The 144,179-nt window shown below is 34.4% G+C and overlaps 3 protein-coding genes and 1 long non-coding RNA gene across 6 annotated transcripts in view; 3 read left to right on the top strand and 1 right to left on the bottom strand.

The window, feature by feature from the left end:
- Positions 1-39,788, top strand: part of LOC126828703 (chloride channel protein 2) — a 47,410-nt gene extending 7,622 nt beyond the window's left edge. Inside the window, exons 1-26 of one of the 3 annotated variants that reach the window (XM_050558647.2) lie at positions 284-435; positions 3,575-3,670; positions 8,429-8,549; positions 12,189-12,320; positions 13,675-13,803; positions 15,500-15,633; positions 22,318-22,395; positions 22,877-22,955; positions 23,200-23,325; positions 23,792-23,876; positions 25,476-25,577; positions 26,084-26,168; positions 26,398-26,550; positions 26,823-26,892; positions 28,350-28,460; positions 28,597-28,694; positions 29,636-29,751; positions 29,910-30,043; positions 33,236-33,537; positions 33,802-33,943; positions 34,335-34,420; positions 34,777-34,815; positions 35,380-35,421; positions 35,630-35,734; positions 35,895-35,981; positions 36,557-39,788. In XM_050558647.2, coding sequence (XP_050414604.1) covers positions 3,632-3,670; positions 8,429-8,549; positions 12,189-12,320; positions 13,675-13,803; positions 15,500-15,633; positions 22,318-22,395; positions 22,877-22,955; positions 23,200-23,325; positions 23,792-23,876; positions 25,476-25,577; positions 26,084-26,168; positions 26,398-26,550; positions 26,823-26,892; positions 28,350-28,460; positions 28,597-28,694; positions 29,636-29,751; positions 29,910-30,043; positions 33,236-33,537; positions 33,802-33,943; positions 34,335-34,420; positions 34,777-34,815; positions 35,380-35,421; positions 35,630-35,734; positions 35,895-35,981; positions 36,557-36,733 — 2,772 coding nt within the window. In that variant the 5' untranslated portion in view covers positions 284-435; positions 3,575-3,631 and the 3' untranslated portion in view covers positions 36,734-39,788. Of the gene's footprint in view, positions 1-283; positions 436-3,574; positions 3,671-8,428; positions 8,550-12,188; positions 12,321-13,674; positions 13,804-15,499; positions 15,634-21,527; positions 21,747-22,317; positions 22,396-22,876; positions 22,956-23,199; positions 23,326-23,791; positions 23,877-25,475; positions 25,578-26,083; positions 26,169-26,397; positions 26,551-26,822; positions 26,893-28,349; positions 28,461-28,596; positions 28,695-29,635; positions 29,752-29,909; positions 30,044-33,235; positions 33,538-33,801; positions 33,944-34,334; positions 34,421-34,776; positions 34,816-35,379; positions 35,422-35,629; positions 35,735-35,894; positions 35,982-36,556 lie in introns of those variants that run through there. The other 2 variants (XM_050558645.2, XM_050558648.1) reach the window with 2 other exon arrangements.
- A 17,029-nt stretch (positions 39,789-56,817) lies between these two features.
- LOC126828709 (deleted in malignant brain tumors 1 protein) lies at positions 56,818-105,240 on the top strand. Its single transcript, XM_050558657.2, has 17 exons — positions 56,818-56,960; positions 68,697-68,790; positions 91,004-91,137; positions 91,720-91,863; positions 92,298-92,394; positions 92,764-92,891; positions 94,436-94,609; positions 94,791-94,884; positions 95,288-95,406; positions 95,746-95,886; positions 96,433-96,526; positions 97,953-98,086; positions 99,015-99,173; positions 99,861-99,948; positions 100,200-100,315; positions 100,793-100,960; positions 101,307-105,240. The coding sequence occupies exons 1-17, from the start codon at positions 56,900-56,902 to the stop codon at positions 101,405-101,407; spliced, it is 2,046 nt and encodes a 681-aa protein (XP_050414614.1). The 5' UTR covers positions 56,818-56,899; the 3' UTR covers positions 101,408-105,240.
- Positions 105,241-112,205: 6,965 nt separating this feature from the next.
- On the top strand, positions 112,206-139,894 carry LOC126828705 (neprilysin-4). The gene is made up of 23 exons (XM_050558654.2): positions 112,206-112,352; positions 121,569-121,652; positions 122,291-122,418; positions 124,454-124,501; positions 125,735-125,896; positions 126,175-126,258; positions 126,909-127,111; positions 127,577-127,756; positions 128,240-128,326; positions 128,785-128,918; positions 129,135-129,228; positions 129,782-129,910; positions 130,326-130,424; positions 131,092-131,169; positions 131,908-132,011; positions 134,116-134,174; positions 135,115-135,166; positions 135,456-135,523; positions 135,833-135,957; positions 136,313-136,378; positions 136,509-136,607; positions 137,048-137,124; positions 137,791-139,894. Exons 2-23 carry the CDS (start codon positions 121,615-121,617, stop codon positions 137,888-137,890), a joined length of 2,214 nt encoding a protein of 737 aa, XP_050414611.1. The 5' UTR covers positions 112,206-112,352; positions 121,569-121,614; the 3' UTR covers positions 137,891-139,894.
- Positions 113,884-118,966, bottom strand: LOC130013544 (uncharacterized). The gene is made up of 3 exons (XR_008788732.1): positions 118,936-118,966; positions 117,185-117,268; positions 113,884-114,232 (listed from the first exon to the last, which is right to left on the bottom strand). It is a non-coding gene; the product is annotated as an uncharacterized LOC130013544 (long non-coding RNA).
- Positions 139,895-144,179: the final 4,285 nt, after the last annotated feature.

Below are 144,179 nucleotides of genomic sequence, written 5' to 3'. Positions count from 1 at the left end.
ATAAAATACCTCTCACATTCCATAAAAAAACCCAGTACAAAATACACATTAAATGTGTTTTTCCTTATACCTTACACAAAAATTTATCTTCAATATAGGACATGCTACGTGATTTCAAATAAGATGATATAAGTGAATATGAATAAATATATATATATATTATTCCACGCATGGCTATATATATTCTCAAATAAGCATGTCACCGAGCCGTCATATACGTCTGCCCGGAGGCGAGACTAAAAGTAACGTTTGGGCTATAAGAAATATAGATAAACTTCTCATCACTTTGTCATCAGATACCAACTAGTAAGGCTTCGAGTCGGCCGGAACGGCAAAACAGTTTTTTTTTAAAAACCCTCTCAGTGGTCACACTAAGTTAATCTCCTTAATAACTTTGCGTGTTGGATATCTATAACAATTTAATAGTTCATAAAGGTAGGTATATATTTTTCTGTTCTAGTTTTACTATACAAAATTGGTTGTGTAAGAAAGATTATAGAAGATAATAACTATGTATTCTAGAACTTCTTTAACCGGTTGCACCCACATAACAGGCTCGCTTTAGTTAACTATACGTTGTGTTAATCACTTTCGTCAGGATTCAATCATTTATTTATTTTTAATTATGAAAATGAGTTTATATAACGAATATATAATTGCAGTCAACGGGGAGACTTCATACGAAGCATTATGTGTACTTTTCTTTCTTTTTCAAGTAAATGATAAAGTATAAAGAAGATTATTTATATCTGAAAGTACCTTTACGTTCATGACCTTTGAAAGCTACGATGCCGCTGTTCGTTCGAGTTTAGTTGAAGGTGGGGTAGAGTGTGTATAAACCAAATAAACGTGTTGTTAATTCCTCATATATATATTTTTTTAAAAACAAATTCACGAATGCCCTGTATAAGTTAAGCTTCGTTACTAAATTTATAAAAAAAACCCTAAAAAACGCGGTAAATCATTCTATTTGTAAATTTGTTTTTTCATTATACAAACGGTATTGGTCAAAACACAGATCCTTGCGAAACTCCGCGTCTTAGAGAAATCATTTCAAATCAAAGATATTTGGAATGTTTTATTGCCTTTCTATTTTCGGCTTGTGTATGAAACCTCAGCAAAACTTACGGAGAAGAGTTAAGCCTGACGCACACTACGCGACGACATTGGCGATGTCGGTCGCCGACGATGAAAATCAAAAACTCGCCTAGTGTGCGCACTCGGTCGGTAGCGATTTTTGGCCGCGATGGTCGCTGATATCAAACATGTTTGATATGATCGCCCAAGTCGTCGCTCCGTCGGGGCAAATTAAGCGACAAACATGGAAATAAATTCACCTATTAAACCAATCATTTTTGGTTATTCTTCTCATGTGACATAACCACACACGAGGTTTCTCGGAATTTTTCCAGTTGCATGTATAAGTGGCTCGGGTAATCTAATTTAGGCCTAACTAATTGAAATTAAGTTTGCAATTCTGCCACTTATTAAATGTGTGAGCTGTCGTATACATGGTAGGCCCAGTGGATTGTTCCGTTTGTAGAGCAATATACTCAATAATAATATAGTCGTAGGACTCATAGATTGTACTTACAATGGGCGTTTTTTCCCCAAAACCTGTATAGCGAGAAAACGGAGGTTGACACAGTCAGTCACTCTCCTGGGCTTATTGGTTGTCCCATCTTGGTTGTTTGTTTGGTAATGTGAGGATTAGTTATATTTAGGATACTCTGGAATATTTCTGGACTCATCCTCACGTAGCCTATTTTCTGTACAAGAGTCGCCCAATTTGAGCTCGTTACTTGGAATACCATAAACGAACTGCACTCGGCCGGCGTTGTAGGCTACTAAGACGGCGACGTCGCCGTCTGATCATCATGTACAAAACAATATTAATTGAAGTAGTCGTGTTTGAGTTAGTTTTAACGTCCGCTTCCACCGAGGTGATATCGCAGACAAACTGAAGTAGTCAACGCGATGATGACTAAAATACATTTAGAGGTGTCACATGACGAAGCACGTGACAGGGTTTTTTTTCGTGGTCGCCAAAGTTGTCGTGTAGTATGCTCACTCCACTTATGTCGCGGCGATATTTGTCGCCAAACTCGTCGCTTAAGTTGTCGCATAGTGTGCGCCAGGCTTTACAGTGTCCGTAGTCGTTAGTATTCCCCTGGGGTTACGATACATCCATTATATTAAACATTGTATAACCATAGAACTGTACTATTAATACGATCTATGGTATAACACTAGATTATATCATAAACATGATAAACCTGATTATTGCTTAACATCTCGAACGTGATTAACGTTAACGGGTTTTATTTATGCAAAATTGTAACATTTCTAACAAATGAAAAAAAAAAAAAAAAAAAAAAAAGCGTGAGCATTTTATATGTCGCTTTACAAGCCATTTTGAAAAAGTAAACGAGTATAGTATAGTGCGTGAATATATATGAACCTTCTTCGAGCAACGTGAATAACATGCCAAAATGAGCAAAACTTTGTCTTTACAAGAAACTAAGACAGAACAAAAGATACAAGAATAAAGTAGGTCGTTCTGCGTACAAAACAAAATAATGTACAGATGTAGGCCTATATATTTGTACAGCTACAAATTCAGGAGATAGAGGAGGGCGGGGTGGGGCAATCTATTATAGGCTACCTGTGCATGGACAAAATTATCGATAATCAGGGTCCGTGATTGTGTCTTCTAGTTTTAGGTGTGTTATTAATGTTATTAATCATTAATAATGCATTATTTGTAGTCGTTTACGTACGCTGATAAGAAGCCAACATGTCCGGGTTAACAGGAAACCAGTGGAATATGGACTCACTTCTGTATTCAAATTACATACTGTAGTACTAATTTAGACGCTTTTCATCATGACGTCTGTGGTCTTTGTTAAAGTTTAAAGGCTATAACTATAACTATAGTATAGGCCTATATATATATATTTCCGTTGCATGGATTTTACTTATTATGTAGGCTATATATTATGGTACGGCTAAATGAGGGTGTAGGGCGTTACAATTTAGGACTTGGGTTTTAATTTGGAAATAACTTATAAGGTTGTAAAGTAAAATAAATTATTTTTTTCTTGTGTCGTTGTGTTAATCTTGATTGGGCTGGTGTCAGAAACATTCCTGGAGGGAAACAAAGACGATAAGATTTTTTAAAAAAATATTTCGAGAAACACAAGAGCCTAAACACTCCATTTGAAAGAAATACACAAATATTATATAATGACAAGTACTTTGACTGGCGCAAATCGGTGACCAGAATCAATTAAGATTGAAGCAAAATTAACTTTTTTACTTTTTTTTTTAGCATGACGTACTACGTAGGCCTACGTGTAGGAATAGGATAGGCCTATATAATTTATTATAAATGAATATTATAAACTATAGGTCTGTGTGTACTTTCAAGTTCTCTAGAAAAAAGCTACTGTTGTATGATTAGTAGGGGTAGTCGATGCTAATTCCGTGATTCTAGAAAACTTTGGCAACAAGAAATAACAAATTTCCATTGATTCGTTGCGATTTTTACCTTTTGGCTTTTGTTTTTTTGCAGGAAGTGACATTACCCCTAACCAATCAGAGAGATTTGCCGCTAGGCGGCGAGAAAAGTATGGCGGAAAAGCAGAAGTTTGGTTACGAACAAACCTTAGTAAGTGAATTTAGCTATAAAATCATGAATGAAAATCTTTTAAATATATGTCAACAGATAGCCTGGGTAGTGAGACATATACATCAGTTGTTATGTCATGTTTTTAATGCCTCATATTCATGTAATAAATGTCACAAGTGAAAGTAACAACAGCAAGCAATGCAAAGAAATGTAAACACAGAATCGACAGATCAATCCACAATGACAATACAAGAACCTTCCTTTTTTTTTAAAATGGATTTCATCGGTTATGAACAAATTATGGATATTATAAATTTACCTGTGTGTTATCTGTCTTATCAAACAGATGGTACCCGGACCACTCGGATCAAAGACCACTCGGACCAAAACGGAGACCACTCGGACCAATCAATTTATGTTGCCTCTCGGACCAATCAATTTATGTTGGAAGACCACTTGGACCAATATTTATGTTGCCTCTTGGACCAATTAATTTATGTTGGAAGACCACTCGGACCAATATACTTGCCTCTCAGACCAATTGATTATGTTGGAAGACCACTCGGACCAATCGATTTATGTTGCCTCTCGAGCCAACCCAAAGGATCGCCTCTCGATCCAATTTATGTTGCCTCTCGGACCAATCAATTTATGTTGGAAGACAACTCGGACCAATATTTATGTTGCCTCTCGGACCAATCAATTTATGTTGGAAGACCACTCGGACCAATATTTATCTTGCTTCTCGGACCAATCAAATTATGTTGGAAGACCACTCGGACCAATATTTATCTTGCTTCTCGGACCAATCAAATTATGTTGGAAGACCACTCGGACCAATACTTGCCTCTCGGACCAATCAATTTATGTTGGAAGACCACTCGGACCAATCAATTTATGTTGGAAGACCACTCGGACCAATATTTATCTTGCCTCTCGGACCAATCAATTTATGTTGGAAGACCACTCGGACCAATACTTGCTTGTATTGTGCTCGTCTTTTTAATTTTCCTTCGGATATCATTTTCATCTGTTGAGGCAGTTGGTTGGCTTCTTGTCAACAAATAAAATTGTAGATTTCATTTTTAGCTTTCTGGTTGATGCGATTATGCCAGCCTTCGACATCGTTGTTGGTCCTGATGGTTAGGCCGAACACACACCACGACGAAATTGGCCACACAGTATTTTCTATCCAGGTGTCTTTGACGTAATTTAACACGGATCTAATTTGTTCATTGTCGACCTTTTCCTCCAGTTTTGTAAAAGCCGGCAAAATATAATTTATATTACTAATTTACTAATGACACAGTACAGCCTCCTGCCTTGGTCGTACTAAAGAATCGCAAACTATACACGTATCGGACATTTTGACAAATGATAATGAAATATTCGTTCGTTTCTAGGGTTTTACGTCCACTTCCACCTAAGGTGATATCATAGACAAGAATGAAATATACATTTTACATGTTTATATACAATTTAAGCGCTTGGACATTACTCCAATCACACCAATTAAAAATGAATCAATTTTCTTTCATGTGCTTCATCTACGTTATTAATCACTACTCATTTATCATTGTTTTGTTAATTAATCTTCTTTCATGTGCTTCATTATGATCAAATACCACGGGTAAGTACATAACACTTATAATTTTCATATTAAAACAAACACAATTTATTAGCGATCCGAGTTGTCATATTAAAACAAACACAATTTATTAAAACAACAATTTATTAGCGGTCCGAGTAGTCATATTAAAACAAACACAATTTATTTAAACAACAATTTATTAGTAGTCATATTGAAACAAACACAATTTATTAAAACAAAACTTTATTATTGGTCCGAGTGGTCTTTTTGTTTGGTCCGAGTAGTCTTTTTGTATGGTCCGAGTAGTCTTTTAGTTTGGTCCGAGTGGTCTATCAATTTGTCCGAGTGGTCTTTGGTCCGAGTGGTCATGCATTCAAACACATGGAATAAGAGAAGGTTTGATTATCATATTGTCATACTAACAAATAACAGACTGTCAGATATACATGCTGCCCAACCTTCTGTCTATAACTCCAGAACCATTGAATAAACAGACTAAAGCATGGACCCCAACAAAGATTATTATTAATCTACAATTTTTATACGCCCACATTTTCATGTGGATGTAGATTAGTGTCGCCCCTGTCCTGAATTATGGCCCCGATTGTACGGAAAATCACGTTTTTAGCGGTCATAATTTTTATCCGATTAAAAAAATATTCGAATATATCACCGTAATTTTGATTGAGTTTGGATTTTAAAAACCGTTTAAATGTATCACCATTCCACCGTAATGAATGTTGAATTCGAATTTCAGGAAAATCGAAATGAAACTGCCTGACAAAATGTCCGCTCTTTGTACGCAAATTGTGTAAAAGTATGCAATACGAAGGTTGAGGACCCTCTAGAGGCTAGAGGTCACAATTTTTATCCGATTTTGATGAAACTTGAAACATATATCTTTATATCCCAAAGATCTTGGTCCCTTTTGAATGTTTTGATATTTGCGCATTTCAGACCATAACTTTCTGGATTATTGCTCCTGTTTGTTTTTACCTTGTTCTCCATCCATCTCTTGCAAAATGTGGGCGTATCCTGCCTAGCAGCCACTGGTTCCCAATTATGATGAAACTTAAAATTTATGTTTATATCCCAATGGTCTCGGATGGGTTTAATTTTGGACCCTCTTGAGGTCACAATTTGTGGGATATTTTCATAATAACTACCAATAACGGTAAAGACAAACTTTGAAAAATGATTACAAATGAATTTTTAATGAAATTTTCACTGTATTCTATCGATTTATAACTCAAAAAGAAGTTTATATAATACAATAGCTGAGCTGGTCATAAAAATAACAAAAATGAAACAAAACAATGATTTGTCTGAATATGTTTTCAGTTACATGTATCATGTAAAATATTGTGTCAACAGTAAAAACATTTAAGGGAAAAGACAAAAATTCAAAGTCATTACTTTGACTCCAGTTTTGTAAATAAATTAGAAACCATAAAAAAGCGATTATGCATTGTAATTTTAACAAAATAGTACCCTTTGTTTTGTCCATCCCGATTCTATCTTTCTTTTCGACTATCACACTGCATGGACAACCTTACATTTATTTCCTGGTTTTCTGGGTGAAAGCTTCTTCATCAGTCATTGTTTTATTACTTAGAACAGACCATTCAATTTTGATAATGAGTGTCCAATTTACAAGTGTTTAATTTCTCAATCACTGTTAAAAAATAAAAAACCCAATTGATTAATGATGTATAATGATTAATTTTTGAACAGTGGTCAGGAAATTAATTACTTGTAAATTGGACACCCATTATCAAAATTAATCAGTCAGCTTTAAACTTGGACACAAGTACAAATTAGATGATTTTTGGTGATTTTAAACAATTTTTACGAATTTTTAAACAAACATTTGATATTAAACGAATGTGAAAGAAATTAGTGCTAGATACACAAGATTAAATGATACCTGGGTTACAGTGAATAGTGAAGAAAGCATTGGGTTGGATGGCTAATTGAAAAGCAATGTGATTTTTACTGACCTTTCAATTTTAAAAGGGGATTTTCATGTTCAAAGTTGGGAATCAGCATTTTGGCCATTTTTTATAATATGATATACTGATTTTATTTTGAATAATGACTTGTCAAAATATTGGACCAAAGAAGCAATCTGATTAAAACAAAGATCCTATTTCGTTTTGTTTTTTATAGTTTAAAATTTCATTTTACTTGTCTTTAATACTACACTAGGATCTGGAACAGTCGTTATATAACCCGCGTTCTGGATGATGTGAGGGATTAGCCAATGAAACGGTCTGTTATGGCAAGTTTTTGTCGTGAGGTGCACAGAACTGAGGGTAACCCACTAGAAACATCAACGCTGATTGGTTAAACAAATGTCAGAAACCGCTCGTATGATCTCTGACACGAACTTCCACAACAACCGGTCAGATCTTCATGTAGCGTAGGCCATCAAAAGTATATGTATATAAAAGAAAACTTAGATCTGTATTTTAATCAGATTGCCAAAGAAGGTACATGTAAAGTTTGATTGATGTGTTAGTCCCGAAATGACCTAGTTTGGGTCGAATGGACGTTAAACCCCATTTCTCTCTAGTTGACTAGTTGTATTTAAAATCGCAGCTCAGTTAAAATTTACCATCCCCTTTACGTTAATAGTGACAAAGCATGTCGAATTTCTAGAGGCCACCATTTTTGTTTTTTTTAACTGAAACCTTAAAGATACATTATGGGAGATTAGATAAAGAGCTGGTACAAAATATTAGTTTGAATATGTTTTTAGTTCAAATCACCCAGTTAGTACACGGAAAGGCATCTTTCTTTATTACATGTAAAATGAAAAAATGTTTCTTTAAAAATTTTCTTATAATTTACCCATCAAACTTGACTTGAAAATGTGACTTACATGTCCGACACCGTTTTGACTAAGTTTATATCACATCACCATTGATAATCTTATCTGAAATCATACAACTAATAATAGGCGATAAGATGGGCATAAATTTTTAAACCGAGGCAACTCATTTGCAATGGACTAAAATACAGTTAAAATATAGTTTTTCATTGCTCGGATATGAAATACATGTATGATAGGCTCGGGCATACAATGATTTTAAAGTATTAAATGGAAGAGAAGAATTTATTGACTGAAAAAGATACTATATCTAATCAAGTTAAATCAAGATTTGGTATGTTTGATTTATTTGTTATAATTAAATGTTTTTCAGCTGTATGGTAGGTATTCAAGAGAATTAGGTTCATTTGCTAAATTTCAAGCAAAGAGATTAAAAAAAGAGGCCAAACAACAGATTGATAATAAACCACCCACTGGAATATGGAAAGTCTTAGGTAAGGTTTTTTTTATTATAATTAGATAAAGTATACATGTACATACATACAGCTAATCTGTCAATAGGGTATTCTTAAAAGATTAATCTTATTACCCATCTTTGTACTGTCTGTGTACATCCGTTCTATAACATCTGTTATACATGACCGGTTTCCTCCCACTGCTAAAGACCCCTACGCGCAAGCGAATTATTGAAATAAAATTAAACCATACATTAGTCCCGAAATGACCTAGTTTGTGTCAAGTGGACGTTAAACCCCATTTCTCTCTCTCTCTCTGTTAATAGTTATACATTATGAACTGAGGTCTATACACCTATAAACGTACAGTAAACATCCGCTATAAGACAGGCATTCCCAACAATACATGTAGGTAGGGGAGAGTCATTTAGATAAAAAAAAATTGAACAATTAATGAGGATGATATTCTATCCAATAAGCTGTACAAATAATTACATGTACTAAGCATGAAATTAAAGGAGTTTTTCCTTATTTGTCATAGTATCTGATAGTTACCATCCGATCTGTATTAAATTTATATACATTATTTAGATTAGTAAAACAAGAAGCCTATTGAATTTCAGCAATTTTGTTGACTTCTTCTAGAGTTATGGCTATGGTCCTTGTTACAAATTCACAAAAGTTATTGTCCGATCTGTATTAAACTTATGTGTATTTTTGAGATAAGTAAAACGAAGAAGTTTATTGAAATGAATTTCAGCAATTTCCATTAATAAGGTCTAGAGTTATGGTACATGTACTGTTTCACTTGAATGAACCTTGTAAACGTTCAAATGACAAAAGTTATCATCCGATCTGTATTAATTTCATATACACTCAAAGCCATTAAAAACGCAATACCTAATTCGTGAAATATTTCTGGTAAATAGGTTCCAGTCAGCTACTGCTACTGTCAGGGGAACTGTTGGAACACGGCAACGTCAGATCAGCCCTCAAAGAGTCAGAAGGCGCCTGGCTGCTCTTGGGTTACACTGCCGTCGACCATACCAAGGTCAAATCCTTTTGCATCGTCATCGCCTTGCCAGACAGCAATGGGCCGCAAATCAGGGGTATCTGCACAACACACCATGGCGAAATGTCATCTTCTCGGATGAATCCCGATTCAACCTCAGTTTTTCTGATAAACGTCACCGTATCTACCGACGTCGGCATGAAAGCTTTGCTCGTAACTGCGTGCTGGAAAGGGGTCGTTTCGGGGGAGGTGGCGTCATGGTTTGGGCCGCTATCAACGTCAACTTCTGGTCCCAATTGATGGTGGTCCAAGGCAATCTCAACGCCCAACATTATGTTGACGTCATCCTTCGTCTGGTATTGCTTCCATTGCTGGCTCAACATGGCATCCGTCGACAGATGGTTCTCCAGCATGACAACACCCGATCCCACACTGCCAGGTTGACAAGAGACTTTCTGAACGATCATCATGTCCGTGTTATGGATTGGCCCGCTATGTCTCCCGACATGAACCCGATCAAACACCTTTGAATGAACTTGGACGACGGGTTCAAACTCAAGCCGTGCTACCACGAACTGTTGCAGAGTTGGCACAGGCACTCCAAAATCATTGGAAAACATCCCACAGCGTGTAGTGAGACATCTTCGCCAGTCCATGCCAAGAACATGATTTCAGGGTGGACATACCCGATATTGACTTCAGCTGACCCCTGCTTTGTTTCATGGTTCTCTGAGGTTTCGGTTTTGTGCATTTTTACTAATTTGTAGTGAATTCTTTCATGAAATTATCCATAGATGCTTGTTATCTCGATTTTGTCAATTGTTATGTACATTTGTTAAAAGTTGTTGCAGTAAATAAACTTTGAATTTGGCATTGCTTTTTTAATGGTTTTGAGTGTACATTATTATAACCTCGAGAACGACAAAGGTTATCATTCGACCTGTATGGAATTTATATGCATTATTTCGATTAGTATAGTAGAACAAAGAATCCTGTAGAATTTCAGCAGTTTCCGTATATATCTTGTAGAGTTCTGGCCCTTGTTGAACTTTGTGAACACTTGTATGAAATAAGCGATCATCTGATCTGTATGAAATTGATATCAGTGTCTTTGAAATGCTCTGATTAGCTACCCAAAATAAATATGTGACAACCCTTGTTGACTACTCAGATGATTTAGCTGCTGTGGGCATCCGGCATATGTTTCATTGCCTGTCAACCCATCTTTAATCCTACAGGGGAGAAGTAAATAACATTCTGTTAGGTAAGCTTATGGCTGGCCCCCAGATCCATTCACTTGTGTTTGTTGTTTATTGTATGAAATGTCTGTGTAATTATATTCTTCCTATAATAATAATAATAGGGGATCACGTGGCTAAGTGGGTAAGACGCTGGCTCGCTAGCCTGGAGGTCGGATGTTCGATCCCTGCATTGGCCGAGAAAGTTCATCCCGATTTTCTGGCGTGGTTTCCCCTTGTCAGTGATGCAGGACGGAGGGCCTGACAAGGACAGCTGTCTAGTCGTTCCGATGGGAAGAAAAACCGAGGTCCCGTGTACACATTGGCATGCACGTAAAAGATCCCTTGGCAGTTGGAATTCGATATAAGAGTAGGCCGTAGTGCCGCTGCCCGGGCAAAATTTCCCTCATAGCACACTGTATGGCGTATGCCCGTCTTCATAAGCCCAGGTTAGGAACAGTGGGACGTTAAAACCCATTTCATTTCATTTATAATAATAATAATATGTCTTGTGTAATTGTTTATGTATGTCATGGCCCTCCTGGACTTATAGATATATTCTACAAAATAAATTGCATCCCATCACAATGAAAGCTAAACTAAAGATTAGAAAGCAAGAGGTTGTTTTTTGACCTTTTAACATTATTAATTAGATAAGTACATGTTATGGATGATTATTACAAGGTTTCTTGGTGTATAGACCCTTAAGACTAGAAGGGTATCTTTTTTCCCAACTGCCCAAGTCCTGATATTTTTGAATAATTCAAAAGAATATAATTTCCCTACCATTGTTTTAAAAAGTTAAGAAGCTACACTTAACATGAAATAGGTATTTTACCAGTAATGTTCATTTAGAAGATTGCAATCACAGGCCAGAATTTGTTTGCTTCTATTTGATTCCGAAGGATTACTTTGAAGGAAAAACTTTTTGGTAGTACTTTGGCATATTGTAAGTTTTTTTTTTTAATACTTACTGGTTGAGAAATTACAATCACATGTTTGCCTTCTGGCTTCAAATGTTATATAAATGATTATTTAAGACATTTCTTCAAATGACAAGCCCATAATCAACTCTATAGACCATTAGATGGCTTAGATATTGAGTGGATTTTACAATGCCCACAATATCTACATTTAAATGCTGATATGGCCGGAAACTGCTGCTGAAAGGTCCAACAATAACAGATTTAAAACAAATAAATATTTTTACAACAAAATCAAATCATTCTCAATCGGTGTTTTAAAATTCCACAATAAAAACAATAAGCTTACTGGTATTTTATTTTTAGATATGTAGATTTTTAAAATGTCTGCATGAAAACAGGCTTTATCCAACAGAAAAACTGTGCATGTGGGTGAATTTTTTATGTAAATTCAACTAAAATAACTAAATAGGTAATATATATATACTTTATTTAAATATTATAGCGGGATGTGTACGGGCAAGGAATTTTGTGTTTTCCAAGATTGGAGAAGATTGGTTATTTCTGGCTCTGCTTGGTATATTGATGGCATTACTTAGTTTTAGTATGGATTTTATTATAGAAAAGTGTCAAGAAGGTAATACTGAAATTCTTTTATATTTTATGAAAAGGTACATGTAAATAATTGTTATTGAACATTTTAACTTATAACTATGAGCTGACCAAGGCTCTATTTGTAAATGTTACATGCTCAAAGTTATCTGATTAATTGGTAATGTAAAAAATGTTATGAATTCGTAGATCATGATTTATTTAGTCCTATTGACATAATAACCTAATTAGTATTAATGTAATGACATAGTGATATAAATTGATATGCTGTTGCAAAGATTTGACCTCACTAACAACCAACACTAACATGGTATGAGAGCAATGGCCTATTGGTGTGAATCAGGCCTCAATTCTTTGTTTATATTACACACTCAGTGATAAACAGCAGATAACTGTCACTCCTTATTCTTGGGGTGCACAATAAGTTCATGTCAAATTATTTATTTATGTTGTTGTCTCAGTTATAGAATAAATCTTAAACTTTAAAGGCCCATTATGTTTGATATGATAAACTTGTTGTCTGCTTTTTGTTTAAAGTCTCTGTTAGTCATTTGCATTTCTAAGATGCTATCTAATTTTCCATCAAATTGGTCATTAGAAAAAATCAAAGTATCAAAGGTAAATGATCTCCCAGCTTGTATTCAGTTGGATTGGATCAAAAATTCCATTGGAAACATTCTGAGTTGCCGATGGCTTGTTTTGCGGGTAGTGAATGCTGAAATATTTTCAATTCATCACGTTTAAATACTGAACGGAATTAACTATTTTTGGACTGATATTCAAAATACCTCAAATGAAGATCAGAGACTTTATTAAGCTTTAATAAAATATCAGAATCTGTTGATTCTCTTTATTATACAAGTCCATGAAAGGTATCGTTTAACCTTGTGTATTTAGCACTAATTTCTTTCACATTCGTAAAAATCGTTTAAAATCACCAAAAATCATCTAATTTGTACTTGTGTCCAGTTTAAAGCTGACCATTCAATTTTGATAATGAGTGTCCAATTTACAAGTGATCAAGAAATTAAACACTTGTAAATTGGACGCTCATTATCAAAATTAATCAGTCAGCTTGTGTTGATTGGGCGTTAAACCCCATTTCTCTCTCTCACTACTGCAACACATGCCGGTACTTGATGGATATTTTCATTTGACACATCCCATTCTCTGAAGCTGGTGGTTAGTGTGAAATCCCAAAAATTGTTACGTAATGTTGTACATAAGACATGGATAAATTACAATTGCCAACTGTTTGGCATTTGTATGTCTGTACTATAGTTTTCTAGTTTAGATTTTCTGTAAGGAATTGTTCAAATGAAATTATTTGTTGATTTCTTAATGAAAGAATCATGCTTTAACATAATTTTATATTTCAGCTAAATTTTGGTTATATCAAGAATTGGCATTTTCTGTTACATTACAGTACTTTGCATGGATGTCGTATTCTGTGTTATTTATATTATTTGCCACAGGTTTTACACATCTTGTTTCACCACAAGCTATAGGTAGGTATATATGTATATAAATATACTAATAAAACTTAATAAACAACTTTTATACTACCAACAGCTGATACAAATAACAGCTTAAAATGTCATATTTGCTTTTGATCTGGTCTAGTTTTCTTAGATATTCAAAACACTCTATATTATTAATATTATATGAATGAGAAATGGTCATTTCATTACTTCCTGTCAGATAGAGTTTGTTGCCTTTATTTTTAAACATATTTCTCATAGTCATCAAGAGTACAGTGTGATCATGTAGTAAAACTAGTCAGAATATATCTAGGTTTTCCACAGGATTGAATCAACAAAACATACATAATAGATTGTTAAATAAGAAAAAAAGATTCAGCTTGGGTTAATTAAGTCCACTCATTATTGGATGTAGGTTGTTAGGCCCCTCTCCACCTCCTTACACACACCCACCCTAACAAGGCCACATGCCCTTCTAAATAATCCACTGAGACTATATAAGTAGTAATGGTTAAAATATAAGGGTGTTAATTCTTACATGAGGTTAGGATGTCATGGATGAGGTATTTTAAAGATTGTGACGTGATTAAGTACATGGTCATATAGCCCATGTAACTATTTTATACATCTATTAAACATAATTTATTCTGTCAGGACTATAAATATATAGCCTGTAGCAGTTATAGCATAAATACATTCGTTAACCAGAGGTAAAAAGATATCAATATTGATGACCTACGCCTACAGAATAGACAATAGGCAATCTTTAAATATATATATATAAACCAGCATACACTGTATATGTAATTCTCTAGGCAAAAGGCATTAATTATTAGTATTATGAAGTGGCTAATGTTAATACTGTTCAAAGGGGAAAGACTGAACTGATGTGCCAGTTAATTAGTGAATAGGCTTGTCTTTTATGCATGCAGTCATTGATAATAAGCTGTTCATAAACTTTACAGTTTACACTCCCTATATTTTTTCACAAAACAATCTAAGCTCTTTTATATACCAACATTGAAGTGTAGTAATATATTGTTGTCACCTTAGAATGTTGATCTGTCCATTTCTTGTGATCACTCTTTTAAGATTTAAGATGACTGTATGTATTTCTGATAACACTCTTAAAATTTAACAACTGATTTGTTTGCATTATTTAGATTAGTAAAACAACAAAGTCTCTCATATTTTAAATCAAAAGTCATCATCTTATGTGCATTGAATTTATGTTTTCTTTTGATTAATGCAATAAATAGTTCATCAGATTACAAAAAATTATGATTTGAGTTATTGTGCTTGAGTAAGTCGAAGAATCTAGTCAAATATAATATTTTACAGTATAGAGATTTTGCTTTTTATTTACGTAAAGAATCACAATGTAGCTACCTTTATGACCAGCTTGGATAGTTTAGCTGCTGTTGGCATTATGTTTTGTAACTTGTCAACCTATCTTGCTGTGGTCATCTGGACTTTGTCTTATACTCTTCTTATGAATTGATTTAACTGAGAACATAAGAAGAATACCGGTAAGAAGTTAGGATTACAAAAATAAATATCATTCCAAGTTGTTTGAACCATGTTTTCTAAAAAAATTGGGAGGTTTAGACATGAGAATCTAAATTTCTGATGCATTAATTTGCACATTGCTTCTTAGAGGACTGGCAAACAATAAAAAAATGTTAATGCTCATTTAAAATGATGAATGTTATTTTATTTGTAGGATCTGGTATCCCTGAAATGAAAACTATTTTACGTGGAGTAATATTAAAGGAGTATTTGACATTCCGCACTCTCATAGCTAAAGTAGTTGGCCTGTGTGCCTCACTAGGCAGTACGCTGCCACTTGGAAAAGAGGTAAGCTACATTTTTTTTGTTTACAGTCCGCCCTGCAACGATTGATTTGTGAAGGCAGATCTTTTTCAAATTTGGTGAGAAACGTTGAGGTTATCAGAGGACGAACCCTATCGATATTCAGCTACAATTTATTTTTCTTGACAGATCTTTTTCAAATTTGGTGAGAAACGTTGAGGTTATCAGAGGACGAACCCTATCGATATTCAGCTACAATTTATTTTTCTTCTTGTTCATTAGACATTTCAAGTGTACATTTCAAGTGTTCAATAGATGACTCAAGTTATTGAATGTTAGTCTCCCGTTTCATCTAAGCATGAGACGTCGATTTGGATGGATTAAACTTAAGACTGTAGTATAAAGTAGATTTTAAATTATATATGATGCGATGTTTGCCAGGAAGACATCTTGTACCTGTGTTACTATAATTTATTGTTAAGAAAATATTATTTATTGGCAGTTTGAACTTTGTTGTTAATCTCAATGCCAATGTGACATTAAGGTCACTGGAGGTCATATGTCATCCTAATTACATATATCACATGTATGTATGTCAATGTATGATGTATATATATCGTTAAGATTGCTTTACCCTCATAATATTTATATATGCCCACATTTAAGCCCGTCGTACACGAGCAAATTTTCTTTGACAAATGGAGATTTTTCAAAGAAATTTGCTCCTGTACGAGAGGAAATTTGCCACATTTTCATTTGCCATATGAGATTTGACAAAAGCTGGCATGCATAGCTTTTTGTCAAATAAATGTGTCAAAGATTTGGAACTTATGCTCGTGTACGATAGGCCGTCAAATAAATTGCTGGCTTCGTATACGGTCAAAGAAAATTTGAAGAGACCGTCAAAGAAAGTTGTTAAATTTTCTTTGCTCATATACGACAGGCTTTAACGTGCGGCACAATAGTTAATAGAACAAAAAGATATAAAAACAAAAACATCTTTTTATTAACACTTCAAATAGTTATATCTAGATATCAACATCATTTTGACTTTATCAAAAGTGATCCCATCAAGCCTTATGTAATTATAGATAAAAATGCTCTCGTTTGGGTGGCCATTCATATTTGAATACTTTAGCTCCCAATCACATGACTATTCGGTACCACATTGCTTCCACTTTTGCAATCAAACATAACTACCATTGCCCTACTGTCCTAACATATGGCTATTGCCTACAGTCATGTACATATAGATCTTTGATATTTATGTACGATTGTTTCTTTAAACATTTTTAGATAAAAGACGCCTTTGTATGATTTAAAGATATACGCGTATTATGCAAATTTATGCTAAAATAAAATATTGAGAACTTTGATATCGTATAGCTGTTGGCAAAAAGATTTGCTGACAGTCTGTATTATGGAAACTGTATTTTAAATCACAAATAGACCAACAAAGTGTTATTCTTCTGAATTAAAAATATACAGTGTCTGATGTCACATTAATTGTATGCATGTTTTTTAAGGGATATTTATTTTCAAATCACAGTTCCTAAGACCTGCAAGTTATTATTTGTGCTTATAATTATACCTGTTAAAAATGAAATTTTATTAGACTTTGGAATATTTGTAAATTTGAACTTTGATTTATTTAGACTGACATTAATATTTGAACACATTTTATTCCATCATTGACATTTCCTAAACAGTGAATCCTAATCAATCAATTCTTGTTCATAATAACAATAATCAATACATGATAAGACATAAGTTGTACATCTTACAGGTACTCATTTTATATTTGTCAGCTGTCAGTCCATTCATCATAAATATATGACAGGTTTTCCATTGTTCAAATTGATTGATGTTGTGACTGGCCGGTAGCTGTCAGATTTTTTTATCCAGTGATATAGAGGATGTTTTATGTACTGGATAACAAATATTAAGGTAGATTTACATGAATGTTTAATTTTTATTCCATTTAGTGTAAAGAGGGCTACATGTAGTTTCTATATTATTTCAGTAACACAACAAATCAAAATCTCAATTCTGAATAGATAAAACTCTTTATTGGACAAAGTGAAAAACATTAAAACACAAATTCTGCTCAGATTTATTCCCTTCACGTTGCTTACACCTTAGAATCAACTATCATTCCCGTAGCTTTTCCCCCAATTTCTAAACTTTATATTGCCCTACATTTATAAAGTTTAGACTTCTCTCCTAATTGTGCTTTATATAATTTAGGATTTCCGTAAAACAAGCATTATTATTATAATTAATAATATTAATTATAGGGTTTAGAACTCACTGCTACTCAAAATTGTGAAGTTTAGAACTCACTGCTAATCACCCTTTGTGAAGTTTAGAATTCCCAGCTAGTCATCCTTTATGAAGTGTATAATTCCTTGCTAATCATCTTTTGTGAAGTGTAGAATTCATTGCTATTCATCCTCTATGAAATGTAGAATTCCCTGCTAATCATTTTGCGAAGTGAATAATTCCTTGCTAATCAAGCTTAGTGAATTGTAGAATTCCCTGCTAATCATCCTTTGTGAAGTGTAAAATTCCTTGCTAGTCATCCTTAGTGAATTGTAGAATTTCCTGCTAATCAGCCTTTGTGAAGAGTAGAATTCCCTTCCTTATAATAATACTTTGAAATTTAGAATTCCCCTTTAATCATACTTTATTTTCCTAGGACTTTTGGAGAGTGCAAGAGGCTAATAAAATAGGTTTGACCATTTGTCTGCCTTTCCGTTACACCATTTAGAACACAATAACTCAGATTCTATATGCGGTAGAATATTCATTAGTTGAATGTCTCAACTGAGTTTGATGAGGAGCATTTTCAATCATTTATGTTTGTTACTTAATAACACATATTCACGTGGACGTATATTATCGTTACCTTTGTCCATTCATACACCCATCCAGTCCCATTTTTATCCGACTTTGAGTTTGATGAAACTTGGTATAGGTTTACATCCCATCGATATTAGCATGTATCAGAACGTAACTAAATCGATTATGGCTCTGATTGTATGAAATATCATGTTTTTAGCTTGTTCTCACTCTAGAGGTCACAATTTTTATCCAATTTATCCAAAAATGTATTTTTATAATATATACCAGAAGATCTCTGTTCCTTTGGATATTGGCACATATCGAATCTATCGTCCTGGATTATTAACCCTTGTTGTTTGAAAAATCACTTTTCTAGCTTGTGGATCCTCTAGAGGTCACAATTTTGATTTGATTTTAAAAACAGTCCGAGTATATCACTGTTACACGTTAATGACGGTTGAGTTTGAATTTCATGAAAATTGGACAGAAACTGCCCGATAAAATGGACACAACCACATTCGCAAAAAGTATGTAATACCAAGGTTGTAGACCCTCCAGGGCTCACAATATTTATCTGATTTTGATGAAACTTAAAGTATATATTTATATTTCACAGATATCCGTACCTTCGATATTAGCACATATCGGACAGTAACTTCCTGGATTATGGCCCCTCATGTACAAAAATCACATTTTTAGCTTATGGACCCTGAGGTCACCATTTTTATTTGATTTTAAGTTTCATTTATATCACTGTTATACCCTAATTACAGTTGAGTTAGAATTTTGGACCGATTCGGCCACAGGGTTGTGGACCAGGGCTCCCACTTCAAAATTTTCAATGGACCCTTCACAATTTTTATACGTCCACATATGAATGTGGACGTATATTGCTATCGCCCCTGTCTGTGTGTGTCTGTGTGTTGCCTACAGGCCGCAATTCTTAAGTGATCATCTTGAAACTTTACATACTTATTCCTTATACCCTAAGGATTATCCCTATTGTTTTTGGTGCATGCTCGACCCCCAGGAGCAGAGCAACGCGCATTTCCCTATTATTTGTGGTGCATGCCCAACCCCCATGGGCAAAGCCACACCCATTTTCTTTTTGTGTGTCTGTGTGTCGCCTACAGGCCACAATTCTTAATTGATCGTCTTGAAAAAATTTCATATTTATTCCTTATACCCTAAGGATGATCCCTATTGTTTTTGGTGCATGCCCGACACCCAGTGGCAGAGCCATGCCCATTTCTTGTATTTGTTTGTTTGTCATCTACAGGCCACATTTCTTAACGTATCATCTTGAAACTTTGCATACTTATTCCTTGTATCCTAAGGAACATCCCTATTGTTTGTGGTGAATGCCTAATCCCCAGGGGCAGAGCCACACCCATTTTCTTTTTGTGTTTGTATCACTTACAGGCCGCAATTCTTAATCGATCATCTTGAAAACTTTTCATACTTATTACTTATACCCTAAGGCTGACCTCTATTATTTTTGGTGCATGCCCGACCCCCGGAGACAGAGCCACAAGCAATTTGTGTGTGTCTTGTGTTTCAACTACAGGCCGCAATTCTTAACAGATCCTTTTGAAACTTTGCATACCTATTCCTTATACCCTAAGGATGACCTCTATTGTTTTTTGGTGATTGCCCGACCCACAGAAGCAGAGCCACGCCCATTTTTTCTTTGTGTCTCTGTGCGTTGCCTACAGGCCACGATTCTTAATGGATCATCTTTGAACTTGGGATATGTATTCCTCATAGCCTAAGGACGACAACTGCATGTCCCGATCCCCAATGGCAAAGCGATGCTCAATTTTTGTATTTATCGTTTACAGGCTGCAATTCTGAATGGATCAGTTTGGTACTTGGTATATGTATTCCTTATAGCCTAAGGGCGGCAACTATTGATTTTGGTGAATGTCCCGACCCACAGGGGCAGAGCCACGCTCAATTTTTGCCTTAAGTGCCCAAAGGCCACAATTCTGAATGAATTATCTTGGAACTTGGTATACTTATTCCTTATACCCTAAGGACGGCAACTATTGATGTTGGGACAGCAACTATTTGTATGGTGCATACCCCGACCCCCTGGGGTGGTGTCACACCCACTTTTATGTTAATATTTTTTTCTGTAAATTTGGCAAAACAAACCCAACGCCTAACCTTCTTTGCCTCTTGTCATATTACAGCCATATATTTCATTCTTGTCATTTTAAAAAGTTCCATATCAATCAAAGCAAGATTGTTGACGTATATTGCAGCGTTAGCAATGCTCTCATTATCCGGTTTTAATGTAACTTGAAATGTAGGCTTATATACCAATAACTTGGTTCCTTTCAATATTGGCATGTATAGTGCTGTACTGTAACTGAATGGATTATGGCCCCTGATTGTACGCAAATATGTGTTCTTTGCTTGTAGACTGTCTAGAGGTCACAATTTTTAATCAAATTTGACGAAACTTAAAATGTATGTTTATAACTTGAAGTTACTGTTTGATATTGGTGCATGTGGAACTTTTAACATCCTGGATTATGATCCCAGATTGTACGAAAAAGCGCTATTTTAGCTTGTTTTCTGTCCATCTCTTGCAAAATGCGAGCTTATTTACTTAGGATATGCTTCAGAGGATAGTTATTCGTTAGAAAATTTCAAACTTACACCTAGTGAGAAATGTGCTTGTTGACAGAAGTGACAAATGTGCACATTTAACGACGCCTTGTTACCTCTTATATGATTATATAAGGATTGTATATATTTGCATTCCAAATAGGTTTTATGGCTAAATCCTTTACAGTGTAAACATGTGCTGTTAACAAAATATACTCTTCAAAAAAAGTAGGGTATATTGAAATGCAAATACCCATGCAGGTTGTGATATGATAAAGTCATGGACACTTGACATGCTTTGAGAGTATGTTCACAGATGAAGAACTTATCGAACCCTCAAGACCATTGAGCTGCATGTGCAACACACAATAGCACCATACACGTGGGAGGGGTTCCTTGTCAAATTTGACACTTCAAGGAAGGGTTGATGAAAACTGCCGTTTACTGGTTTATCCTATCCATGTTTGCTTTCCTATCCGTTCTTGCATAAGATTTACTGTTTAACATATCTTTGCTTTAGTGTGTTATGTTTAATTTTGATCTGGAGACGTGTTTGTCGACGTCAACGTCTACCGACAACACTGCAAGAATTGGCCGAGGCACTGCAAGAGGAGGGGGTCGGATTGCCCGAAATTGTAATTGGACGGTTGATTAGGAGCATGACACGACGAATTGCTGAATGTCTGAGGATTGGTGGAGTAATTACTCATTATTAAGACAAAAATCAAAAACGTCCATTTTCACTTTTGACAGTGAAATGGGGCCGTCAGATAAGCCGCCCATATGAACTGTTTATGTTCATATGTAGGCAATTGGCCTGTTATTAACGTACACTGGTTACCTCTAATAAAAAAACAGCAGTGCATTTCCGCAGTTTTATATTGTTTCTGAATATCCCCTACTTTTTTTGAAGAGTATAGTTAATGTAAGCAAAATTATTTTGTTTCACATTACTTGCAATTTATGTGAAAACTGTTGAGAGGCTCTTGACCTGTTATAATTGGAAATATAAATTATAATTCAATATATAAGCTTAGCTTTGTCAACACTCCTAGTCAAGGCTGACAATCCTAGTTAATATACAATTGAATGTTATATACTGGGTTTTTTTTATGAAATGTGACATACTTGGTGAAAGTTTATTGCCATTTTAAATCAGGTATTTTCAACTTTAAGTCAAACCAAACCATATTTATAGGTAGATGAGGACAATTCTTTAAGAAATAAATAAATCAATAATAATATACTATATAGATGTGTTAATTTCAGGGACCATTTGTACATATTGCCAGTATCGTAGCTACATTACTTAGTAAATTACTTACATCATTTAGAGGTATATATGAGGTAAGCATGACGAGTATAAAATATTTAGAAATAAAGATTTTATAAGTGGGATAAAAAAAACTTCAAATGTTATATAAATCATCAATTAGACATTTATTCACATGCCAAGCCCATAATCAACAGTTTAGACCATCAAATTCTTTTGATTTTCAACGGATTTAAACACGATTGCTAGTTAATAATTTAATTTTAAAAAGTGGATAATCAATACTATGGTAGCAATGACAATTATACTACACTGTTCTTCAAATGACATCAACTCTGCTGAGAATAAAGTAATGTGATTGAAATTTTCGACATATTCCCTTTTCATTGTCTATTTTTAAACTATTATAGAGAGAACTGTCATCTCTTTATATAATGCATCTTTTATAGATTAGTATCTCCCAATTATGAACCATATGATGACTGGTTCAGTTTGAATCAACAATTGTATTAAAATCAGAAGTGTTTCACTCAAATATTTTTGTTTGTATTCTAGAATGAATCTCGAAGATCAGAAATGTTAGCTGCAGCATGTGCTGTGGGTGTGGCTGGAACATTTGCTGCTCCTATTGGTGGTATGTAACTTGCAATACTTTATTTTGTTATCCATTGCAGTAAACTGATGTCTGAGAGAATTCATGACAGATGAGAATGTATCTCAATGATTCAAATAACAAAAAGAGAGGTCCTGTGTGGTGAAAGTAGATTACTAGTGCAAATTCTGTTGTCCTTGATTCTCCTCATGGCACATATTTAGAAAATAGCTTAGAAATTGTGGAGCTAGCCATTAAACAACTTTTGATTGAATACATATTTCAGGTGTATTATTCAGTATAGAGGTAACAGCTACATATTTTGCTGTACGTAATTATTGGAGAGGTTTTTTCTCAGCTGTATGTGGAGCGTTAGTATTTCGTCTTCTTGCTCTCTGGTTTAAAGATGAAGGTAAGATAACAAATCTTCAAAAGTTTTATAGTATAAATACAAGTGTGTTTATGTAAAGAGAGTTTACTTATGTTATCGAAATTATCATAAACATGTTTTCAAAAAGATGTAATAAAAGAAAGACAGCCTAGAAAATTTATATTAACTCTTTAAAGCCTGACAAATACAAATATTAATATATGTTTTTCTGAAGAATATTCTGATTATATCTTCTGAGGTTTTATAACATTTTATGAAATATATTGGCAATTCAGTAAACTAGTACAAAAACTGAATATTTCTTGTGTCCCTTGAGGGCATGCAGAATCAGTGTACAAAAAGCAATTAAAATTCTTTGGAACTTGATGCAGATGTATAATGATGTGTTGTATTTGTATGATCAAAGATGAGCTATGTAAGGTGAAATTTTGGAAAATGTCAGTCATAAGTCGTATAGCCAAATGACAGGATCATTTTTTTATTACAGAAACAATCACTGCACTGTTTAGAACCAGTTTACGCACCGAGTTCCCTTTTGATCCTTTAGAATTGATAGCTTTTGCTGCCATAGGGTGAGTACCTATCTAATTAATCATTCTATTAAAATAGGTTCGTCCATCTGTCTGTCTGTCCGCCCGTCTGTCTGTCCATCACACCTTTTGGGACACAATAACTCTCTTTCTAATTGAGCTAGAATGTTCAAACTTGGTGTAGGTGTTTATTAGGTCAATGCCTTGATGGAGTTCAAAGATGAGCATTTTCTGCTTAGGGTAAGCAGAGATAAGCAATTTGATTGGTTGATGCTTTGGGACACGATAACTTTAGTTCTAATTAAGTGAGAGTGATGAAACTTGGTGTATAGTTTCATTACATCAATACCTTGACTAATGAGCATTTTCTGCTCTGGGTAACAGGGTTCCCGCGGTCCTTGAAAATCCTTGAATATCCTTAAATTTAAAATTTCATTTTCGAGTTCTTGAATATCCTTGAATTTCGCGGAAATAGGAAAATATCCTTGAATTTCAGTTGAGATCCTTAATTTTGTTTCAAATGTCTTCAATTCCTTTTAAATATGAGATTATAACGATATTTGGAAATGTTTTGGTTATTTTTAAGATGAAAAATTGTAACTGTAGGCTAAAAAATGTCCTTGAAAATCCTTGAATTTGACGTATATTTATCCTTGAATATCCTTGAAAAAATGTTTGACGAAGCCGCGGGAACACTGGGTAAGCAGAGCGATAAGCAATTTGATTGGCCGAGACTGTGTAACACAATAACTCTCCTTCTAATTGAGCTAGAGTGTTCAAACTTGGTGTAGGTGTGTATTAGATCAATGCCTTGATGGAGTTCGAAGATGAGCATTTTCTGCTTAGGGTAAGCAGAGATAAGCAATTTGATTGGTTGATGCTTCGGGACATGATAACTTTAGTTCTAATTAAGTGAGAGAGATGAAACTTGGTGTATAGTTTCATTACATCAATACCTTGACTAAGTTTGATAATGAACATTTTCTGCTGAGGGTAAGCGGAGCAATAAGCAATTAGATTGGTCGAGACTTTGGAACACAATAACTCTCCTTCTAATTGAGGTAGAATGTTCAAACTTGGTGTAGGCGTTCATTACCTTGACTAAGTTCGATGGTGAGAATTTTCTGCTTAGGCTAAGGAGCGATAAGCAATTTGATTGGTCAAGACTTTGGAACATAACAACTCAATTTTAATTGAGGTAGAATGTTTAAACTTGATGTAGATGTTCATTAGGTGAATTTCTTGACTGAGTTCAATGATTAATATTTCGAGCTAAAGCTAAGCAGAGCTAATCAATTTCATTGGTCGATGCTTTGGGACAAAATAATCTTGATTCTATCTGATAGAGAGTGATGAAACTTAGTGTATAGTTTGATTGCTCGATACTTTTGAAAAAAATAAATGTGCGATTAATTATTATGTGTCATCTATTTATTTTGGGATTTTGGCGGGGGACTTCAGCCTCACTGTTGGCTTTTTACAAGCTGATATTCTTCTTGGAATTATTGTATTCCTTAAGTGGTATTTAGCGATCGAGCACATCAAATAAGACAATAATGCATCATGCTAAAACCATCACCCATATACTTGGATTAGTAAGTTGTGCTCTGTAGGGAAATAATTATAATTGTGTAATTTCAGTGTTGCCTGTGGTTTTGGTGGAGCTCTGTTTATTGTAACACATCGAAAAGTTGTTTTATTTACTCGTAAAAGAAAAAGATTATCTACATTTTTACAGAAAAAGTAAGTCAAGTACAGCAGTAGTAAAGATTATTCAGTGTTTATTAATCATGGGGTTTGGATGGCTGAATGGTTGGCACAAGGCCTGTCATTGAGTCAACTGGCGTGGTTTCGATTTCCTGGTTGTACGTGACAAGGAGTAGGGTCGCCTGTCCAACCTTGTGGGTTTTCTCCGGGTCCTCCGGTTTCCTCCCTCTGCTAAAGACCCCTACACGCGAGCAAATTATTGAAATAAAATTGAACCATGTGTTAGTCCCAAAATGACCTAGTTTGTGTCGAGTGGACGTTAAACCCCATTTCTCTCTTTCTCTCTCTTTGTTAATCACTTCCAATGTAACAGTTTAATTGCATATTGTAATACAAGCCATATTACAATTTGAAGAATTCTTCAGCTTTAATCTGAAGATTAAATATACTGCTGATTTGCAGTATATTTGCGTTTAGATGGTTTAATGATATAAATGGAGTAAAGTTGATTGATATGTTTATAATTGAATTGTATTTTTCAGTCGTTTTATATATCCTGGTTTTATTGCCTTATTGATATCTACTCTTACATTCCCTCCTGGTTTCGGACAGTTTTTTGCTGGACAGGTGAGACCCTACATAATTTATAATTATAACTTGATTCATGTCTACTTGTTTGTATTATGTTTAATTAGGAACTGAAATAATGTTTACAAGAAAATGATGATCTACAGAATGTTTCTCTAAGTTAACTTGTAATCAACCTATTTTGTGTCTCCAAAGTATTCATCTCAATATTCTGTTAATTATTTGAATATTTTCATTTTTTTTTTTTTTTTTAATTATTTTTTTTTAGTTAACTGGCCGACAGGCTGTAAATGAATTATTTAGTAATATAACTTGGACAACAGGACAAGCTGATGATTTAGATGATGAAGCTATATTAAGTCATTGGCATCATCCACTTACTAATATGTATGTGACTTTGGTATTTTTTATTATCATGACTGTAAGTTTATCTGCCTTATTATTCTTTTCTTACACCATATTATTAATTATTATTGACCCATCAATATGTTTACTTAGTTGTCTTTTCTATACCAAAACAAATCAAAACATTTATATTTATGAGAATTGGGCAAACATTAAAATGCATAGATTTGATACTGTAAAGATATTTCTAGTTCCATTACTATGTTTGATGCTGGCTTGGTAATGGCCATCATACTTTTCATGAAATATAACTTTTAGCATTAATTAATTGTCTTTTTTTTATTCTAGTTTATAAATGGTGTGTTAGCTAATACATTACCAATTCCTGCTGGTATATTTGTACCAGTTTTTACTGTTGGTAAGTACATTGTTAGTAATGGGGGGGGGGGTGTCTTGTAGACTGGACAACCTGCTCTAAATGACGTCAGACTGGTTCCTACGTCACTGCGCTATTCTGATTCAATATAGAGACAGGTAGCGGGCAGCCATCTTGCCAGGAGGAATTCCTCCCGGCAGTGCGCATCTCTTTCTGTGCACATTACCAATGTAAACAAAAACATGATCGGACGCTGAAGTATGCAATAAAGATGTCAACAGCAATTAAATGCAGCAGTAGTTTATTTTTAGCTTGTGGATTAGAGCCGAAACTGTGCAATTTTTTCTCAATAATGGAATTTAACTTAACAATAATTAATATTTTGGAATTTGAGAAATACGGAAAGAAATCAAATGAAATATGAGCGATTTGCCGTAGCCGGTAGGCCTACGATTGTATCTGATTATTATAAGAGCTGATTTTAAACTGTTGCTTTGTTTGGGTTTAAGATAACAATAAGATGTCGCACGATCAACATTTAATTTGGCTAGAGCAATCTTAGACATTAAAGAAAAGATTAACAAATCTTCTAGCTTACTCATTTTAACGCTGAACGCCATCATTAGGGATACCCGTCTATTTTTAGTAACACTACGTCAAAACATGGCTGCCCACTACCTGTCTCTATATGCAAGTCAGAAAAGGAGTGACGTAGGAGCGAGTCTGACGTATTAGAGCAGGTTATCCAGTCTATGGGGGTCTTGCTGTTTGTGGTCTAAGGGGAGATAACTCTACCTATTGTGGGCATGAAATGGAAGAAAATGAAAAATGTATTGATATTTATTAGAAATATTTCTGAACTATGTATTGAAATAATGGTGTCTTGCTGTTGCTTGTGGTCTGGTTGCTTCTGAAATTTATTGATTAAAGGCTCAATACCACTCTTGTTGTAACAGAATAATATGTCCTAATCTTTATTCTGGTCAACAAATTGTACTATTTTACAATATTTCAATTAATTGATGATACAAATTTCATCTTAACACACCTTATTTAAAATTTTTGAAAAATTCAACATAATGGTTTGAAACGTCTAACGTAAACCTTTTCAAATGAAACTTCAATTTAAAAATATTTTCGAACCCTCTGGACAAGTAAAATAGGATGTAATGGATAATTTACACAACAGGTAGGATACTTAAACATCTAGTACTTAGATAGAGATATTATTTATTTTCTGGAGCTTTCAAGCCAGCAAGAGTGTTATTGTCTCTTTAACACTAGTAATTGCTTCACCTGATTTTACTGGGACCCCATTTTCATGAACAAAGCTGAAGTAATACAAATTATTACAGTTTGTTTGTTTTGATTGCCCAATGATTTGTATGTTTATCATTATAAGTTAAAAGACACGATAGAATTATACGGTTTGAAAATACTTGTGAAAATGTTCTACATATTAACTTGAATACAAGTTTAGAATATTTTAAAAATTGTAGGTGCTGCATTTGGTCGTTTGGTTGGAGAAAGCATGGCAGCATGGTTTCCAGCAGGCATAAGATCTGGGGATATTGTAAGAAAAATTGTTCCTGGTGGTTACGCAGTTGTGGGTTAGTTCGTTATTTATTACAAAATAATTGTATATAAATGGATGTTATTTTCTGAGTAACAGTATTTGATATATCTTTTTCTATTTTAAGGGAGACTTCAAATAGCTTAATATGGTTGTATATATTGTTATTTTAGGTGCTGCATCATTGTCTGGTAGTGTTACACGGACTATATCAACATCTGTTATTGTATTTGAATTAACAGGACAGATCAGTCATGTTTTACCTGCTGTTGTAAGTCACTTTCTTTAAAACATCCTGGTATTGATATATGTGTGTTTGAAATTTTACGTAATAGCGAATGTATATTTTGATTATCAGAAAGTTTAGAATCAATAACACTATAAACTGTGGAAGGTACAGGTGTAATTTTTTTTAAAAATTACTCTCATTTTCTTCAATTTACATGACATTTAACATCTTGGAGCAATGCACCTATGAAAGTAAGGTAGATTTTTATCAATCTGATTAAAACAAAGATCCTATTTCGTTTCATTTTTTATATTTCAAAATTTCGTTTTACTTGTCTTTACTACGCTAGGATCTGGAAGAGTTGTTATCATTGTCATGTTCTGGATGATGTGAGGGACTAGCCAATGAAACGGTCTGTCACAGCGAGCTTTGGGCGTGAGGTGCACGGAACTGTGGGTAATCCATTAGAAACATCAATGCTCATTGGTTATTCAAATGTCTGAGGCCAAAAGCCGCTCATGTGACCTCTGATGCGACCTCCCAAAACTTCATGTAGTGTAGGCCATCGAAAGTATTAAAAAACGAAACGAAATATAGATCTGTATTTTAATCAGATTGGATTTTTATGATATTATTACCGTTGCCTTTAATTTATATGACATTTGACAACTGCAAATTAGTACAAACAAAGGCAATATAATAATGTCAAGAGGGACTGCACTTATAAATCTATGACATTATCAGGTAGGCCACCTTAATGATGTCAGTATATTGCAACATGTGCCAGATACCAAAATATTTTGTATAATACAATCCTTAGTTGTCCAAATGCAAAACTTGAGCACTGTTTATAGTGTGATCCACCTGCATTCAAATAGCTTCTGTTATACAAAAACACTGGCCACTGCAGTCAAGGTATCAGATATATGTAATGATTCATTTACACCCTTGATATATGTTAATAATTGTATGTTTCGTTATAGATATCGGTGTTAATAGCTAATGCCGTAGCTAATAAATTACAGCCATCATTCTATGATAGTATTATACAGTTAAAACGTCTACCATATTTACCAGATATTGTTTCTACTGGAGCTAAGTAAGTCATATAAATATAATCATTAAAAAAAAAAAATTACTAAAGACACTGTGTGTGTGGCTTATTGAAATCAAATACATTATATCATTCTTGAAATGACCTAGTTTATCTGTAGTGGACAATTCTCACATTTATTGTTATTATCTACTTTATTTCAGTACCTGGAAAGTATTTGTAGAAGATTTTATGGTTAATGAGGCTAAATTTATAAGTTTTGATTTTACATATGGTGAACTACATGATCTATTGATGTCTACATATTTTAAAGCTTATCCATTAGTTGATTCTTCAGGTACTTATATTGTTTAATATTGTTATTATTCAGTGTGGCATTTTCATGATGTTAAAAATGTTTTGGGATGTGCAATGTGGCAGAGGATAGACCTTTATCGGACTTCACATATTAAATATTTCCATTCAGGTGAATGATTCTTGTAACCCCTTTAGTTTCCAAACTTTACTCTTTGGGTGTGGCATGCTTTTTTAATTTCTGCCTAACTGATACCTTAGTATTCAGTGATAAGCTGCACCCATTTTTGTATAATGAGGGCAGTGATATAGCATCCACCAAGTTAAAAGTGGTAAGCTTTTGTCACTATTACCAAGGCCCACCTTGTACTGAACTTTGGCTTATTATTGTCCCCTAGCTTTTGAAGAAAGCAGGGGACTATTAAAATGGATATGTCTGATGTAGGTGAATGCCTTGACAGAGTTCGATCATGCACATTTTCCACTAAGTTTAAGCAGAGATAAGCCATTTGATTGGTTGAGACTTTGGAACATGATAATTTTGGTTCATTTTGGTTCTAGTTGGGTGAAAGTGAGGAAACGCTGAGTATAGATTCATTATATCAATATCTTGATTAATTTCTATGTTGAGAATTTTCTGCTTAGGCTAAGTAGCGATATCCAATTCAATTGGTCAAGATGTTGGAACATAACAACTCTGCTTTTAATTGAGGTAAACTTGATGTAGATGTTCATTAGGTGAATGTCCAATCTCGGCTCCCAGAAGTAAGTTTACCCTTCATTTATATCTGGGAAAACTCGTCGGCCATTAATCAGTTTTAAATCGGTTCCTAGGCTCCCCGTGGCTCCTGATTGACTGGATTTGTTTGATTGAAATGCTTCCAATTTCTCGACAATTAGGCATTGGTTCATTGCATGAGTTACATATTAATGATACTTGGAACATTTTCCACATCTTGATTTGATTTACCGGCAACTATTTTTAGAGCACAATGTGAGTGATTCGGCTAAATAATACGCAAAATTTCTGAGCAGCCATCTTGGATCTTTGTGAAGCAACCGAAGGAAGGATACATCATGTGACATTCAAAATGGCCAACATATGGCCAGCGAGTTTTCCCAGATATAAACAAAGGGTAAACTATTCCTGGGTGTGAGATTGGTGAATGTCTTGACTGTGTTTAATGATTAACATTTTTCACTGAAGAAAAGGAATAAGCCAGTATTAAGGCCGCGGTTAATTAATTGTCAGTTTCTCATGCCCTGAGTTTGTGAAATATACATGCTACATGCGGTAATTATTAATTATTGAGATGAAATTTAATTTTTTTTAGTTTAATGCAGTTTCTATTTCAGCAATAACTAATGTCAGTTACATGGTTGTTGAAAAACCAACGGTAACCAGTGTCCGCAATTTATTCACATTTATTAAATATTTATAGATTAAAATATCTGTTGCACAATATAGCTGGGTATCGGAAGACTTGATCATAATAAATAAGTTTAAATTGTTAGTGATATGCTTCTAAGTTAACGGTTCGTTAATTCATTCATTCTTGGCATTTCATTTCTTTATCCTTCCCTACTTTGACAGGTTATGAAATGACCTGTTTCAAACTGGTTGATGATTTGTTCTGACGTAAATAATTAAAAACATACCCTTGGATTTTTAAATACAAAATAAGTTAGATTATTTACCAGGTCAGTCAAAGAATTTACTACACACATCGTTGTTCCTCTAGCCGTGAGGGAAGATAGTACCAATGCCATGGCAATAGCCCGTATGTTTATTGTCGTCAACTTTGAACCCATCATCAGCACATGGCATCATGATAATATAAATACTTTTATTATTTTGTCTATCTTAATCAAACTGTTTACATTTATTTGTATCTCTGTGTCCTTTTGAGACTGTTTATATAGTGTTGTGAATAAAATACCGTTAAAGGCGTGAAGCAGTGTCAACCAGTCGGTATCTCATGATCGAGGTTATCTCATGGCGGCAGGTCTGGGACCGTTGCTAGTCAGTAAATAAAATAATTTAGCAGGAATTAAAAGACATTTATATCTTTCTGTGAATTTTATTACAAATATGACAAGTGCCTTATAGAGTATATATGTGGTCTTTGGTGAATGTTGTAGCTACCATTCCTTGGTATGGATGGCAGATATGATACGGCTTTATCAACTCTGTTTTGCGGATGGACTCCAAGTATTTTTTCGCATTTTAGCCTGCTTTACTTATCACCCACGCTGTCATGTTCATCGATAAATAGTGAATTTAATGCGTCAATTCATTGTTCATATTTAATGGCAAACAAATACAGATTTAAAGTACAAATTTTGGACCTTACTAAATTTGACCAAATAATTATGGAAGTACGTAATTATTACGGATGAAAACGGACATGTGGGCGGGTCATGAGAAACAAATAATTAATTAACCACAGCCTAATATTAAAATGAATCATTAACACTGCACCAGCCAAATATCTTGTATTATAGAATTTGTTCCATTAGCTTATTGTTAGTTGGCTAGTAACTAGACTCTGGCTACCTGAACTTTGTACAGATAATGTGATATTGCTCTGATATAGGTCACCACAGGCCCAGATTACACACATTAGTGCAGTCAGACTAATCACAACTGTGTTAATTCCTGCTAAAATATAGTTCACTTCTATTTGGCCTAAAAGAACTTTGCAAGTTTGATTTTTTAATTCTTTTATTATATTTTTATTTTTGCTTATGCAGCTGAAGACACTATATATTTATTTATTATAAAAATGTTAAAAGATACATTATGGGTGATTAGATATAGAGCTGGCAGTTCTCACTATAATAGTTAAAACTAGATAATGTAAAAGTAATTTGCTGAAAATTTCAGTCAAATTGATCCACCCTGTACCGAGAATTTAGTGACTGAATATTGGGCCTAGCCTCGATCGTCATTACTAAATTCAGTACAATGAAAAACATAGTCTTGATTATCCATGGGTGTTGAGCAGCAGATCGGATTATAATCCAGTAAATCTCACAGTCTAGCAATGACATCGAGAGTTGATTATGGTATGGATTATGGTATAGATAACATTTCAGGCCTAAAGAAAGACCTGCAATTGGCAGATTTAGCTCTTGCATAATGTATGTTTAAATAGAAATATGCAAATCTAACCTCATTTGCATAAAAGGGAAGAAGTTGTTCGATGTGAATTATTTTTGTTGTGTATTTCAGACTCGATGATATTACTTGGTTCGATACAAAGATACGAATTGGAAAGAATTCTCTGGCTTCATTTAAGTCATGACAGAAAAGTGATGTTATCTGATTCTAATGATGATCATGGTCCACCATCAGGTAGGGCCTCTCCATTTGATTTTGGGAATCCCCCAAGTCCTATCACCGAGGAATCAGAGACCACTTTATCAACTGTGCGCCCAAGATTTCTGGTCACTAAAGTGGATGAAGAAAATGAAGAAGCTCCACCATCTCCAGTTGCTTGTAACAATAATATACAAATGAATTTATTGAAAGTGGTAGGTGTTATATGACTACACATTTAGCTTTTTATCTGGAAGAGAATGGATGTAAATGTCACTAGGCAGAAATGCGCTCTCCGGGCAAAATTTTTCAACATTGCACACATAAAATTGGGTCTAAAAATGACAGTATTGTTTTTGAAGAGATATCAAACTTTTTTAGTTCTATTTCTAAGCATATCCTCCTACTGATAATCCCATTATATATATATATATATATATATATATATATATATATATATATATATATTGTATTTGTAGCCATCTAATGATTCACTAGATGGTAGTGAAAGTTCCGCTGATAATTATAATACTCTACAACTACCAGTTAGATCTATACTCAAAAAAAGTAATTCTAACAACGATTTAATGAAGAGAAGGGCGAGTACTGGAGATTTAAAAGGTAAAATCTTATTTCATTTTCTGATGATATCAAACATTCTGAATGGACAAGGTGGCTCAGTGAGTTTGGTGCTGCCCATCTTCATCAGCCCAGTTTCTGCAGACAAGTATGTCGTACATTAACCCCATTTCATTTTATTTCCGAGTTGACAGTATTACAATTGAGTTGTTACATTCTGTCAGTACACATAACAGAGGAGGTGTTTAATGGCATGTCAGCACCAATAGGCCTATATTGTGTCAGAGGTGCAAGTAGAATTATGATGTAATTAATGATAGACACCCTATGTTCAATAGTTTATACATGCTTTGTTTCAAGTTTACTTATTTCTTATATTATGATTATTGTGATATTTACAACAATATGATAAACTCTTGTATTTATTTTGTAGCTGCTATGGATTTAGATAAATATTATAAGAAATTATCTAAAACAAGGAAAGAAAGTATAGTAGAAGATAGACCATATATAATTAAGGTAAGGTGTATATTAGATTAACAGCCATGTTATAATCTCTTTAAAGCTACATTCACAAGATACATGGCATTGTAATATTGAATAGCTTAGCTTCTAAGATTTTATTATGTGAGTAATTGGTGTATGAATGTCTGTTTGATTACTGTATTCTAAAGATTATACATTACAATCTTATAAATAGTGGGAACAAATAGATAGCAGTACTTGAAATAAACTTATTTATGTCGTTTGGGACAATCTATATGCTTGTGGTGTTGTTGGCGTAAGTTTATTTGGAATTTTGTGACTTTCTTTAGAATTTTTTTATCTGCTATTTTCACTTTCTTCATGTTTTATTTTTTTCTTATTAATTACAGAAAGGTAGTTTGGCTAGTTTATGTAAGAAAGTAAGATTGGTGAGTTGTCATTATATCAATACTATTCCTTTAAAACAAAAAATTGATGCTAGCAAGAAATGATTCTTTTAAATTATAATGTAGGTTGCTACCTTATACAATCTAATTATTTCGTTTCGTTTTTTATAGTTTAAAATTTTGTTTTATTTGTCTGTAGTACACTAGGATCTGGAAGAGTTGTTATGTAACCTGTGTTCTGGATGGCGTGAGGGATTCGCCAATGAAACCAGTGACTTCTTGGTGTGCGATGCACGGAACTGTGGTTTAACCACTAGAAATGTCAATGCTGATTCATTAATCAATGTCTGATGTCATAGGGTCAAAAGCCGTTCGTACGACCTCTGACACAACCTACCAGTACAACTGGTTAGATGAATAGATCTTCATGTAGTGTAGGCCATCAAATATACATCTGTATTTTAATCAGATTGCTACAATATACAAAGTGTAGGCATAAATATACATAATGTTAGTGTGAAAATGATTGTAGGAAGGTACAGATTAAACATTAAAACTCCATTCCTTAGTTAGGAGATGTTAACATCTATTTAATATTTGTTTCAGCCACAAGAACCTATTCGTGTTAAACATTTAACAAAGGAAGAGGTAAGTTGAACTTTAATTGCTTACAATTAGACATATCCCATTCCATTTTACTGACAAATTTTGACTAGCTTTCTCAACATATTCAATAGGGCACACCGTTATACAGATTACGTTGTCCATTTAAATTTTGTTGAACATGGATGGTGTAAAAATAAACGTATAGTGAGTATTTATATAAATGTAGTTTGTTATGTGATATATTTTATAGCAAGATAGATGGGAATACAGTCAATTGTTGGTACCTATCCAGTGGGAAGGTGTACAGATAGATCCAGCTCCATTTCAACTAGTAGAGAGAACATCATTACATAAGGTATATTACATTATATGTATGTTTGAAAACAAATGTATACCAAGTTGATGCATTTCATATTTAATTTAATATGTCATATCCCAAAAGACAGATACAGTCCTTAAATAAATCGTTATAATTGTCTTGAATACATGAATATTGATGTGTTTTTTTTTTTCAGGTTCATTCATTATTTTCTCTACTTGGATTAAATCATGCTTATGTTACTAATACTGGTAGATTAGTAGGCGTGGTTGGGGTTAAAGAGGTCAGTTGTTGTTTATTACATGTCGAATACATGAAATACGATATTATGGACAGGTTGATTTAATTAAATTATTTACACTTGAAAATGTTAAAAACACAAAATAAAAAAGTCCTCAGATATCAAAAGTATCATATAATTAATAGCAAATCCATGTAAGCCTGAATTGATTATCATTTAAAATAATGCTACGCAAACAATGTGGATAATAACCTTATAAAAGCGGATGGATCAATTATTGATTAACTCAATTTCAAATGATTATTGATCAGCTCAATTTCGATTATTGATTAGATCAGTTTTGAATGATTATTCATTAGATGAATTTCAAAAGATTATTCATTAGATGAATTTCAAAAGATTATTCATTAGATGAATTTCAAATAATTATTCATTAGATCCATTTCAAACGATTATTCATTAGATCCATTTCAAATCATTATTCATTAGATCCATTCCAAATCATTATTGGTTGGAAGAGGCATTTGTTTCTTTAGCATTAATCAATTTTGAAAACTCTGCCGGTACCAATACTTGCCTCCACATGAAAACATTTCAACTTGTCTTTCTTTTTCTAGTTACGAGCTGCAGTACAAGGTCATTTAGATAAACAAGGTACCGATGCTACAGAAGATAGTGATGTTGATGATATGATAGATCCAGCACAACTTGAAGTTGAAAGTAAAGGCCCACCAAGTGATGGTTTTACTCTAGTAGATACAACTAAAAATCATGATCTAGATTCAGCAGCATAATACTTTAAAACATTCAATTATTGTGCCTTAAATAGGTCACATATTATGCTTAAATCTTCTTGCTCATTTCTAATTGGTCATGTTGTTTTTATGTACCTGTAATAGCGTGGTAGATAGGTGATTATAATGTCAGAAGGGTCAAATTTATACAAGCATTTATTTACCTGGTATCATCAAGATTAAACAAGAATATTATAGAATAAAATTTGAATAAAGATATAGCGTCATATTGGTCATTAAAATGACACATTTAACTGTAAATAGTTTGCTACAAATATGATTTCCTGGTAGATATGTCATTGAGAAAGAAAACCAGCAATGGTTGCATCTCATTTTACAAGCTGATCTGATACGTTAAAACAAGCTATTGAATTACAATTTATATATTAATTTCATTCTGTATGTATCTCTAATTTTAAACTGCGTATGTTATTATTTGTATTAGAAATGTTGTTTTCATGTATAAAATAATTTTATATGAAGCATAATTATATAGTTTACATTTGTATATAAATTTGTATAATGAATCAAGTTATAAATACAATGTATGTATAAAGAATTGAGTTAAGTTTTGTAAATATAGACTTGTACTTATTTCACTGACATCGAATTTCACTTTTTTGTCAACTATTGATGTATTTGTGACCAGTTCTGGCTAAATCACAACTATGTATAAGTTTAAATTTTGTATTCAAAAACCTTTAAATTGATATCAGAGATATATAATTATCTAAACAAATAATGGATAAAATTAATATAGACTTCCAAGTCAGAAAGTAATTTCCTGAAAAAAAGTGACTGCAACTGCAAATAACTGACACAAACACACCAAATTTACATAACAGCCTACCATGAAAAATTTCACCAATTTCCAATAAAATTACTCCAGACGGAAAAAAATAAAGTAATGAACTCAAAATCAGTAAAAGTATCATATTTACATTAGATATCTGAAATAAGTGGCCTTATTTAACCAGAGCTCTTCATATTTGATATCAAAAAGACATGTATGATCTTTTTAACTCCCAATATTTTTACAATGGAATGAAAAAAAGGAAAGAATGAGCAAAAGTGAACAATGAAAACTGATATTTGGTGATAATAAAATATGTTTATAGTTTTTGTTGAATTTTAACTGCTGTTATGTATATAGATATGTTTCTAGTCTGTTATTTAGTCTACGTAAGTTATTGATGAAAACCATCAAACCAATAATATATCTGGTGATTAAAACCACAAAATACAAATAATGTATTCTATTGTATTTACTCCACTGTAATTATTCTTTATATAATAATAATCGCATATCCTTCATGGTTCTTATTCTGGGCATGTTTCTTTAGAATCCCTGATACTACATCTCAACATATTTAAATTCAAATAATTAACACATGCTCAGAACATGAGGCATTAAACAATTTTTTTTTTTTTAATTGTTAACATTAAATAATGGTGACGGTATCAAATTACAATATTATTTATTATTTTTTTTTAGTTCAAATGCTCATTAAGATATATTTACTGTATATTAAGTACTATTGTTACTCATGTTAGTCGTCCTGTTTAGATGTAAATCATATGTAAATAATGTAAAGAAAAATAATAATATGAATTGCAATCAGTTTTTTATAATATGTAATATTTTTCTTATATTAAATATGTTTATTTTTGTCTCATGGATATAACTATAGTATACACACTATGCATTTATATATTTATTCATGTGATATCTAATAATTTACAATATTTGCTTCATAATGTAAATTCTTTTGAAAACAAGTGTGCCTTGTTTAATTCAACATGGATTATGTTGCTCAAAACAGTTAATTTTTGAAATGGATCTGCAGATTAGTCTCAAAATTTACACACAATCTGATTTGAAGGTCCTAGTTAATAGATTAAGGGTTATTAAAGTGATAGGGCCACTTTTGAATTATATATGTACGAAACAAAATCTATTAATAAAACATTGCCATTTAATGTCACATAATTATTATGGTGCTTTTATTAAATGTTATTCATAGTAGTTTGTATGTAGTCAGGTCAACGAATACTAGACAGTTACCATAGATTAAGAAATTGTCTCGTATATTAAATTTGTTCTCTATTAATGTGTGTATTTTCATATTTATCACATAATTTGTGGTTATATGTTGATTGTATATTGGTATCACTCTGACTACTATAAATTGAACAGCCAGAATTGAATTACATGTATCTCAAAACCACCACAGATGAAATGTGTTCATGGTGTTTATTATGTCACCTTTCTTCTCATACATCGTGACAGAATTGTGTTTCAAATAAATTCTGGGTTGTTCAATTGTCGTTTTGTTTCATACTCACGGTCAAACATCCAAAATAATAGTTTATATTTTATATGATTTAATACTTTCATATACATTCATTCCAAAGGTTAACATCACTAAATGATTAAAGGGTGGTCAGATGAATCCTCTTAATCCTTCACAATTTGATTTGTATTTTATATTGTCTTTTTTATCATGTGCTGTTTGATTTTAGATTCTGTTTGTTTTATTTCATAAATTAATCAAATTCAGAAATACTTATTATGTATACCTACATAGCTGAGCACATAAATATTGCTTCCAATTCATGGTATACATGTAAGTTCAGTTTTGATGACGGGTTACAAATCAAGGGGGAATGAAAAGTAGATAGTCTATCAATTTGTTATTAAAGTTTAGTCAATATGGATATGGTGAAATTGCATGTTATAATCAAACAAAGAGCCTGTATCTGTGACGAGTAGGAAGAAACACAACACACTGAATGGGCAAAATCCTCCTTAATTAGCAATTGTCAATAGAATATAGAACCATTCATTCTTTACTGTACTTAACAGAGAACACTTTACCACATGTACTTGATGTTCTGAGTAATTATTATAACTCTGAGAAAACGAATCTGCTTATAGCAACTAATTCAAATGTTATTGTTAAATAGTATAAAAATACCTTAGCACAATATGTTATCAAAGATAATTTGTTGTTATATACATTTCTTGATATTAAAAATATATATTTTCTTAGAACTTAATTGTAAGGTATTTATCTCTATTACCCGATAGAACCATCTTATCCTTTCTCCTGTTTCAAAAAATGTTTGATAACGTTTCAGAATTTTAAGAAAATGGCATTTCCATATACCCTTCTTAAAGATATATTATAGGAGATTTCGAGAAAGAGCTGTCCATTCTTGCTGTATAGTTAAAAAATGGTTAATGAAAAATGAATCTATTGAAAATTTCTGTTGAATTACTATACTGAGCAAAGTTATGAATGTTTGAAGTTTTGACAAGAAATAGCCATATTCACTCATTTACAGACAGTTAATATTCTAGAATGTCATGTTCTGTAAATAATATTTTATATAGAAAAATGACCAGGAATTGGCAAGTTTAGTTCTATTGAGTACTTTATAAAATCTGAGACCTATACGTATTGTAGCGGAGTCACACATGAGAGTGACTGTTATGTTATGAACTCACCCATTCACGATATTAATGAAAAAGAGTGGAGTCGAGGACTAAATTTCTAGGATAAAAATATAAATATGCAACAGTTGAAAGTCGTTGAGAAAGTCACAGTCATGCTGAATTTTTCGCATTCCAAATATTGCTTCACCTGAAGTGTGTGCATTATGTGTTTTCCTAACAATAGGTCACATTTTTCCAATGAACCCTTCACGGCTATTGGATACTAGAAGTTTGTAGCTGTAGTGAATAGTAATTTTTACAATAATATACAATTTTGGATTATTCTCCCTTTGATTACGTAGCTGTTCAACCCAGACATCCCTCCAGAGAATCATAGAACCGTGATTCGGAATATACAATTATTTTCATATCTTTATTTTAAAAACCTACCACAATCGTTTCATTTACATTTCATAACGGCACGGCACTACCAACAACCTCTCGTGCACGGTTGTTTCCTGCTGAGTTACTGTACCTGCCAAGTCTCCATGTAAAGCCAACTAAATTTGATTTATTGTCCCCCGCCTTTCGAAGAAAACAGGGGACTATTAAAATGGGTTCGTCGGTCTGTCTGTCCGTCACACTTTTTGGGACACCATGACTCTCTGTCTAATTGAGCTAGAATGATCAAACTTGGTGTAGGTGTTTATTAGGTCAATGCCTTGGTGGAGTTCGAAGATGAGCATTTTCTGCTTAGGGTAACACAATAACTCTCATTCTGATTGAGTTAGAATGTTCATACTTGGCGTAGTTGTCTATTAGGTGAATGCCTTGATGGAGTTTGAAGATGAGAATTTTCTGCTTAGGGTAAGCAGAGATAAGCAATTTGATTGGTTGATACTTTGGGACACGATAACTTTAGTTCTAATTAAGTGAGAGTGAGGACACTTGTTGTATAGCTTTATTTCATCAATACCTTGACTAAGTTCGATTATGAATATTTTCTGCTGAGGGGAAGCAGAGCGATAAGCAAATTGATTGGTCGAGACTTTGGAACACGATAACTCTCCTTCTAATTGAGGTAGAATGTTTGAACTTGATGTAGGCGTTCAATAGGTGAATGCCTTGATGGAGTTCGATGATGAACATTGTCTGCTTACGGTAAGCAGAGATAAGCAATCTGATATGCTGATGCTTTGGGGCACGATAACTTTGGTTATAATGAAGTGAGAGTGATGAAACTCCGAATATAGATTCATTATATCATTACCTGCTCAGGCTAAGGAGCGATAAGCAATTTGATTGGTCAAGACTTTGGAATATAACAACTCTGCTTTTAATTGAGGTAGAATGTTTAAACTTGATGTAGATATTCATTAGGTGAATGTCTTGACTGAGTTAAATGATTAACATTGGTCAATGCTTTAGGACAAGATAATCTAGATTCTATCTGATAGAGAGTGGTGAAACTTGGTGTATAGTTTGATTGCTTGATACTTTTGAAAAAAAATAAATGTGCGATTTATCAATGTGTCATCTATTTATTTTGGGATTTCGGCGGCGGAGATCAGCCTCACTGTTGGCTTGTTGCTCCTGTCGTAGAAACACTGTAATTTGCTGTCCCGAAGAAAGCAGTGGACTATTAGCACAGCTAAACAACACTGATTCAAACTGATGGAGAGTGATGAAATGTATGGTTTCATTACTAGCTACTTCTAAACCTTGACTGAGTTTGATTGTGAACATGTTATGCTTAGACTAAGTATAGATAATCAGTTTGATTGATCGATACTATTGAAAAAGATAAATGTGCAATTAATTAATATGTGTTATCTATTTTTTTATTTTGGCGGGTGACATAAGCCTCACTGTTGGCTTGTTCCTTTTGTTTAAACTTGCTGTCGCTGTTCAGCAGTCGATATAGGATTGATGTCGCCGTTTGATTCGATGCCCAAATTGTTTATGTGCCTTTCTTCTATTTAGGTACAAAAAGGCAACCATAAATTTGAAAATTTTACATGCGAAATAGTAGGCCCATGTAATATACAACAAGTACCTAATAATCAATTCTCTAGATTCCAAATGAATAGGGTAAGCAACTTAGGTACGTTTCCTTGGATCCATTCACGAGAGAAACACACAGTCAAATTATCCGCCCCTGATAATTGTGGTATTTTTATCGTCTAATCGAGTTGGCGAAGGGAAGTTACTACAACTAAGATAGCCGAATCGGTGTTGCAAACTTGGTCAAAATATTTTAGGACGTCGTTTTGTGTGCATGTCACTTCGCAAGTGCGACCAAGCGAATATTCACTGCGGATCAGTGTGGTCACTTCGTTGACATTAAATTTCTTGCATCCCTTTTCATAATCGAGCGTACAAGCTACTGTATTGCAGTGAGCGTAAACAATGACGCTAATGATGCAAACTTGGTCAAAATATTTTAGGACGTCGTTTTGTGTGCATGTCACTTCGCAAGTGCGGCCAAGCGAATATTCACTGCGGATCAGTGTGGTCACTTCGTTGACTTTAAATTTCGTGCATCCCTTTTCATAATCGAGCGTACAAGCTACTGTATTGCAGTGAGCGTAAACAATGACGCTAAGACTGGTATATAAACGGTTTTTTGATTGGTTTGTAGACTCAATTTACAATCAAGGGCAGATAATTTGAATTCTTGAAAATCCCGTGAATGGACCCATGGGTTAGTGGAGTAGAACGGAACGATATCACTGGGATAACGCGTCATATACGCAATGAGCAGGGCACCTCATTAATTCATTTCTCACAGACTATTTGAGCTTGCTATTGAGATCAGTTTCTGTGATATATTTATTACTTCTTTGGCTGACAAAACACACTTCAACAATCCTGCTTCCGTCCACAAAGCGTTTGTGGGCGTAACCGTTGCCTGGCAATACTATGTCATTATCATAGACTATGTCTTTGTAAGTAGGTGTTTTATTTTCACATTGCATACTTTCAGGTATTGTCTTAAGTCCCAATTGTAAAGCTAAAACCATTATTCCCCAAAGTCTAAAGATATTGTTGTTTATTTCAATACAGACCTGCGAGTTTTTCAGGATGATTTAGTTATTTGCATTATTTTGAAAGTTGTACCCTTAGTTTGAACCCAATATGTACGAAAATAAAGAATAATCGTAGCTCGATATATAAAAGGGAAGAATAAAGACTTATATACTAAATATACAACTATTATATGAATAAAATAATAACATAGATAGGATATAGAAGGTTATTCATTTCATTTGATATGCATGTATATATTTATTAGAGATAAGCATATTTATAGAAGGTATTTGTTTATTTGTTTATCTGTATATCATATTATATACACACACCTACAGTTTTAGATTAGTGTTACAGGTAAATACAAATGTATTCACTGTTGATAAAAGAATTAAGCTGGATTTAACATTTGTATGAAAGATATCACTTTCAAATCAATTCAAACTGAATGTAATAAATGAACACAGTCCAGTTGTAGACAAAATAATGGAAGTTCTTTATTTCCGGCATTATCACTTTCCACAAGAATATAATTGTGATTAATTTTGAATTATATTGTAATAACTGAAGCTCATCTAATTATCGACATGTACTGACCTGCGAACGTGGTAACCAAGCGGTGGGGACACTAGACTCTCGTCTAGATTTTACGGGGTTTGTATCACTGTGTAGTTGAGAAGAATTTCAGAAGTTTTCCATAACCGATTCCCGCTAAATAATGTTTACGTCTTATAAATCGAAGTTTTAACCGTTAGTATTACAGCGATGAATATACAAATTTGTTTTAATTTTGATTAAAATCTAATATGAACATCCCCGATGTACCTTTAGCCGAATCACATCAAATCAAGAATGATTTCTAACAGTCAGACGCAGATCCCCAAAGGGTTATTGTCTCTTTAAACTACGTACACGACCCATAATTTTATTTTTAAATCCTTTTGCCTTACAGAATGTTGATTTGCTAATAGAAATTAAATAGCGGCATACTGCAAATCTGCATTGTCCATGCAATGTATTTCTTGAGGGACAAGAATATTGTTATGTTTGAACAAAAACTATTGATTAGATATTTAAGCTTTAATTTGATTTATATTATAAACACATCACAAGGATACTATAGTATGAATAGTAATAACAGGAAGTTTCCAATAATTTAAATTACTTATCATCCATAATAGATTATAATATTGATATAATATGTTCTTCTATCTAATAATATCAAATCAAATGTAAAAAGTGGATATTGTACAGTTATAGAATTTCCTGTTGAAAGAAATGGACTAATCCTCTAAAATTTGTTACATGTGAAATAAGCAGCTGCCCTGGCAAACTAACACATTAGTTGGAGCGCAACGCCTAATAAAATATGCATTCGCTTCACTTTTTTCACTCCAATATTAGAGTACGAGACATTAGTTGAATAAGTATACATGTTAATGTCATTTCTTCTTCATTAACGGTTATAACAATTGATGCTATCGGTACCTTTCAAGTATACCTGTTGGCACCATTCCTTACTTTCATCAAGTTCTTCATCTTTTTATGACCCATCACGTTTTTATCCTTCATATACGCCCCTGTTTCATTTCGTCTGCTTGCTCAAAATACGATACAAAACTACAGTGATAATTTTAGTGGGTGTAAATTTTACTGGCAACTCTTATTTCATTGTTTTGTTTGAAGAAGACCCCTTTTACAGATCTGTGTCTGTTTATTACATTATATCATCAAAATTATAACATTTTCTTTAGGAGACATATTGTCAATTTATTTATCTAAATTGAGATAATGGCACAAACAAGATTTTGTTCATTGCTTATAAGAATTATTTAAGACATACCATAGACCTACCGTCGATACATTAAACAATGTTAGCTTTATAATCTTGCTGATTAACTCGTTTCTTCTGACAACGCTAACTGTTTCAGATTATATAATTATATGAATCTATCTTTTGTTCATATAATTAAGCCAACCTTTCCAACCCCAAAAAACGAAATAGAGTTTCATCTCCTACATTTCTGCACCAGCCGGGGTAATAAAAGGATGAGGGAAATTTTGCCCGGACAGCGCACTTCCTGTCTACTCTGCATCAAATTAATCTTTTACACGTAGGCCAATGTGTACACGGGACATCGGATTTTCGTCCACCTGAACGACTAGAAACTGTTCGTTGCCAGGGAAACCACATCGAAAAGCAACAAGGAACGTTATCAGCCAACATCTGCATAGTCAGCCCATGCCTTACCCATCAAGCCCCCAACCCCACAAAACAACAAAATAATATTGATAAATTTTATGCACAAAATTCACCAAGCACACTGGACGGTTACGGCTTGCCCCAGAATCGTTCACTTGATTTGATATTTGTTTATTTCTTGCAGTGTCTGTAGTCGCATTGTCCGTAGGTTTGTCTTTTCGGTTTTATTTTCCGTGTAGTTTGGTCCTGTACAGTGTCATTTTTGAAAAGAAAATTGTTTTAGAACAAGTGTGGATCCACACTTCCATATGCCAAAACAAGTTTTCCGGAAAGTTATAATACGAGTTCTTGCAAGCAAAATTTAGGAGCCACCCAATGAGTCTTAATTTTATCTCAACATTGTTTAGAAATTTGGATGTGGATGTTTTTATCAATACATGCACGTTTTGGAATGATTTCAATTTTTGCATCTATGTCATTATCAGTTAAAGTAAACTTCAACTTTGAATAAATAATCTTAATGCAAATTCTTGTAATGTTTTCTCAAGGACGTCTGGTTTTCATAAAGTCAACTACTACCCCCAGCAGACGACCTCTTAATCCGGGTAAGTTGCAGATCAAATGATGTTTTATTCACATAATGATGTCAAGATTAAATTACCTGTTTATATTGTAGACGTACTTTCTATGTAAACCATGTATTGAAGTAATTGGTTGTACATGCTATATGGAAAGAATCAAATTTCACACATTGTCTGAAAAAGTTTAAAGAATATACAGACCTTTATTAACTCAACTATAGTCTAAACTGGGCGGACAAAAAAAAAATAAGATTTTAAAAAATGTACCTTGATTTTGAATGAATTTATTCAACCTTTATACTGAAAGGAACATTACTAATCGTATCCCGATTTTCAACTGGTTACTTAGTAGAAGTATAACTAGAAATAAAGTAGAAGTGTTTTGCAAACAATGGCATCGTTCAAGATTGACCAATGATCTATTCTTTTGACCGCATGGACAACACAAAAATATGAATCATCCAAAATTTACCATTTCCCGTTCTCAATGAAAGATTTATAAACAGTATATTTATAAAAAGGGCACTTCAAAAAAATTTGTATGCCGGGTAATCCGGGAAAATCAAGTTTTTCAAATAGATCTCTATATAACGTAAAATCGTGTTATTAAGTGTTCTGTGAATGTACAACTTTGAGTTTTGCTTAAAAAACATGTCATTTGAAACATTTATGATGTTCAATAATCTGTATTATTCGGTCTTATAGACTGTATTATATTCAGTCTAATTGTCTGTATTATATTATGAAACACTGGCCAAAAAAGATAATCTTGCATAGCTAATCGATTACTGTCAATGTCATTCGAATGACCGGAGAAACACGCCTACCAGCTTCACAGGCGTTATCACTGACAAAGTGGGAACAAGGGCGGTAATAATATTGGATCGGGTGAACCAGGCTATTAAAAAAATCTAAATTTAGAGTAAAGAGGGGTGTGAAGGTAACGGAAAGGTAAATAAAATTGACACTCCAGTGTAATTTCACTATCAATTGGACACCTGAGATGGCTAGTAACGTGATAGCGATACTACAATTATATGTGTAAAACATGTCTATTGGGATTTTTTAATTAAGAATGTAGCTAGTGGACATGTATATGGTTTGTATCAGATCACTTTACTTGTCTTAACAACATTCCTATGTGAGAAACAGTAGAAACCTTGGCACTGATATATAATTCTCATATATCATTGTCTGGTAATTAAAAAAAATGACCTTTATACATGCATAATACCATGGACTTACCTATTTATCGGAAATACAATTTGGGGTCAAATAAAGCTCACAATATTAGGCAGAAGACCCTACAAACGTGGAATCGGACTCACGGCTTCCTACTGATGTCGTATATTAATTGATCGACACGCTTTCACCCCTCCCAGCACCCTAATGGCACCATGGCTGCGAAAATAAATACAGTTCCCCACACGCAAGTAATTTTGCTTATATGAAATCAATACAAAAAACAATCTCCTTAAGTCGTCTCTCTGATCTCAAAATAAACCTATATAAATTTGATATATAATATACTGACGAGCACCACTTTTAAGAATGGATAGTTGTAATTTCGTATAATAGATAAATCTCGCAAAGGCGAAAAAAGGGCTGCCGCCCGAAATGCGTCCTGGAATAGAAAAGTTCATTATTTTGGAAGTAAGACAGTAATTAATATGCCCAGGTAGTATAAATATAAGTTGATAGCCCACCTGAGTGATGAACGCTTAAAGGGTCATTACCGAATTTGATGACTTTCGAAATATTTCACTATTGAAAGCTCATAATGTCAACTTTGTCTTCGTGGTAAATTACATGCATTCTACACAGCATCAACATCTGATAGACAATGTAAAAACTTTTTTCCATCGGCTTACAATTAAGATTTGAGCGAATGATTAATTGTAATTTTCCTATGGTTGTGGTAAATATTGGGAAGAAAGTATGTCACGGTGAATTTTTCAGCACAGCGTAATTGAAATTGTGATTTAATTGGTGAGAATACTGGATGATGAATTGGAATTTATCGTCGAGAATACTTGATTCAGAAAATTATGCCTAGATGAAATTAATTATACCAAATTAATTATGTTCCTTTAAAAAGACCATGTCAACCTCACAAAGAATATTATAAACAGAGGCGCTAGGGACGGGGAGGGGGGACAACAGGTTGGTGGGGTGTCTCCCATCCGGGTTGAGGGAGTCCCGGTGTCCTCCACCAAGAAAATCTTTAAAATTCAGTCGTAGAAACAATGAAATCGAAATCGGAAGTCTTTTGACCGGTTACAATTTAAACTACAGCTTAGATCACAAGATGCACAAAGACCGGTTTGGTTCACTTTGACATAATTATATGCCCACGAGGTACTGAACCATCTCAACCCTGAAGATGAAAGATTATAAGATATATTGTCGAAATATATTTTAAAGCACAGCCGACAAAACTGTAAGGGGCAGCGGGGAAATTGTCCCTAGATTTTAAGGACAGGGGAGACATTTGCATTCAGATAGCCCCGCTGTTCCGGCGCCACTAAATATAAATGTTATTCATTTTGAATAAGCAATGGAAGTGTTTAACGGACGTTAAAATCGATAAATTAAACATGTCTGATGTAACTATAATGTAAATCGATCTTTTACCAACCGTCTAAGATCTACAAAGGTAATTTTGCATCCAACCCTTCACGAGAATAACGGTTTATCACCAGTCAAACACGTTATGAAAATCTCACACTTCACCATGTGGGTTTATATTGAAATAGATAAGGTATATAGTTGCTTTTTGATGTTTTACACAGCCAAATTACGATGACATATTATGATGCATCAGTATTGTTTATTTCTTTCATCTTCAATAATTTGTGCAGAATGGTTCACAAAAGGTGGAGTATCCACGGTCACTAAGGTCAAAGAAGATCTCGACCAACCAGTATATCGGTGACATCAAAGGAAGCACCAAAGATTAAACGGACAATAAACCACTTACCTTTATCAGTTATAATTCTTTGAATATCAGCGTTAAATTTTCTTATCTCATATCTATGATTTTAAAATTTTAAATAGAAGCCCAGCCAGAGTAATTGTATGCTTATGGTTATGACTATTAAATGTAAAGGGGTATAAGGACCTATGTTTCTGCATCAAGAGAGATTATGAAGGCGTGCGTAACACCTAGTAGTGTGTACTGAGGATAACTTGCCAGTACAACAGCGTCATCCACTCTTCGTTAGGCATAGTACATCATAGCTCAGCTTACTAGTGCAACACAGGTGTTCTGAAACACAACAGTAAATGAAACAAAATGGGGATTAACGTCCCACTTTTCTGCAGCGACTAGGCTAATAAAGACAGACATATGCCATGCAGTGTGTTTTGAGGGAAATTTTGCCTGGACAGCGGCACTACGGCCTACTCTTATATCGAATTCCAACTGTCAAGTGTTCTTTAACGTGCACGCCGATGTGTACTCGGAATCTTCGTTTTTCGTTCCCCCGACCGATGATACAAATGTCCTTGCCAGGTAATACAAATCATAGACAAACCAAGGTGGAATTCTAAGAAGAGTAGTCCGAAACGCCGTTACCCAGAATAATTTATTCCTTCGCATTGCACACATAATCATAGAGTTAAATAACACAGAATGTTAGTCTCAATATGACCTAAATAGGGTACTGGAGCGACGTTAAGCCCCAAACCCATTCCAAAATCCCATAGAGTAGAGCTCTCCATACCCGCATGGGCGTAACACATGGGGGGTCTGAATATACTTGGACCCCCCCAAAAAATTTACATAGTAGGCCCAAACTCCTATTTATTTACAACAATTATTAGGATTAGTTAAGATTCTATCTGTATAAAACCTGTACATATCCCAATATGGTTTACATTGCTAAAATTAAACACAGAGAGAATCATCCTGGAAACATGTTTGAAGTGAAAAGTAACTGTGTTCCATAAAATTGTGTCTAGTTAGCCTGTCAGTAATATTTTGTTAATTTTTTTCTACCACTTATCAGAGTGAATCGCATGTAGGTACCCAAAAACATTATCGCCTAAACCAAATATTTATCGACCGCTCAGCCAGCAACGTAACCATAATGCACGCGGTGTCTTGGTAGACAGCATGGCCACATGGTGTTTGTTTATATTTTTGAGGGGTTTTAAAAATGAGTTAGGGGTTAGGGTTGCGGACCCCCCCCCCCCCCAAATATATATATCACGGCTACGCCTCTGCATACCCGCAGTATGAAAACAATTACAAATTATCAAAATAAACCGAGTACCATGTAAGTGCACCCTGTCTTGTATACGAAACTTGTTGATATTTGAAAATACGACAACGTTTTAAGTTTTTGGATTATTAGGCAAAAGGAAATGGACATTAAGAAAATAGATATAATATAGATATCTAGTGAACAACGGTAAATCAACATTACACTTTTATTAATACAGATATCTTGTGAATAACGGTAAATAAACCTTATACAATACATATACCTGGTGAACAGCGTTAAATATAATTATATTAGACTTGTATTAATACAGATATCTGGTGAATAACGGTAAATCCATCTAGTTGGTGATATGTTAAAAGAATTTGAGGTTGCCGTATGTTTAGAGAGTCAAACAGCAGGAGAACATCCTGTCTGTGTAAGTTTTAATAAGGTTAACAGTAAATTCTGCAGAACATTTGACCATGGTCCATGGGCAATATGCTTCATTATTAAGCCATCTTGCGGGTAATAAATTACTGCCACTTGACGTTTTAACACCAGTTGGTCAGTGATGTATTAGCACCATAGATAAATTCTATAGCCAATAAGCTATGATAATTTATATACTATACTGTATATACTGATCTGTTTTTTTCTCACTATTCACTTTCTTCTAGGTTTTTTTTCTTTTTCTGCTGTATTTATGTTGAGTGGCGTGGTGGTGGGTAGCCCCAGATTGTTTAAGCCCCCCCCCCCCGCTTTAGATCATAAAGGTCCATCATTGAGTCTAGCGTTAATTTTATAATACCAGGCTGGTACGTAACAACTAATAGACACCCCTCCGCGCAAGCAAATTGTTGAAATGTATTACCTATCTATTATTAATACCCGGAGTCCATCCATACCAGAGACAAATAATCTTGATTTTGGCCATTTTTTGCTCTGGTTAGATTCGTTACGACACGGTATACTTGTTCACTATATAAATTCCAGAAAGATTTAGGATAGGTAGCGTTATTTTCGTTAAAACTGGAATTTAATGGTTACTAAGTATTTCGAAACAACCTTGATTTACCTAATGATTTGACATGATAAGAAACATACTCCAGGGTCATTCCTAGATGGCAGCATCTAATTATCTTAACACATTTAACTGACAGGTAACCTACACCATGTAATATACTCATCATTGAAATATACATGGAATTATTGTATAAAGAACGATTAATTCGAGATGGTCTTTATCTATTAGGAATGTCTCGGAATCTGGAAATATGCCTGTGGCGAAATTGTTACATCATTTGGTGTTTGCACGAAATCGGACACCATCAAATTCGATTGAAGATAAAAACCGAGTCTTAGAATCCCACTGTCTGCATGCTAAAGGGGAAATAACATTTCTGATTGCCAAAATAATGTTTATGAGGAAAACATACTTGGTATATTCATTCTAGTCGCGGGTGTAGAGAAGCTAGTAATAGGGTGTTTATCAAGTTGTAATCTATAGTGTCTATAGATATGACTAACAACTTACATCTATATACACCCATTGTAATAACATATACATCATTGTTCTCTTGTACAAATACAACAATTATATATCTGATTATAGTGGACGCCATAAAATATCATATTGACAGACTTTACATGACATTGTATTTATATATAAACGTGCCAATAGGAAAATATAGTTGTGCTGTATCTAAAGCCAAATTTAAGCAACCGTCTCCTTGGTTTTATTATATATCATTTTAGGAATATGAAGTGCGGGCTGATTATCCTTTATTATATTCAACCGTCTTAGACAAAACACATATTTCTATGTCTTTGATTACGTGTCAAATGAAATGATACGAGAATGTTGCTTGGGCAGCGGCGTTTTGGGTTCTCTTCTTCGATTTCCAACTGCCAAGTGTTATTTAACTTGCATGCCAATGTGTACATGGAACGACCTCGGTTTTACTATTCATCCGAACTACTACACACAATTTCCTTGTTAGCCATTCAGTGATTCGAACTTGTGACATTCAAGTCGAGAGTTCCTTGTCCTGAGAGCACAACTACCGCAGTCCCCTCTCTTTTAGGTGGTGGTAAGTCATGTGCCTTGCTCAGGACACCCCATGGATGGCTCAGGACACCCCATGGATGTCTGTCATCCATAACAACTAAAAAGATTTTGTTTATGAGTTTTTGTTGACCCCAGACCCATTGATACTGAACCCTGTTATGTGATATTGTGTGTATAACTCACCCAGGGGCGGATTGAGGCCGGGAACCGGAGCGGCCCCTTTTACTGACCGCGATTTGGTAGCATATCTGATTATAATCTCTGTCAAATAATATACCTCATAAATCGATTAATTTGGGCGAAAACCATCAACCTGTGAAATTATCATATCGTCATATTATTAATTAACGTATTATCATTGTATGGTCAAGAGTCGAGATAATTTAACTGGTTAAATAATGGGACTACATGTAGTTGAAAAAATTTTGACCATTTGATTAACCAGTTAGGAATATTGAATAAGTAGGAATATTTTCATTGAAAAATGTCCCATTTTTGTTGCTAGGAGCGATAGTTAATACCTCCTGTTTAACACCAGCCTCAGGAAATCGCCTCGCACTCATATTCAGCCAGAAGACCAGCTATCATCAAATTTTACTGAGACCTTAAAATTGAATTTTACGAACCATCGGCAGACGTTTCTGGCGTATCCCCACAAACGGGTGCGGGTGACTTAATATTTATTAAATTTGCGGGAGACAGTGTCGGGTGAATCCGATGAAATTTTCGGATGAAATTCGGAATCCCCATTGCAGGATTCCGAATTCCGGACCACACCCAGCACATACGGCCCAGAAAGTATATTATACCAGCCCATTCCAGACTCCAGTGATGGCGTGGCGGCCCATTAAAGCCACCGGCCACATACAACATGATCATCATCGCTCCATGGCCGGTCCAATACCCCCACCCCCATATACTGTTCAGCAGAAAAAGGTTTTTTAGACGATGTTTTTTGTCTGACCGGCCCATCGGGCGATCGTCCGATGTCCAATTTGCCCCTGAACTCACCTTATCCCCGAAATTATATACAAAATAATATGTATTGCGTGTATTTATTCGAAATCTATTATATACTAAACGTCTACTGTTCTGTGAATAATTTTCAGTTACGTGCATAAAACCATAGAGAAATAATCAACAATACAAATAAGGAAATTACAAGGAGTAGGAAATACCAATTGTATTAGAGACATACCTGTTATTTGATACTCATTTAACTCATGTCTATATTTATATATACATGTGTAATGTGATTAAATATAAACTATTTATATGTAATTATTCATGATGCTGCAGACCACCAACTGTCTATCTACGACCGTATAGAGAGGGATAGGTTGATCTATGCTGTGGTTTTTATCTGAAAATATCCATGTTAAACAAAATTTTACATATTATACATGTACATGGATCCCATCCTTTAAACATTATTAGGTGCAGTAGCGCGGAAAGAATTTCCCGTGAAAACGGAAACGAATTACCTTTATCGATATCAATTAATTGTATAATCATGTATGTAGCAAAATAACCAGATACCGCAAGCAAGTGGGCATAATAACCCATCGGTATACAATCCAAAAGTTAAAGAAGGGAATGGCAAGTCCATGTACACTGACATGAAAAAGAATAATAATGCAACCAATAATCTCCTCAAAAAGTAGAGTAAGCCTATCCTGCCTCGTGCTCGACACTCGTTAAATCTAGCCATAGATTTATTTTCTAACTAACGCTAAAATGAATCATGTTGATCAGGAGAAAGTATCTAATTTAGACCTTCACTGCAGATTATCCTTCATTTGAACAAATCAGTATACGACCACCAGCTGCCCCCCCCCCCCCGCCCCACATCACACATCTGCACTATAACCTCAGATACATTTTCGTTCGAAAACAATACCGAATATGTAATATTATGATGATGAGCATTTTTGAATATATGGTCGGTTGAGAATAGCTAGGACTTTTGCTGGTTTCAGGTTCTGTCAATTTAAACTGTTTAGGTTCTGTCAATTTAATCTGTTTTAGGTTCTGTCAAGTTAAACTGTTTTAGGTTCTGTCAAATTAAACTGTTTTAGATTCTGTCGATTTAAACTGTTTTAGATTCTGTCAATTTAACCTCTTTTAGGTTCTGCCAATTTAACCTCTTTTAGGTTCTGCCAATTTAAACCGTTTTTAGGTTCTGTCAATTTAAACCGTTTTAGGTTCTGTCAATTTAAACTGTTAGGTCGTGTCAATTTAAACTGCTTTAGGTCGTGTCAATTTAAACTGCTTTAGGTCGTGTCAATTTAAACTGTTTTAGGTCGTGTCAATTTAAATGGTTTTAGATCGTGCCAATTTAAACTGTTTTAGGTCGTGTCAATTTAAACTGTTTTAGATTCTGTGAATTTAAACTCTTTTAGATTCTTTCAATTTAAAATGTCATTTGTGACAAACGTTTGGGTTGACTATTACTTCAATTTAGTTGCTAGAAATGTACCCCTTGCAGCTGGGCAAATTATACGAAAAATTTTACTAAAAAAAACCGTCTTTCTTCAAAAAGGAAAAAAGAACAAAAGTCTCCCGCGAATCGATGCGTTAACATAAAATTGCTTTATAATTGATATTTCTTTTAAAGGGTCGACGAAAACAAAATTTAATAATGCAGTTTGTCTCGTTATATTCTCTATGGTGGTCTCTTTCTACAAAGTCCTGCATGACCAGTCAACGGGTGCATTGGCTAATTTAACATGAATAAATTAAAATAGTGATGAATGTTAAGTTGCAGCACGCTGAGACTCAAATTTGTAGGCGATCTAGCATTGCTAAACGCAGGGATTAGTATTCTTTACAAAGTGGCTCCCAAGTCTCTGAACAAGAAGATGCAATGGCACTGATGTTGCAAAATAGTAATAATGCTTTGTCGATGAACGTTTCGAAACGCAAAATGTAGGTATATGTATAACTTTTTACCCATGGTAGTTGTGAAGATACCATAACAATATGTCCCGGCTTAGTGACTTGAGTTATACCCAATCGTCGAGCCCAGATAGGCATTAATTTATGTGAAGATCACAGCGAGGCACACTGTTGACTTAATGGAAGCGGGCACGCATCGGAACGTTAAAAAATTAATAAACAAAGAAACTATTTGTCAGTATATGATCAAATGTTGGCTTGTGATAAGCAAGGTATCTATAACAGAACGCTGCGTATGCCTCTTTAATATTAACGCCAGAGTATGTATATGACCACTTTCGTTATTTATATTTACTAAAAATACTGACTGAAAAGTGTTCTTTAGACGATTAAAACAAATAAGATTGGTTAGATAATAGATATTAATAATGTTCATTGTTAGAAATTATTTATCCTTTAGGCGTTTGGTATAAAGAAATTTAGCTGGCCATAATTTTCCTTATAAAATTGGTCGATTGTAATCGTATTCGAAGACTTCGTTTTATTGTGTATGTTTGTTTGTGCCTTTAACTGATCCGGGATCACCAATAAAATCATATTTTAACAACATCAAGCTATAACCTACCCCGGCTGTATTTGGAGTCCATTAAATGGTTTACAGTAATTGACTGAATGAAGTTAATAGTTTAAAAAATAAGTGACCAATCTTCGTTTGAAAATGTCAGGTTAATGAATAAAAGTCTTATAAACAATTCAACATCACTTAAGAATTTGGTAAGTAATTTGCCAGTAGCAATACGATTACTATCTCTTTCTTTGTACCAGTTTTTATTCCTCACCATTACCCATATATAAATAGCTATAATAAATAGTATAGAAAACTTGGATAAAACTTTCTTAAAGAAAAGGATGGTTAAACATTATACATAATATTTTTAAAAAATGAAAGCAAGTCTGTTGGGAGTTTTGATTTTGTTGCAAACACAAGGATTGTAACATGATAATACGAGTCAGGTGGTAATTATATCTATTAAAGTGGATTACGAAAAGTTACAACTGAACTTAAAGACCGAACGTAACGCTTATCCCGATGATACATGTAATTACTGAGGGAATATTTAGTAATGTAGCCAGATGGGTGGGGGCTAAGGGACCCGAACACCAATCCCAGCCTCCTACAATCACCCAAAATCCTGTAAAAAGTTTGTGCCACCCTAAAAAAAATTTAGAAAGTGGGAACCCCTCATCCATATAGCAAATTCTGTCTCCACTACTAGAAATAACAATATTGCGTAATCAGCCCACAGAGATTCCTAAAGTTCGTAATATTGAAAGAATGCAACTTGTGATAATTGCCAATATATTTTCAACTTTTGGATGCTATCAATTACACAAGATCTGTATAGTGTGTTTACCTGGTTGCTGAGACAGGTATCGTTTGTAAAATTCTTTCTCTAACGCACCAAGTAAATATTGGCTTGCACAGTCAGTCTGTGGTTTACACGCGCTCTTTCCTATTTCTTATTAGTCATATTAATAGATTATCCACCCCATGAAATTAGCCAACAAACAAAGTAAACACAATCAAAATCATATCCACCCACAAAAAATAAGTAAGCGTAAAAAAAACACGTCCTTCAACTCGGAAACAGCGACCTTGTTAGGCGGCCCACTACAATCAAATAAAATCCATCAACGCTTTTCAGTAGGTTTTATTTTCGACCTTGACTTCTGCCAACATGGCTGCCACACGAGTCGTCTGCTATATTTTGTTGATTACCTTAGTGGCTGTTTCGGAAGGTAAGCTTTAAATTTTTAAAAATATTTATCGTAAATATGTAAGGTTTCTAGATTGTGACTTTTTTATTCATATTTCACGAAAAACAATTTTGTACTGCATATTTTATCGGAGTTTTTCATTCGCACGTTAAAGATACCGGCAAATCGTGTGTCTACCGGTATAAAGGCCTACTACTATACATGGCTATTTACCTACGACTGGTAGTGGTTTACGCTGTGTAGAATTGAGTTATGCTAGAATTAGTAAATGTAATTGCTATATTACAACTTCCTTAGGTTACTAAGTATGATCTTTTTTCAAGAAAGCTAAAAAAAGATTTGATCGAAGGAAAGGTGCAGTTTGAACACGTGTATATAGGCCGGCATGTTTAATATTTAATGTATTACATACGTTTATATTATAGAATCGATTTTAACAGCAAAGAAAATAGGTGTAGGCAAAAAAATCAATCAGATGTTATAAACTTTACGTATATTATATATATATAGTATCAGTCTTTTACCTACTATATTTAATTTGGTTCATAAGTATGAGCCAACATTGAAGGGGCTCGTTTTGGTTCTGTAGGAGAGAAATGACATTAAAGGGGTTCGTTTATTTAGGAATAAAGACTGTTCTTTAATTGCAACACTGCGCAATGACTTTAAGCAGATTTACTGCAGTTGTTTAGTCTACTTGTCTAGCAATAATGATGAGTCTATTGTGCAGAATTGGGGTGCACGTTTATCGACTATTAATGCTAGGCGATTATGTTGTTATCCAGTCGTGTACACAAGAGGGACGTATTGTTCCTTGTCCGCAATCAGTTGGACGTTGACAATATATTACTATTCCCTGCTTAAATGCCCCCAGTGTTGATTTTATTCGTTTAAATCAGTTTTTATTGAATCGTATGGGTTTAAAATATAATGTAACAGTGCTATACGTCACGAATTGTCATTTGTTGTTCGCCAAGAGGCGTATCTATAAATTATTATGAATAACAGTTAACAGATTAGTTTAGTTTATCTCTAAATTTTATATATTAATTCTGGATAAAATTCACATTCGATTCCCACAGGCGTTATATGTTAATATATGAATATGCAATTAAAACTAATAGATTTATAATTAGCTGTATGCATCATATAATTGACAAGTGGTACATATAGATATTGTATATCAAGTCCGTGACAGATGTTTGTCCTGATTTCAATGTCCTGTTTAATAGTGACTGGATATGTTTGGGAAGTAAGCTTTAAATGACTTAGATAAGTGATGCCAATTTCGTGAAGTAATTGTAAATGAATTGAATATGATGTCATTAATTTTTAAAATAATTGTCAGTGAGCAAACCATAATTTCAAAAAGGACAAGACCCGCCTAAAGGTTCTCAAGTCGATAAATAATCAAAATAAACTAGATTAAAGTGCTTAATACCAATGATCTGAGGTTACCTTGACACCCATTATTATTAGTTTCAAATAGCAAGTTACATCTCATCGGCCATCTGTAGGCTTGTATCTTTATTTTGTTAAAATGTCATTTCGGTACAGTTTCAATAAACGACAAACCTGGTATTGATTAACTAAGTTTGCAGCTCAATGAAAAACTGCCAAGTTAAAACTTCATCATAGCTTTCCAGTGAAATTCCACTTTAACATTTAAATTTTCCCATTACTATCATAAAATATAAAAACAAGTGTTGTACCATATAAACATGTTGTCATTTCTCAAATGAAAGAGCGTGAAAAATTGTGTGTAGTTTCGGTTTGCTATTAGTGGTAGTGTAGGTAAAGTCTGTAATGAATGAATGAATGAATGGTGAAAAGAGGTCATACGAGGTCTGCAACTGTTAGACCCATAACACACACGGACACACAACTGTTTCAATAGAAGTTCTATTGACCCGATCCTCTTTCTTCAAACAAAATCTTTGTGTCAGTGTATTTTACTACAAGATTTACTTCTGTTTGTTAGATGTTTATCCTCATCAATAACAAGCTTACTGAATGTAGTATTTATACCTTTTATATTATGAGTTTGGGAGGGATAGATAAACCGTCGGTGAGCCTTTAACTTGAACTCTGTAGAGAAAAAAGGGAATGGACAATCGAATCTTATCCTTTTAGTTCTATATCCCCTCTTTGAGGATTAATTAAACTTTGGCCAATTTCTTATTATACAGATAGTAGTAGTTAATTTCGAGGTGACTATTCTATATTCGAGGTTGAATATATCTTCCAAACATGTAGGTAACGCCGGACTCGGAGTACGAAATTTCCGTTTTAGTATATTTTACGAGATTTAATAATGCTAGGTTAACTGGCCCAGCTCCTATACTACTAAAAGGTTCTAGTTTGTTGGCCATTACCCCAATGTTATCTTCTGTGTATCTCAGACTTCTTATAACCAAGTTTAAACCTCCGCGTAATCTCCCACTCTGTCGGTGATACTGTGTCTTTTCGGGCCTAACGTGCGGCAGGTTCGGAATCCATTACCGGAATACCTGGACAAAACAAACGAGGCTGGACAGGCGACTCCACTTCTTGCCATGTGCAGCCCAGAGATCGAATACCGACCTTATAGCCCACAACTGCTGCTATAGGTTACTATCTATATTGGGCGATTTCCTACTAATTACGTATTACACTGGATTACACGAAATAGAGTAAAGTTACAACTGATTACAGATTACATTACAACTTAATCTGTTGATCATAATGATAATGTTAATATTTACTGTCACTGTTTCTGCGCTTCTCACAATGCTCTGTCAACTGTTTTCTATCACGTTTGGCGTTTCACTGTCTGTATGGCAAGGGTACTGCATTGGACTACCAACTTCACCAACGGCATGCGTATTAATTCGGGGTGAAATTTGATTAAACTTGATGAATAGGTGCATTAATCTCCCAGTTGAAGAGTGATTGGAATATGAATAACTTGCATTTGGTCTCATAATCTGTTCACAAGAAAAATAGAACAACACAATACATATTTTCAGAATAAACAAATGATATTGATCGCTTTTACATGTAGTTTAAAAAGATATTCTTGTATATTTTGATTGACTCGCTAACCTGGAGGTCCCGTGGTCAATCCAAGTGATGGCCAAGACGTCGTTCGCATAGGACGAAACATTGAGGCCCCGCGTACACATTGACGTGTAGTGCCGATGTCCAGGCAAATTGGCCCGCATAGCACACTGTATGGCGTATACCCGTTTTCATTATCCCAGTCGGAGCAGAACAGTAGGACGTTAAACCCTATTTCATTTTTCGGAAAAGTGACTTTTCCATTTAAAATTTTGTTATAGAAATTCGTCTACAGGATAGTATAATTTGATTACAAGGTTCGGGTAGTAATATGACATCAAGCATGAATGTTTCCTAATTTATTCGTTTTAGTCAATGGGTGCTCATTTAACCAAATGTAACCCTTTGATCTCATAATTAAATTTGATCATATTTTCCGGTATACCCAACATTCAAGATATCCTTTAATATGGTCTATCAATTTTCATATGAAAGCATATTTAACGCTAAAATACACGAAGAATTGGATATAAAGTAAATGATTCTATTTTTGTAGCAATACACTAATAAACCCCCAAATTCTTGTATAATAATACATTTAAACTATGACTCAATGAATTTGGGTTGTTATTATTAAACGAGTGGACTTTTTATCTTTTTATCCCCATTGTTACAGTATAGCTAGCCTTTATCAGATAGATTTTAAAATAAGGTCACGTCGCTAGTTGCCTATGATTATTTATAAAACTAGCCTATATATTGATAAGGTTATGTAAAATATGAAAGAAAAAAGATAAAATATACCGATAACAATGGGTGAAATCACATCCGTTATTGTTGATCATCTCCTGACACAAATATACACAAAAGTTATTTGGTTCATTTGATATAATTATTCCCATTATAAAACTATTGGACACACTTGTAAATGAAATAGCGTGTTTTATGATATTTATTAGATCATAGGTTTTGTAAGCTAAAGCTAAAGAATAAGCTTATATTTTTGTACATAATGGACTAATCGCAACCAGGAACCGTTTTATGAAATTGCGCCCTTACGAGGCAGGGTATTATTATTATTGTATACTAGACATAGTTATAGTAGCACATATCTTCAGATTAATGATGTGATTCTGGACGGTCTATATAAAATACGTCTTCCCGACACTTGCTTTCAGGTCCTTTATTTACTGGATAATCTGATTCCTGACCCGAACACAAGAATTTCACTAAACGACAGCCTGATCTGCAAAACGAGAGAGACCAATAATTTAGGTCGTGAAGACCGTTGTACACCAACCAGTCCTAGAAGTGTTCAATAAGGGATAGTTGGATTTGTGATACGCATCTGATTGATCACAACCAACTGACGACATCGCCATTTGATATGCCAAGAACTTTTTACTAGACCAAAAGTTTCCTCGATTTACTTGCACAGCGGTGGTCTCGAAATACTTATATTTTTCATGATCCATAAATCAGAAACCAAATGGAAGACATTTGGTGTATATTAATCAGCCCCTGATTTATCTTTATCATAATTACTGGTATATCTATTTTATTACATGCCATACATGTGTTATATCTACAATTTACAATGTTCGTGCAGATCTGTTCATTACTCTTGACTAATTTTGACGTGTACGTGATGAAACCAGAATCATCTCAGATTGGTTCGATATTGACTCAAAAAACTGATATTCATTTCTTCTCCTATTGTCAAGAGTAAGAAGATTGTTTTAAAACCTATCTTGATAGTTATAGTCAAGTAAGGATTTTGTTAAAACCGCAATGAGTCAGAAGACAAATAAGGAATCATTTTCCTTTTTTAAATTTAACAAAGAAATAAACATTATCTTCTTTGATACACAATTACTGAGTTTAATACTAAGCGACGTTTCGACGAGGATACTCTCGTCTTTATCAATCAAATGATACAGGTATGTGAATAGTAGGCAAATATATACAGAATATGCAACAAAATAACAATCAAATACAATTAAAACTTAGCACCTTTGATTAGGGGGCCATTTACAACTATACCTACACAGCGGAAACTCTTACAGGGATTAAAAATGATCAGGGGAATCCTATTATTTATAAAGATCGATGTATTAACACTATTAATGGGAAACCAATTAACCTGAGCTATAGATAAACAATAATTTAAAGAGAAATATATTGTGTTGAAACTTTAAACTATAATGCCATTTTATTCCAAGGGTCTTTATTAAAGAATGAGTGTTTAGGTTTTTGTGAAATTATGATTGCTACAATTAGCTCACGCCCGGGATGTCGTTTGTAAAATTATTTAATTTAGAAGACCATATATCCCTTCCTCGTTCTGGTATTTCCATTTAATTGACTTGACTCTATGATTTGTATTAATATCTCGTTTATTATCAATAGAGTATTAGAGATGTCGGTGTGTCTGGTGGCATTTTATATTAATGTCATCATGATACGTTTCATAATAAATAGCCCACTAAAAAATCTTAAAGATAACACAGAAATATTACCCATTATTTGTACATTATTTGTAACTTTTTTCCCAGTTAATATGCAAATTGTTGGGCGTTTCAGCTTTTGTAGATTATAATCTGTGTTATCTATAATGCAGTTAAACGTTGCTTATGATTCTAGTGTCAGCCATTTTGACGGTATTGCCTTCCACTAATCAGCTTCTGTATCTGAAATCCAAGTGTATACAATCACCCCCCATCATATTCGTATCTTTAGCACCTAGTAACACTTCTCTTATATTTCTCATAGCTGACAATTGATATTGTTGGTACGTATGTTAAAATGAGTAAATGCCGAAAAAAGGAACCATTTTAAAAATCTCTTTACTTTTGTCTGCGAGATGAATTATAAGTTCATAATAATACCAACAGTGCATCTGCGTTTCTCAACTTCGTGATTATTGTCAGAATTAGCCTCCTGGTGTTGAATTTTGTGCTTAAGTACTCATCTTTGGACTAAAGGCATCCAAGTGAATGATAATCATCGGCACCAAGAAAAAGTGTGAGGGACGTTTCAAAGGGGAAAACAACAATAAAGTTTGTCCTATTTTACGGACAGGAGTGTATTTTGTACATTATCAGGAATCTTTGTGTTGATAATTTTGATCCATATTTTTTTTACCAGTCCCAGGAAGGTGTCCTACGCACTACTCATTTTGTTATTCTCGTTGTTCTTCTTGTACTTGTTGGTTTTCGATTTTCGATAAAGGACCAATTGAAATACGACCCACAATGAACTAGGTATACCTGTTCCTCGTTCAATTGCGTATCGGTTGACGGAGATTGATGTACTTTGATATTTCCATATTTACGTCACAATTTCAAGATTACGGCGATGACGCCATGCTCGGTGCCTGGCGTATTTGTTATTGTTATTTTCTTCTTTGAGTCGCTCTTTATCTGCTATACGAAATGATGATCTGTGTGAGAATTAGTTGGGGCCTATAAAGATGTAAGAATGCTCTAAACTTCTGTATAAGCTTCAGTTGATGAAGTAATATGGCGTCTGTTGGCATGAATTATACAAAAAAAATCTGCAAACTGTTTTATATAACTGTTAAACTAAATCATTTCACATGTTATGTATATTACTGTAAACAAGAAAATACTGTTATTGTTCATTAGTACACAATTTCAGAAATATTATTACAAAAAATAACAGTTTATATAGATTCATAACTTGGCATATTTTATTTTTTTACTTCTTTTAGCCTCTCTGTATTCATTTAGTTTATCATTGTTTGGTGAAGATCATTTGAACTTTTAACATAATCAGTCTGCCCAGTTGGAGTCGATGCCTCGTCTTTTTGGGTGGAGTTAATGGAGTCATCAACTAGAGATGAGTCAAACGTCACTTTTAAAATCTTTAATTTACATGGAGTAGTCTATTTTTGTGTGACTGCACAATCTAAATCTATACCTGTATGGCTAGGGTGTACCCGTATGACTAAGATATATAGAAATGTACCGACATTATAACGACCCACATGCTTCTGGAAAACTGATGATGAAGACGTATAGCGTTAATTACGAGACTTTCTCTGGTCATTTAGTATGATAATATGATGGTATAGTTGTACTTATTGAACTGAAACTCGTTCTGAAAGTCAGTTAACATGTTAAACAGGTTATTCACATGACGTTCATAAAAACATGAATCAGCCTCTTTAACAAAAAATATTTATGAATGTAACACATTTAAACTTTTATGTCACCCGAGTATACTTTGGTAGGTAGAATTCAACGAAACGTTGGAGGATCAATACCGTTGTCAAATTATAGATTCTTGCACCCCCTCGTGATTTACATGTAAATATTGTTCATATAATGTTAGTCTTAAAATTACCAAAATCAATTTTCCCACTTCCAAAATGTTCACCATCCTCTCTTCAGTGGTCTCTTACGTTGAAACCGGCATAGGTTTGCATTCCCCCAATCCGTTAAGATGCCAAGGTTTTCGGGTTCTTTTCCGTCATTTTTCAAAATCTTAAGCTGAAATTTTATCCACACTACGGTTAGATACTGATGAAGTTCGGGTATCGTCATGGTTGACCCAACTTTAGAGGAATCACGCTTATAGACAGTTTTTTGGATCGTTTTTCCTGTTGTGCTTCAAGATATGAACTCAAATATGTACCTTATCACATTCAGTCATGATTTATTAAGAGTACCTCGTTTTAAAGATTTTATGGAGGTTTTAACAATACTTTTAGAAAGTTGTTGTATGGCTTTATGTCTACTTCCACCCAGGATGATATCGCTTATTGTGCCCCTTTTAAATGAAGGAACGTTATATTTGAACACCTTTAAAACAGACATGTCATCAACACTTTTGGAGTTTAATTCCCCACCTTTTCATTTAGAAATGTAACAGCAATTGAGAAATTGTCACGAAAACTATAACGACGAGAATTGCCAGCGGATGGGTTTGAAAGGTTCACAAAATTTGACCTCATCTATAGGTCAATAAGGTGTCAGTGACATTAGGACATAAGGTGTGGGTCACCAGATGTCGCCATAAGTACTGGGAAATATGACCAGACTGACGGGTGTTATACACTGTTTCAAATATTTGATACTTGTCATTGATTTGTTAACATGGTGTTGAGATAATCACATTACTGGACGCAATGATCAGGTTTAATTGTCATTTGATACGTTGATCGTGTTAAACGACCTAATGAGAAAGAGAGTACAGTGGCAATCATCTTGTCTATTTTAGAACATTTGTTTGGTTTTGCGTTCCCTCTGTATGATGATATTGGCACAGTGGCGGAATGTATAAACGTAAAGATATAATGAGTTTACTGACTTTTAAGATACCAACTACTTTTGTACTACGGTATTATTTAATTAATAGGGCACTCTGACATCTTCAAAGAAAACTTAATTTATCACGTATGACTGTCATTCCAACGGTTAACCCACGCAGCGTCAAATTTCCACATTTCAGTGCATCTTGCCAAGGCTGCTCAGATTTCTATTTACTCCACGCGCGTCTATATAACATTTAAATGTAACACCGCCAAACGCACCCCATCCATTCTCCCCCCGAAACTATAATATGAAATATATAATATCTGAGTCCAAACTATCAACCAGACGGAAGTCAACTCGGAGAGAGGAGAAGCTTACACTACCTAGAACACCTGATGCTACTTTTTATTTATTTGGGAAGATCCCCTTGAAAGCTGCAATTATCCTGATGTTGACTTCTTTGGTAAAGCACCGTGTATGATGTACCTGCTCTTTCTGGAACACTCGATATCACATCTCTTTTATAAGGGAATTTCAACACTTTCTCTTGTAACTTTTATGAATGGAAGGGGTCCCGAAGTATTTAAACTACTGTATTTATGTTTTTGACTATGATGGGAGGGGTACGAAAGTCTTAAACTCAAACTATTGTTTTTATGTTTTTGACGATGATGTATCTGTAGCTATATAAACAGTAATAATATTCAGAGAATGCTTTTGGTGAGATATTTGAGGGATGTTCCTACTGTTGTCTAGTTCTTATAGTCTACTTTTGGTGAGGCAATTACAGGATGTTCTTACTGTCGTCTACTTGTTATGGTCTTCTTTTGATGAGGCAATTACAGGAGGATCTTACTGTTGTCTAATTCTTGTACATGTAGTCTACTTTTGGTGAGGCAATTACAGGATGTTCTTAATGTCGTCTAGTTGTTATGGTCTACTTTTGATGAGGCAATTACAGGATGTTCTTATTGTCGTCTACTTGTTATGGTATTCTTTTGATGAGGCAATTACAAGACGTTGTTATGGTTTACTTTTGATGAGGCAATTACAGGATGTTCTTATTGTCGTCTACTTGTTATGATCTACTTTTGGCGAGGCAATTACAGGAGATTATTACTGTCGTCTAGTTGTTATATGGTCTACTTTTGGTGAGGCAATTATAGGATGTTCTTATTGTCGTCTACTTGTTATGGTCTACTTTTGGTGAGGCAATTACAGGAGGTTATTACTGTCGTCTAGTTGTTATATGGTCTACTTTTGGTGAGGCAATTACAGGATGTTCTTATTGTCGTCTACTTGTTATGGTCTACTTTTGGCGAGGCAATTACAGGAGGTTATTACTGTCGTCTAGTTGTTATATGGTCTACTTTTGGTGAGGCAATTATATGATGTTCTTACTGTCGTCTACATTTCGAAATCGTAGTGAGTTGTAAATAAGAAACAGAAACGGATTAAAATGTAAGTTAGGGTAGCATGCATATCCCCGAACACTTCATCAGTGTGAGTAAAATGGAAAAGGGGTTGAAGTCTCGTGAACTTTCCGAACGCTAAACGTCGCTGTCAATATTCCCAATGTCAAAATGAACAAAGTACGTAAAGGTCTCCACCATTAAGTCTAAATTGTTATCGTTCTCAGGGATCCATAATTCGACTAGAATTCGTACATGCTACAAGCAATCAAATAATTTTTTTTATGATTTTCACGTTACATGTACTAAACAGCAAATCATTCTAGAAAACGAATTACTAAATGGATCAAAGCAATTTTTTTGTGAACAGTATATTGACACATTAGTGATTAATTCATCACAATTCCAAGACATTACCTGATAGTTTAGAGTCTGTACATCAGTATTTGGTGTGTCCACCGCGAGTGTCAATAACAGTAGCGCAGCGTCTGTACATGGAGTGGGCCAGACGATTGATGAACGCCATTGGCACCTGGAACCACACTCTCAGAAAAGCCTGGCGCAATCCGTCGGCTGTGTTTGGTCTCGGTACGACGTTATTAACATCCCAAAGATGTTCAATCGGGTTTAAGTCCGGACTAAGGGCTGGCCAGTGCATAACGTTGACACCGTTCTGCTGTAGAAAGTCCCGTGTGGACACGGGCGTTGTCATGCTGGAAATGTTGTTTCGATAACGTGCGAAATGTGGTATGACGTAGGGTCTGACAGCTTGATCGATGTAGCCTGGTTCAGGCCGATTCCACCCCAAACCATTATGTTTGGACCTCCCCATGAGTCTCCTGCTATCTACAGTTGATACGCAATACCGACTCTCATCTGTAAACACAACAATTCATCATTGCCTGTGTCGCCAGTTCTGGTGTTTTGGGGCAAACTGTAGACGTTCACGTCGATGGCAAGGGGTGAGGATCGGTCCACGGTAAGGTCTACGGCAATGGGTGTTCTCTCTCGTGAGACGTCGGCGCACTGTATCGGTCGGTACTGATGGGTCTTCCGTGTGTTCCCACTGTCTGACTTGCTGTCTGAGATGCCTGTGTGAAGGTATTCTGCTCGTGCTGTCGCACAACATGGCGGTCTTGTAGCCTTGCGGTAACCCTTGATCTACCAGTTCGGGGGCGATCATCCGTGGTGTTGGTGACCCGGAAGCGTTGCTGAAGCCTGTAGATGGCTCTAACATTGACCTGGAAGTGATTGGCAACGGCTTGGGCAGTGTGGCCAGCGTCGAGTCTTCCAAGCGCCTGGTTCCTCTGAGCTGTCGTGAGTCGTGACTGACATGCTGCTGATGTTGTAGTGTGAATGAATTAACCAGGTATGGGGGTGCATTTTATAGGGCTGGTCCCGGTGAACAGCACGCATAGCATGAGTTACATGAAAATCAGGGAGAACACATTACCATATCAGAAGTCAGGTTGCGTTTTTGAGAACATTTCCTTGGTTCAATTCTGTGTTTGGGAAGGAGATGTGGTCACAAATATACAATGAAAACATTTGGCAAGTTTTATGCAATGCCAACATACCAACCTGACGTTTCTTTTGCTGCTTAGTATATTAATGTAATGTACTTTCTATAACCACTGTGTTTTACCAGTGACATTTATCCTCTGAATCCTATACGCGTGGAGGTTAAAATTCATATAATTCCCTTTCAAACGAAAAAAAAATTGATTTGTTGATAAGTTCACGTGATCTGCTTACCGTTTATAAAGAAACGATTTCATACATGTATGTCAATGTACTATAGCTAAAGAAAATATAAAACAAAACGCAATTGCCACGTGAATATAACGAAAGTGTGCTTCTTGATAGGTACTTTGCTTTAGTTATATGTAAGTAACTGATACACATAGTAACTTATAATATATTGTTACTTAAACAACCTATACTATATTTATCATATCTATATGACTGTTTATTTATGTCGACTTCCACACATAGTTTATTTTACTGTTTATTTTCTCTTTCTATAGGTACAGAATGTCGACACGATACTTATGTCGAATTATCAGCCAACTCAAAATCCAAGTTTATATACTCACCAAACTACCCGGAACCCTACCCAGCGTACGTACTTTTTTTTTTACATTTATTTGAATAAATCTGTTAAGGGGGATCGGGGGGCTTATGTGATCACCGACGATCGGTTATCTTCACAATATCAGATGAAAAATACTGCGATGTTTTCACCATTGACTGATTTATAGTTGTTTATCTTTTAACTGTAATATGCACATACAGTAATGCACCTATTGCTGGCCGCATCCAATCAACACCCTTAGGTCATTAGATCGTGGTCTTAACATTTTGTTTATTGTAAACGATGTTCTGTTGGACGGGACTTGGGAACGTTTAATATTTAGATTGTATGCAAAATTTGAGGTCCATCCCTCGATATATTTCTATTTACTCTAAATCAGTATTATGGTGATAATGATGTGTTGATTTATATGAATTCTAGTTCGTTAGTAAACCCCTGATTCGTCAACTATTTAACTATTGCTGATGTTTTAAATATTTTAAAATCAGAGGACTATTGCTGATGTTTTAAATATTTTAAAATCAGAGGAATATGTGTTGATACCCTCATATCAGTCAACGTCAACACTACACAAACCGTGTTATTTCAAGGACCAACATTATTATTGTAGATCTTTATTTCAAAAATCGCTTGCGCCCAGGTATCTTCAGGTGAATACACGGAGAAAGCCCACATTTCAATAACACCCCAGTATTGTGAGAAAGTATTTTGATTTGACCAATAAACCATTAAACCCCATTTTCTTTATCTGAAGACGTAGAAATGAAATTGCAAAATTTATTTTCGGCAGTTATTTAAAGACCCTCCCTCTTAACGTATCCTTCCTGTATTGCCCATAAAACAATTAACCATTCATTAATAATCTAAATGATTAATTTCCCATTTGCTAATTATCTGAATCAGCATTATTCAATTAAAAATCTTCTGAAAACGACTTGTCTGACCAATATATTGTGTGCAATAATTTAGTGGTGCTTGTAACACTCATACATGGTTTTAGGCTTATAACATACCAGCGTTAAGTAAATACTTATATGATAACTTCAAAGAACATCTTAAGTATTGGGGATGCGGTTTTGTTCTCAATATAGTTTTTCAAGTCGCGAGTTCAAACCAAAACAAACACTGAACGCGATTGTCATTTTGCTTGTGTAAATGAAACGACTTTGTTCATGCTAAAATTGGGTTTTAATTTTGTCTCCAGATATGATTACATACTTTTGACACTCAAACCTTTTGTAATTTGTTTCTATGAATTCAGATTTCAAACGTGTTAAACATTAAAATAAAATCACACACATAAAAGTTCAATGCCCCTTCGTGTCTGATAGAATCTACTGTTAAACTCTACAAGTTATTTTCAGATAGGGTACTCAGAGGGCAGACACAGTTTGTATATGGGTGGTATCATTGTTACACCCCACCCTCTAAAAAATCATTTCAATACGTATAAGAGGAGGAAGGAAATTGGATTTAGCATCCACTCACTACGCCGTAACAGGGTTTATTCTCTTAGTTTAACTCTGAAAGGGGTTGTTTAAAATTTATAGTGGTTTTAAATGTTGCCACCAGAATGATTTTTATCCATAAATATATCACCCCACATCCACCCGTATAAATTCATCTAAATCAGTTTCAAGTGGTATTCATTAATATGAAGATCTAAATGATCAATTAGACGGAAATTCCGGATATAAATCTCGAAGTTTACCTCTATCATTTCAGTTTCTATTATATAGAATATTCACGTCCTCTCTTAACATTGAAGTGTAAGTAGTGATTAATGTAAAAGTACAAGGTACAGCCCAAATTTAATTGTATTTCGGTAAAAGTGAATTGTCCTCACATATTCTAACATTAATTAAAGGTCGGGGTGTTATTCCATCCTCGCAAAACAAAAATACTCAATACCATCCACTCGACAATAACCAGGTCAGTTCGGGACTAACATATTGGATTGGATGAAGGGATCTTTAGCAGTGGGAATAAATATATGCAGACCTATTTGTCGTATAGTACTATACACTTTAAAAAGCCGTAGGAATTATCATCAACGTTTAGCACCAATTTAACATTTTGATAAAGAACACCCATTATTATCCGATTAACTCGTACTACTTTAATCAGTGGGGTCATGCCAAGTATTAATACACACGTATCTCAAAATGAATGCAGAATGCATAAATAGACAAAACAAAAAATAATCCAATCTCAGCACATTTAATACATGCTGCAACAACCATGCTGTTGACTATTTGCCAACTATATTCAGCGTTCAGTGTTTATTTTTTCCTTCTCTCCAGAATAATTTAAGATGATGTATTAGTATATATATCTATATTGGTATATGTATATAGACACGATGCTTCAAAGATAAACCAGAAACTATCAAATTGTATATTTATGACTTAATAGGACTAGCCACCCGTGAAAAATACATATAAGATATGTATTTTACTTCAGTCATTATTTTTCAAATGAGTGCAATGGCCAATATAATTGCATATTCCTTTTGCAGTTGGTCTTTGGCAATGAGTTTCTTCTTGTCCTGGTAGCAAGATTAAATATCCAACTTATTATACAATATACAATATAAATCCTTTATGATTTAATTACACACTGGTCAAAGTTACAGTCGTTACCGACACCACACTATTATAATTGACTTTTTGTCTAAAAACAATCATCGAATTCATTTTCACGATAAATGGATTAACAAATAAATGCTGTGTATAGATGAAATCGACATGCAACCGATTGTAGTGTGTATGCTACCGAACACTGTACTCCCCTCCCCCTACTGGGGTGTCTGCCACAGGTAATAGTGCCAATGTAATGGTGTGTATATAACGGATAATAATTTGTATGGAAACAGTGTATAATAGTGTGTATAGAACGTATGATGGTGTGTATGGAAACAACGATGATGTGTATAGAACGGATGATACTGTGTATGTAAAGAACAATAGTGTGTATAGAACGGGTAGTAGTTTGTATAGTGTGTATAGAATGGACGATGGTGTGTATGAAAACAACAAAGATACGTTTTCAACGGATGATGGGTATGTAAACAATAATACTGTACATAGAATAGAACGGGTAGTAGTTTGTATGGAAATGACAATACCAACGGGTAGACGTTTGTAAGGAAACAATAATGGTGTGTATGGAAATAGTAAAGGTGTGTATGGAAACAGTAATGGTGTGTATGGAAACGGTAATGGTGAGGATGAAACCGATAACGGTGTGTATGGAAACAGTAATGGTGTGGATGAAACCGACAAAGATGCATGGGGACAGTAATGTCATGTATGAAACCGATAAAGGTATGTACGAAAAGAGTATTGGTGTGGATGAAGCCGATAAGGTAGTATATGGAAACAGTAATGGTGTGGATGAAACCGATAAGGGTGTGTATGGAAACAGTAATGGCGTGGATGAAACCGATAATAGTGTGTATGATAACAGTAATGGTGTACTTGAAACCGATAATGATGTCGAATTGGTTAATTTAAGATTAATTTGATCACCACCAACTTTTCGTTTAGTTGGAGAAAGCAGTTAAATGTGTACTTCTCGATAAATTAATGGTAATTATTTGCAATAATTACGTTAACGTCAAATCCGCGCGTTATTTTAAACGTTATGCTTGAAGATTTTCCAACTCTTAATTCATAAATAAATGTTTAACCCTGAAAGTACACCCGAGATTTACCAGTCGACCAACACGCGTACTTCCTTTATAAACAGTCTGTTAATAAATTAACTTATCACTTAAACCTTCTAATAAACTCTTCAATTTATGTTTGCACAGTCTTTTTTTTATCAAATTAATCAAGTTATTATCATGAGTTGAATTAGTTCACTAGGATTTTATAAAAAAAAAAATTATTTATAAAAGGTAATTTCGTGAACTTGAATACTTTGTTTTATTTTATTAAATTTCTTTTACATATTTTTTGATCATGATTGTTTTGCCTTGATTAGTTAATTTTGCTGTTGTTCCTTGATTAGTTCTATTAATATATAAATATATGTAGAGTTATTTTAATGTTTTTATTGGTTAGCCTTAGGAAAACGATGGTAATTCGTTAGTGGGTCGGTACAGCTAATAAAATGTTATTAAAGACATACAATAATATAACATTAACACTAACCAAGGGCAGCTTAGTAAGTCAATCATCCCACCTTTAAAATGTGCCATAAAAACAAATATTACAGATCAAGTTTCACAACACTTGTTAAACAAATTTTGAGAAAAAAAACCTGCAGCCTGAACCATTACAGCTGAACGATAAATCGTTCTTTCAAAAGAATGCGTTTATATCTAAAAGGTTGTAACGTTCTTCGATTATATCGATTAGGTGAATATTTGATGTAGAAATAATTTGAACAATGCGGAGGCGTGGTTTAACATTTCTATAGAGTCTCGCCAAGTCTTTTCACACTGCATTTGTTATATGTTTATAATTAGACTCCTTTGTGAGATGATTTGAATAACAAGAATTGTAGTCTCTTAGAAAAAAGAAATAGCTTAAAAAATCTCCATGCGATTTAAATAGTACAAATTAAGCAGTCAATGTTGTATTTACTCTTTTACAGACAGGTGGGGTGTCAGCTGCAACCTTGGTTCAAAATGCAAAGTTTTGTGTTTATGTTGAACTGTAGCTTAGTTTTATTTGTTTTGTGATGACTATAGAAACTTGTATTTACAAAATTAGAGTCTCTCTTACTCGATCTGTTGTTTCTATGTTAAAAAGAGAGTTTAGCATATATTGTACCTTAATACCTTAACTACCTTTCTTTGTGTAGTCTTTTTGTTTCATTCTTTTTAACAAGCGTTCTTTTTTGTTATCAAGTTTTTTATTTTGGTTCTACACGTGAGTAGTTAAGGCGGATCCAATCACTCTTTAAACATAAATAGGTTAATAATAGGTGTTTACTGCGAGGAATAAATATCAAAACGTTGCTGATATTTAAACAATTAAAGATGTGCGAGTTTGCGTCTGTCACCCAGACCGTTTAGCAGTGAAGAGTTTCACACACAACCGCACCGAGAACGGTTCTGGCAAAAGTAGTGTAAATAGGTCCGACTTCTCGAATTTTATCACCACAATATCCGAACTTTACGGGAGCCGCGATGGCTCGATGAGTAAGACGCTGGCTCGCTATCCAAATGGTCTTGGGATCGCTCATTGTATTAGCCGAGAAGTTGCTCGGAATTTTTACGGCGTGGTTTCCTCTTGTCAGTCGTGCAGGACGTATGGTCTGACGAAAAGCCGAGGACCCGTGTAAATATTGGCGTGCACGCAAAAGAAGCCCTGACAATAGCAATTCGATATAAGAGTAGGCCACATCGCTGCTGTCCGGGCAAAATTTCCCCCCTAACCAACTGCATGGCGTATAATCCGAGTCGATGCAGAAAAGTAGACGTTAAACCCCCCCATTTCATTTGCACTCCCGGGCCTGCACGGTTCGCTTTATCGATGCCTAGTGTAAACGGGCTTTATGTTTATAGGTTATAATAAATGAAAGAAGAAACTGTCTATTTGTTATATCAGTTCTTTATTTGCTTCTACACTAGGATACTAGACAGACAAATTACACCATATTACTCATTTCCTTTATGAGTAATAGTGTAAAGTAACGAATAGGTTACATTATCATAATAATGTGATTTCGGAAATTTGAATATTTCATACATACGTCACGTGTTGTGGTAAGACAGAGACTGTATTGTATGATTGCGATATTATCATTGTATGAGATCGCCACTCCTATCAATTACAAGCCGTCTACTTTGGGTATTGTGTAAGAGGCAGGGTATGCTTACTCGTTGTATAATAACACCTAATAATACTCGTGGAGTTCATATAGCTTGTTTGTTGAAGTTTTGCATTGATAATATTCTAAAAATGTATAAATTTATCTGTCACGACCACACCTGTCTGTCTGTATAAAGTCATTAACTGTTAATTTGAATTCATTGAACAACATATTCACCTAGTGTAAAGTAAATCAATATAAATATGCAATCTTGCAAAATATAACAATATATACAGAACTAGCTGTATAATCATTCATTTTATATAGGACTATATAGTCACTTTATTTATTAATGATTTGCTAAATAGGTAAATAATGTTCTAATACGAACTTTATTTTAAAATTAAAAGACTTAAAGGAGCTAAATCACTAATATTTGGGACCTAGAAATGGACACAAATGGGTAGCAACGTATATAATAATGTAATATGAATGTATATATAAACTGATTTACATTGAATCGTTTCTGTTTTTACTGTAATTTCTAATCAGTTATGTTCGGCGAAATATGCCAGAAGTCTCAATCGAATGGCAATCTCTAGCGTCTGGTCTACACCGAAAGTATTTATTGCGCATGCTCTCCAGATAAGAACATGGTCTCACCGTTTGACATGACTTGTGGAATATGTCTAGTTTCGTTCTTCGAGTCCCTGGTTAAAAACGGCGCTGAAATGCATGATAGTGATAGTACACGATTCGTGTACCAATGGTAAAATGTTTATTTTGTCCTAAATATTGGATATCAGAAGTTCGTCTTTTTCTGGTAAGATCACAACACCAATGTTGATTTAAATTGACAAATAATTCGTCTTTTCAATGTCGAAGACTTTGGATGATATTGAGTTAGAGACTTAGTTACTTAATATTTAGTTTTATGTCTGCTATGCAAGGTAATGAAATTTTGCTAATGCACAAACAACCAAGGGGTCCATTGCTATAAAGTTGGCCGAAAGGCTTATTTTGATTGAAACTTATTTAGTTAGAAAATTTTGCTAATGCACAAACAACCAAGGGGTCCATTGCTATAAAGTTGGCCGAAAGGCTTATTTTGATTGAAACTTATTTAGTTAGAAAAATTGACAATACACTGTATATACAGTCAAGTAGACTATGTGGTCGGTAGTTGGTTATTTTAGAAAAAATGAACACATCCAATAACATAATATAACTACTATATTGGGTGATAACGACATTCTATTTCACAGTCTGCATACTAGCTTTAACTGTCTATAGTGTGTCTGTACCAGTGATGTCATGTCATAATGTACAATAGACCAATCACCTTTATTGTTAAATTCCAGACAATATTAAATATTTCTACCTGAATAATCTCACATTCTACCTTATATAGAATCAACGCAATACAATTACTTTTCACAATCTACTTATTGAACATAAGACCATTATGTTTCCATATTTAGAAGAACGTAACAGGATGCATCATAATACGTAAATCATCTAACACATTTGACACATCAACGCCCCGAAATTCTTAAGCATTACTCTCTAGATGCGTTGGCGTAGGGTCGTAAATGCAATTCTGAACATTTTGTGGCATTTGAGTACAAATTGATACATGAAAGAATTGAGTTAGTCAATTAGTATTTATTTCACACTATGCTCGTCTCCATTTTTTGTGTTTCTGAAAATATGTCATTTTATAATGGTACCCATTTTATACGCCCACATTTTCATGTGGACGTATATTGTCGTTGCCCCTGTCCGTCTGTCCACAATTTGTTTGTGGACATTCTACAGGTCACAATTTTTATCCGATTTTGACGATTTATCCCCAAAGATCTCGGTTCCTGTAGATATTGGCATGTATCGGATCGTAACTTCATGGATTATGGCCTCTGATTGTACAAAAAATCCCGTTTTAGCGTGTGGACACTCTAGAGGTCACAATTTTCATCTGATTTTATTGAAACTTGAAATATAACTCATTGATCTCGTTTCCTTTCAGTATTAGCGCATATCGGACCGTAACTTCATGGATACTGGCCTCTGATTGAACGAAAAACAAAATCACGTTTTTAGCTTGTGGTCTCTCTAGCGATCACAATTTTTATCCGATTTAAAAAAAAATCGTTCGAATATATTTCACTGTTACACCATAATGAGTTCGAGTTTCGCCAAAATCAAACCCGAAGCTGCCGAACAAAACAGACCGCTCCCTGTACGCAAATAGTGTTAAATGTAATATCGAGGTTGTGGACACTGTAGAGGTCACAATTTTATCCGATTTTGATGAAACTTAAAACTAGTTTATTTCCCAAAGATCTCGGTTCCTTTCGATATTTGTGCATATCAGACCGCGGGTTAAAGGATTATGGCCCCACGTTGTACGAAAAAAATCGCGAGAGGTCACACGTTTTATCCGATTGTAAAAATCGTTTCAGTATATCATCGTTACATCCTGATGATGATTGAGTTCGAATTTCGTAGAAATCGGACCGAAACTGCTCGACAAAATGGCTGTTGTTTGAACGCAAATATTGTAAAAGTATGTAATACCAAAGTTGTGGACCCGCTAAAGGTCACAATTTCTGTCCGATTTTAATGAAACTTAAAATATTTGTTTATATCCCAAAGATCTCAGGTCCTTGGATATTCGCATATATCAGACCATAACTTCCTGGATTATGTTCCCTGATTGTATGAAAAATCACATTTTTAGATTTTGGATCCTCTAGAGGTCACAATTTTTATCCAATTTTAAAAACAGTTTAAATATATCATGGATGCACCATGATGAAGGTAGGGTTCATATTACATAAAAATCGAACCGAAACTGTCCGACAAAATGGCTGCTGCTTGTACGCAAATTGTGTAAAAATATGTAATATGAAGGTTGCGGAACCTCTAAATGTCACAATTTTTATCCGATTTTGATGAAATTTAAAATATATCTTTTTATCCCAAAGAGCTCAGTCCGTGTCGATATTCGCGCATTTTAGACCATAATATTATGGTCCCTGATTGTACGAAAAAACACGATTTTGTTTTAGCTTGTTAACTACCCATTTCTTGTAAACTGTGGGCGTATCGTGCCTGGCAACCTCTGGTCTTGAAGTGGTGTAATGTGATCCATCCTCAGAGGAGAAGGATATGATTTGATGGGTTGTATGCGCATCCACGGCATTGATTCTACGCCCTGATTCAAATAATATAAGTTATATTGATTTTAGCTGTTATATTGAGATACTCAAAGGATGAGAAACTCTAAATGGTAATGATCTTATTAAAAAGTTTAAAACGTATAATATATCTTTTTAAGACACCCGACAAGGTGCTTGTAGTATGCGGTGACATTTGTAATTTATCATTAAAAATTTCACCTGACTCTCTCTAACCTTTTGTAATCATGACTGAGACAATACGCTATTCTTGACTTGATGTCCTGGGATATGTAAATCTCATGTACGGTATGTGTAAGTCATGAATTAAAATATTTTACATTACGTCAAAGTACACATTTTTTTCAACTTTTTTTTTTATTTCTATACGTACACAAGAAATTTGATTCACATGAAGTGAAGACGTATTTTATTGCAACTGCACAATTTGAAAGGTTATCATTAAAAGTTGGTCTAGTAAAATGTTTAGCATCCTCACGTTTTTATATAACATGTCTTGTTACAGGTGGTAAACACCAATTATGTCTTCTGGTATTAAATTACACATGCCTGTCCTCCCTTTGTCTATACCATTGAACCATGTGTACTAGACAAGATAACTTTTTGGTAAAAATTCAAAATCTGGAAAGCCATTTAAATGTCTTTTGGAGAAAATTAATACAGGCCCTTTTTTCGGAATATTAGTTTATTGAGTAAAATATTGTTTAAACTAAACATTTGTAATTAAATTCTAATTTTCTAGACCTCATCATGTTTGAGAAACAATGTACCTACCCCAGTCTCTTTTCTAGTCTGCCATTTGCTTATGATCGAGAATTGGCACCATAATTGTAATTCCTTACTATTCACCTGTTGATTAAAAGTATTTATAACTAGTTTGATTAACAAGTAGAATATCCTTTTTGATATTTTACCGCCCCGCGGCTGGTACAAGATATATAAAGGGTAGATTAACGTTCTTTAATATCAACATTGATTCAATTCTTCACCATTTTGAACTTTACAGACAGCTAAAACTGTTCAACTAGCCCTAGGCGGTTTCTGTACATTTGACATTCAGATTGAGTGATTTTACATGATGTGTTTTAACAAAAAATCTTATAGATCCATCTTTGTTGTTTAATGACTCACTTTAACACGTCACCCCATCTTTTCAAAAATCACTCAGTTATAGTATTTGATACCACCCACGAAGGACACTTTCTAAGTTTGTTTGACCCTTCTTTTAGTCATCGTCTCGTTATTTCATTTGTTTGTAATTGGTAGTAAGTAGTTCCAAAAACAGCCTCAAGTGACGTTACATTTTCATGAAAATGCTAATGACGAGCATCGTCGATTAAATTAGAATTATATCTCGACGGAAATTCAATAAAATTAGAATGATACCCTGATGAAATTTTCATAAAAGTTTGTATTGACTGTCTGTAAATCAAAAACAAACTTAAAGTGAATGTAGGGCCTATATTTAGAAATTAGCTGGTACTTAATCTCTATGAAATTAGAGTATAGAATTCAACCTGGACTGAATGTCTTTGAAAGTAGCAGTCTGGACAGAATTAAGTCTATACTGAAAGTGTGTATAAAATTAGAATTAAGTCTGCATTTTCAAACAGTTGCATGTTCTATATTAACAGAATAACATAATAACGACCGTTGGCGGTGCCTGTAAAATACTGTATATGAATGATATCCGCTGCATATGAGGCCATATTTAGTAAGCGTGGTTAAAGCTTCCATAAATTAAGTTCATCTATATAAGATAACGTCAACATTAATTCCTGGCATTGATCTATTGTATTTGAAGATAATTACTAATCCGCTATAATTATTTGGCTGTTGTGTTTGTCAGACCATAAACTAGTTCCATACTACCTGTTTATTGGAAGTTAACGACAGTCTAGTTATACATAAAATACTAAGTTAATTAATCATTGAACATACAGAATGGCGGTGGTCTGTTATGACCGAGTTAACTATAGGCGTTCTTTACCAGGGTTTCGATTTTGACAAGAGTCCCGTTTTATAAAGCACTCGTAAGACTTACGTACATTTTACTACACTACTGTTTGGAACTTTCATTTTCGTAACTTTTCGAACGCTTCGTGAAACGTAGCCTTGACGATGGCGGAAAATGAAATGAAATGGGTTTAACACGCCAATAAAGACGGGCATACGTGTGTGATATGGGCGAAAGTTTGTTTGGACGCGTAATTTCCGTCTACTTTTTTTTTATCGAATTCCAACTGTCAAGAGTTATTTTACGTCCATGCCAACTATGGACCTCAGTTTTTTGTTCCATGTGAAAGACTAGACGATTTTATTTGCACCCAATCCGGCAGTGATGGCCTGATTTGGTACAATGATCAGCAATGAATATTTGCTAGGCCGCCACAATCACTGAGATGGATGACATTGGTGCGGGTTAATTAGCTCACAATATTAACTGTGTTGCTTCTACAAATTAAATTCTAGAACACTTTTTTTTGAAGTATTAGAAATCCTGAGTCAGTGCTATCGCAGCCCACATTAGGCGGCAACAACTATACTAGGCTAATATATAACTCGATGATCATAAAATGCAGGTAAAACATGAGTATCGTGATAAGCGGTCTGTAACCTGAAAAAGGGTTTTGACAGAAAGATCAGATCTTCTGATTCACCATTTGCCACAGTTAACTAAAAACCGTTGATCTTTACAATAATCAAGATAAGATAGTGACACGTGTAGTGTAAGGTTTGTCTGATTCTATAACTATTGTGTAGCCATAAAGGTCAAATCAGTTCATGATTAGCAGAGAAATATCAGTTTTCTATAGAGTAAAGATCTACCATGGTCATCTTGTTTGCTGCGGTGTCCTGTCCGCGTCGATGACGTCTACCTTAAGGCGATGTCATTGATACTTTCACATTGTTCACGTATATGTAAACACAGAATCGTCGTCCATTTAAACGATTTCATTGACCAATCAATTAATATATTGTGGTCGTATTTTCCCGAATTTAATGAATAGTTAGAATAATATTTAAGTAAACCACACTGGGATTGTGTTGAAATGAAGTTTATACCCCCTCAAGGGACGTAACCGGAGAAACCGACCCAATAGGCGCTAATGAAGAACGGCTACTACAGTGTACTCCAGGGATGGCGGACAATAACAAGTGGGAACTTGAAGTAGCCATCACAAAAAAACCCAACATATTTTACCGAGATTCTGAATCTTACAATGGACATTGTGCGATTTGTATATCCTAAAAATTGTTATTGTCAAGTAGTAATGTCGTGAAGAAGGCATTGATGGTCTGATTTGGCTTTAAATAGTTCGTAGCTTATCTAAAATACACATAACATTATCTAACTATCATAATACAGACAAAATAATGAGACTCAGTTTGGTACTGTAACACCACAAGATCAATCTCATAATTCAACTGCAAGAGCAATATTGCCGACATTGACATACATTGTAGGACCGCCATTGGAGTTTTGAAACTCGTCGTTAACATTTAGAGCCAAACTACTTATAGTACATAATTTTGGTTTCAGACATCTAATTAATTTGTGTTCTTGACAAATTAATTATTTGTTTGATTGGTGAGAAGTGATACTAAAATAAAACTTGATATTTCTAACTGCACGGTTACATTCTACAGCCCAGGTGTAAACATATGATTGTGGAAGAAAGGATTGGGGTGTTGATGACCTGTCTGGCGCTGGCGATGAGTATCAATCCGCATGGGCAATCTCTCCAAACAGCTGCATGGTCACGGCCAGTAACTGATATAAAACAAATAGCTTTATATGTTAGGCACTCGATTCCGGTGAATGAATCCCTGTAATATCCGCATTGGATATCTTTCAACTGCTGTTAAAATAATCGAACCCCGAACAAAATGTCGTACATGTATATTTTGGGAAGTGGATACAGGAAATAGCGTGTGAAGTGAGAAGCTGCACTCAATCAGCTGATGTAGTATTATAGTTTTTGTGTTTATGTTAGTTAAGTGTCGAGATATTGAATGGGTAATAACCTTACTTTTTTAGATTTAAAGTTGATTTTTTTACACCTTATTGGGTGTCTGGTGTATGTAATATATGTATTAATGAATTGAATAGGATTTAGGATGTACTCTTTGTGGAATATCAAGGGCTCTTTTAAATGTATAAAAAGGATTTAAGAATGTGTCCATCCGAAGAACTAAAGTCGCAACCCTGCCTTCACATATTTCAGTGTACCGTTTTATACCAAGCAATGCACGAGAGCGAATGAGGTTTATCGTCCGTTTAACGCAGACTAGGCCATTTCGGGACTAAGATGATACATGTACATTTATCCCAGTCCTTGACACAACCAAATGCGAGGAAAACCAGAGGAAAAATGTGTCAGTGTCAGGCCTCTTGGCCACCCGAAGCCCCCTTTACATATTTATAGTACCTACCCGAGTTTAGACCAAATCATTAAATCGATTCTTCGAAGCACCACAGATGCCTAATCAATGAGTATAATTAATGGGAAAGGAGTTAATTGTGTGAAGTAATTAAATGGATGGCTAAACTATTTCCAGACCCCGCAAATAACATACAATGGGACTGACCTGGTAGACGCAAAGCATTTACAGTGGTCAGTTATCGGTCAATGATGTAAAATACAATACAACACGGGTCCAAAATAAACCCCATTATTCTTGAGTGTCTCTATCATGAATAGGTAATTTTCAACTATTTTGGTTTGCATTGATTTCCTAACCAAAGGTGGTCTTGGAAATTGTTAGTGGTATTTTCCATATATATATACTTTTGTTGCTTTTCCTTTACATAGAGCTACCAGAGTGAAACGAAGATATCAGTTTTCAAAATTGCTTCAGCGAAGTCTAACGGGGGAAACTTTTGACAAAAAAAAATGTAATATTGGTGTGTGTAATTGATCAGCGAGTGTTCTCAAACATCGTTTGATGTAAGAATTGTTTGAATGTACAATGATATGTATCTGACACAGAGTACTACTCAATATAGTCCTGTATGATTCATATAATTGGTGTATGATACATCGTAGGACAAACTTTTTGTGAAATTAGTATGTGAAATAAATCATCAAGTTAGCCGGTATTGAAATTTTCTCGATGTAAACTTCCCTTAAGCCTAGGTCACACCATCCCGTTTTGGCCATGGTTTACCCAGGGTCTCTCCGGTCTCCCCTGTTCTCAAACCTGTGCCAACCGGGTCCATTTTGGGCGGAAAAAAGCGGCAAGTCCACTGTTTGACCACGGTGCCACTACTGTTTGCTCATCGTAGCGCCACCGGGATCAAATATCAGGAAGCTTAACTTTGATCTGTGGCTAGATAAATCCTATATAAGTAATTGTAGTTGAAGAACCAAATTAGTATAATGGTAAACAGCTAAGTAAACAATTGTACAGAATGGTTGAAGTACAATAATCATCAAAATCTTTATTGATTTAGTAAACACATTTTAACAGAACAATGAACAGATGAAAGCAGTTCTTGTCTGATTTATATGGATCACTGAAATAGAAAACTTAATAAGCGTGCCGTTAGAAAATTAAGCACTTGTCAGGAATTTTTAGTAGAAATTATATTCATTACAGATTTTAAATTGTGAAGCTAAGTATCGGAACTGATTGGAAAATATCTTGATCGATGCTATACTTAGTATTATTAATCAAGGGTTACAATTAAACACAAAATAGAAAATTCAGCATTTTTCAGGATTTTTTTTTAGTTTCAGGTAGAATTGATCTTTTGTCTTCATAAGTAGTTATATTCATTGCAGATTTTAAATTCTGGAACTAAAGCATCGGAACTGATTGAAAATAGTTTGATCGGTGTTTTGCTTAGTATAATTAGTCAATTGAGTTAATTGAGTTAACATGAGGTAAAATAAGACACGAATAAATGAAAGTTCCTGCGATTAATTTACAGTTTAATTGCATCTGGCTTTGATTCAATATTATGAGGTATTATACCTTCAGGTGTTACAGCCCGCCTTTTAACTATATTTATAGCACTGATACTTATTGTTGGTGCCGATACTTGAGAGTCGAGTATTGGCCTTTTGGCTAGAATTTCCCGGGTTTGAATCCCGCTGTCAGGTTTTAACCTGTCAGGGATGCTGCTGTGGTGGCTGACCAGGAATAAGGCGCAAAACCGAGGTCCCAATGACGTACATGTACAAGAACTCCCGACCATTGCCGCTCATCAGACCAAATTATCCCTGCCCCCGCGTCCATTGAAATGAAATATACCACAGGTTAATCTCAATATGACTGGATCGGTTTATTCCCTTCCATTCGATTCTGATACTTGTTGATAGACGATTAGGTAAACCAGTTGTTTATTATAATGTAATGAGGCGGACAATTCGGCGTGGCTGTTGATGTGAAATTCCATGTTTAACACATCATATATTACAGTATGTTTTTTAGTATGTAAAAGTTGGCATGGTTATTTATATTTATATAACTTGATGAGGTGACATCAAGGTTATTTCACATAGTTTCTCATTTAAAGCACATTTTAACTCGAACCATTTTCTCAATTTACAGACGTTTATCATGAATAATGTTTAAAATTTAGCCGCCATTGAGGATGGGGAGATTTGATCTGGAATAGAGAATTGATTATGAACTCACACCGAGACAAACTATCCCTGATCAGTATGTCTTAAACTGTATTCCATCCCTTTTTTTTTTAGCAAGGATCGGTATTATGCATTTTGTTATCGTTCGTTCGTTCGTTTCTGGAGTTTTACGTCCACTTCCACCTAAGGTGATATCGTAGATAATTTTGTTATCAAAAGTGATCGGAAGAAATTTATTCATGAAATTTGACGACTGTGCTCTTTACTTACAGTGCATTATGCCAAAAATAACGCCATTACCTTGTCACAGCAATAATCTGCAAAGTAAAAAAATAAGAGGGAAAAACGCACTGTAATTGATTAATTTATATGTCGATGGCGTAAGTATACCTTTCTCATGCAGTATGCATTTACATGTATTTACTAAACGCAATGACCCACGGTGTACTTTAAACGGAATATACTGTCTTCCACACATGCGAATCGGAATCAATAATTGACCGCATTAATAGTTAGATAGCTCATAATCAATATAACATTATGAGGCTGGGCGTCAACCAGTATATAAACTCACATTAACTAAGTTAACTGGTAAAACCAGAAGCTCGTGTAATAAACCGAGCGTGCGATATCCATGGCAAACTTTCACAAAATAAATACGAACCCTTACCAACAACTGAATTATACGTAGATACCTAATACCAATAACCAAACGTTCTAGGTATATTTGAAAAGAATATGCTCGAGACATTTGTAGGATCTGTCTAATTAGCAAGTTCTTTTAATTGGAAACATTCATTAGCTTGTAAGACTTTAAAAGCTTTTATGTTAGATTGATTTCGACTAAAGAAAGGTTCACGTTTCTTTTTTGTACAAACAAGCATCGACGTATCAGATTATTGTAAATCCTCTAAAGGAATTTTATATAAGCAGAATAGCGATCTGAATAAAAACATTGTAACATCGTGTCTGGTCAAATAACAGTTCACCACATCCCAGAAATGAATGAAAATCTCCCAAGAGTGAATAGGAAATTGGAATAAAACTTGATTTGGTTGAAATAAGTTATTCTAGCAAGCCCGAAGGCAATCAACTGATCAAATAATACTTTGAAATTGTATGGCCACAGACAATTATTTAGGTCGTAATGACTGTATAAATATATTAATCACTTATAACCAGACAGTATATGATATAATATTATAGTGAATTACATACATCCAAAAGAACAATGAAGATGAATGACTGGATAAAGGCAATTCCGGTAAAGGTTTTGGTGCTTGCATCTCTCGAGTATCAAACACAATTATTGTGTACGGTTGTATTCATAACTAGAGTTTGACTCTAACATTTTACAAATGAAATTGGGTTTAACGTAGCACTGCTATTATGCAGTTTCATTAACATGTAACAATGTTCTAACCAGAGTGGGCTTAATGATCAACTGATCTCAAGAGTTCTATCCACTTCAAAACATGGCAAGGAATAGACACCACTTACTTATATACTAAACAGCAGAAAAACAAAAAACAAAAAACAAAAAAACAAAAACAGAAACCAAAAAAACGTCAGCACGATTTCAAAATCAGAGAGGCACTTTAATCAAATCATTTTAGAAAACGATGTTCAATCGGGTTTAAGTCCGGACTAAGGGCTGTCCAGTGCATAACGTTGACGCCGTTCTGCTGTAGAAAGTCCCGAGTAACTCTAGCGGTGTGGGCACGGGCGTTGTCATGGTGGAAAACGTTGTTTCGATGACCTGCGAAATGTGGTATGACGTGGGGTCTGAGAGCTTGATTGATGTAGCGGATTGCTGTGATGCCGCCTCCTCTCCCTGGACCATGAGTCTCGTTCCATGACACATTGGTCAGAATAACGCTGGCCACGTCGACGCCATATTCTGTTCACGTCAATGGCGAGGGTTGAGGATTGGTCCACGGTAAGGTCTACGGCAATGGGTGTTCTCTCTGGTGTGACGTCCGCGCACTGTATCGGTACTGATGGGTTTTCCGTGTTTTCCCACTGTCTGACGTGCTGTCTCAGATGCCTTTGTGAAGGGATTCTGCACGTGCTGTCGCACAACATGGCGGTCTTGTCGCCTTGTGGTAACCCCTGGTCTACCAGTTCGGGGGCGATCATCCGTGGTGTTGGTGGCCCGAAAGCGTTGCTGAAGCCTGTAGATAGTCCGAATATTCACCTGGAGGTGATTGGCAACGGCTTGGCCTGGTTCCTATGAGAAACGTGGCATTCTGCTGACGTTGTAGTGTGAATGAGTCAACCAGGTATGGGGGTGCATTTTATAGAGCTAGTCCCGGTGAACAGCACGTGCAGCATGAGTTACATGAAAATCATGGAGAACACATTACAATCTCAGAAGTCAGGTTGCGTTTTTGAGAACATTTCCTGGGTTCAATTCTGTGTTTGGGAGGGAGCCTTCTTGCTCAGTTAAAGTTGGAGATGTGGTCAGAAATATACAATAAAACATTTGGCAAGTTTTATGCAATGCGTCTATTCAGAGTAACATACCAACCTGACCTTTCTTTTGCTGCTTAGTATATTACCCGTCCTTCCACTTCTAAAGATACTTGCATTCATACTATTTATTGAAATATACGAGGTGTTAGTTCCGATCATGTGTTGAGAGGACGTTAAACCTCATCGCCCCTTATTAGAGACCTTAAGGAATACAGTCTCACTCTTGTTTAAGATATACTGTTAATGACAGTATTTATTTGTAATGGCTGTTGTTGTGGTAATTGTAATATATGAACAGGTGTTAAACTGAAGATCTATTGTGTCAGTTTGTTGGCTGCCTTTTGTTTCTGTGTTTCAGCAGAACGTAATAATACGTGAACTGACATTCAGGTATAACGTTTAGAACAGAACACATTAATAATGAAAACGAGAATGTTTGGGATAGTTTTTTTCAACAAGATTAAAAACGTTCTTTTCCACCTTTTGTTTCGTCATGAAATCCTTATTTAAGAGCACGATGTCGCGCACGATGCATGATATGCTTACTCTTACACTTTTACCATTCTCAGTTGTGGGGCTAAAATTTTGTTCTATCTAAATGTATATATAATAACGGTTATAAAAATGATAAATATTTCAAAAAAGCTCAGTGCCCACCTTCCCCATAAACAATATACTACACCGAAAAGCGAAATATTTCCTATTTTATAAACTGTTTCTAAAATGATTTTGTTGTTAGTTAGTTTAGAATTAGATCACAGACGTACAGCAGACGAGATGAAATGTATAACTTCTAATACAAGGTACATCAAAAATCCCAATGTAAACAGAAATGGCTTATCTTTCTGTGTACAATTTAAACTTTTAAAATGAACTTAGTTATGTTAATTACTTATGTAAAGAGAAAGTTAAAGCTGAGATATTTAACATGTAATTGGTTATTTAAAGATAAGGGTCAAGCTAAGAATAGCGGAGTTATCTATGGCATAACCTTATAATTAAAGTGCAGTAGACTTCAATATTTGGATAAACGGAATATGACCTCATTATAGAAATTTGATCGTTTTTATAATAGTAAAACCTGTTAAGATAGGTAACTTACTCATCGTCACGCTAGTTTTGCTTATGATCGTGTATGCCTATTATTATAGGCATCATAAACAGTTCTTTACAAGTTGTCACACCTAAGCAATTCCGACATCTTGTACGGACCCAGTAGGTGAGGTGGCTGATTGGTTTAACACCTGCGGCTTATACCATAAGTTCTGTCATCGATTCAGTTGTTGGGGTTTAGGTCCCACGCTTGTAAGTGACAAGGGGTACAGTCGACTAACTAACCTCATCTTCTCCTGTTTACGCCTACTGTGAAAGACCATTAAGCACAAATGAATTATTGAAATAAAGATGTCATATGTTAGTTTCGAATTTACCTAGTTAATTTGTGTTCCTTTAGAAACTTTGACTGAAATCACCGATAATATCCTCTACTGACATGTTACCAATATTGTTACTAAAAGGTTGTAGGGGAAATAAAACTATCAAATGGATCTAATGGCCGAATGTTTTTAGACAACTACAAAGAGACTTTTCATAGAATATTTATGTCGCTCACTCCATGATGAAACATGTTTCTATGTCAGAACTATCATCACATGTACCATGTTTTGTAAAAAAAACCGAACAAAACCTCATTAAGACGAGATAGACGCCGTCTAGTAGTGTAGTAATGATAATAGTAATCGTAGCTATGTCTGAAAATAACATTATATTTACATGATAACATAACTTCTGTTTTATTGCCAATATTTCTTTTAACAAAAAATGAATAATTTACATAAAGTGGTTTTATAATGACAAATAAATATCACATATAAAGGGGAGTGCGGGGTACAGACCTGATTTTACTTATATTTCTATAAACTAATTCTTTTAAGTAATAGTTGGAATTAATTCAATCTTTTACGTTGTGGTACAACTACATGTAGTTGTGACTGTCTATTCTTTTTTCTTATGTCTGGTTGAACCTCTGTAGAGTACAACCCAGTGGTACAAATGACCGTGATGGGTAGTCTGCAATATGATTTATTATGTAAGCATCAAGCAAACAACGATGTAACGGATATTGAAGCAAAATCAGACAGAAAAATGAATTTGAAAAATCGAAATAAACTCTCACACTCTGTCATTGTGGACCCTGACTTTAAATTAGAATTTAAAAAGAGACAAACTGTACTATATACAGATTAATCGGAGATGCATGGACTCCATAAAGTTGTGACGAAAAAACAAAACTACCACCAACAAACTTGTATAGTAACGCTCGTTTTAACGTTTCATATAAAGTTTTCAACGTTGCTCCGATTCTAGAAGTAAACCTAAGCAGCAAGCCAAGTTTTCAGTACTGGGTATATGCCCCTTGTGGGTGGACGTTTCGTTTCCTGTCAAACCATCTTAATAAATTCTTTCTTTCCAATTCCTTTAACTGTAATATTTGTTTTGGCCATAATTATTTACAGCAACAGGTCGCAATCTGTCGTCGTATTTGGTTTCAGCTCTCTGGGAATAAGACATCACATACTGTTGTATTAACAGAGATGGCGAAAGTCTGCTCATATAACCCCTCCAAAGATTAAAATCATATTAATATTAACTAATCGTGTGTTATAATATTTACACATCTGTATTCCCTTTAAATCATTGTACTAGAGCTGTTGAGTTTCCTGGGGATTTTAATTTATATTAGAGTCTTTATTTATGAAAATTGGGAAATCACTCTGATCATCAATAGATGCATCAATCTGAGAAGGAGTTGTTTTAAAGAGAGAGAGAGAGAGAGAGAGAGAGAGAGAGAGAGAGAGAGTGGGGGGGGGGTTAACGTCCACTCGACACAAACTAGTTCATTTCGGAACTAACACATGGTTGAACAGGCGACCCTACTCCTTGTCACGTATAACCGGGGAATCGAAACCACGCCATTTGAATCAATGACAGACCTTATTATACAGCGCGCACGTGCTAACCATTCGCCCCCCCCCCCTATTGTTCCAAAGAGAGATGGTCTATAGTTTATGTCAAGTGGATGTTCAACGCAATTTCTCACCCCTCTTGTTATAGGCAGGTAAAACGGTTAAAATGAAAATATGATCACGATCGCGATAACAGATACTCAAAATGTCAGAGAGCTTGTGTTTTTTAATTAAAGGTTAAATTCCAAGAAATGATCAAATTCAGAAAAGAAAATATCATTTAGTTGAAATAACTGTTAATTAACATGCGGTGATATTGACCACATATTAGGATAATCTAAATCGGTGTCAAACAAAAATGATAATTTTACATAATTCTAATAATTATAGAATTATGACTATATTTTATTGGGTGTGACCGTACACAGTAAATATAATGTCAGCGCGAGTGAAACCACTGGGATTGTAATTCCCTTCAATTTATTATCTATCGTGGGCTGAATTAACCCCGTCTATTTCCTGGGTAGAGTATCGTGTGGTATATTATTATATTACATTATCATCACAGTGATCGACAATTTCACAATATAGGTATAATATAATATAATCTCAATATATTAGCTGAAACAATAGATGTAAACAATAAGTTGGATGACATTAAATTAAATGACTTCTCACTGTAACCAAAATTGCAATCACTGTGTCTTTGATTTCATGCAATGAAACCACACTAAATCATCTTCCCACATTTCCTGCAGGACACTATTTAGCAGATCCTGAAATACTATCCCTAACTCCGGAACTTTGTGAACATGATTAGTCCACAGTGTTGAATGGAATTTGGCCTCGTCTATAAAATACATTGGTCTTTTTGAAACTAATATTGTACCCTGCACCTCATGTTGTTGACTCCCATCCGATCAATTAGGCAGGTGTTCATTGTTTCTTTCTGACACGTAGGAGCCAGGATAACAAAAACCAAAGGAGAGAGAGAGGAATGGGGTTTAACGTCCACTTGACACAAACTAGGTCATTTCGGGACTAATATATGGTTTAATGTTATTTCAATAATTCGCTTGCGCATAGGGGACTTTTAGCAGTGGGATGAAACCGGAAGACCAAAGGGCTTTAGTAGGGATGTTATACCATCCAATTTCCGCTGAACATATTATCTCTTAGAAGTAGAGATAAAGTCCTGATGCTTTAATGTAAATATTCACTTGCTTTTTATTTCAGACATGCTATGTGCAAATGGAGAATCCGAATTGAATCTCAGTCAAGGAGTAAAATAATACATGTGAGAACCGTGGATATGGAGGTCCCTACTAAGAAAGATAATTGTTCTGATACCTACCTCAAGGCATATGATGGTAAGATTACATATAGCAAAACAAATTGTTTTATACTTGTGTGTATTTATAATATTAGAGATGGGATGTACTTTCTACTCCGAATCGTTTCAGGCTCCTGTTAAGGAAATTTGACAATTGACAACGCGTGATCCCATCATCGCCTCTAAATTACGTAGGCATGCATTATTACACATTGAGTTTTTTAAAGAGAGAAATCCAACACCCCGTTTGATGTCCATTTTTATTGTGAAGTAATGGGATAACATTGTGATTCAATTTCATTGATGAAAAACATTAATTGTGATATCACAAATGTCTATATCATTATTTCGCGCTTTGAATGTCAATCCCATCTTACCATCTGTTAATAAAGGATAAAGTACACGACTGTTACACTTTTCTCATAAAGTGTTGTTTTACAATTTTTTTATGCAGGATGGGGTTTGGACCCCCCCCCCCTCTCTGGACCTGCCCTTACATATATCTTCTATACTGTACGGTCTAATTTCAAGCGTATCCTGCGAATGTATAACCATCTTTTGGGGACCCTTATATAAAACATGTCAAACTGTAGTAATAGAGTGATTTATTTTGTTTCAGGACAATATAATACAGCTCCATTGATAAAACAATGGTGTGATGACTCGACCATAGTATCATCAGGGGCTTACGTTATTATAGAATTCCATGCCAGTCATTTGTCTGGTAAAGGCTTTGCCCTGTCCTTCCACGAGATAAATACTTGTAAGTACTTATATATTTTATTTTTAGACTATTTGAGTAGTTATTGTCTGGGAATGCAGGTCAAGGATAGATCAAGGGATTGTGGAATCCAACAAGGCATCCTTGTCAGAGATGCAGGACGGAAGGCATGACAACGACCAGCGTCTAGTTATTCGGATAATACAGAAAACAAGACCCCATGTACAATGCTGGCGTGCACGTAAAAGAATCTCTAACAGTTGGAAGTCAATTTCCCCCGTAGCACACCGTATGGCGTATGTTCGTCTACATCATCCCGGTTGGTGCAGAAAAGTAGGACGATAAACCACATTTCATTCATTCATTTATTGTGGGTATAGACATGATTAATATGCAGTAGATAGCAGTAGATATACATTTAAAAACCATCTACGTGTCCAACTAAAGTGTTTTTATTAAATTTGAATATTTTGTAGTTTCCCACAAATGTAAGGCGGGAGGTATTCAGAAGATTGACTTAACCCAAACACCATTGGTTATTTCATTCCCGGATGAGGACGCGTTTAAAAATGGGTGAGTTGACAATAATACGTACTATGCGTTATAATACTAGGTGCTGTTATAGGATCTATGTCTATGTTATAATAATATTTTTAAATGTATATTTTATGAACATTAGTTCTAACATTTTACAAATGAAGTGAGGAATTTGTCACGATAGACTAGGTCGGGAATGATCGCCGTGAACAGAACACCATCGGGTCTCAAATCAGCGCAACTGCTTTTCAAGTTTTTTTACAACTAATATTTTTGTCTTTGTTGTCCTTATTCTTGTTTTACCACATTTCTTTAAGCAGAAGAATGATTGCGAACTCGCTGCGGGAACGAGTTTGTGTAAAGGGAGATAACTATACTTCATATCTTGAATGTGTAATGTTTCAGGAATGGAGATTGTGAATGGTTATTTACTGCAAATAAAATGGACAGTAAAATTATAGTAGAATTAGATGAATGGATCTTAGACCCCAGTTCAGATTTCTGTAATAATAGTCATATTCAATTCTTCGATGGTAATTTGATATTGTATTATTTTTATTCAAGTTATCGGTAATGGGTATTTTGTTCGACTGTTAATCTGACGCTTCGTAATTTCAGCATATGACTTTCGGCTCGGAAAGTAGTTGTTTGGGCGGGACGAAAAACCTAGGTGCCGTGTATACCAGTGGTAGCACGTTAAATATCCCATGACAGTTCTAAATCTAAATAAGAGTAGGCAGTCCCCACCGCTGTCATGGAAAGATGTTCGTCATAGAACACTGCATATATACTCTTCAAAAAAAGTAGGGGATATTGAAATGCAAATACCTATGCAGGTTGTTTTATGATAAATAGTCATGGACACTTGACATGCTTTGAGAGTATGTTCACAGATGAAGAACTTATCGCCCAAACAGAACCACTGAGCTGCACATGCAACACGCAATAGCGCCATACACGTGGGAGGGGTTCATTGTCAAATTTGACACTTCAAGGAAGGGTTGATGAAAACTGCCGAGTGCTAGTTTATCCTATGCATGTTTTGCTTTCCTATCGGTTCCTGCATAAGATTTACGGTTTAGCGTATCTTTGCTTTAGTGTGTTACGTTTAATTTGCAATGAGACGTCTTCAACATGATGAACGTCTACGTGCTATTGGCATGCTTCAAAGTGGTCAACACTGTGATCAGCAGACTGTGGAACCGGTACCAACAAACACACAATGTTGATGATAGACCTCGTTCAGGTCGTCCTAGAGCCACTACACAAGCCCAGGATCGATACATTCGTACACAGATCCTGCGAAATCGAGGACAAACGACCAATCAGCTTTCTGTAACTTGTACCAAGTTACAGGAATTCGAGTTACACCCCAAACGATTAGGAATCGGCTACATGCAGCCCATTTGCATTTCCGACGACCCCGTGTTGTGCCCCCATTAATTCGCCAGCACATGGCAAACAGGCGTCAATGATGTAGGCAGCGTAGAAAGTGGGGTGATCGTCGATGGGCGCGTGTAATGTTCTCAAACGAGTCCAGATTTACTCTGGATTTCAATGAAAGGCGTGCTCGTGTTTGGAGGCGTGTAAATGAGCGTCATGCTAACGTTAACGTCAGACAGCATGACAGATTCGAGCGTGGGTCTGAATGTCTGAGGATTGGTGGAGCAATTACTCATTATTAAGACAAAAATCAAAAACGTCCATTCTCACTTTTGACAGTGTATCTCTTTGCATGTGAAATGGGGCCGTCAGATAAGCCACCCATATGAACTGTTTATGTTCACGTGTAGGCAATTGGCCTGTTATTAACATACACTAAAGTGCATCTCCGCAGTTTTGTATTGTTTCTGAATATCCCCTACTTTTTTTTTGAAGAGATACTTAATGGCCGTCCTCAATAACCGGGTTGGTGCAATAAGATGTTTAACCACCTTTCAATTCAGCTGGTTGATTAACAAAGAAAGATTATAACCTAATTAGAGCTCTGAAGGGGTAATAGACTCTTTCAATCTTTTCCAGTTAAAATCGGAGATCTGAATATTAATTTACTGGATAAATTTACTATTTTTTTCAGGAGATAATTCCAATAGTAGTTTAGAGATTTTAAAATATTGTCATCTCGATCGCCCATTCCATACACTAACAACCTCCACGGGTTATTTATTGGTACGATTACATGGTAACTGGCAAAATACAGCAACCAAACTACCTATTATAACTCTTAAACTACATTCTGTTAAAGTTAATAGTAAGTATACACTTAAACTACATTCTGTTGAAGTCAATAGTAAGTATATTAACAACCTGTAGTGTAGATATATATTTGTGTTAATGCATTTTTCTTGGAGAATCTTAAATAACAATCTTTTAAGCTATAGTTTTACAATGAAACAAATGAATTGATAATTATTGTCCATGTTTTCTTTCAGATCCAATGATTGACTGCCATTCCAATTTACAAACATCAATAATAGATTCTACACCATCTTTAATAGTATATCCTCCTGGTAAATTACAATCTGAGTAAGTTCTTCAATAAATATAGATTTAGACTTGGAAGCAGACGGTCATTTGTTTTAGATTTGTAAGATAACTCTTCTTGGTCTCACTGGGTTACTAATCCCCTTCTTCTTGGGAGCGATAGTCTTCTAAAAATAATCATAAGGCCCCACCAATTAAAGTACGATCGACATTCACTCAATTCAAACTACTAACATTCGGTTCAATTTTATTTTAATAAATTAGCTTGTGCGTAGGGGTCTTTGGCAGTTGAAGTAAACCCTACTCCTTGTCACGCACAAGTGGGGAATCGAAACCAGATCACTTGATTCAATGACAGACCTTACGACCCAACGTTAAACCATTCGGCCAGCCAACCCCAACCCCAACAACAAAAATGATATGCAATTGTTTGTTTCTATTTCAGAGAAGAACCATGTCCTTTACAGCTATGGTCTGATAATAAAGAAGAAACTGTTAGAGTTGATGTTGTTAATAATATAGATGATAATATAACTTGTCGACATTATTTATATGTTTATAATAGTAAGTAAAACAGGTTACAACAACACAGGTTCATCTCAATACAAGTTTCGATTATTTGTTGTGATTTTTAATGTTATCGCGAAGACTAATCTGAAACTATCCCATATCTCTCTTTCTGTAGATGTTAAGTTCGACTGTCTAGTGTCTATGCAAATCATAGTTTTAGTCACGGGCGTGTGTTTCGTAAAACCGACCTCGACATTACATGGTCTGCCCATTATTTATTAACTTAATTATTGCTTTTTGGCCACTAAATACCCACGTGTACCATGTTGTAATTGAGTTAAAACTGATAATACCTTTATAATTAAAACTTAAATTATTTCGTTTCATTTAAAGGTACAGAGACAGAAAATGTTATACCATATAGATGTATTAATGATAAACCATCGTATTTTAATCCTGGTCATATTAAAATACTTAAACCATATAATACAGATAATATAACAGAAAAAGTTGTATTGAGAGCTTACACAGTTGGTAGGTTTTTACTATTATTCTGTAAATACAAGAAAGGGTGATAATCGCGATAATCGCAATAGCATTAAAGGAGTATTCCAAAATTTATTTTAGCGAATAAAACTTTCCAATGTGTGAAATCCTTTTATACATGTATTTAGAAATGTTTAGCCAAGTCCCGTACAACTGCATGCATCTCCGTGATAATTGATCGCAGAAATACACATTCTCTGTTGCCACATGGAGTTGGTGGTATGTTCCCAGATTTCACACTATGCATAAGTGTCGGGATACCCATGCCTATCATATATTTGACGCAGTCATTATCGCGATTATCAAGCCACTCATACAAATCAACAATGACATGATACATCGATAGGCAAATCCGAAGATCATTTTCCAACGGCTCAATGTATTGAAATTTTCAGGTTATCTGATGTAAGATAATATGCATACTTACCCTTCTTCTATCAACGGATACCTAATGAATCTGGGACTGTTCTTTTAAAATCTTAGAAAAAACATTAAAATGGAACAAGAATATGTATTTTCCATATTTTCTTATAGCCCCACCATGTGATGGTAGTGTGTTGGAACAATGGGCTCATAATGGTGATAAAAAAACATTGAAATTAGCCGGCAGTAAAGATGCTTATGATAAGTAAGTATGGATGATTAATTTCAAAATAATATATTTAGTCTCGATTAAAGGGCGCATAACTCTATACTCTGGAACCTTAAAATATAATATATATAGATAGAAATGGGGTTTAACGTCCACTCGACACAAACTAGATCATTTCGGGACTAACACACAGTTCATTTTTATTTCAATAATTCGCTTGCGCGTAGGGTTCTTTAGCAGTGGGAAGAAACCGGAGGACCCGGAGAAAAAACCCAAGATGTTGGACAGGCGACCCTACTCCTTGTCACGTACAACCGGGGAATCGAAACCGGCCAGTTGACTCAATGACAGACCGTATGATACAGCGCGCGTGCTAACCATTTGCCCCCCCCCCCCCTAAAAATAGACGAAAATGGATTTCAAAGCACTTATTAATGTAATATGAAAATATGAATGTATATAAAGTGATTTATATTCAATTTAAAAAAAGAAATGTTATTTCTCATCAATTATATTGGGTGAAATACGTGCAGGACGGAGAGCCTGACAAGGACAGCTGTCTCTTCCTTCGAAAGCTACGAAAATCCCGAGGTTCCGTGCATACTTTGGCGTGCACGTAAAAAATCCCTTGGCAGTTGGAATTCGTTATAAGAATATGCTATAGTGCCGCTGCCCGGGCAAAATCTCCATCATATGACGTATGTCCGTCTTCATTTTTTCCCTAGAATACACGACTCGTGAACTGATTATAAAATGTTCATTGTGTCTTAACTATTGAATATTGGGTCACATATATTTACGGCAAGATAATATTGATTGGAATGGACCAATATTGAATTCTAATTCGTGTTTTTAATTTGGAATATTATGGATAATTTTGAGTTAGAGGTTTAGCTCCTTTAAATGGTTTGACGACGCCTGTTATGAGCAAGTATGGTTGTATGTGAGATGGGGTTATCCGAACCTGGGATAACGGTGCTTCTGGAAAGTGCCGTTTTAATGACTGGCGCAAGGTATTGGCTAAGCTCTAACCAGGTGATGACTGCACTAGTTGATTAGGTTGGAGCGTTGTGGGCAATTTTAGGCCCGTCATCGCTTAACGCCTTTTCGTTTCTGATTCGGTTACTGGGCTGTTTGGCCAGCCACACCATGCTCTGTTATATCTACTGGGATAAGTACTGATATTTCCCCTGATGCCGTGCTCTTTTCTGCGGACAAAGAATCGTCAAACGAACCGCTAATTTCGCATACAATTCTTCAAGAACTGCCTGAACGAACTGCACTGTAGCCTCGAATCATGTTAGATCAAACACCATTTTCTTTCAAGCTTTTAAAGTATGGTGCCTGTTTTAATAGATTAAAATTCACAGGATTGAACTATATAAGAAACACATTTATTACGAACACCCCTTGATGCTATATCTGAAGTTTTACATCTATGTCTATATATTTTGATTTACAGTAACGGATATTGTAAATATCTATTGAAAGCTGAAGATGAAGATGGTAAAATCAAATTATTTGTATCAGGTTCGCTGTTTGAATGGAGTCATGGTGATGATAATTGTGAAAATGATTTTATAGCTTTATATGACGGTAAGACTGCACTATTTGTGTATTAAATTTTCAGTCAAATTACAATCATTTGGGTTTATCGAGAAGATTTGTGTAATTGTGAAGATTTTACTCTCAATATGATCAGGAAAGCTCTCCAAGGAATCGGAAACCAAATACTATCGCACTGTTAATTTTATTCACCATGGTCAGGTACAATAATTTTGACTACTCTTCTTACGACTGTGAGTAGTTGTTTCACGCGCGCACCAATACCTGTTGACTTTCGTCAGGGCATTACATATCAATTCAGCAGAAGCTTCCGCTGACACGTGGGAACCCGTGCCACTCTCTAATAGATTGTTGGCATAAAAGAGACGCGAAAGAGAAATGGTTCAATTTTATTTCAATAATTCGCTTGCGCGTAGGGGTCTTTAGCAGTGGGAACCGGTGAAAACCCACGAGGTTGGACATGCGACCTTACCCATTGTCACGTACAACCGGGGAATCGAAACCATACTAGACATTATGATACAACGCACATGCGCTAACCATTCGGCCATCCAGAGAGAGAGAGAGAGAGAAATGGGGTTTAACGTCCACTCGACATAAACTAGGTCATTTCGGGACTAACATATGTTTTTTTAAAAAAATTTATTTCAATAATTCGCTTGCGCGTAGGGGTCTTTAGCAGTGGGAGGAAACCGGAGTACCCGGAGAAAACCCACGAGGTTGGACAGGCGACCCTACTCCTTGCCACGTACAACAGGGGATTCGAAACCACACTAGTTGACTCAATGACAGGTCGTTCGATACAGCACGCACGTGCTAACCATTCGGCCATCCAACCCCCCTTTCGGCCACCCAATCCCCTTTTTTACATACATGTAAAGAAAGTCACAAAGAAATAAAAAAAAAATAAAAAAATAAAAAAAGATTGAATATCATTACTTATCCGTGTAATTTTAAGGTAATGATGAAGATGCTCCAATGATAAGTAAATGGTGTGGTGGTAGTGTACCAGATGGTTTTCATAGTACTGGTAAAAATATGTTAGTTATATTTAGATCTAATCAACATGGTCGACAACATCAACATCAATATAATATACAATATTTAGCATATAAAGGTTCGTTTTCAAACGTTTTACTAATCATTTTCACACTCACATTTTTATTTAGGAGTACATTATCATCACCACTGTCCGCCATTCCTTGTGTTTGTCCATTCAGAATTCTTGTAAACGTTTTACAGGTGTGTCTATTGTTCTGTTGATCACAGAGATTAAAGCAATCAATTAAAGAGCCGAGTTATTGCAGTGTCACTGAAACCTTGTAAAACTCCATAAGGAATAATACTATTGAAATTCAGAATCGCATAACAACATACTATGACGTTGTTTTTCATACGAGTAATCGTTGCCTGCTCTGACAAATCCTTTTGAGACATAATAAATTATGAAAGTAAGTACAACCATTTAATGGTTGGACCACCCGTGCCAGATGAACTGCGTTTTAGTGTTAAAACAAAGGGTGGTTATACAGAAACTGTTGTGCGGGAAATTTGGAGACTAATCACCAACCTTACATAAAATCTGTACGTTCGTATTTGTTTCCCACTAAAGAGCCGTCTATGAAAAATAAACCATTTATATTATAGTTTATGACAGTAATTGTCAGTATTCGGTGTATAGGGCCTATAGTTCCCAGGTTTCACTGTCTTTGATCTATATACATCTAACCATATACCAATGACGAAATGGAAATTATATGTTGCAAAAAGAAAGATCATTGATGTTTTTTCGTTCTCTTTATAGAAATGTGTAGCAAGTATGATATACCATTAAACGCCTCATCATCACCACAAAACTTGACGTCACCAGGATATCCAGATTATTACCCACCGTATGTAGTATAATAATTTGTATTATTTTACACGGCAGTTGAGCCCTAAATACTTAACCATTGATTGGAAAATATATTCTACTAATTTTATAATGTAAAAATACCGGCATGATATTCAAAGTGTGTCTGTAGCGTATAAAGTTATGTACCAAGGAAAACAGTCATCTATCAAATTGGCGGTTGGCATTTATTTAAAAGGGGATCAGTTTATTTTGCAGGAATGAGTAAAGGTGTTTATAATTTTATTACAGAGATTCAGTGTGTAATTGGTCTATAAGACCCTCATCTAATGAACATCATATTGTTTTAAAAGTCATCAATACTAGATTAGGTCCTCATTGTAATTCCATGCTTAGTACATATGAATGTAAGTATTGTTTTAAATATATACAGCATCAATAATAATCTATACTCCCAAAAAATCCTTTTATATTAATTCTACCAAAAGACGTCTGGACATTTTCTTTTGTTGATCAAATTATAGTAGGTTTCCAAAATATTTGACCTAAATTTTGTATGGATATGTATAATTTAAATGTAATTTATAAAAGTTCAATCTGACTAAAATCATCCGTCAATTCCATTTCTTTTTTGACATCTTACCCATTTCCTTTAAAGCTCAGTCACGTTGCCCATAATAAGATTATCTGTGTGGTGAATTGTGGAAATTTTAAAATCCATGTTTGTCACAATGGATCTGATATGTGCTGGGTTGAAGTATAACTGATTGATATACAGAACTGCCCGTATAAGAACATGGTTTTGATATCATGTTTGTTAAATTATGTAGAAGATTGTAATTTGATTTTTATTAGCTTTATAAAAGTTGTAAATATTTGTTTAGATAATGAAATTCCCAACTCTGATGCCACAGAGTTAATTGGTAGAGCCTGTGACAGTGAAACACCAACGTTTATTAGTAGCCGAGGACCTATGAAGGTTCAGTTTAGATCCAATAAGTTTTGGAATGTTGGTGGTTTCTTAGCTGAATATTGGGAAGAACCTATGCCAAGTAAGTTTCTTTTCTTCATAGAGTTGTATCCTGATTGTACATATAATAAAGGGGGTACTCGATTGAAAATCCCAAAATTAAAGTCTCCCAATCCCACGAATAGGTACATTACAGAGAAATAGGGAATCCCCTACCAGTCTTTTTTGATATCAAAAAAGACGAGTCGGAGATTTTTTTTATCACCCAATTTCTTCTTACACGCACAAATATATCTTGACTATATATTTAATTTTACTGAAACTGATTACATAACGGCGTAGTGAAAGTGATACATTATTTTCTGCTTCTTTCTTATAATTTCGCCTCTAAAGGGAGATAACTTGTTTTGTTTTCTCTTTTTTTACAGCACCAGCAGCTTCTGTTGTGCACAGCAGCAGTAATATACTCAAATCGTGCTATACACATTACTTTATTATTATTATCTGTGTGATCTTATATCATCGGTGAAGTAAGGTTTTATTCATCTAATAACTATCTTTACATTTCTACTTATAATCATCAACAATCTACTATCGGGAAACTTAGTCTTATCTCACTCACAGAAAAACAACAGTGTTGATGTCATCGACGTAATGTACTGTTATCGTCAAAAAAACTGATCACAAATCAAATGCAGTAATGACATCATATATGCATTGGTTTAAATTTCGATGTTTAACCTTTCAAAAACACCGGGTGCCATTTTCCCCCATGCACGGATTTGTTAGCAGGTGACTCGGCCACATGCTATCGTTACCCTATTTGACCAAATTCGATAGTCGGATTTTGTATCTGGAATTCTAGTGCTTTATATTGATTTAGAACACGGGTGTGTGTGTCGTTACCAATATGGAGATTATCTGGATGTTAGCGAGTAAATTAATAGTATGTTGTCACCAATAAAGCACTCGAATACTACCGTAATGCAAGTGAATGTTTTGTGTTTACTACTGCTGGGTTATCTTGTTTTATAATTAGATAATATGTCTGACATTAGCGAGGTACTTTGGTATTATATAGGAGGAAGTGATTACGAAATTGAATTTAATGTTACTATGGAATATCAATACTACCCAAACGAATGGTATGTTACAGTCGTCCAAAAAGCAGTTACGAAGGTTTTGATGTTAACGTCAGAAAAAATGACGCTTTTGAGGTTATCTTCGGAAAATCGGCGATGACGGCTTGCGTGTTAATGGCAGTATCAACCTACTGATGGTGTTAGTGTTAAATAATGGTGTATGAATAGCGGTGATAGTAATTATAGTAAGGAAGAAATAGTTCTAGCACAGTGATCAAATAAATAACATCACACATTGTTTGAGTGTTTATTTTAGTGCTAATCCACCAGAATGACAGTTACAGGAGGATAACCTCTTATTGAATATTACAATCGGAAGAGCAGTGATGTTTGGTTCTAAATTAGCACTATTGAAATATGTCGTGACATTAAATTTATGACGATTCGGTTCAAATTCCACAACACCTTCGTCAAATTCTGTATAAAATGGTGTTGAACGTCCTCCTTTTTGAACCAACTGGGTTAATGACGATGCCCATACGCTATGCCATGTGGGTAATTTTTGACCGGAAAGCGACGTTTCCACCTCCTCTTCACCGAATTCAAGCTGTGAATGCCTCTTATACGTGTATAAATGACCTTGGTATGTCGTTCCTTGCCAGACCCTACATCGCCAACAAGTGGAAAACAAACTGAAAACTCTACAGGAACCTTTCGATAAACATCGCGATGAAACCTGGGTCCTACAGGTTAGTGAGTCAGTACCTTGCACGTCATGACGTTAAGTTATAAGCCCTGTATAACATGTAGCTGTATTTCACCTGACATGTTTGAATTTCTACACATAGCTTGTTATTGTACCACATATTTTTAACCAGGTGAGTTAATTAGGTAAGGGTTATCATATGTCTATGTAGAAAAAAACAAGATTCCTTAAAATATTAGTTCTTATTTTGCATACTGAATATTTTTTGCTTCCAATACGACTGTTTGATGAAGGCTTGCCAGAATATTACCTCATTAATGTTATAACATTTCTTAAAAAGGAAATTGTTTTATTATTTCCTCATTTATGTATTTATCAATGTGAAGGGTCAAAATATTTTTTTAATTAGCGGATAATTTATAAGAAAAATTAATTTGACTAATTTTAATTTTTAATAGGCACAGTTATAAGACAGTTGGGGTAAAACACCGTATTTCCACTAACATCTCAGAAATTACATTATAATTTTATATTGTAGAGGTTCTTTTAAAAAAGAAAAAAAAAATCCCAGGCCATATTTAATCAATCGATATATATATGGAACTGACCTCGATTTAAGAATGCTGAAAATACAGTACACTGTACTTTCTTGAATCAAAGTTAAACCATTAGGAGTATAAAATATTTAAAGAGTTCAGTAACAACAATATTCTACTAGTGCTATTTGTAACAAAGATATTTTCAAGGAATCAAAATAAGTAAACCGGAACCTTTGTGCTCTTTTCTTATCATTTTCATTTATTATTATGAAGTTTATGGTTATGAATTACATGTATGTTGAATATGTTATGTCTTAGAATGATTTCTATCTAGCTCGAAATGGGTCAATGAATTTTATATGTTTGTTTTTTTATGTATAAAAGTTGTATATATATTTAACTGATAATGTATTTATTTAACTCGTCCTCAAAGGTGCTGATGTTTTTTTTTCTTCATATGAAAAATTTAAATACGATTTATTTGTTCTAGAAGTTATTACTGTATATAATATAAAGAGTGTTATTCCCTTTTTGTACATTATTACTTTATTATGTTATAATTGTCAGCTTAAAGCCTCGCTATGCTAAAATAGAGATGACATAATTATTATAGAGATCAAGAGTACTTTCATTAGAAAACATTTTGGTCCAAAATTTATTCAAATTGGTCAATTAAGCTTTGACCATTTAATGTTTAGACTTAAAGGTACAATAACACTCTTGCTGGCTTGACAGCTCCAAAAAATAAAAAATAGCCTTATTCTAAGTACTAGATGTGTTAGTGTCCTACCTGTTGTGTAAATTATCCATTAAATCCTATTTTACTTGTCCAGAGGGTTCAAAAATATTTTTAAATCCAAGTCACATTTAAAAAGCTTTACGTCAGGCTTTTCAAATCATTTAGTTGAATTTTTCCAATTTTTTTTAAATGTGGTGTGTTAAGATGAAATCTGTATCATCAATTAATTGGAATATTGTAAAATAGTGCAATTTGTTGACCAGAATAAAGATTGGGACATATTATTCAGTTACAACAAGAGTGGTATTGAGCCTGTAAGTTTACGCTGTTTTCTGTTAATCTGTAAGCTACATGTTTGTCTCTTTTACACAAATATAGTAATCACAATTATTGTGCTATCTTTTTTCAGCAAGTCAACTTATTGTCCATGAAATTATTTTTACAATCAGGTGCGCTTAATTACATAATATCAACTGTCTAAAATAGTGCATATTTTTGACTTTTTAAATATATGTGAACCATCTGTAGACGAACCTATTTGATTGGGTAAATAAAGGTATTGCATTTGGTTGACCAGATGCGTTCTTTACATCAGTAATGGATCAAACTCAATACGTTTAAACTGTTGTTTTGAAAGATGTCCGTTTTTTTTATTAATTTATAGACGTAAAATTTTCAGCGAGGACAGAATATCACCCCACAAAATCAATACTTTTAGTTTTGATCAGAATCCAAGAGGTCTAGTCATTGGATAGGAACATGAGTATCCGAAATTGACTAAATGGAAAGTTCAAATCTCCACAGAAAGCTCAATTATCTGTGCTCGAAAATTCATTGCTCATAAACATACCCACTCGTAAACAGTTAAATTAGCATATAATAACCTATATTTCACTACTTTCTCGCAAATAGTTAAATAATCTTAGAGTAGTTGCTATTTCTATGAGATAAAATGAACTGAAATGGAAACTTTCCTTATGTTCTATTTACATATATATAATTTTATTGTGAATTGTGTTATTATCTATGTTTATATGGGTTTATTTATTTTTTTTTCATGCATTGTATATATTGTTCAATATGAATTCTTTAAAGGCCAATATTGCTCCATTGCATTTTATATTCACCATAAATAGATGGGAAGTTTTAGATCATCAAATTTAATTGTTTTTTTTAAAATTGAAACTAAACTTTGGAAAGATATAACCGATTGTATATCAGCATTTAAAAAATGAAACATATCGAGAATTTGGGTCATCGATTGAAATAAATGAATTGCTCATTATAAACAGCTAATATGTTTTATTTTTTTGTACTAAACGGGAGAGAGAGAGAGAGAGAGAAATGGGGTTTAACATCCACTCGACACAAACTAGTTCATTTCGGGACTAACACATGGTTCAATTTTATTTCAATAATTCGCTTGCGCGTAGGGGTCTTTAGCAGTGGGAGGAAACCGGAGGACCCGGAGAAAACCCAGGAGGTTGGACAGGCGACCCACCTCCTTGTCACGTACATCCGGGGAATCGAAACCCCGCCAATTGACTCAATGACAGACCGTATGATACAGCGCAGCGGGCACGTGCTAAACATTCAGCCATCCAACCCTCCTGTACTAAACGGACACAGCTCACCAATTATTCCTACGGCGTCACCCTACGAAGTAAGGGCCAACGTTATTTTTATATTTTCTGTCTCTTTCCCTTTTACCCCTTTGTATAACTATCTTTGTTGGTGTAGAATCGAAGAAAGGGGTTTGGATATACATTTTCTGCTAGGTTTTGGCGAATATACATGATGTTTAGGGAAAATGATACGAGAGTTACACATAAATTATGCAAGAGCTAAATATGCCTATTGCAGGTCTTTCTTTAGGCCTGAAATGTTAGAGCTAAATCTGCCTATTGCAGGTCTTTCTTTAGACCTGAAATGTTATCTAAATCATTAATTATACATTAATTTACTTATCCAGACCATAATCAGCTCTAGATGGCATCGCTAGCCTGCGATCTAAAGTGGATTGTGAGCCGATTTACTGCATAACTTTTCTTCTCTATTTAACGATTTAACGGATCATCGAGACTATGCTGTTTATCGTATTGACTTTAGTAATGATGACCGAAGCTAGGCAGAAATTTCATTCGCTTAGTTCTCGCTTCACAGTGGATCAATTTGAATGAAATTTTCAGCAAATTGCCTTTACGTTATCTAGTTTTTAACTATTATAGTGAGAACTGCCAACTCATTATCGAATCTCCCATAATATATCTTTAAGTGGTTGGTTAGGTTGAAATGTTGGGCGGGCAGTTGCATGTTTATTTATATGCTACTTCCAGTTTGTGTATCTCAGTTTGTGTATGAAGCTACCACGAAACTATCCTTTGAAAACTAAATAATAGCTGTATGTAGATACGTGCATTTGGGCACAGTACATCATTAATTTCCCCATTGACAACATAATTTAAATTCTTGTCTCTGACCGGCCTAACTATTTCCTCAAGTTTCGTTGGGTTGAACGCTTTCTACCATGTGACAACGTCTTGTTCAAAAGCATGTATGAGGTTCAGAATGGAAATCTTGAGATACACAGAATGGAAGTAGCATACTAATAACCACGCAACTGTCCATACTACATTTCAACTTAACCAACCGCTTAACGCTCTTATTCTTCCGTCTCACTATATATCATAAGTACTTCCCAAAACTTTATAGAAAACGTACACTCAAAGCCTTTTCTTCGATTCTAGACCAAAAATTAACAAAAATTGCCATAGGGACAGGGAGAGAAAACAGAACAGCGTTACTTTTAGTTTCTATTTCAAACAACCATCTTTAGTGAAATGCAATACTGATACTGTTGATATATTTTTTCGGACAGGACTTCACGTTCTACTTAAAGAGGAAGACCAACGATTTTCAACAGGGTTTCCATAAATCTTAAATGTATACTCAGAAATAATCCCCTCTGTATAACACAGTCAAAATAGTTTTGTAACCGAGAAATATTATGTAATTAGTTCTACACGCTCGCTGGTCTCTATAGTAAGTATACAAAATTGATGTACGTTTAGGATAACGCTAGATCGGAGACATTCATGTAGATTTTAGCACCATATGACGCCACTTGCAAGCTTTCAAACAAACCACGTGATGTAAACAATCATCCATGTTGCGTAAAATATAGGGTCACAGCGTAATGTTCAGTATGAGTGAATTTACGCGACGTTTTTGTGTACTAAACGTTAAACAAACATAATTTCGTGTTTATACTATCCTAACAAACAGTTTTTGGCCAAACGACGACGCGTGAACAAAATACATCGGTAAACTTATGCCAAAGCTGTATGCTTACTTTAGAGACCATCTAGCATGTTGAACCAAATACATCACTTACGGTTTCAATAAAATTTAATTTCTCGCGTACAAAAACGTTTTTGCTTGTAATACAGAGGGGATTATTTCAAAATATATATGTACGATTTTTTAAAATCTTGTTTAAAATCGTTGGTTTTCCGCTTTAAAGACTTTCAAAAGTTTTATTAATATTCCAACTAACAATTATCCGCTTTGCATTAAAATAGTACACACTTTATATCTTTGGGATATATGTCACCCTCCACTACAAAACCATATAAAATATGCAATTCAGCCAACAAATGGCTGAATTATGGCCATCTGGGTTTATGTGAAGTAAACATTCTCTGTGAATCTGAATACCTGATTTATGTGCAGATCAAGACATTCAAATAGAGTACCGCAGTTTTCCATGGGAAAGCATACACTAGCCGAAGATCGTCCTGAGTGACGCGGTGTATATCGTTGAATGTCGGGAGTAAAGCGGACCTTATTTATGAATGTATACGACTATGTCATTTCTTAGTTTAACACATATGACCAGAAAAGAGCCCTTAGATTTACTCTAATTCTAATACATATTTTTGTCAATAAGTGATGTTGTATCTTGTTACAGCCGAGAAGAGATTTGGATGTAGATGATGGTGTTAGTAGTTGGTTAGCTGTAGCTGATATGGAAATATAGTGTACCTAATGTTTTTTTAATGGATTATATCTTCAGTATGAGTAGATTCAGAATCCGGATATCAGTTTTTTGCGTGTCCTAAATCAGCCACTGTATGGAGGTGTAAACGTGGAACTTTAGGTTTGTCGACCTGCTGCCGCACCATAACAGTAATTTCGTCACAAAGCCATCTACATTTTCTACATATAACGCTCTAAAATAAAACAGATTCAAAACAAAATATATTTGAATGGATGTCACCTATCAGAAAAATATATTATGCATAAACTTGAAAGATTACCAAGAAAAACAGAGGAAATTTCTGAATCATCCCTGATAAAATATCAACAACGCAATGAAAAGAACGTTTACAAGGCATTGGTTATCAGAAATCATTTATCTGTTGTATATTTACCTGGCGGCGGTGACAAACTTCCACATTATACGTGAGGTATAAATGTTGTATAGACCTGTAACTCTCAACACAATCAGACAGATGTCACAAAATTCTGATGAATAACACTGATATCACATGACGACGTGATATCAATGAATATGTTGCACTCTGTGATATGTTGTCTAACCATGGTGAGGTAGGACGCCAAACCCATTTCAGTTCATTTCCAACGATGGGGATGCGTGAGGAACCGGGAAACTGCAATTATTTACCCAATCGCATATTATTAGGACAGCAACAGAGGACAATTATCATCTAAATCAGTGCCAGTGCCAGTCCATCGAAATTTCCAGCCAGTTTGTGATTGTGAAAAAGCCATGACTATGAACAATGAACATCTATAGGCACATTGCTTTCTCCCAAAATGTATCGAGGAGGTACATATAATGTTTAAAAACTATAGCCTTTATATTTCTCCTACCGTTCATACCTTGCTTATTATTCTTAATATTCCTAACTCCCAAGGCACAATAATATGTAGCTTTTAATGAAGGGGAAATGGGTATATTGAACTATATTTAATAACAGTTTTAATAAAAGTCACCTACATTAAAGCTATATTCCTTAGAACATAATTAGGTCACTAATTCTACCTTCGAAAACTGCTTTATCTGAAATAATGTTACGAAATTACCCAATAAGCTCACAAAAATGAAATCAAATAACAATACCGAACGTCAACCAGTGAGCCTGCCGTTGGTATCTTAGCCCGTGCGTTACCCGTGACATCGACACTCGGCCATTATTATGTAGCATCATTAAATTTGTATCTAAAAAAAACTTCATTTGAAGTGTAGCACCTCGAAAGATTTTGGGTAACAAATATATTTTCCCAGTAGTTTGAATATGTTTGGTAATCGATAGTTATATTGTTAGGACATGAATGTCGAGGCAATGCATCTTTAATGCCGCGGCAATTGAATTTATATTGAGATGCGACGGAGTGAGAGAAAACACTAATATTATTATGTATACAAGCCTTTAGCAAGAAATAGTATCATCTTGATTAAAAAACAACTAGGCCGGAAACTACAGCATATTTTAATATTCGTCACTTCCTTTGTCTGCAGGCTAGAATAAAAACTGTAAACCAAAGGCAGACCACAATATTTAGAGAACAAACATAGAGGGATACACATTTTTACACCACGACCCGGTGCATGGCGTACTCCCGTTTTCGAAAGCACCGTTGATGAGAAAATAAGGCCGTTTAACCCCATTTCACACATTCCCTATTGTCAGGTTCCTCGTTTGACTACAAATAATTTTCAGAGAAGGTTAGAAGTATGATTCCTGTTCAATTCTATTTAGAAAAATAAAAAGTTTGCGTCACTTTGGTGTCGGTGGACCCCATTGTTGCCTCTGAAACATATGTTTTAATTAACTTCAAATATTTATCCTTTTATCATGTCCCTAAGAAAAAGCAATCACAGACTTCCGTTATTTTTCTTTATTCATTGTGAATTTGTCTGGCTCAGAGATGTATAATTGAACACAGTGTAATAACCATTCCTGGTTGGTTTTAGTCGGTGTCAGTGAAATACCAATTAGATATAAAAACGTGGGATTTCTTTTTTTTAAACAAAAAAAAAAAAAAAAAAAAAAAAATACGGATCAAATCAATGTACCGTAAACACAAGTATTAGAAGGTATATCGCCAGGATATGAAATTTTTGCATCTACGGTAAGGCAACCAAGGGGAATGAAAAAAAACACACACAAAAAAAAACAACAAAAAAACATGCCCGATCGTGACTATTATCTAGCGTTTTCTGACGTATTCTGTCTTAGATTTGGTTGAGAACATTTTGCTGTAAATTACATTTATTGGTGATATCAAGCTATGCCTATACCATTGTTTTATTTAATATGGAGTCTATATCTTAGACATACATTATACAACTATTTGGGTGTAAATAAATTAGTAGTCACGATAATCCAAATATAATGTTGATACATTGGACAAAAACTATGTTTCATTTGGCACTGAATCCAAGACATGAATATCGTTCACACCATACCGTAGTACAATCACCGACTTCTGGTTTGTTTACGTTATCATAGACTAGAAACAGACATCTTCTGCACTTTCTTGTGCCATTGTAATATTTGTGGTTAAGAATTAAAAGAAAATGTTGACATTTCACCTTTGATGTTGGTAATTCACATTCGGGGAGTTCACATTTCTAAAACATTTTATTTGGCTTGGGATCCTGATGGTGACCCATGACCTCGGGTTTATCTTCTACCCAGCCCCGAGATAGAGTACGTCTAGAACACCTGATAACATCAGGCGCGCAAATTATTACGAATAATATAAGAGAGAGAGAGAGAGAGAGAGAGAGAGAGGGGGGGGAGGGGATTTAACGTCCACTCGACATAAACTAGGTTATTTCGGGACTAATATACACTTCAATTTATTTTAACAATTCGCCTGCGCGTAGAAGTCGTTAGCAGTGGGAGGAAACCGGAGGACCCGGAGAAAATCCACGAGGTTGGACAAACTACTCCTTGTCACGTACAACCGGGGAATCACCACGTCAGATGACTCGATGAGAGACCTTATGATGCAGCGCGCATGCGCTAAACATTCGACCTCCCCACACTTTCGGAATAAAATAAGAGTAATGTTTCAACTGTTTGATTTTGGAATAATATTCTCATTTAACCAGAATCACGTGTCTTAAAAGATGACGATCGATTGTATGTACAATTTAATTTTATTGTTGTAGAAAGAGTATGCATACTGTCACCATACGATATCTATACTATTGTGTACCTTTCAGTCAAAATCTAGTCTTAATTAAAAATTTCTTTTCTTTATTTGTTGTCTGATTTTTACAGTGCATTATGATCTAACAAACTTTCTATTAACACCGTACACTTCGCTTTTACACGTTCCATAATTAAAGAAGCATTATGGGAGATTAGATCAAGAGTTGGCAGTTCTCGCTATATGTTTAAATTTCAGACAAATTGTTAGACTCTGAACCGAGATATTAACTTTTGAATTTTAAGCTTAGCCTCGACTATCATTATTAAAGTAGGTACGATAAAAACATAGTCTCGATTATCCATTTTTGAATTTAATCATCAGTGAGCGTTGAGCAGCAGATCGGATTCAAATCCGACACATAAGATGACATCGAGAGTTGATTATGGTTTGGATAAGTTAATTAAGGTCTAATTAATAGTTTATATAACATTTCAGGCCTAAAGAAATACGCGCAATAGACAGATTTAGCTCTTGCATAATGTATATTTAACCACAAAATTTGTCTCTTATAAAAATACAGTCAATTTAATTAGTCAATGAGATCTGAACACCGTCTTCAAAGAAAACATGTCGGATGTCAATATTGTCAATGTAGTACAAGAAGAAGACACCCGTATTTGACTCACACACACACGATCCCGGATACACGCCCACCCTACCTCCTCCTTGATACCAATCAAAACAGGTAATAGACATCCACAGAAACAACAGAATAATAACCCCATACCTGCTCCATATTCTTAACAATTTATTTTTTAACATTTAATTATATTTAAATGATGGATAACTATTTATATCCGCAGAACAATTGATACACCTACGAAGTACGTGCGCAGGCCAACTGGTGGATGTAATTTCTACAGTATCCTGACAGTTATAAATAAATCAAATTCGACTATCATATATCGCGCCGAAATTCTCACGTGTGATTGAATGACTAACACCTCCTACCGCTCTATAAAAAAGCGACACGATTTCTTTAAATAACCAGAGAGGTCAGAACGGCGGTTCTAACTAGTACTAGTGTTTTCTACATATCACGATTAAGCCACCAACAAAAGAGCGCGCAATCTGTTTCTCGAGAATAGCAGTTTATAAATTTTATCGCATTGCAGTTGATCATAAATCCTGAAGGAACCCGAACACATCTGTGAAAGGTAGGATGGATGAACGCCTTTTTTTATTATTAATATGCGCATTTTAGCGCGCAACAGTTAAAATAACTTAATGTTTCTTTGGTTTTGGTTTTTCTTTGATATTATTTTTAAAGTTACTTAAATAAAATAGTTTTAATAGAATTCTATTTTTTAAAATTAAAAGAGACTAGTTCTTGTTTGCAAGAACCACAACATTGAAATACAATTCTAAGTGAATTTTATAATAATATTAATAATATTGGCAATTATTAGCACAGGCGAATTTCTGAGTCATTACGTGTGTCTCCAAAAACTATATTATTTTATAAACTACATATTAATTTTAAATCCATGTAAATCTTTTGTTTTTTTACAAAAAAATATTGGGCCTGGTATAACGTGTAATATGCATGTAATATTACTGATCACATATACATATGTAGCGGTATGCCAAATTAAGGTTTAAATTATGACCTTCAAAGGTCAAAGGTAGAAGAGATCTTTAGGAAAGGATATGCCGAGTAAACGTCCCCATAGGTTTAAATATCAATGTAGTAGCATGTCAACATGATGTTGTGTTAGGCAACCCCACCCCTTTCCTTTACATCTGCCCTATAGATGGCGCTTCTGACCACACATCATCAATATCTGTTAACAAAGCGTGTGAAGTCATCAAAACCAAATTGATGTAAGAAAGATTTGAACCAATTTTGTATATGTTATGTGAATTGATTAGTTTGGTGGTCGCCTAGCTTTGGTTTACTCTGTCATATTCGTTACGGGCAATATCAACATCGCTACAAAATTAAATCAAATCAAGCAATAGTTTGGACTTGGATTTTAGAAGCCAAGTTCTTTAGATATACAAATTAACACCATAAAGGAATGAGAGGTAGTATCTGGTGTTTCTGAAATCTTTATATGCAGTGTCGGGTGTGGTGCAAGTGAAATATGCTTACCTTTCTAGTACACACGATAAAACTTTATAAGTCGACATATCTGACAAATAGTTTCTAGAACATATTTACATGGACAGTTCATATAGTTATCTCCTTTTGTACAATACTTCCTTCAGGCCCAATTAAAGATAACACTAAAACTCTTCTAAATTTGGACGAGATTGTCTTAACTAAATTGCCCAGACTCGATTGTCCCGTTTGATTAGGCTATTTGAGGGAAATGATGATAACCTATTCAATAGATCACTTAACCCACTCAGTGCAACATTTACAGAACAAACAGATTCATATGTGTTCTCTAAATTTCCACCACAGTTCTGTCTGACTGAAATAAATTTCGGCTTTGAAAGCATTTAACAAGTGCAAATATAATTCAGTTTTACTCATTTTTGGGCTAGCGGGAAGAGGAAATTATTTCTAACCCTACATAAATATTTTTGACATTTCCTAACTATTTCGTTTAGCAAAAAAACAACCTGGAGGATATGAATATTGCCATATATGAATAAGTTTTTTTTAAAACTCGTCCTTGGAACCTAAACACGGAGATTTTATCTATCATCTCTATGTTGACATGTCAATGGTTAATAGAAAGCTAAGGGTGAATATTTACCCAGAAATATTATAATGGTAGGGTACACAAGCTACACTGACTGAGTGTTAGCAATATCCCATTGTATTTTGGAACCTCTTCAATTTAAACCAGTTATATACAACCAAGTCATGATGTCTTTAATTTGGGCTGAACACATGGCTAAAACGTGATCAAATAGTTTAGTTAAAATATTCTTTTGGGATACCGGATGTACATCTTGCTTCTTGGGTATTTGGCACATGGAAAAAATTCTGCAAAGCCTCTTTTTCTTGAAGATTAAAGTTGAATCTTGTAATGACGGCATCCTGTATTTGTGCTTCCTTAGTTTGATGTGAATCTTCAAGACTCTGAAATAAATAACTTTATTATAACCCAAATTCTTGAGTGTTAGTGGTTATTTTAAAGTGTCATTACATTAGTGAAAGGCTGGATCTTGACCAGAAGGTTGTATAATGGTCACCCTTCCGTTACACCATATGTCACGGATATTGACAACATACCAAATACCAACTAAATAACAAAACGCCTTTCTCCTCAATATTCTTTTAAGATATTTTAAATCTTCTACCAAACGAATCGTGCTCCTCTCGGCGAAATTATTTATATCCCCAAATAGATAATTGCGGATTTGTGCTGATATGCTTAAACTCCATTTAATGCTGCAATATATTGTCTTCATTTGATTAATCTGTCAGAATCCCACTACCAAAATCACCACACCGTGAAATCATTCTTTCCAACAACGAACATTCTTGTTTCTCCGATTAAGAAATACCGGGAATGATTTACAATGTTTCAGATCAGCAACACTGTTTGTATCAGTGGATTGTTTGTACGACTAAATTGTTTGTACGAATGGGCTGTTTGTATCAGTGGATTGTTTGTATCAGTTGATTGTTTGTACGAATGGGCTGTTTGTATCAGTGGATTGTTTGTAAAATGAATTGTATGTAGTATTAATTTAATTTTAATTAGAGCATTTAATTTTGTGCTGATATTTGGTAAAGAATTCGCAACAAGAATGTTTAAACACAATGTAGTAACGGCAGCCAACGGACATATGTTATAAGTTAAACCCCAAATTGGTATTTTTACATTTCTTTGACTACAATTTAACAAAGCAGGTTTTAAAAGTTGACATTAAAACCAAACTTATAAAAATGACTAATACGGATTCCAAAATAGCGAGTGTCCTGAGAAGCCAATACGATGAACTTGGAAGTTTATTTGTTTCTACGATTCCTGGAAGAAGGAAGCAATATTGTTCTCGTACACCTAGAATATTGAGTTTTTTTTAAAAGGACGGTATCAGTCCAGATGTCTTCATCGCCGGTACAATTACATTTGATGGTTTGAGACATCTCTGTAGTAATTAAATTTGAAAATAATTGTTTTTATGTGTAAATTATTAATTTGGATGAAATAAAATCAAACAGAGTACAAAATATTGGCGGAAACGTGTTATGTATGGAACGAGATTTGGAAATTTTCCCTGTTATGTCAGCCAATCGAATTAAGTGACAATGAAATCGATAAATGCTACTAGTTTAAGTTAGTAATTAATCTATGTAACTGAAAACAACAGGGAATAAAGAATTCCATATGTTTTTTTTAAATGTAGCGAGTTCCAGTAAGTTATAGAATTTGTGCGTCATGTAAATCAAACCTTTAAAATTTCAAATACAGTATAGTCAGTTTTTGTGGTTAATTGCAGCTAGTTGACATTCATACATTTTCTGTTTAGAATTTTAATAAAATACGTTGATAATTCATCCCTTAAGAACTGGCATTAGCAACTTATCTCCCCAGTGTAGATTCACTCTAAATAAAATGTTAATATGTTGTTGGGTGTTTTTTAATGCAAAAGATTTTACGACATTTCAAATAGACTTAACATTGATTCATCCACTAATCACGCGTCCCATGATAAATAGAACGCAAGAAAAGCTAGGGCAGGAAAACGAGTCATCATCTGACATGTCACGTTGTAGCATACATTTTTTATCCAATAGAAAACGAGCGCGCCAAAATAGAAACAGACGTAATGTTAAGTATGTGTACATGAAACAAATGTTATCTATATAAAATGGCGTTCGTTCAATGTGTTTGTCATTAATTCCACCGGTCTCTGTAAGTTTATATATGTTCCCATTTATGTTGAGATAGGGTGAGGCGAACTTTTTTGTTTTCATTTCCGGTAATGCCCGAGTTATTTTTGTTTGGCGGGAATGTTTTAGTTATCACGTTTTGGCGCGAGATCTAAGGTAGATAAAAAATGTGACGTCTCGTACTTCTGGGTCTTCTAGAGGAGAAACAATATATAAAGGCAAGCACTAGAGTATAATTTTTTTCCCTTATTTTTCTTTGTTCTTGATGTAAACAAACTATTTTCGTCAACACCTATACGAAAATATATTGATAACATTCTGGATTGCACACCGTTTTAGTTAATATGCACATTATAATTACAAGTTTACAAACTCAAAACTTATACAAACCTAGTATTTTTGATTAAGCCTGTTATAAATTAATTAACGTTAGTATTTATATTTGTCAATCAGTGATTGGACAACCAATTGAATACAGTGGCGATATCAGATATACGCGCATGGATATGACGGATGAAATTAAACATCAAAGACAACACGATCTAAGGTGTGACGTGGATAATTTCAGATGGCAAATTATTAAAATTATTTATAACAATATTTTTTGTAGCAGTTTAGATATATTACCCAACAGCCAGTATATAAGTTGGTCCCAATTCTAAAACGAATAGACCTATAAACCGCACCACAGCCACATATAATGTTAATGTTTAAATATGTAGCTGGAACGCAACTGAGAACAAGCAACATATCCACTAATCTATTCCACCAGTATATTAAACCAGATTAATACAAATATTTATATCCAGTGCAGTATGTGGCAACCTTCATAACACTTTTTGGAGGTATATTTTATTAAATATATACACTACTGGGTGGTGTTAAATAGAGAATTAGTGGCTTGTGAATACCGTTTAAGGTTTGGGTTTGATATTAGATCAATTAGTAACCAAGCCTGATTGTTTCTCGAAATTACATTCTTTGTGCGATCCATTGATAATACTAAAATTTCTGAAATTGAATGTGTAGATATAATTTTGTTTGGTATGTTCTATGGATGATCCTAAAATGGCTGTATAGAATGAATAGTTCCATGACCTCTAATAACACCACTCCTATTCTAAACTATCCGGCTCATGACGTTTTAACCTACACCTTCAACAAAATTATTCACTGATATGGCATACTTACTCTTTATAGAAATATCACTTTACCATTTCTATGGTCTGGATCAAATAGCCATCAACTGAGTCCGTTGTCAGACAACTACGGTTCCTGAAAGTCCAATGTAGATCGTCTCATTAATGATTAATACGCGATGTGCACGAGACTGAATATGAGAACTCTATAACAAATTTATTTGAAAAAAGAGTCACCCCAAAATCTATCAATTTTGATAAATCATAGGCATAAAGACACATCGCTTGCTGATTTGTGCAGGATTGCTGTTCTATAGTAATGGGAGTTAACTTTCCGAGAAAAAGAAAACCACGAGCATTTGGTAGCAATTCAACACCTTTTGACTATGCCACACCTTACTATATACTCTATAACCTATTGTTTATATGTGACCTATATACATGGGTAATTGGCGAGAGAGAAGTATAAGTACGGGACAACCATCGAGTTTTCATATAAGACGAAATAGTCCTAAGTATACTCAGTAAATTTAAATACATTATCAGTAAACGTTGAAGGTCCAGTTAGCTATAGGTAGTGATGGGTCTCGTATACAGGCAACGAATGCTTTACTCAATACCACTTCTCAGACTTCTCATTCTTACCTAATCTCATCAAAGAGAATACAGTCCTATCTTACGTTCTCTGATCTTGTGTAATAAAGCGTTGTGGAGATTTTAAAGGTGTTAAAAATCAGATTAGATATAATAATAACACTGACGGCCAATCTTGTATAATTAAACTAAAACACGCGACTTATTAAATCAGGATATTTAATCAAGCTCATGACTTTGGGACAATACATGTACTTATAGGGATGTCCGACAGATTTATCATTAGTTGGCTTTCAAATTCGAGTCCCGTCAATCTATTCCCCCAAAAAGCAGGTTTCATAATTTAATATACAAATCGCCTTCAGGGCGTTATTTCATATCAAACCAACTTCAACGGGCATATTGTAACCATCTGGAATACATTCTAATAGTACGAAATATCTTCTAGAGTTACTGTTTAACCCACTATATTGCACACTGTTTCACGCCAAACTGAATACATATTTAGAGACCGAAAAGCACATTGAAGAGCGGAACGTGATGGGGTGGTACTACCCGACCCTAAACGATTGATGTAGTTGTTTTATCTAAAAGCGTATAGTCCAGGTACCTTGTACCTTTTCGGAGTTTGTTCCATCCAAAAAATCGTAAATCCGTGCTTGTGTATTGTATTCTTATTTCAAGTTTTATCTGCACTACTTTAGTAATTCATATGAACAAGGATTAGATCAACACGCATTTTTAACGAGCGTCAAATGTGCGATCTTCTGTAATTTGAAGAGATCTGATATAATTAGCAAAATCATGCAAATGGAAATTTACTATTTTTCTCAAAATATTAATAATTGATTTGATTGTAGGTCCAATATTCCAGAATGAATCACAAATATAGACTTTCAGGTAATGTACATCATTGAAATCGGTCAATTCTAACGTACAGTTCGGATTACTTTCTATTGATTCCACATCGCCATCTTTAATTTCTTGTACATGTTCGATTGACGTCTGAACGATAACCCCTTTTATATCCATGACCATCGAAGCCAAGAGGGTATCTAATCTAACCTAAAGTACACGCCTTTGTTAAATTTAGATAAGAATATTGTTAATTGCCCTTCTATCGTATTGCGATTAAAGGGTGGGTTAAAATAAGTTATGTCATGTTTTCATGTATTATAATTACCAATTGCGATATTATTCTAAACATACCTGTCTCTGCTTGCTTTTACAAACCTGGGGTCGAACCCATGACTTGCAAAGACAACGGGCCTTATGATCTACAGTGCACACATTAGACCATTTGGTCACCGATTCTTAGTTTAAATGTAATTCTTTCCAAGGAAATTGTGGCCCAGATACGTCTTTTAGTTTTACAGCTGTATTTTATTTTGTGCAAAATGGCAATTTTAACCAGAATCTTTATAAAAAATTTAGTTTACATTGAATAAAATAAGACAGAAAACGTATGAAGATCAGATTTGTTGATAGATAGATCACGATCAGAACACGTGATTACCACATTTATTCTTACCAGACAATTGGTCGATGCCCTCTGTCGAGTTAAAGGTTTAACCCTATCATTTCATGTACACAATACGTTTCCAATATCATAGCCATATTTCCCTCTATTCTAGGAATTAGTTTGATTCGGACAATGCATAAGGTCTTATGGCATCCCCTGTACAATTTTGGGGAACATTTACTGATATTTTGTAAAACTGTTGAAATATCGAGCGTATATGGGAGCATTAGTTTTACTCCCAGATTTAAATGTGGTCGCATAATTTCGTCACCTGCACCTGAGACTAATCATTCAGTCGCTTCGTTCATCTGGGTGCTCTGGATTGTAAAATTAATATTGAATCTTTTTAAAATTTATTTCTATTAATAAAACTAAGAGATCCTATCGAATTTCACCGATTATGGAATTAATACACTGTATTATGATGCGAAGAAGCCTGTTGATTTTGAACATTTTCCGATAATTAGTTGTTGTCGTTAATGACTTTGAAAAGTCTTGCAGGTGCTCCTGGGACTAAATTTATGATCTGATGGACATTATTGAGTTATTGCCGTTGTAAGTAATCGTCCAATTGAACTTTTTAAAAGGGAATTTAAATTACACCCCCCCTAATCTTTCCAAGAATATAACATCAAACAAATGATTCTCGTATGACCGTCAGTCTCTAACTTAGCCTTACTAGTGCTTGACACTATCTGAGTAGTAATATAGATGATTTAATGTAAAGATAGATTTATTATAGAATACTATATTTTCTTAACCCAGACATAATAATAAACATTGTTATATCATAACAATGAAAAATAACAAAACCATACCAAACCTTTTGTTTTGTATTCTGCTGTGTAACCTATTATTTTACATACAATACATTATGTTACACTAATCGATGTAGCCATCGTTTCAGGCCAATGTCCATGAACCCCCTAATGGAAGCACACCCGTTATAGTCCTGGAGGTTCAAACCAAAACTAAAAAATAAATTTAGCCATATGACTTAAGCAAATATATAAACATCGTGAAGCAGTCACTTCAAATTTGTTGAATTTGGGGATTTACAGTCAAGTCCAAATCAAAACTGAAAGTTTCTATTTGTTGTATATCAGATGGGCAGGACTATTGTAAAACACGTCACAGAGCTATGGGACTGATCAGATAATTAGGTTGAGGGTTGAAGGTTGAATATAAATACAAAACATTATAAAAGAGAATCGTCATATGTATATCTTATAAACACGGGTTAAAAAAAACCTGTACTCATCATTATTTATCTATTATAGTTATAGTATGTAAAACAAAGCTTGGTTAGTAGATTTGTAGTTTATCATAATTTTACTATCATTATGCGGTTTGGATGCCAAATGACAGTACAGTACTTGGTTCATTGTCTCATTAATTGGTAGTTTCACTTATTAGGCTTTTAGTGTAATAGTTTTAAGTCTTAACATTCTATTTCTAGCTAAAACGTAAACTTAATTTTAAAACACTTAAAGAGAAGAACTTTAGAGAAAATAACTTAATGCATTTTCACAACGAAATGTTACTCTTTATTTCTGAAGCTAGTAGGTTGCTCATGCTCATTATCAATATTGTTAATGACCGCTTCCATCTAACTTGTGTAGTTCAGACTTTGATTAGGTGGTTTTTGAAAAAAGAGTTTAGAGTCAAACTATAACTTTAAAAGGTGAAGTTTGCACTACACACTCCAACAAGGATGTTGATTATCAAGGTACATTTCTTTTGAGTATTTGAGATTTTATTATACATTTATTGGAATATATGAGAATTTCTTAAGGTAGTGTACATTTGTTGGATTTGCTGAGTGGTAGTTAAATAATGTATTAAAATTAATTTAGAACGCGTGCTTTATGAAAAAAAGTCCCGGGTTCGATGCCAATATTGGCTGAGGAAGTTTCTCGGAATTTTCCGTATTAGTTTGAGGTTGGAAGGATAGTCTGGGAAAGAACATCTTCTAGTCGCTGGGATGGAACGAAATACGAGGTTTCGCTGCCATGCACTTAAAAGAAACCGCGACATTTGGAATTCGAAATAAGAGTTGACCGTAGCGCCGTTACAGCTGTCTTTGCAAAGCACACTGCATGTCGTATTACCCTGGTTAGACGTTAAATTCCATTTCATTTCATTTTGTTTTATTCTATGAAACATCATAAGGCATATTCTTTACCTAATTTACTTGCCCGAACCTATATTAACCATACATCATATCACCTCTACCTATTTATATAGTAAAATACTGTATTATATACATCGTGTACGTAACATGTGATGCTCATTACTTAAAGGTCGTGTTTTCTTGTAGAAGTTGGTGATCAACGGTGCTAGAGAAACATAGACACACAGTCGAGATGGTGAGGGAGACGTATGTCGTCCAACCCGGTGGTGGGTAAGTCTACTTTTTTTTCATTTTTTGTGCATTATTTGGAATGGAAATAATAATATTTAATCGTTTAGTAACTTTAGGTGACATATGGAATTTTTTCACTGGATTGAATAAACGCTCACGTAAATGGTGAGGTGCCATTGTTTTGTTGGGAAGCCGGGGTGGGGCGACTATGAAAATAACGAAGCATATGCTTTAGGGCCCTTAATCCCGCTTTCTAATATTAAGTCTACCATGGAGGGGCCCTTACTACGTAGAATGGGAAGCCAGGGGTGGGACTACTATGAAATAATGAAGCCTAATATGCTTTAGGGCCCATAATCCCGTTTACAAATATTAGGTCTACAATGAAGGGAACCTTATGCGTAGAATAGGGAAATTTAGTGGTGAATATCTAATGTACATTAATTTCACTGGGATCTTTTCTATACGGAATTTCACCATTCTTTGATGCATCATGTCTGTATAACATTCCCCTAATTTACATCAGCCATAAAACTAGCATGGGTTTTTTATTCACACCGGTGACTTTAATATCTGATGGGATCCAATACTTTAATATTATCAAAATAAAGCCGCGGTTTCCGCCCCCACCCCCACATCCAAAAAATTACCGTGGGAATATTTTTCTGCTGTTTCAGGGTTTCTGGTAAAGGATGTACCGACAGAGAAAAAATATTTGTATTTCTGACTATTGTGTTTGCCTTGTTATCTATTGCTTTGATCATAGTGTTGGCATTGGAACTGACAGAAGATCATTATTATAGCGGTAAGTGGAATTTAAGTTAGGTAAATCACCTCTTTTATAATATGTCTCATGTTAAAAGATGACGTAGAATTAATGTACATTTAATGTGTCGCATATGGTTGGGTAACATACCATTATTCTGGGTTTATTTAGTGCCGACTTGCATACAAAAAGGAATTTTTATCATGATTACATACAGCACCGTGGGGGTAGTTTAGTGCGCTATGTAAATCGTTGTATTATTATGATTAAAGTGAATATTATATTCATCGCTGTCGCGATATTAATACGCCTCAAATATCAAAGTTCCTTCGAGAATAAGAAGACACGTATCTTCTTTAATAATACTAAAATCTATTAACTTTGATCAGTCTTACGTATTGCATGTATGGAATTGCAAGTATTAACCATACTGTTAATAGGGATCCAAATGTTATAGAGAATGTTTAATCCAATATGGATTAATGATTATAATTACAATGTTATCTTATTCTGAAAATGAATGGCCATAGTTGAATTTATCTAAAACAAGTTGATATATATTTGTATATTGTGAACATAAGAAATATACAACGACATGCGAATAACGGAAATTTATTCTAACTTTACAGTGTTTGTATTAAATATAGGCCAACATCTGCAAAGTCAACTGTAAAATCTTATTTATCTATATAAATATAAATGATTGTTTCTACAGATGTATTTATGATACCACCTAAGATTGCGTGGGAGTCATTAATTAATATTATATTCAGAATGATTTCAGACTTCTATAAATACATCGAGTCACATGTGTTCGCCCTAGTTTCTAATAAAAGCACCAGCATTTGTTGGGCACCTGGTTTAAGAGAAACCGTGTTTCCATATCAACATGTATTGTATTATATCTTATTTTATCAACAGAACGTTAAATTAATATCAACTGTTGAACGTTCATATTACTTGTCTATGTGGGTCGGTTACTGGAATCTAGACATTAGCAGAAAGGCGGTTTGAGTTCAAGCGGCTTTTATTGTAAGAATGTAATATCCCCATAGTTCCATTGAAATAATAACTACAGTCCTCGGGTGTATTCTAAATAAAACCATTGAATTTTTAGCTTTTCATACGCTTACATGTACATTGGTCGAATATAACCTTCGTATAGGGCCTCTCTGTTCTCCCAGTCCCCGCCTGTAAACAACGACGAGGCTCCATTCAAATATGTATATTATGTCCTTTACATTAGCCTGTACCAAAGCCTACTGATTTATGATAATGAAGTCCAAAGTATCTTCCCTTGTTCACCTCGTAAACGCCCAAACTACAAAAGTTAGTATCCAGTCTGCTTGAAATGTAGATAATGCAATCTAATATAATCTATGTTTCTTTTATCGCAACTAATTATTAAGTCTAACAAATTAAATTTCAATTGGCCAATTTATTCGTCCATGGTTCTGTGATGTGAATCAGTATAAAATGTCTGCTTTTCACCTACCTCAAAGAACTCATAACGCGGCAATCATTGTGGGCATAGGTTGGGCATCTGCCTGGCAACCTATCTTTAGTAATTTTGAGAACCCAAATTTGCAAACTTCTATATTTAAGGTGTTTCCCTCAAATACAATATTACGATATGCCTGCTTGAAACCGTTCATATACAAAGTAAATTGGCAGAATTGTCAGTTTATTGAATCAGAAGTTCACGACTAAGAATTTTCCTTGTTCTTAATTCATATTTCGGGATGTTTGAATTTGTTGACATGAAATCTGTTAAATTTAGAACTGGAAATATCGGTATACGCTTTTAATGTTTCAATCGATTAAAGGTCAACTAACCCAAATCCATTCCTAAATCTATTAACTGATTCAGACATTTCAACAACCTGTAAAAGTCTTTCTAATCAAAGTCTTTGTGTTAAAAACTCCCACAGATAGGCAATCACCAAATGTTTATCAGTTCCTGTTTTCAAATATGGCATGCATTGTATAAAAGAGAATATTTTACCCACTCGTGAACTAGTTCGTAATTTACATCCTGATATTATTTAGAACAATGTATAATCATTATTTGTAGGTGATCCAGAAAGCAGAACATGTATGGCTATTGAATGTGTGAAAGATTGTAAGTACAAATAATACACCATTTTAATAAATATAAGACAGTATATTTTAAATAAAATTCAATACAGTATAGTCTAATCTATATACAGTGTGGTATATTCTAAATAAAATACAGAACAATAAGGCTGTACTAATTAAATACAGTATGGTATATTCTTAAATAAAATAGAGTACACCAAGGTTGTACTTAGTAATTACAGTATGGTCTATTCTAAATAAATTGTAGCGCAGTTAGATACAGTGGTACTAATTAGATACAATGTGATCCAATCTATATAAAATAGAGTACAGTTAGGCTGTACTAATTGAATACATTATGGTTTAATTTATAAAAGTACGGTACGATAAGGCTGTACTAAATAAATACAGGGTGGTCTATTCTAAATAAGATACAGTACAGTTAGGATGTACTAATTAAATACAGTATGGTCTAATCTACATACAATAAAGTACAGTGAGACTGTACTAATTGAATACATTATGTCAAGTACTGTATATATAAAGAGAGAGAGAGAGAGAGAGAGAGAGAGAGAGAGAAATGGGGTTTAACGTCCACTCGACACAAACTAGGTCATTTCGGGACTAACATATGGTTTAATTTTATTTACATAATTCGCTTGCCCGTAGGTGTCTTTAGCAGTGGGAGGAAACCGGAGGACCCGGAGAAAACCCACGAGGCTGGACAGGCGACCCTACTCCTTGCCACGTACAACCGGGGATTCGAAACCACGCCAGTCGACTCAATGACAGACTTTATGATACAGCGCGCGCACGCTAACCATTCAGCCATCCAACCCCCCTGTATATATAAAGCACGGCACACTGAGACTATACTAATTAAATACAGTGTGGTCTATTCTAAATACAATACAGTACAATTAGGCTGTACTAATTAAAATACAGTATGAAGCGGTACTAAATACAGTATGCTCTATTCTACATCCGGCTGTACTAATTAAATACAGTATAGTTTATTCTTTATAAGATTGTCCTTATTACATGCTATACGGTATCTAAATAAACAAAGTAAAGTAAGACAGAACATTATTCTAATAAAACATAATGAAAAAAGAGATGATGGTATGATTATATTATTTGGACTCGACAGTCAGTTTTATTCAAAGGTGCCAGTTTCTCTATACATTTACCAGAATCTTTAAATTCAAACTTGTGGAAGCCGACCTGAAATTTAATTACCCACTCATATTTTAACATTCGTCCTTTTCTTTTTCAGCTGCAGCTTTGTTGAATTCTATAGATTTTTCTGTAAATCCATGTGATGACTTCTATGAATATTCCTGTGGTAATTGGATAAAAAATCATATAATACCAGAAGATAAATCTTCGTTTAAAAGATTTGAAGACACCAGAGATAAAGTTGATCTAATGTTAAAAGGTGAGATTAGTAAATAGACAAAACAGTGTGCTTATTCAATGGAATAAATGAATCACAAGTCTCAATGTTACCTAAATACGTGTAATGAAACAATCTCCAGAGTCGCAAGACAGCAGCTAGCCGAACGTTGAAAATAATCTTAGTGTCAAAATGATAAAAACTAATTCTATATCATTTTTAAATATATGTGCTTACATACATAAATTTGGTTAATTTCTTATCGTTGTTTCATTACCATCCTTAAAATAACTGACATTCACTTCTTGTTTTTTTTTCAGCATTACTTGAAACACCAATTTCTAAAACTGAGAGTAATGCTACCAAGAAAGCTAAATGGCTTTATAAATCATGTTCAAATGAAGGCAAGACATTTTATAAATTAGGATAACTGTGGAGATCGTGCTATACTTTCCTCTTTATGAATGATATTTTATTTTAAATCAGTATGTGTATTGATGGGTGTTTAGCTGGAAATAATTATCATTTCTTCTTTTACTGGACTTTTGAATTCAAATTTTTCAAGCTAAATCATGGATTTATGTCCAATCTTATTTTTCTTCATTTGCCAAAGCCTAGTGAAATGTCCCATACTGTATCCGCTTCGATGAAGCCGGAGGCCTTATGGTTTTGCTGCTTACTGTCGGTGTACACAAAACATCTATGGATAGTTGAAATGCTGTTCAATAAATATAGTGATAACACAGTCCTTAGAATCTTCAATTACATTTCTATATACTTCTTTTAAAAATATCCCATTATTAGATATTGCACCAAATGCAAAATAAATAGCACCATGATTTTTTTTAATAAATGGGTTTTCTTGAAGTTAGTTTAAAATTTCTATATTCAACCGTCTGGTTTACTATAGCGAACAAACTTAACGTTCTCTTTTATACGTAGAATTACATACATAATGTAGTATTTCATCCAACAAATAAAAAGATAAATATTTTAGTACATTTGTTTTTTTTATCAACTATTTAATGTTTTAAATATTTTCTTTATTTTCCAGAAGTCATTGATCAGCGTGGTTTAGATCCTCTAGGTCCGCTATTTAAAGATTTGGGAGGTTGGCCAATAATAACACCACAATGGGATGGTAGAAACTTTGACATAGAGAATCTCTTGATAAAACTTCACCAACTAAATACAGATTACTTACTGAAGGTCACAGTTCGACCAGATGAAAGAAACTCGTCAAAGAATGCAATCGTTGTATGTACTACACGTTACGATAATAATAAGAAAATATGTCGCAACTAAGAGTAACGGCACCGTAGAGGTGATGCGCCAACGGACTTGAAATTGATGTTTTCATTCGAAGACAGCCATATCCAAAGCCCATAAGCCAATTATCCTTTTATCTGATCGGTGCTATAATACAATTATTTCTGTTGATTGCATCTAATCATACTCCAAATCGGGTATTTCGCACCAACGCAATGTTTTCTTTGCCATAAAAGGTAATAGTTGAAATTTGTGTGTCAAATTGTTATTGGCCAATGACGTTCCCATTGATCAATAAAAAGCACGTAACTTGGAAATCTGAATCAACTATAACACGTGTGGATACGAGGAAGTTTCATTGACTTGGTAGATTGGAGTAAGGTAATCCATGGAAATCCGAACATTTCCGAGAATATGCTCAGTCATTCTAAATATTATGCATTTCCTTTATAGCTTGATCAAGGAAGTTTAGGATTACCATCAAAAGATTATTATTTAAAAGACCGGGATGATAAATATATATCTGTATATGAACAATTGGCGCGAGATTTAGCTAGAATGTTTGGTGCTGAATCAAGACTAGCTGCATCTGAAACCAGAGAAATGATTGACTTGGAGATAAAGTTAGCCAATGTACGTAGATATTTATTATAATTAGATTATTATTGAACTAACAAAAAAAAATTCCTTTGTTAAAATTGCTATTTAAATCGACGATATATGGTCAAAGGGGAGGTAATTATAGATTGTCTGTGTTCAACTGAACCAAGAATGTAGTTTGAATTTTTAGTCAATTAGAGGTGAATGTTCATGCTAAAAGACAGGAATTAGTAAAATTACCCACCAACATGACGTCATAGACTCCTTTGGCGTAGAATTAAAGCGAGACGGTTTATCTCCTTCAATATGATATGTTTGGCTCTTTATCGTTTTGTAGATTAAATGTTATAATCCAAGGAATAGAATGGATTTAACTCTGAAGACCATGAGGGTGGGGGTTATTTCTAGTCTGAAAGCAACTGGCGTAACTTCCTGATTGGACCGTAAGGTAACGAACTAACCATTTCATGTTTTGATGTTCAAAAATACTCAACTCTATGATTTATTAATTTTCAGTACACTTCAGCAATAGCTAGTAGAAGGGATCGAAATAAACTCTACAACAAAATGACGGTTGCGCAGTTGAGAAGAGATATTCCCTGGGTAAGTCTAGAAAATATACTTTGGGAGTTTTTTATCCAAGACAATGGTTCATCCTAAATAGCGATATATTTGATACTATACAAGTCATGATGTAAGGTAACAGTAGATAATCTCCCAGCTTTTATTCAGTCGGATTAAAAAGAGGCACATCAAAAGATTTACCCAGCACTCATTGGTGGCGCTGGCTTGTTTATATGATCTGCAGAGGATGTCCAATGTTTTTAAGAACTGTCATAATGAACAGAATTGAAGCATTTTGGACTGATATTTCCGTTAGCGATTCAGATTTTACAATAGTGTAGTATGTAAGTTTATAAACAATCCCTAAAATCAAGATCAGCTATTTTAAAAGACATAGAATTTCAAAACTAGTGCTCCATCCCATTAGATTTACAAATACTGAGTTATCAAGTTGTTATGGGGTAGTTAATTAAATTAAAGTTATTTATGTTTTATAGTTTGATTGGAATAGATTGTTAAATGGTGTATTTAGAGATGTAGATATACCTATACCAGACTGGACACCTATTGTAGTTTATACTCCAGAATATCTTAAAAATATGGTACGACTTGTTCGCAATACTTCTTCCAGGTACAGTTTATTTAATTTATGTGTTTAATTAAGCCTTTGTTTACATACGATTTATGTTTTTTATGCGTCCATATCTCATGATTGCGACTGTTGATTATCACCATGGAATTTAGTCTAACATTTAATTTCAGAAAGATTTTTTATTCTTTAAAAAAAAAAATGATGTTATAGATCATTTCAGTATACATATACTTTATTCAACGTTTCTATAATTAGGACAGTAGCTAATTATTTAATCTGGAGATTATTAAAGGATAGATTATCAGATTTACCCGAAGGTTATCGAGCTGTAGCCAGAAATTATAACAGGGTAAGTAGCAGTTGTCTTCCTTGATCTATATTAGTTTATAGACATGTTCAATAATTGTGTGTTTTGACAACAAGTGTAAAGTTGTTCTTCCTACTTCAGTTGTTAATGTTATATTGTAGAGCTGAGAAGGCTTGTTGTTTTATTTGTGATAGCTTGAAATTCCTATGAATGATGATTTATCATTTCACGCAAAGGTGGATTTGGTTTCATGAAAATAAAAAAAACCCAAGTGACGGGTTTTACAACATTTTTATATTTAAAGACAATCCTTGGAAACAAATGTGTATTTAGATCATGTTATTTTTTTACTTGTTTGGCTATGTTGACCGTACCATCGGTCAAACAATAATATGAGTTAGCCTTGTTGCATTACCTAAATGATTGAGATTAAACGCCATGATGACTTTCGCTCGTTGGTAAAATAACTATCGAGTTTGATCACGATTGCAAAGGACAATTAAAGTTCAGTTAATACCAAGAGTAACTAAGGTAGTTGACAATCCTATAGGATACTAGTATTCTTTGAATAAAATGAAAATTATTATGATTGTAGGTTGTTTTTGGTATTAAGCGGGAACAACCAAGATGGAAGATGTGTGCTGAGTATGTCAAGAATACTTTAGGTCATGCTGTAGGAAGGATGTTTGTAGAAAGATATTTTGATGAATCATCTAAAGATAAGGTATGGTCAAAAATAAAATAATTAAATCTAAATAATACAACAAAGCGTAAACCGCTTTTGTTTACGAACAGTAAATAATGGAAGATGAATCTGTGTAGGCTTAGATATATAAAATAAATGTTTTAACTTTGATAATATCGATATATACGTTTTATTGTAAATTCTTCACGACTAAATATGGATGTAATAATATGTTCTATCAGTTATATCATTAGTTATATTATTATCATTAATTATTTTTCTATCATTACCATCATTAGATATATATATATCATATTTTTATTTATATCTTATCATTAGTTATATTTCTATCATTACCACCATTAGATATATATATCATATCCTTATTTATATCATATCATTACTGATATTATATCATTAGTTATATTTATAGTTTTTTCTTATTTTATTTTAGTCAGAGGTTATGATCAAATATGTAGAGAAAGCTTTCAATGAAATGTTGATGGAAGCCGAATGGATGGACAAAACTACAAAGGAATATGCTCTGAAAAAGGTATGTGAAATCAATTTCTGAATTTTAATAGTGTTTATGTAAATTTATTTTGAGTTTTAATATTGTTTTTACTTACAGACACTAGTATAGCCCGTTCAGACGCTTATGTTGAACTGGTTTAAAAAAACCGGGGGTCGTTAAACTAGTTTAACTTGTTCGTCTGAACGCAAATGTGGGGCAAATAAACCAGTTTAAAACCCCCAGCTCCCGACCTGTCTTCGAGAAGGCTTTTTATTTTAAACTGGTTCATCTTGGCCATCTGAACGGGTTGGCTTAAAACCCAATCTGTTTCACAGAGAATTACGAGTCTATTGTAGCGGCCTAGCAAATATTCACTGCGGATCAGTGTGCTTAAAACCCCCCGGCTCCAGCTTGCTTTGAGCATGCGCAGTACGCAGTAAGTTACGTTCTTGGGAAAATGTCAGGGTCAGGCAGTGTCAGTGTTATCGAAAGCGTGCAAGAACCGAATAAAGAATATGAAGCTACCCATGTGTAGTTAACTCTAACCTCCAACCGAAGAGGTCAGAATAATTAAACTGGTTTGGCTTATTGCCCGTGTGAACGCAAAACGATTCTGTCTAAGAAACCGTCTGAACAGTATATAGGAGAAAATAATGCGACACGTCTGAGAAGATCTTACACTAACTTTTTGATTTTATAATTCCAGGCTGATAATATTATTAAAAAGATAGCATATCCAGATTGGATACTGGATAATTATTACTTAAATAAAGAATATCAAAAGGTGAATATATATACTGCCATACCAGATTGCAAATAGAGTTAAGATCACACAGGGTCAAGGTGTACTTTTATTTAAAAATTATTTGCGTTCACATATTATTCAATCTGAAGTTATATTCATTTCACTATAAAGATAGTAATAATGTTTTGGTTTGGTGTTTAAAACAATCCACGCCTATCAAAGTCTTTTAATAACTCATATATTTTTGAAATTTGTGAATGGTCTTGTTGTGGCTTTATAGGATAAAATGCATAACCTTTTAGCAGGTACCACTCTATACAATATTCGTATAACTATAAATCTTATATCTATATCTGATATGACTACCTCTATATAAAATGAATTAGCTGATATGACTACCTGTATATAAAATGAATTAGCATGCAGCAAATGCAGATGACATTCGTTTTTGGTCATCAGACGGTTGATGTGTAATTTATTTCAAGCTAACTGTAAAGTAGTAAACGATATTCCACCCTCGTAGAGTGATAGCAATTGGTTGATTACCCAGGCCTAAATCTTAATGGGGAATAAGTCCTTCTACTGACTGGATTAAACCGTCGTCGCTATGACGCATTAAGACGATTGCTTCCCCCTCCACCCCCTGGAATTACGGAAGAATGTAGCAATGCCTATTGTCATCATTTGATCAAGTAGTTAATACGATTTTATCGAAACCTGGGCTCCTTTCAAAACTATATATCCATAACTGAGTTTATCTTTTTTTATGCTTAATAGGTGAATTACAATCCAGATTATTATTTTGAGAATGTCGTGGCATCTTTAAAATTCCTGACTAAGAAAAATCTCTTACAGCTACGCGAATCTGTTAACAAAACAAAGTAAGTTAGACTACAAATAACTAATAATAGCATGGTAAAAAGTGTGAAAATGGCGGCTATACGCACCTCTTTGGTTTGGGTCAAAAATACTATCATCGATTTCATTGGATTGTCGTCCATGGAAATATTACTATTTTTGGCTATAGATAAAGCCAGAGTTATACAATTATACAGTAAACAATCCGACTTTCTCTTAATCTTTAGAAACAAACACTTAAAGATGAATTGTATAAGGGCTAAACCTGCCTATTACAGGCCGCGTCATTAACAGTTTTTAAATTTTTAAATGGATATCCGAGATGTTGTTTATTATCTTCGCAATGGGACTTGACAATCGGAACTATTTAGACTAAATCTTATCAAAACTTTAACGCCCACTCGACACAAACTAGGTCATTTCGGGACTAACATATTTTTTAATTTTATTTCAATAATTCGCTTGCGCATAGGGGTCTTTAGCAGTGGGAGGAAACCGGAGGACCCGGAGAAAACCCACGAGGTTGGACAGGCGACCCTACTCCTTGTCACGTACAACCGGGAATTCGAAACCGCGCCAGTCGACTCAATGACAGACTTTATAATGCGCGCACGCTAACCATTCAGCCATCCAACCCCCCACTTAAGAATAAAATAGTATGATCTAATCTTGTTTAATATACTTACTTTTCATCATCTATTTGAAAACTATTATACTAAGAATGGTCAGTTCTTTATCTACATCATACATAATGCACCTTTAATCGTGTGGAACTAACAGATGAACTAAATAGTGAATAAGTGCTAAAAGTGTTCGATGACTTTCATCAAATTTTCTACAAACGTTTATTTAGATGCATTGAGCTTATGGGTCATGGCGCCTAAGTGGGTGGACGCTGACTCGCTAGCCTGTTCGACCCCTGCATTGGCCGAGAAAGTTTATCCAGATTTTCCGACGTGGTTCCTCCATGATAGTGATGCAGGACGGATGACCTGACAAGGACATTTGCTTAGTCGTTCGGATGGGACGAAAAACCAAGGTCCTGTGTACACATTGGCGTGCACGTAAAAGATCCCTTGACAGTTGGAATTCGATATAAGAGTAGGCCGTAGTGCCACTGTCCGGGCAAAATTTCCCTTATAGCACACTGTATGGCGTATGCCCGTCCTCGTTAGCCCAGTTCGGAGCAGAACGGTAGGACGTTAAACCCCATTTCATTTATTTATTATTATTATTATTTTTTTTTTTGTTTGCTACAAAATTAATTTTTTTTTGATAATATATGATATTGGCTATTCACCTCTACAAACCTGTTCATAAGCACGTATTCGCTGTATTGTGATTACAGACTTAATCAATCCCACATGTCGTTGCCAATCTACATATGATCTGTGTACAACCTGGCCATTTCTTTGTCTACGATATCACCCTTGGTGGAAAGTGGACGTTAAACTCTAGAAACGAGCGAACGACAATAAGACAGACTTGGTATAGATTTCCTTCCGACTTATGTCTATTTCATGTTCGCAATAAAGTTCATATTATTATGCTGATGTTCTGTTATCTGTTTAGTATTACACAATTCAATACTTTTTGATCTAAACCAAAGAGGTGTAGCCCCTTTAACGTTATGAAATTCAAATGTGACATATATTCATTTATAAAGAAGTTAAAAAAATACCCCCCCCCCCAAAAAAAAAATAAAATAAATAGTGCACAGAGGGCCAGATTTCAAACTCAAGTACAAATGTAAATCTAGGGCTCTAAGCAACACAGATTTGTTATCACTGTTAAAAATAAATGTAAAATTACAATGAAAAGGTATTTTCCTATGTGCACCATTATGGATGATGAGGACATACGTGTTGTGCCCTGGGGCCTACTGTTTACTGTTATTTCGAGTTCGTACAAAGCGCAAAACCGAGCCCATCATAATTGGAAATTGCAGAAGAGTTTGGGGAAAACGCAAACTTCTACCAAATCGCAATGCTCAAATAACCACAGAAATAAAACCCACCAAATGTTTCTTTTAAAATGACCGAAGTATTATGTTGACGAGAGACATTAAACTCAATTCTATTCCATGCTGTGGCAATCCTTTTCACATGTTTTTTTTTATTATTCAAGATGGACAACAACGCCAGCAGTAGTAAATGCTTATTATCAAACAACAGAAAACGCTATCAGTAAGTCACATTAAACTTTAGTTAGTAACGACACTAAATATAACATCCTAGATTGTATTTTTTTTAGCGAACCGCCGTTGAACAGTCAGTGCTGTATTTAGATGAGGCTCTAAGCTATATAAAGCCTGAAGCCCTCTTGTTACAAAGTTACACTAGAAGGTCCTAAGGTGCGTACAAAAACAGGACCGTGAATATCGACAAAAAATTAAAAACAGATAAAAACAAAAACAAAATATAAAATATTATGGGCCCCATGTCCGCTTTAATGGATGGCCATGTCTTCCAAACTATGTAATATTGCTCTACCACGGTTTGATAATTAGTCTGGCGAATCATACCACCACTTTGTTAGTCGCCCTGGTCTTAGGTCAAATTATTGGAGGAGCTGAACATTATGAGAACTGTTTTATATCCAATTTCATGAACCTTTTTATCTTGAAAGATTAGAAATATCAATAATTAACACCACGTTGAGATGGGGCCGGCAGTTTGTTGGTGTTGACTAGGAACTTTATTGTAACACTCATGATATCAAGAATATTTGCTAGCGTGTGCACCAGGTCTTGCTATGTTCCTGTTTATCGACTTGCCACCCTACAGAATATCTTTATTGTTATTTCGGCGTTCGGGGACCACGGTGGTCCTATGTTCGACCCCTGCTTTAGCCGAGAAAGGTCATCGGGATTTTCAGCGTGGTTCCCCCTTGTCATTGGTGCAGAACATAGGGTCTGGCTAGGGACAACATACAGTCGATGGGATGGGACGAAAATAGCCGAGATCCCGTGTACACATTGTTGTGCACATAAAAGAGCCCTTGGCAGTTGGAATTCGATATGAAATTTCCCTATATGACGTATGCCCGTTTTCATTAGTTGGTAGTCCAATCGAGGCAGAACAGTTTGACGCTAAACCCAATTTCATATCATTTCATTTATTTCAGCGTTCCCTGCAGGTATACTCCAACCTCCTTTTTACAGTAAACATTATCCTATGTAAGTAATATAGTAATTATTATGGGAAACACCATGGGTTATATTTTCAACTAAACGATAACGTAATTTTAATTTTGACTCAAAATGTAAAACTAATTACTAAACTGAATGTTATGGAAACCAGAAGTGTTATATTTCCAATTATTGATAGTAATGGTACCATTTAAAATCTAGACGTTACTCGTTCAGCATATATTTACAACCTGCTACCCCAGAAACATTACAAACCCATTTAGAGACACCTAATATAATACTGTTTATTTATTTTTTTAAAATGGTTTAATTACAGGTCCCTAGTATTTGGTGGGATTGGAATGGTAATTGGACATGAAATAACACATGGTTTTGACGATGAAGGTACGTTAATTTATAATAATATTCTTACAAATTACAGTACCGGAAAATTTGTTTCTCAACAACGTGTATCATTTATTAAAAACTGTGTCTTCGTACTAATATTCTTAAATGAAAGATGAGTAACCTATTTCCAAACGATTACAGGCTAAAAATATTTAGTTATATTTTATGCATTGTTTTCAGTTAAAACTAATAGTTCATGGGTTTTTTTTAGCTAAAACTTATATTTTATGTAATGTTTTTTTGTTAGATTTTCAGACTTTATTCATTGCTTTTAATAAAAATTGAGATTTTATGTTTTGTTTTCAGGAAGACAATTTGATGATCAGGGTAACTTACGACAATGGTGGACAAGAGAATCACAAAGGAAGTTTACTGAATTAGCCCAGTGTATGATTGATCAGTATTCTAATTATTCGGTTAACGGGGAATATGTAAGTGAACCATATATATAACACCAGATTATATTTGTAATTATAACAATACATCGAGTCCTTGGAACATGTTGGCGTATACACGATGTGACAATAAAAAAACTGGAATTGGGTTGAAGAGACTCGACTACACTTTAAATAGCTCATTTTGAGACAAACGGTTATTTTTATCTTCTCTGATCTGGTTACGTGTGCAGTGGGAGGGGTTGGGTGGGGTATACTTTCTGCCTATTGTTCTTTAAACATTAATTTTGAGGTAAAATATAGGCAAAGTCTGAATTAAATAGCGCTATAGTATGCCATTCTATTTTAACAGAGATTTATGAGTAATACATACCTGTTTATATTGTACTAGGTGAGAGGTAATCAGACAGTCGGTGAAAATATAGCAGATAATGGTGGCGTGAAGGCAGCATATAGGGTAATAAATATACCATTATTATACATTATAGTGTTATTTATTATGAGACGTATTTGAATTATTCGTATAAAAATATCATTCATTATCAGTATCTGGGCATGTCTTATATATTTCCCTTTTCACATTTTAGGCATATCACGAATGGAAAGAGGCCGAGGAGTTTCAATATGGCCGACTTCCGGGATTGAATTTAACTGCCAATCAGCTTTTCTTTGTTAATTTTGCTCAGGTGGGTAACACTGTGGTTTTTATAGTAATGACCTTATAACACATTAAATCTGATTGAGCTAACAAATTTCCAATGTTCTGGAACGTGGAAAAGGGGGATTGTTGGGCATAACCACTGGCCCAGAGGTTTCATACATAATTATCAAATTACTACGTCCCTGTTTGGATTTTAGCGTTACAACTCTGGTAAGATTTGGACCAACAGAAGAATCAATATCCCTGTTGTTTTCCCTTGAAGCGTGTAAACGCGACACAATAAGTACTAATAAATAGAAATCGTAAAATAAAATTTATACTACTGGGGTTCTTCATTTTGTATTGCTATGGCCAAACCACAGATGTATGTCCCCAGACATGTTCTAACACAGAAACATAACAAAAACAAGTGCTAATAGAGAAGTATGAACACCATATACCATTGTTTTCAATTTATTTTTATAGGTTTGGTGTGCAGTGACGTCACCAGAGGCAGATAGAAACCAACTCCTCACTGACAGCCACAGTCCAGGAGCTTATAGGTATGAAATATAAATGAGATAAACTGGATTAAATTCATAAGACTCGTGGTAATTTCCATTGGCAGAAGTATGGTTTTCTTATTTCAGGCCGCGTATCTAATATGCACAATTTTGCAACTTTATTATAACCGAACGTCCATTTAACCAAGAAAATGAGTTGAAGTTATCTGATTGAAAAAAAAAATACATGTTACTGGAATTGAAATTTCAACCAGCCAAATATAGTTAATACTAGTCTGATTTAAAGTTGAAGATTCAGTAATACCACTGTTTTCACTTAAGATTTTGCGTAATGGATTTAAACTATTATCACTGATAATTTTTTCTAAGTGTTACTTTTGTGTAATGGATTTAAACTATTATCACTGATAAGTTTTTCTAGGCGTTACTTTCCTTTGTACTTAGAGAAGCAAAACAATTTTGATTTTATACTTTTATCTATTTACACAAATCAATGACACCTCTTTAAGGGCAGACTATAGATGTAGAACTTCGGGTTTAACCAAACGCATCAAACTGGTAGAGAACCCCCAATATGCTCATGTACTGCCTGAAGAGGTATCCTACAGACTGCCAAACAAGGAATCGAGACTTGTCCTTAGTAAACCCATAAAATATTTATGAATATTTGGTCTTTAATTCTTTATTTTTTAAAAATAATTTCAGGGTTATTGGCAGTTTGTCAAATAATGAAGACTTTTCTAAAGTATTCGAATGTCCGTTAGGGTCAAGGATGAATCCGGTGAAAAAATGTAAAGTGTGGTGATCGGTTGATTATTATCGATCAAAACAATATGGAGGCGAACATTCCAAATATACACCAATTAAAATGTGCCTTTTAAATCACACGTGACAGAGACAGAGATGGGTTGAAAACGTTCATTACTGAAAAAAAAAAACATATTATGTAATATCTGGGAGAAAATATCACAAACATGGATGAGTGTTTTGTTATTTTGTGGTGCGTATATTGACTTAGATAAAGTATAGTATATATACATATTATGTAAAATTAGTATATAATAAGTTTATGTTGTAAATATATGTGTTGTCTATGTGGTCTAGTCTTGAATGTGATATTTTAACAGATAAATAGCCAATCGAGAAGACATGATTGTGTAACTTTTGTTTTTTCCTCCCTCTTGGGGAAACTGTTTATGAAGACGTAACAAGCACTGGCTGTGTATTGATATATAAATTAAATAAAATTTATTTAAGAAACAATTATGTGTATTGTATACTATCTTAGTACTGTTTTAATTATATTCTTAAATTTCAAATTATATTTTGAATTACAATGTTGAATCTACCAGGAAAATACATTAATTATGAGAACAGCTGTTAATGTTACTTTAATATTTAATTGAAAACGTCTGAAACAATGTAAATAAACAAAGAATATAGCTATGTATACTGTAAATAGTATACATATATTGTATGTTTCACTATCTCTTGTACTGATTCTTGGCATATCTGTTAACTTTTTTACAGACATCTTACGTTGTTATGTTCCTTTCGTCATTTTTTTTATAGATGGAAGATTGATGTTGGAATTTTACTATACGTTTTGTTTAAATTATAATATAGAGCCGTAAAATGGAGTTTTATTTAAAGAGCTAAATCTTCCTTTTGCAGGTCTTTATTTTGACTTCAAATGTTATATAAACTATAATTTAGACATTTATTCACATGCCATGCCTATAATCTAGACCATCGGATAGACGAGATTTAAATGGATTAAACACTGATAACTTCGGTCGGAATAAAGTAATTTGCGTGAAATTTTTAATATTTTCATTTTTCATGAAATTGAAGGTCAAATTTTTATTACGACTGTAGTCAACCAACTAATATGGTATTGGTTCTAGTCACATTATCACGTGTTTGTGTGAAAACCAGTTAGTGTTGTGGATAATATTCATTTAGTTTTATCAACTTAGTTTTTTGGTGTTGTCTACATAATATTACAGTTGCTGTGATTATATATTGTATAGTATGAAAATTATATAATATATTGACGTATCGGAGATATCCCTAGCCCTGTTCAATGACTATTATTCCCTAATCGTCTTAAAATAAGGTGCGATGAGCGAACTAACCGCTGTGACTTATTCCACCATCAATTTAGCCCAAATACATTTATTCGGTAGACTTTAAGGGAGATAATTTTCTAATTTAACAGTTGGTGTTCTCAGTTGTGGAAAACCAGATAAAGTCGCCGTGTCAGTGAAACCCCACTAAAATGATTCAAAGAAAAGATATCAACTATTATTCAAGGGTTAATATGAAGGATAAAACGCTGATGTTTTCGGAAAATTTGGACATGTTGTCAGTTCACTTTATATCGGGGATCTAAAAAAGAACACAACGCTTTTCGGGTGCTCGTATCAGATATTCTGCGATGCAAATTCATGTCATCTTTTCTGAAAACAGATATTGACAAATGCGTCCTTCGTGAATCGTCATCTTTTATGTATTGTTGTATAAATTATGTATCGTAAATTTAGCGTGGATATATCTAAGTAAGGTTTCTAAAAAAAAACAACATATTGCTATAATAATTTCAGTTCATCGGAATTTTAAATTATTTTTACTGCTCCTAAAGATATCAACAATACAAAGGCATTTTTGTATTTTTGTAATGGTGTATTGTAAAATGTTTATCTATCCCTACATATCCTTACCTTTTCTATACTTCTTGTCTATCTAATATGATTTGTCCAACTTTTGTAAATCACTAGTATCACAATTAAAAACATTATTAAAACTCTGATCTGTGTTTTTGTCAATAAATATAGGTTCTGGTTTTGCTTGAATATCCCGACCATACAATCGTGTACAATCTTGATAGCCAGAAAAATGGGTTAACATCTATTGGAAAACTTGCATAGTAGCATCAGTACCAAGGGCCGTGGATAGATCCGTGCTTTTCTGGCATCACCGGGACTATCTTTCTTGTTTGTTGACGATGTGTTTTAACAAAAATATTTTATATATGTGTTTTTACTAAAACTGCTCATTTTTTATTAATGTGTTTTTACTAAAACTGCTAATATTTTATTAATGTGTTTTTTACTAAAACTGCTAATGTTTTGTACGTGCTTTGAGTATTATTTCTCAGCTATCCCAGGAGATATTGAACGTGAAATTTGATCGAAAGTTGAACTATCTGCGAGGCATTTCTGGATATTGGTACGTTGCGTGGTTTTAATTTACTGTGGACAACAGCAAATTGACCGACATTGTGTCCTTGGCCCACGAGTTAAGAACCTTTCGCAATAATGGCCGATGTCCAATTATTACTTCCGTAAACCTAAACATGGTTTCAATACACGGTTTCTTGTGAAGGTTATTGGTTTTGATAAGATCAACTAGTTGCAATAATAGAAACATGAACGTATTCAGAAATGTCTGATTCTTTCTCCGGGTACTAAATTAATCGTCACGGCACTAAGCCTAAAATAAAAGTCTATATGCGTATTATATGCGTTTTCCTTATTGTATTGTTAATAACGGCTGATAAAAATGACAGACAAAGAAGGTTATTTACGCTTCGATGTCTAGTCGATTTTAGTCTCTATCATCCAGAAAAATATTCTACGTTAAAGACTAGGAGGTTCCGGGTGAACGAGACTAAGTCGATTTTAAAGGAAGTTTTATGAAACGGAGTGAAATGAAATGGGGTTTAACGTTCCACTTTATGCAGTATGCTGCAGGGGAAAGTTTGCCAAGACAGTAGAACTACGACGGCCTACTGCTGTTTCGAATTCCAACTGTCAAGAGTTATTTTACGTGCACACTAATGTATATACAGGAACCCTATGCCAACACCTGTATCGAACCTGGACCTCCACGTTAGTGAGCCAGAGCCTTACTGAGCCAGGAAGCTATGTGATAGTATAATACGTAAAGTATCTAAGTCATCCCCTCGCAGCAGCCCTTAATGGAATTTAAAAAGGCCGTGTTCCTAAGATGTCAAGAAGTCTGTTGTTTTCATTGCCAAAACTTTTTCTGGTGTTTGACTCCCATAATATTTACTTATGATGTACTAAGCACCGAGAACGATTCGAAGCAGGATCCGACCAAAATCTTAATTTAGCCTTCAGGACAATTGTCGGTTATAATTTTTGTCAACGACCCAAGTTAGCTTTAAAGAGCAAAATTTGCCCATCGATTCCACAAAATGTTTCCCACAGTCTTAGACAAAAACTACCCAAATAGTGGCTTCTCGCCATATACGCGTTCATAACTTAGTTTTAAAAAGAGTATTGGAACATTTGGCATTCATAAATTATAATGAATTGTTTTAAGTGTGTCGTAAATATGCTTTAGATTAAACGGTTTCTATATTCATTAGTTAGTGCGTGAGAATAAGATTCTGATTGTTTACAGTGTCAACTTTCTCGGCTCTTCAACTAGTTGCGACAGTAGTAACTGTGGAATGGGGAGATCACAACGCACTCAATGTCGGCTCTAATCACTGATAGTGTTATCAATAGAGACAGAACCCTTCGAACCTATCTGACAATTGGTCTCCCGAAACGCCGCCTTGAAGTCAAACGTTTCAGCAGTAAGTCAATCTGATAGCAAGTAAGTAAGATATTTTTGGGGTTAAAATTAATATTTCAGTAATGCGTTGTTTTGTTGTACTATGTTACAAACTGAGTAATATGAAAATTATGTGTAATAAACGACAAAGGAAAATGAACAAAATGGGAATACAGCGCAACCATTTAAATTTGATACAATGATTTCAGAAACAGGCCATGAAAATGTAAACGGAATCTCCACAAAATCTCAATTATGTTGGGTTATAGACGTGTCGATATTGTCACCATTACAAAGCCACAACACCATTAAAATCCGATGACAAACCGATAACCACATATGACTCGATAGATTTTGTACTTTATCAAATTCATTAAAAGTTGCATTATGTAAGAATTAGGTAAAAACCGATCGTTCTTGCTATACTGGTTCATAAATAGATGCTAAACAATGAGAGTATGAAAGTTTCAATCAAATTACTTTATTTCGAGAGAAATTATCAGTATTTAAAGTTTTGACAAGAAATAGACGATTTGAAGGTACCATTGCCGTGATAATAAACAGAACAAAATCAGGAGAAAAAACCCATCATGTTATTCATTAAAATATCGCCATATATTGACTATAACAATAGGAAGAAATTATTGTCTGACAATATTTTAAAACTGTCGTTATATTTTAAAAGTTATGTTCGAGCTTGTCACAATATATTATCTATAATCGTTTAATGTTTAGTAAGTATTTCTCATATTATCACTTTTATAATGTTTTTTTTTTTTCAATATTAGATTACGGTTAACTTTTTATTCGAGGTGTTCAGTGTGATATATCTTAGCTTTTTGACAAATCCAATTCGAGTAAAGACGCCTTATGCAAATAAAGAAAATCTATTGAAAAGGTCCCTTCTACTTTGTGTCTTAGGAATATTTAACACTAAACTGTGTCCTAATCCATCTTCACAGTTTTATCAGTAATTTTCATGTAATAAATATTACTGAACCTGTAAGTGTAGCAATTTAGTTTACAGCTACAGAGACTTTAAAGATACATGCAAGAAACATAACATTTATAGTTTAAAACAAAGAACCAGAACAGGAGTAAATACAGAAATAATAACATTTACATACAGACACCAGAACATTCATAGTTTACTACACGAGTAAATATATACATAAACAGTTTACTATCACTGTAAAACGTTACTGTGAAATAACAGTTAAATGGTTGTTAAATTTTACAGAACATCTCCGTAAACTATCTTTACGTCTCGTAAGCTGTAAAAATAACAGAGAGCTAGCCGATTTGATCATCATTTCATAAAAAAACCGTGATTCGTGTAATTATACAGTCGGTTAACAATTTATTTTCAAGTGACATCAACATCGGGTTCTGTCCGATTGATTTAGTTAAAGGGTTGCTATGTAGCCTCTTGGTTTGGTTTTTATTTGTTATTTTGTCTTAAGAGTGAAGATCTTAAATGTTTTCTTTGGTTTTATTTGTTTATTTTGTCTTAAGAGTTAAGATCTTAAATGTTTTGTTTGGAATAATTTGTAAATAAAACTTTTATGCTAATTTTATTTTTTCATATTGTTTTGTATCGGACATTAATGGTATAAAATCTTGCCTGTACTGTAAAAATTATCTATGTGGCCGAATTCCGTAGTTTAACTATTTTTTCTGTTAATCGACGGGTTTTTATACGCCCACATTGAAATGTGGACGTATATTTATTGCCGTCGCCCCCGTCCATCCGTCTGTCGGTCCGTCTGTGAACGCTCTAACGCCAAAAGTTATCATCCGATCTTTCTGAAACTTATATGTATTATTTAGATTAATGAAACGAAGAATCCTATTGAATTTCAGCAATTTCCGTTTATTATGTCTAGAGTTATGCCCCTTGTTTCACTTTATTGATCCTTGTGAACGCTCTAACGTCAAAAGTTATCATCCGAACATTCTGAAATTTATATGCATTATTTAGATTACTGAAACGAAGAAGCCTATTAAATTTCAGCAATTTCTGTTTATTACGTCTAGAGTTATGGCCCTTGTTTAACTTTATTGATCCTTGTGAAGCTCTAACGTCAAAAGTTATCATTCGATCTCTCTGAAAATTATATGCATTATTTAAATTAGTGAGACGAAGAAACCTATTGATTTTAAGCAATTTCCGTTTATTACGTCTAGAGTTATGGCCCTTGTTTCACTTTATTGAACCTTGTGAACGCTCCAACACCAAAAGTTATTACCCAATCTTTGTGAAATTTATATGCATTATTAAGATTAGTGAAACGAAGAAGCCTATTGAATTTCAGCAATTTCCGTTTATTACGTCTAGAGTTATGGCTCTTGTTTCACTTTATTGATCCTTGTGAACGCCCTAACGCCAAAAGTTATGACCCGATCTTTGTGAAATTTATATGCATGATTTAAATTAGTGAAACGAAAAAGCCTATTGAATTTCAGCAATTTACATTGATTACTTCTAGAGTTATTGCCCATGTTTC

This window comes from Patella vulgata, chromosome 7 (genome assembly GCF_932274485.2).
Source record: "Patella vulgata chromosome 7, xgPatVulg1.2, whole genome shotgun sequence".
Classification (NCBI taxonomy): domain Eukaryota; kingdom Metazoa; phylum Mollusca; class Gastropoda; family Patellidae; genus Patella; species Patella vulgata.
Note: the sequence above shows the minus strand (reverse complement) of the source record. Positions and strands in the feature narration are given on the sequence as shown.

Excerpts from the sequence above, each read along its gene's own strand:
- LOC126828709 (XM_050558657.2), top strand. The coding sequence starts at position 56,900 with ATGGCTGCCACACGAGTCGTCTGCTATATTTTGTTGATTACCTTAGTG. Across the intron at positions 56,961-68,696 it reads CTTAGTGGCTGTTTCGGAAG|GTACAGAATGTCGACACGAT; the intron begins GTAAGCTTTAAA and ends CTCTTTCTATAG. Across the intron at positions 92,395-92,763 it reads GAGGACGCGTTTAAAAATGG|GAATGGAGATTGTGAATGGT; the intron begins GTGAGTTGACAA and ends GTAATGTTTCAG.
- LOC126828705 (XM_050558654.2), top strand. The coding sequence starts at position 121,615 with ATGGTGAGGGAGACGTATGTCGTCCAACCCGGTGGTGG. Across the intron at positions 121,653-122,290 it reads GTCGTCCAACCCGGTGGTGG|GGTTTCTGGTAAAGGATGTA; the intron begins GTAAGTCTACTT and ends CTGCTGTTTCAG. Across the intron at positions 126,259-126,908 it reads TAAATCATGTTCAAATGAAG|AAGTCATTGATCAGCGTGGT; the intron begins GCAAGACATTTT and ends TTTATTTTCCAG.